The sequence below is a fragment of the Spinacia oleracea genome, chromosome 2 (assembly GCF_020520425.1).
Source record: "Spinacia oleracea cultivar Varoflay chromosome 2, BTI_SOV_V1, whole genome shotgun sequence".
NCBI lineage: Eukaryota > Viridiplantae > Streptophyta > Magnoliopsida > Caryophyllales > Amaranthaceae > Spinacia > Spinacia oleracea.
The window spans coordinates 99,614,683-99,758,861 of record NC_079488.1 but is presented as its reverse complement, the minus strand read 5'-3'; the positions used below and the strand labels follow the sequence as shown (position 1 = coordinate 99,758,861).

General features: G+C 36.0%; 11 protein-coding genes and 2 long non-coding RNA genes across 20 annotated transcripts; 8 read left to right on the top strand and 5 right to left on the bottom strand.

The window, feature by feature from the left end:
* Positions 1-16,945: 16,945 nt before the first annotated feature.
* On the top strand, positions 16,946-17,671 carry LOC110779821 (splicing factor 3B subunit 6-like protein). Its single transcript, XM_021984296.2, has one exon. The coding sequence runs from the start codon at positions 17,066-17,068 to the stop codon at positions 17,435-17,437; it is 372 nt and encodes a 123-aa protein (XP_021839988.1). The 5' UTR covers positions 16,946-17,065; the 3' UTR covers positions 17,438-17,671.
* Positions 17,672-24,434: 6,763 nt separating this feature from the next.
* LOC110778588 (uncharacterized) lies at positions 24,435-29,677 on the bottom strand. Its single transcript, XM_021983133.2, has 2 exons — positions 28,724-29,677; positions 24,435-25,294 (listed from the first exon to the last, which is right to left on the bottom strand). Exon 2 carries the CDS (start codon positions 25,261-25,263, stop codon positions 24,724-24,726), a length of 540 nt encoding a protein of 179 aa, XP_021838825.1. The 5' UTR covers positions 25,264-25,294; positions 28,724-29,677; the 3' UTR covers positions 24,435-24,723.
* Positions 28,804-32,138, top strand: LOC130468041 (uncharacterized). Its single transcript, XR_008928348.1, has 3 exons — positions 28,804-28,942; positions 29,701-29,785; positions 32,000-32,138. It is a non-coding gene; the product is annotated as an uncharacterized lncRNA (long non-coding RNA).
* Positions 31,197-36,558, bottom strand: LOC110778589 (thaumatin-like protein 1). 2 transcript variants are annotated; one of them, XM_056837463.1, is made up of 4 exons: positions 36,211-36,558; positions 32,939-32,989; positions 32,075-32,282; positions 31,197-31,914 (listed from the first exon to the last, which is right to left on the bottom strand). In XM_056837463.1, exons 2-4 carry the CDS (start codon positions 32,955-32,957, stop codon positions 31,443-31,445), a joined length of 699 nt encoding a protein of 232 aa, XP_056693441.1. In that variant the 5' UTR covers positions 32,958-32,989; positions 36,211-36,558; the 3' UTR covers positions 31,197-31,442. The 2 variants fall into 2 exon arrangements, with proteins under 2 accessions (XP_056693441.1, XP_021838826.1); XM_021983134.2 differs by lacking the exon at positions 32,939-32,989 and having other exon boundaries at positions 36,211-36,555.
* A 1,501-nt stretch (positions 36,559-38,059) lies between these two features.
* Positions 38,060-52,628, bottom strand: LOC110778586 (protein VASCULAR ASSOCIATED DEATH 1, chloroplastic). The gene is made up of 19 exons (XM_021983131.2): positions 52,175-52,628; positions 51,963-52,022; positions 50,015-50,065; positions 49,753-49,818; positions 48,680-48,775; positions 48,464-48,565; positions 45,062-45,159; positions 44,808-44,986; positions 44,296-44,336; positions 44,067-44,154; positions 43,765-43,851; positions 43,622-43,676; positions 43,013-43,079; positions 42,156-42,252; positions 40,083-40,144; positions 39,943-39,985; positions 39,512-39,819; positions 38,728-39,008; positions 38,060-38,642 (listed from the first exon to the last, which is right to left on the bottom strand). The coding sequence occupies exons 1-18, from the start codon at positions 52,340-52,342 to the stop codon at positions 38,757-38,759; spliced, it is 1,920 nt and encodes a 639-aa protein (XP_021838823.1). The 5' UTR covers positions 52,343-52,628; the 3' UTR covers positions 38,060-38,642; positions 38,728-38,756.
* A 13,029-nt stretch (positions 52,629-65,657) lies between these two features.
* On the top strand, positions 65,658-70,620 carry LOC110803920 (serine/threonine-protein kinase D6PKL1). Of its 3 annotated transcripts, XM_056837462.1 has the most exons (4): positions 65,857-66,044; positions 66,325-66,396; positions 67,394-68,680; positions 69,387-70,620. In XM_056837462.1, the coding sequence occupies exons 3-4, from the start codon at positions 67,443-67,445 to the stop codon at positions 70,327-70,329; spliced, it is 2,181 nt and encodes a 726-aa protein (XP_056693440.1). In that variant the 5' UTR covers positions 65,857-66,044; positions 66,325-66,396; positions 67,394-67,442; the 3' UTR covers positions 70,330-70,620. The 3 variants fall into 3 exon arrangements, with proteins under 3 accessions (XP_021865155.1, XP_056693440.1, XP_021865156.1); XM_022009463.2 differs by lacking the exon at positions 66,325-66,396 and having other exon boundaries at positions 65,658-66,044; XM_022009464.2 differs by having other exon boundaries at positions 65,857-66,396.
* Positions 70,621-78,439: 7,819 nt separating this feature from the next.
* Positions 78,440-84,696, bottom strand: LOC110803931 (nitrate regulatory gene2 protein). Its single transcript, XM_022009479.2, has 4 exons — positions 83,174-84,696; positions 82,519-82,703; positions 81,203-81,423; positions 78,440-79,569 (listed from the first exon to the last, which is right to left on the bottom strand). The coding sequence occupies exons 1-4, from the start codon at positions 84,501-84,503 to the stop codon at positions 78,783-78,785; spliced, it is 2,523 nt and encodes an 840-aa protein (XP_021865171.2). The 5' UTR covers positions 84,504-84,696; the 3' UTR covers positions 78,440-78,782.
* A 19-nt stretch (positions 84,697-84,715) lies between these two features.
* On the top strand, positions 84,716-88,710 carry LOC110803941 (uncharacterized). 2 transcript variants are annotated; one of them, XR_008928347.1, is made up of 4 exons: positions 84,716-85,379; positions 86,657-86,751; positions 87,712-88,065; positions 88,161-88,709. It is a non-coding gene; the product is annotated as an uncharacterized lncRNA (long non-coding RNA). The 2 variants fall into 2 exon arrangements; XR_008928346.1 differs by having other exon boundaries at positions 87,712-88,710.
* A 20,689-nt stretch (positions 88,711-109,399) lies between these two features.
* On the bottom strand, positions 109,400-120,065 carry LOC110803938 (leucine carboxyl methyltransferase 1 homolog). The gene is made up of 13 exons (XM_022009491.2): positions 119,851-120,065; positions 117,797-117,885; positions 117,582-117,706; positions 116,821-116,868; positions 114,968-115,049; positions 114,409-114,511; positions 113,378-113,498; positions 113,244-113,291; positions 112,428-112,511; positions 112,012-112,076; positions 110,755-110,806; positions 110,235-110,273; positions 109,400-109,878 (listed from the first exon to the last, which is right to left on the bottom strand). Exons 1-13 carry the CDS (start codon positions 119,934-119,936, stop codon positions 109,807-109,809), a joined length of 1,014 nt encoding a protein of 337 aa, XP_021865183.1. The 5' UTR covers positions 119,937-120,065; the 3' UTR covers positions 109,400-109,806.
* A 425-nt stretch (positions 120,066-120,490) lies between these two features.
* LOC110803943 (uncharacterized) lies at positions 120,491-126,023 on the top strand. The gene is made up of 2 exons (XM_056837461.1): positions 120,491-121,812; positions 124,846-126,023. The coding sequence occupies exon 2, from the start codon at positions 124,863-124,865 to the stop codon at positions 125,481-125,483; it is 621 nt and encodes a 206-aa protein (XP_056693439.1). The 5' UTR covers positions 120,491-121,812; positions 124,846-124,862; the 3' UTR covers positions 125,484-126,023.
* On the top strand, positions 121,850-124,476 carry LOC130468040 (uncharacterized). Its single transcript, XM_056837460.1, has 2 exons — positions 121,850-124,313; positions 124,401-124,476. The coding sequence occupies exon 1, from the start codon at positions 122,053-122,055 to the stop codon at positions 124,198-124,200; it is 2,148 nt and encodes a 715-aa protein (XP_056693438.1). The 5' UTR covers positions 121,850-122,052; the 3' UTR covers positions 124,201-124,313; positions 124,401-124,476.
* A 2,952-nt stretch (positions 126,024-128,975) lies between the features above and the next one.
* Positions 128,976-134,713, top strand: LOC110803936 (COP9 signalosome complex subunit 7). Of its 3 annotated transcripts, none has more exons than XM_022009489.2 (9): positions 128,976-129,373; positions 130,121-130,196; positions 130,452-130,540; positions 131,432-131,521; positions 132,422-132,466; positions 132,592-132,662; positions 133,718-133,859; positions 134,188-134,293; positions 134,406-134,713. In XM_022009489.2, the coding sequence occupies exons 1-8, from the start codon at positions 129,215-129,217 to the stop codon at positions 134,257-134,259; spliced, it is 744 nt and encodes a 247-aa protein (XP_021865181.1). In that variant the 5' UTR covers positions 128,976-129,214; the 3' UTR covers positions 134,260-134,293; positions 134,406-134,713. The 3 variants fall into 3 exon arrangements, with proteins under 3 accessions (XP_021865181.1, XP_021865180.1, XP_021865179.1); XM_022009488.2 differs by having other exon boundaries at positions 128,980-129,373; positions 134,185-134,293; XM_022009487.2 differs by having other exon boundaries at positions 128,981-129,373; positions 134,205-134,293.
* Positions 134,714-137,575: 2,862 nt separating this feature from the next.
* Positions 137,576-142,912, top strand: LOC110803935 (uncharacterized). Of its 2 annotated transcripts, XM_022009485.2 has the most exons (7): positions 137,577-137,897; positions 139,031-139,069; positions 139,311-139,448; positions 140,312-140,451; positions 140,548-140,657; positions 141,596-141,711; positions 142,131-142,912. In XM_022009485.2, the coding sequence occupies exons 1-7, from the start codon at positions 137,757-137,759 to the stop codon at positions 142,566-142,568; spliced, it is 1,122 nt and encodes a 373-aa protein (XP_021865177.2). In that variant the 5' UTR covers positions 137,577-137,756; the 3' UTR covers positions 142,569-142,912. The 2 variants fall into 2 exon arrangements, with proteins under 2 accessions (XP_021865178.2, XP_021865177.2); XM_022009486.2 differs by lacking the exon at positions 139,031-139,069 and having other exon boundaries at positions 137,576-137,897.
* Positions 142,913-144,179: the final 1,267 nt, after the last annotated feature.

Below are 144,179 nucleotides of genomic sequence, written 5' to 3'. Positions count from 1 at the left end.
GTTCGGGCGCAGCTAGGGAAGGCACGCAACAAAGAGTATGCATCTAAACTATGCTAAATGATTATGTGTAAATAATATGTTTTCCTGGCTTTATGGTTTTTCCGCATGATTTATGAATTGTCATATGTATCATAACCTAACAGTGGTATCACGAGCCTCTTATTATTTTCATAATCTAAATTGCATGAACATGGTTAAATATTACAAATTTGCAAGAATTAAAAGGGGTGATTAATTTTCGTAATTGTTAATTAATTTGCAAATTGCGTTTATTTAATTATACGTACGCAATTTTTCGGCAGTTTCTTCGTTACTCATCCAAATCGAGTGATTTTTGTGTCAATTCCGCATGTAAAAGGCATTCTAAAATTTTGACAAAAAGAGTATTTTTCGGCCGAACCCAGAATTCTAAAATTCGAAGCCTAACTATGACTTTTCGGAGGTTTTAGTTTTTCGAATGCAAAATTTCGTAAATTTAAGATGTTAAATTAAATATTTGCGATTCTTGTTGATAAATCTTGAATTTTTGATTGACCTACTGTATATGTTTAACAAGTTGAATGCCTAGCCTTGTTAATTATGCAATCTAATTTGTAATTATGATTAATTTGTTGAAAATTAGAATAATTTAGAATTAATTTGATTTTCATAATTAATTATAATTTAATTAGATACCTATGATTAAAAACCACCATAAAAATTGTAAATTTATGTTAAATTTTAAATTTTTATGACCTAGACTTGAATCCATGTTAATCGGAAATCAATTGAATAATAAATTTTCGATTTTTCGCCCTAAAATTATGAAATTAATATTATTTATTAATTTGTCATTAATTTTAAATATAAATTTTTTAAATTTTATGCGATTCGCTCATATAACTTGCACGCACAAAGCAATGGACGCTACGTGTTACCCTTAAGGGGTGTTGTATAGTGCGGGCATGTGACGACGAGCAAGGGAGCTCGTCGCCCATGCGGCACGAATGCAATGAGCAAGGCCATGGTGCACGAGCACAAGGCAGCAGCCCTGCCTTGTGTCGTGGGCTGTGAGCAATGGACGAATGGGCGAGGGCGAAAGCAAGGCACATCAGTCGCGTGTGGGCAGCAAGCGAGCTGCGCCACAGCGCGCACTGCCTCGCGCAAGCGTGCGGAGCCTCGCGCGCAGCGAGCGCAAGCTCGCGTGCCACGAGTGCTACGCCCAGCATCGATGCCTCGCGCAGCGAGCGATGGCTCGCAGGATCGAGCGCTGGCAAGCGCGCGCAGCGAGCAATGGCCCGCATAAAGCGAGCGCTGGCGAGCGCGCGCAGCGAGCAATGGCCCGCATAAAGCGAGCGCTGGCGAGCGCGCGCAGCGAACGCTGGCGAGCGAGCGCAGCGAGCGATGGCTCGCGTGCATCGAGTGCTGGCGCGCGCAGCGAGCACCAGCTCGCGTGATGCCTTGCGAAGGAGAGCAGCAGCGGCGATGCGACGCAGCGCATGGGCTGCGCACACATGGCCAGCGATGGCTGTGTGCGTGTGGCCCATGGGCGTGCGATGCGTGGGATTGTTGCGTTGCGATTAGATCGTTTTGAAATTTTTAATTTGAAATTTTCAGTTTACGTAATTTTAATTAATTTTAAAATTAATAATTTAAATTATTTTCTTGGATTATAATTTTGAATATTGTAATTATAATAAATTTTATTTATTCTAATTATTTTACTAAAATTAAAATCATGAATTAATTTAAATACGACTGAAATTAAATTAAACTTTATGGATTCAATTATAAATTTATATGAGCTTTAAATTTTAATTAAATTTGTATGTTTCCGGTTAGACTAGAAATACATTTTTATGTTTAAAATTAGTAAAGCATATGAATTTATTGGTTTAAGTGGGAGCCCTTTTAGTCATAAACTCTTGATTAGGTCTACAAATCCTTAAGGTTAAAACAACTTGATTAGAATTAATAAGGACTGAATAATTGGTAGATTATTGGTGCCCTTGATTAATTGCTGCAAATGTTTACGTGATGCATAATGTGTTTTACTAACCAGCTATGTGGGCCATTCATGATAATGAATGGGTGAATGGTATATATTGTATATGTACTGTTTTGCAGGTTATGAAGTGACTAGTATGGCCCAAATAGGATAGAAAATATGGTCTGTGTACCATTAATTTGAATGTAATTGGTCTAAAGTACCAAAGTTGTTTTTCAATTCAAATATGGTCTACGTACCATCAAATAGTTGTAATTAGTTTTAATTATAGCTTATCCTATTTGAAGAAAATGGTGCCTCCCACGGAGATTTTCAAGACGGACTTTGAAGTTAAAGCTTCAAGATGAAGTCGGGCCATACTAGATCACATTTATCTTATGCATGCTTTAAGTTATTTATTGCTTTAAATATGTCTTAATTATGCATGAGATCGCGGCTTGATTATGTTGCATGATTAAGGATTTTAGTTCACTTAAAATCTAACCAACATAGTAAGAGCCTTAAGTTCCAAACTTAAAAATTGAGTTAAAAGGTGCCATGCCAAAATATACACTTGCTTGGATATCCTTTACATCAATCTAGTAATAGTTTTCGCTCAGCGAGGTGTTACTTATTGGTCCTAAAGGGGCAAGGTACACAAATAATTGTGAGTACATGTTAGTTTTGGTGAAACTCAACGATATAAGTAAGGAGTCCTTTTATGTCGTGGCAAAATCGATAGGTTTACCTAATAAGTTCTTAGACGTACCTATCAACCAAGAGTAGTTTCTAGACTATTAGCAAAAAGGCTTTTGCTTACCCAAATGTTTTAGAATTGAGTCGACAAACTGTGCTTAATTCTTCAATGGTTTTAGGGTCTTGGAATCATTTTATTCACACCTGCCGGAACACATAATTCGAATAAAATGCTAATGACTTGTTTAAATTGCATGATTGCTTTCATTTTCAAGTTATTATTCATGATAAATGTTTAGACTTTGCATGCTTCAATGTATGTTTTAATTATTGTTTATAATTAAATATCTTGCACTGCAATAAATCCTTTTAGAAAGGTAACAGTAAATTTCCTCGATTGGTAGTGAATCCAAGAACGATTCACGGAAATGAGAGAAAGTGAGCAATTTAAAATGTACGTTTCTTATAGCGACTTTTATGGTTGTTTTCGAGTATCAAAATCGAATGGCAAACCAATTGGTGCTTGTGAATTCAAAATACACTGTAGTTTTGAGATCATAAAGCATTGAGCTTAAACGCTCAGCTTTACCAATGGTTAACAACCTAAACATCTTTGTCCATTTAATTCTCGAATGAGTCTAGTCCCTAGACATTCGAATAGATCGATGCTTAGAGAGCTTTAGAAGCTTCTGGTAAGATCATCTAGTTGAAGCAAAATATTCAACATAAATTAAAATGGTAAAAACCTTGTTGGTGACATTGGACATGTCTAACAAAGTATAAAAGTCAACCCTAAAGAAATCAATTCTTAAGACTATAAGAAAGGGTACAAGAAATAGGAAAACGAGGAACGAATGAAAGGAATTTACGATTCCGTTTCTACCTATAAGTTTATGTTTAAAGAGAAGTGACCTAGCAATCAAACTTCCTTGGTATCATATACCGCTTGAGGTTCTTACTTCGGTAATAACTCAAACAATGGAAGCTAGGATACACTAATGACCTACAAGTGGGAAATGAAGCATGGCAATGCTACATTAGTTGTAGGGTCATCTAGTTTGTTTTAAGTCCTTTCAAAGGCTGGAACTTAATGGCTATTTTGTTCCATAATCAACATACCTAAATTTCTGTTTTCAAACACAGAAAGACTCACATTCAAGAAAAACAAAAACAATGTTTGTTTGTTTATTTGAATGAAATGGTCAATTACAGGTTGAGTCAATATGCTTGATTAAAACAAACAACTCTTTAAAGAACTTTACTAGGTTCAAATCAACCCCTTGATTTGAGTTCCACTAATCTTTGGCATTGTTGCTTAGACCATATCAACAAGTTAACATTCAAAAGCTCTATTTTGATGGACTTTTGAAAGTTCATTGATTTCTAGATCAATTTAAGACGACTAGTCTTACTTGTTGAAAGTAACAAAAGATATGAACTATTGTTAGAACGCCTAGACAATAGAGTTCAAAGCTAAAGAAAGATTTTATGACTTTATTATTTCACATGGATTTGAGTGAATGTAGGTTTATTTACTCAAATGTGATATAAGTTGAATCTGTTTGGCTAGTTCAAAGATTCAGAAGTATAAAATCCACTTGGCAAGAAATCATAAAGATCTAGGTTAGATCATGTTGATGATTACTTGAGACCAAATATGATCATCAATGATTGTGTGTTGTAATTTCACAATCTAGGTCTATAAGATATGACATATCTTAGTTGGAATAATCGAAGTCAATTAGTACTTGATTCGATTAATGATGAATCATAAAGACTTTTCCTATAATTTCTAAAACAAAATGCTCAACTACCACCAAACTAAACCAAATTCGTCTAAGCTATTGAAAAGTAATTTCAGAATAACTTTTCATAAAATATATCTAGAGAGTTGCAAAACTCAGTGGGAGCTTAGTGTTTGTCATTCGACAAACTAAGGCCCAAGTATAGATATATGTTTCATTATGATTTATTCAAATGAGACACAAGGGTATTGTTTCTACCACGAATTTTTGAGAACATAATGTTTGTTTGCTCGAAATAATGTCCTTTTGGAGATTCGTTTCCAAAATGACAAGTGGGAGAAAATAGACCTCGAAAGTCTTCGAGGCGAACAACAAACATAAACGGGCATTCCGGAGGCTTTTCGAAGTTCTTTAGAAAATCCAAACACGTATTCTTTAAGGACTTTAGAAGTGGCTTTAAAGAATAGACATCTCTTAGAAGACTTTACAAGTGCTTCAAGGAGAACAGAATATTCAAAGGACTTTTAAGTGGCTATTGATATTCTATTTGTTTGATGTTCTATACCCAAAGTAGGCATAGAGTTCAAGTCACTGGAACTATGATATTCTTCTATTGGATAGTGAAGAAACATGGAGTTCAGGTCACTGAAACTATGCAATTCTTCTATTAGATAGTGAAGAAACCTACAACTTACAGTCAAACTATTATCATGTAGATTAATGAGTTTGTGACCTGTAAGAAAGCTATGACGAAACCCAGATTCCCTAAAATGGTTAGAGGCCATATATAGACTCAAATGTTTTAGATGGTTAAAGGTCATAAAACATACTCAATGTTTTGATGACAAAATTAAAATTTTGTTGATTTGCAAGAATAGTTTCACACCTATTGGTTGCAAGTTTGTTTTAAGGATAAAAACCATCAAACATGAAATTGTGTTCACACGCAAAGCTAGATTAGTTGCTAAAGGTTACAAGCAAATTCATGACATGGATTGTGTTGAAACCTCATGCATAATCGTAATGCTCAAGTCTATAAATCAAGCAATGATTGCATATTGGTACATATGGCAATTGGATGACAAAACATATTCCTCAATCAAATGTTGGAAGAAAACTATGTACATGGCATGTCATAGGATTTGTGGATCCAAATAATGCTTGAAATGAATGCCAGCTTAGGAAATCTAAGTACAGATTTAAGCAAGCAATTGGGAATTGGAATTGTATTTTAGTGAAGCTAATAAGTATTTTAGTTTCATAAAATATACATGATTCTTATAGATATATAAGAAGTTTAGTGGGAGTACGTAAAACTTAATTGGTCCTATGTGTATCACACACATATCTCTCTATTGTGAAATAACATTCAAATGCTAATGACTTAGATTTGAAATTATTCATCAATGATGGACCATGGCGAAACTTAGTACATACTGGGTATTAAGATCTATTTACAAAGATCTTATGATATTGTTTTGGATTAAGTAATGGCATTTACTAAATCAAACACGAAAGACTCCATTGGAGATATTCGACCCATATGAATAAATCTAAGTAAAGGATGTTTGAACTATGTATAAGCATTTACTAAGTTAAACATCAAAGAATCTAAGTAAGATTCTTAAACCTATATTATATGTCAAAGAATTTAGCTGGATTTAGTATCTACTGAAACTAGATGAGCTAAAGTTACATGAATAGAATTCAATTGGGAATTATTCTGCAAAAGAATTTATCATGTATGATATAATATGAGGATCGCCAAAAACGTATCGTATGACTTTAGCCATGACGAACGTATACCAATCTCTATTGATCTAAGTAAAGATCAACTAGATTGAGATCAAGAATACTTATGGTACTTGAAAAGGTACATAGGAATAGTTCTTGATTCAAGGAAATAAAGATATGCTAAATATTGATGCTACACGCATAAACATTGGCAAAGGATCAAGCAAGACCCTTTGGAGTTAACCATTGATAAGGACGAGCTATAGAGCATCGTGTTTTGAAATGGCAACATGGATTGGAGACCATGAGTTGTTGCGTGGGAAATTAAAATAATAATTTCTATGTTCTAAGATATAGTTGAAGAGTCTTCCACATATCTATGAACTGCTTGGATAGGTAAATCCAAACAAAGCATCACTAGCAACCTATACAGTTGAAGTAAAAGTGATTATTGCCTAAGAAGCAATAAAACAGGGTTGTTTAAAGTTCTTCACTGAACTTGGGTAGATCACCTATCTGCTGGCTTGATGGTTCTTCATTGAAAAATGCGTAGAACCACTCTTGAAGCAAGAAAAACGTCTGCTAACTTGATGGTTCTTCATTGCAAAATGAGTAAAACCACCATCAAAGTAAGAAAGACTAGATCACATAATAAACAAACTCGAAAAGATCTTATCATCATATCTCGAAGAACATTCGATGAAAATGATATTAAGATTGGCAAAGCATGATAACTAAACCTATGCAACAAGTGAGAAGCAACACTCACGTTGTAGCACTGGAAATCAAGCATAGCTTTGAATTCCATGAACTGTTTTAAAGATGGGTTTGAGGCCCATGGTTGTAAAACAATGGGGTTGAACATTTATCATATATGAAATGTATTTTCATATTCCATTTAATCTTGGTTTAGTATTAAATGATGAGTCCCTTCAATTTGACGATATATTCAAGATAGACTGTCAGGACCAGTCCTGTGACTAAGAAATGTCTATCAAGTGAACTTGAATGTCAAAGGTTGATAAAGGTCCCTAGTCGGAGTTTTCTGTAAAATTGGACGCATAGAAAACGTTAGACGACTAGAATGCAAGATGACTAGTATTTCTGTTTCTTGAACTATGTGGACATGGCAATGTCATAATCATTTGCATAGATACTTACTTTGGGAAGACTAGTATCGGACAAGACCTATGAAACTTTACTGTAAAAGATGAAAATCTGTCATAAGTAAATTTCATTAAAATTATTAGACACTAAATCCTCAATACCTGAGTGATTTGAGATTACTTGTTTGAGAACTGGTTGCTTTGACGTTGACCAACCGTCGCACCGTAAAAGGAGGCTATAAAGGCAACGCTCAGGTAATCACCTATCAAACGAAGTCTAATCTCAAGATCGCAAGATTGGGATTGTCCTCCCATAAATCGGGATGAGATGCTTAAAAGTTGTACAAGGCCACTCGGAGAGCTAGAAACTGTGAAATGCATGGCCGTGCTCGGATGAATCATAGGCTATGATTATCTGTTTATTTGATCAGTTGAACTCTGAAACCGAGGAACACCTCTGGACATAATAAGGATGACAACTCTTACCTTATGTTCAAGAGCAAGCATCGAGCGACAAAGGAATTAGGAAATGCACACTTGTCCCTAAGGACAAGTGGGAGACTAAAGGAAATAATGCCCTTGGTCCAAGTATGCATTCAATGTTAAGTCTAATAAATGCGGTTCAGTATTAATTAACAAGTTAATAATTCAGTAAGATCAAGTGAGCTGAATGCCTAGCTAGAGGCCGCTTCAGTTCAAGTGGAATTAATGATATTAATCCACAGCTTACTCTTGACTGAACCCGTAGGGTCACACAAATAGTACGTAAACAGATCAAGTATTTAATGGCATTAAATACTCCATCTATGGATATTCGGAATCGACGGATCTTGGTTTCAGTGGGAGCTGAGATCGTCACAGGCAAGAAATGAATACTCCGGAAACGATGATATTGCCGGAAACGGAAATATGGATCGTATCGGAAATATAAATATTATCCAAGTCGTAGATGTTGCCGGAAACGGAAACATGGTACGTATCGGAAAATATTATTGGAAATGGAAATATTGCCGGAATCGGAAATATTGCCGGAATCGGAAATATTGCCGGAAACGGAAATATTGTCAGAATCGGAAATATTATCGGAATCGGAAAATAATTCCGGAAACGGAAATATTAAATATTTGTTCGAAACGGAAATTGATTCTGGAATCGGAAATGTTGAATATTGTTCGTATCGGAAATGAATTCCGGAATCGGGAAATTAATCGGAAGCGTATCGTACGAATTAGCATCGGACGAGGCCTGCCAGACGAAGGCCCAGCACGAAGCCGGGCCATCGCCCAGCAAGCCAGCGCGCCACAAACGCACCAGCCAAGGCTGCGCCAGGCCCACCGCAAGGCAGGCCCAGCGCGCGCCAAGGCTACGGCAGCGTGTGGGCTGCAAGCTCGCGGGCTGCGCGCGCGCGCATGGCGCCCCTCGTGGGATGCTGTGCGTGCGTGTGTGTTTGTGTGCTACTCGAATCCTAAAGCTACCGAGATTTGTCATATGATTAAATCTAATCCTAAAGATTTAGTTTATTTAATTAGAGTCCTAGTAGGATTATAATTAAATAAATTAGTATCCTAATAGGATTCTAAATCCTTTTCCATAACTCTATAAATAGGTGCCTAGGGTCACATATTTACATCGAGTATTCAAGTATTCAAAGTGAGTTTTTGAGAGCAAAATTCAGTCATACAATTGCCTATAAAGTGCCGAAAATTCTAAGTACCTTAAGGGCGATTCTAGTTGGTCAATCTTAAGGCGGATCCGGACGTGCTGTGGACTATCTATGGAGGGACGACACTTGGAGTCCTAAAGACTTGTTCTTGTTCGGTTCGGGCGCAGCTAGGGAAGGCACGCAACAAAGAGTATGCATCTAAACTATGCTAAATGATTATGTGTAAATAATATGTTTTCCTGGCTTTATGGTTTTTCCGCATGATTTATGAATTGTCATATGTATCATAACCTAACAAAAGAAACCAGTGTAGCGAAAAAAGTGGAAGCCGAAAGGAAGGAAGCAGAAAAATTAGAAACGTGTAGAAAGAGAAAATAGGCGGCAACAACTAAATTAGAAGCATGTATAAATGACATGTTCATTAAATATTTAAATTACTTTAAATGTTCATTTGTTTGTTCCTTATGTGTGCTTGCAGCTTATTCAAATAATGAGATTTTTTTTTCGGAAAGCAAGCATGAATTTTTTTATTTTTTTTTAAAAACAAAAGAGGAAACAGAATAATGCACTAAAAAATGATTGCTAAAACTGCTAAAACGAAGCAGTTGAAACTCATATGCATGCAGAATTATATGGATACCTATGCAGCCAAAAATTTGGGGTCAAGCCTCAACGAGAGAAGGAAACAAACATGAAACACCCAAAGCTAGATCCGATAAAAGGTTGGGCCGGGTGGGCTGGGTCGTCCCCAAAATATTCATCCCATAATATCAGATTGGGCAGGCAAGCTTCAGACCGATTATTTGGGGAAATGAGAAACATACAATGAGTGTATGTGGCCCTATAGCTAACATACAAAACAAATCTCAACCGTTGGATTGAGATTCTGTGATAAAACATGAGCCACAAAAGGGGGAGTGAGGGCGGTAAAAATTGCTTGTGTTTTTTTTGATAAAGAAATAAAAATCAGGTTAAGCCCTTTGGAAAGGCCAACCTAAAGCATCCTTACGGATGATAAGGGAGAAGGAAGGATCAAAAGGAAAAAACCTTAATGTCAAAGCAACACAAGAGCTTCATTTAGCCGCCACAAATCAGTCAATTTTGGTTGTATGGCGCTATTTGTGGTGTTTGATGTGGTGGTAAACCATAAGGGAAATTTTATCCCTCCAAAAACAAAACATAAATCCTTTATTTTTTTAAAAGGAGAAAAAAACCGTTTTTAATATTTACTCCATTTTTATGAACTCCTTTTTAGTTAAACTATTATGGAAATTCCCTATTAAGCAAAAATGAGAGAAAGTGAATTTCCACCTAAACCAGTGGTATCGTGGGAGATTCAATCAATTTCAAAAACAAACGTGAACAAGGCATTTGTCGTGTTTGTTAATCTCGAATACGTCTGAATTGGCTAAAGATACGTGTAAAACTTTTTTTTAACCAACCGATCAAAGTTGTAACTACATTTATTTTGTAGCTCATTAGTGAAGTTGACATTTCATACAAATTATAGTTGTTCATGGGTATGTTAGTTTGATTTGATTGGTTTAGCCGTCTACCCCGTCTCATGTTCTCTTGCGGCTAGCCTATTGAACAAAAAAATACAACAGAACCAACATTTTTCCTGCTCAAACTTCCCTATGACAAGCTCGATCTCTGCAACTAACTGCAATTCTCGGAATTTTTAGACTAACTTAGTGAAAATGGGATTGAGAGTAGATATCGTCAGCATGGAAACCAAAAATTATCGACGTTTCTCTGTTTGACAATAAGGGTTAGTTATTGTAATGAAGTGAAGAAATGATAATGGATTGAAATTGAAAATGAAAAGTTTTGATACCAAATATAATTAGACTTGAGTTATCCTTGTATATTTTTCTTGCTTATTTCTTTTTTATTTCTAGTGTATTTGATTTTGCTGATAAAAAACCATCACTTATTTCAGGGGGCCCGCGCGCGGCTTGAATCCTAGTATATGTAAAAATCAAACGTAAAAATTGTGTAATATGTAGATTAACATGGTGCCAAAAAAAGTCATTTGCGTCGCTGCCAGTTGCGTTGCACCAATGTGCGAAGCAAACGGACTTAAAACAATTTTCCACTAGTGCTACTACCTCCGTTTCAAAATGATCTTTACTTTTTCAGTTTTAGTCTGTTTCATAATGTTATTTACACTTTGCTTAATTTATTCTATTTTTGGATATGAAAATTTACTAACTTACCCTTCTTACCCCCGCAACAATTGCAAATTTTCACTCAATTTATCTTACTTTATTCTTTTTTTTTGTACCCAACCATCTTTTTACATATTTCTCTTACTTTATCCATATTTTGTTGTATTCAACCAACTTTTCCATTTTTGTCTTAATATTATATTTGTGCAAATAGTAACTGTAAAGATCTTTATAAAATAGAGGTAGTACATACATGTAAGTAATATTTTTTATGTGAAAAAATTATCAAAATAATAGTCGCGCGATCAAAATTTCTAACGGTTGATACAATTCCTTTCCTCGAAATTTATCATATTGAACAAGTCATTATCACACATACGGAGTATATAGCAAAGCACATGCCAATATTTAAGGTTGAATGATAAATTAAGGTGATTTTTTGTTGAATTCTGTAATTCGTCATATTTGACTACAAGTATTAGAATTTTCAAAGTTTGTTATAATTAACCGAACATACTTTGATACGAAAAAGACAGCCATGGAACAAGTTAAAACACGGCTAACTATATAAAACCAAACATTTGTTAACAACGTAAAGCCCATGCATGCTTTCACGTACCCTTCTTCAATACAAAATTACAAACCCATTATTATACATAATTATACATACTCCTACAATGAAAGATTTGATAGGAAAGATAATGAGGAAGAGGGAAGAGTATTCATCAATATCGCCACGACGAAGGCGTCAATACTCGAAAATATGTTGTGATGAACATGAAATTAGAAGAGGGTATGTGCCTATTATGGTAGGCAAGTGTGAGGAAGAAGAAGAGAGGTTTATGGTACCACTTAGGTTGATGAAGCATCCTTTTATTATTGATTTGCTACAATTATCTGCTAATGAGTTTGGTTATCAACAAGATGGTGTCATTCAAATTCCTTGTCAACCACTTCATTTCAGACTTGTTATGGATAATATTTCATCCAAGAATTGAACAAGGTTTTATTGTTAGTTTCGTACGTTACAGCATATTAAGGGACACGGAAGTTAAGTCCGATCCGATACGTCTATAATAATTTAACCATTCAACAATTTTTGTTGTTGTGTAGCAATGAGGTCTTAGATCGACTTTCACTATTCTCTACAAATTCAAGCAATCCATTGTTTCACCCCTAGATGAGGTGTTCTAATATTTTTATTACTAGTCTTATATGCACGCGCTGCGTGCGTGCGTAAAAAAAAAACTAAAATATTATTGTGTGCACGCGCTGTTGTTGTGTTGTTTCATTTCGATCGATGTAATTTTTCATAATATTATTTTTATTTTTTTAATGTAAAATTATTACCAGATAATAATGGTCGAATATAATGAGTGAACTAATTAATGACAAGAATTTCATGGAACGAAAAGAGTGTTACAATTGGCCGCTGCAAATACATAGGCAATTCGATCCCAAATTCTTAATTTCAACCGGTGTACAATGAATAATGTAAGGCGGATGTGAAATTACCATAATGTATTTAAAACTTTATTTATTTCTTTAGTGATACTTTTTTTTCTTTTAAATTAAATTATCTCTTCAAAATCACTCATAATGTATAAATTATTAAAGGCCTATCTTTTCTCTCTTCCTCCTTCGAAACCCTAATTTTCTATGGGCTACTACCAACCATCAGGTTTTTTCTAGCTTTTGATTTCATGTTAAGAATAAAAACTTCATTCTCTCTCTGTTGAAGAGTTCTTTTTACACACTTATTGGGTTATACCTACTCATTTATGGGTGTTATCTCTCTCCTTGTGAGAGTTTGAAGCTATGTTTTTAATTTCGCAGGAAAAGTTAATTTATTGATGAAGATTTATTCGAAACACCCCCCGTTGAATGTTGTATCAAACAACGATGTGAAAGAGGGTGTTAATCATTGTCATATCTCATCCACCACAATCTTGGTTTTGCCGGATTAGAATTTCGTTTGATTCTAAGTTATTTTGTATTTGTTAGGTTTGATTTCTATTGTAGATGTCGTATGACTATTTTATTAATGAACTATTTATTTAACGTACATTTTAAAAAGTTTATCTATCAAAATTTCGTAATATAAAAGTTAATCAAAATTAAACACATTAATAGTTATCAAAAAAATGGTAAAAATTATATATCCCGATATATTTATTAATTGTACAACGTGTGCGTACAAAATCTCATGCAATTTAACCAGATAAATTTGAAGTGCTCTTTTAATTTAATTGTTACTACCTCCGATCCGTTCCACAATGCATGCATCATATCATTTCCTATTTGCGCACTATTCATCTATCAACTTTGACAATCTTTCTTTCTCTCATCATTATGTAAGGAAAAATATAATCAATTATAATCTTGTTAAATTCGTATTGATGCGAGGATTCCAATTTTCAAATATCAACTTTTTATAATTCTGGAATACGAGCAAAAAGAAATGATACATATATTGTGAAACGGAGGTAGTAGTAAATTATGTTGAATCAGTATTCAGCTTTACAATATCCTTCCGACCTTCCTGTATCGGACTCTTGCAACGTAGTTGCATGGACGTAATGACGCATGGATGAAATGACGCATGCATGTAATGACAGAATAATATTGGATTTGAAAAAGAAAAAAGAAAAACAATCGAAGTTCCAAATATGGATATGGGTCATCACTTTCCTACGTCCGTCAACTTGTCAAGCTAAAGTGGGGGATTTAAAGCAATGAAAAATTGGAAATTAGTGATTACTATGAATCTGAATTGGGTCACAGTTTGAATAGTACCAAGTGTTACTACTTTTTTGGGTGAAAGAGATGGGTCAAGCCCCAACGAGAGAAGGAAACAAACATGAAACACCTAAAGCTAGATCCGATAAAAGGCTGGGCCGAGTGGGCTGGGTCTCACCAAAAAATTTAGCCCATAATTTCAGATTGGGCAGGCAAGCTTCAGACCATTTATTAAGGAAAATGAGACACATATAATGGGTGTATGTGGACATGTGGTCCTAACATACAGAACAAATCTCAACCGTTGGATTGAGATTTTGTGGAAAAACATGAGCCACAAAATGGGGGAGGGCAGTAAAAAAATTTCTTGTTATTTTTATTTTTTTATAAGGAAATAAAATCAGGTTAAGCTATTTAGAAAGGCCAACCTAAAACATCCTTACGGATGATAAGGGAGAAGGAAGGATCAAAAGACGAGAACCATAATAATAAAGAAACACAAGAGCTTCCTTTAGCCGCCATAAAGTCAGTCACTTTTTGGTTGTATGACCTGTTTATAATAATTTAACCCATTTTATAAGATTAACCATTAAAAATATTCTGGTTTAATTAAAATTAAAATAATTAAAATAGGCTAAATTAATCTATTCATCCAAATTATTAATTACTCCGTAATTAATTTGATTGACCGTCAAATAATTATCGAGTATAATATTTTACTCGTAACTTTTAATTTGAACAATATCTGACGTCACACATTAGTTTAGTACTCCCTCCGTTCCGAAATATTCGACCCGATTTGACCGGCACAGAGTTTAAGAGACTTGAATTGACTTATTTAATTTAATAGGTAGTAGACTAGTAGTTGATAGTGGGGTATTATTTTAATGTAGTTAGTGGGAGGTGGGTTAAGAGGTGGGGTTGAGGGAGAGTAGGGGTTGAATTTTTAATTATTTTTTGTATGGAGTAGGGGTAGGTGGGTTAATAGGGGTGGAGTGAGAAATAATATAATATTGTTAGAATATTTTCATTTTTAGAAACAGGTCAAGTATTAAGGGACGGCCCGATAAGGAAAACAGGTCAAGTATTCCGAGACGGAGGGAGTAACAGAGGAGTAAAAACTAAAAAGTGTTTTCATCAATAGAGCCATAGGGGTTAGGGATGTCAATGGGGCGGGGCGGATGCGGATATAGGTCCCTCCATCCCCATCCCCACCTAAAATTTTTATCCCCATCCCCACCCCATCACCCATGGCGGGTACAAAATTCATCCCCATCCCCGCCCCAACGGGTGTAAGCTAAAATCCATCCCCGCCCCGCCATCCAACTGGGTATCCATCCCTGTCTTATCCCCGCTTCATACCCGCGCTAATACCCACCTAATTTTTCTTATTTAGCAAATATTTGCTATATAAACGGATTAGTCAAAGTTAACTATAGAAAAAAAAAAATACTAATGACTAAAGTAACCTATATAATCAAAAAATACTCGTCATAAAAAAACGGATTTTTCATGAAATGACCCTGAGGTTTGCAATAATGCACCAAATACCCCTAATGTTTCCCGAATGCACCAAATACCCCCAAGGTTTAAAACAATATCATCAAATACCCTTATTGACCGTTTTCCGTCTATTCTGTTAACTTTTACGTTAACCTAACTCTATTTTTTTTTCTCTTCTATTTCCCTTTTCTTTCTTCTCTTCTTTTCTTTTTCTTTATTCTTTCCTCTTCACAGGGAAGTCTCTCTCCTCTTCTTCACCATTACCATTATCTGAGAATCACCCCCACCACCACCACCTCTTCCACTATCCACCATTGAAATTGACTTCTTTATAGAGGCCCAATTATCAACCTCATCAGCCTTCGAAATCCCCTCTTTTCTGTCTCCAATCATCATCGAGCTCACGACGTTGGCTTTTTCGATCCGAAAGATAAGAAATTCTGGGTGTTTGTTTCGGCGGCGGTAGCGGTTGTAGTGGCTGATTTTCTCTCTCCTTCTTCTCGTTCGGCTTCGGTGGCCCATGAGTTGACACCACCCCAAGGCTTCGGCGGCCCAAGAGCCGACACCACCCCAACGCCCAAGAGCCGACACCGCCATCTCCTTCAAATTGATCCAAAAACCCGTTTATTATTTGAGAGTTTTGTGATTTTGTGAAATTGATTTTTGAGAATTAAATTTTTTTTCGAGGGCTTGTTGATTTGGGTATTAAATTCTCAATCAATTTTTTTCGAGGGTTTGGTGATTTGGGTATTAAATTCTCAATTGATTTGGGAATTAAACTCTCAATTAAATTGTTATGAGGGTTTTGGGTATTATCTGAATTCAATTGATTTCAGAAGAATTGGGGTGAAATCACAACATTAATAATAAACTAGGGAGGATTAAAAGCTTTGGAAATTTGAAGAAGATGAAGAACAACTTCCATGGATGTGAGGAGAGAGAAATTAAGAGTGAAGGTCAAGGGGAAGCAGGAGAAAAAAGACGGCCATGAAGATCCAAAGAAAAAGAGTAAAAAGGAAAAAAAAGTTTGGGGTTTTTTTTTTTTTTTGAATAATAGTATAGTTAATTAATTTTTTTGGGTTTAATTAATAAAATTAAGTGTTAATATTAGGATTAGTAGAGAAAATGGTTGAGTAAGGGTAAAAAAGTAAATTCATGCTAACGGAGACTTAACGGAATAGACGGAAAACGGGTAATAAGGGTATTTGATGATATTGTTTTAAACCTCGGGGGTATTTGGTGCATTCGGAAAACATTAGGGGTATTTGGTGCATTATTACAAACCTCGGGGTCATTTCATGAAAAATCCGTAAAAAAAATTCAAACAAAAAACATAAAAATCTCACCTAAACTTATATTATCACCTAAAGATGCAAATAAATCCAAACCCATCCCATCACCCATGGCGGGTATGAAGCGGGGCGAGTGGGGATGGGGCGGGGCGGGCGGGGATGGGGCGGGTTCAACACAAAATCCACACCCGCCCCATCACCCATAACGGGTACGATTTTTATACCCATCCCCGCCCCATCACCCGCCAAACCTACCTCCATCCCCGCCTATTTGGGGCGGATGCGGGGCGGGTCTCCCGCGAAACCCGCCCCACTGACATCCCTAATAGAGTAATAGGGGTACCACGGACTATCTTTCCCAATTCCCATCCTCCATTAAAATCGTCTAGCCCTAAAAAAGAATCCAATTTCGCCCCCGCAAAAACCTCAATCCCAAACTACCCTAAATCAATGTCGATCAGCCTGAGAAAAGCCAACACTCGACTACCCCCTGAAGTAAACCGAGTTCTCTATGTTCGAAATCTGCCCTTCAACATCACCAGCGAAGAGATGTACGACATTTTTGGAAAGTACGGAGCAATTCGCCAAATTCGTGTCGGAACAAACAAGGACACTCGAGGAACAGCGTTCGTGGTGTACGAGGATATATACGATGCTAAGACTGCCGTTGATCATCTGTCTGGGTTCAATGTCGCAAATCGGTACTTGATTGTGTTGTATTATCAGCCTGCTAAGATGAACAAGAAGATTGATTTTAAGAAGAAGGAAGAGGAGATTACCAAATTGCAGGAGAAATATGGTGTTTCTACTAAAGATAAGTGATGTTTTTTTTTTTGGGGTTTTAGGGTTTGTGTGGGGGATTATGTAAAATGTGGTTGGTTTTTAAGGTTTTGTATTTTCCGATGATCGACACTGTTACTACTTAATATCTTAGTGTTAATTGTTGATTACCCTATGAAGTTTAGTTTGAGTTCTTATTGCTCTGGAATTGAATTTTTGTGAAGTACTGTATTAGTTTGTGTGATCTTGTTGGATTAAATAAGCTTTTTTTCTTGATTCTTTGAAAGAAGATACTTGTGACATTATAATCTAAATATTGACTACAGCTAAAGTCAAGGATGAATTTGTTGAGGAACATTAATGAGGATAAGAAAGAAGAACTATTATTCTTCAATGAAAATTCCCCTGTAGTTTGCGTTTGCTTTTGCTATTTGTTATTGTACATGATGATTTTTAGCAGAATTTTTTGTGTCATCCCTGCTTTGGGGCTCATCTGTTGTATTGTACTCGTATGTGGTTAGGTTAGGTTAGGTTTTGTGTAGTTGGACGGACTATTGTACTCAGGGCCGGTCCTGACTTTTTTGTGGCCTATGGGCGAAATAAAAATCGGGCCCTATATATTTAAAGGTTTACAATAAAAAAATTTTTGTTAACAGGGTATGTCTTTTATTAAAAAAGTGATAAGATACTACTTTCAAACAACTTTTTTTTTTCCTCTTTTTTCACTTTTGAACTCTATTAAAAACATAAGTAGTATAAGGTTTGAAAACATTCGATCTTTTATTATTGAACATGAATTACAATATCTCAAACATTAATTATCACACTAACATCAAAAACATAACAAGTTAACAATGAAACATCTACATATCGCAAAGTACGTTGGATGAAAGAAATGTATTAAAAAAAGAATTATGTTCGTATTGTACAAATTTTTTAGCAAGTGTATGCAAATTTGTGAGCTATACGTTAAATGAATTTGATTACATATACTATGACTTAAAATTCAATTCTTTTTCCTAAATCCTAAAATTATAATAGGAAGTGTAATTAAATAAACAAAAGAAAAAAAAACCTAATTATAATAGGAAGTGTAATTAAATAAACAAAAGAAAAAAAAACCTAATTATAATAGGAAGTGTAATTAAATAAACAAAAGAAAAAAATAACCTAATTATAATCGGAAGTGTAATTAAATAAACAAAAGAAAAAAATAACCTAATTATAATCGGAAGTGTAATTAAATAAACAAAAGAAAAAAATAACCTAACTATAATAGGAAGTGTAATTAAATAAACACGAAAATAACCTAGATTGTGTTGCTGGGAGTCGAACCCGCGTGCCCTGCAGTATGTGAAATCCAATCACTTGAACCAGTGAGCCACGCATTGGAATTTGTTTTATTTTCATCAGAATATTATATTATTATAACTTGTAGATTGCGTGAAGTTCGGCCCTTTTCCGTTGGGCCTAGGGCGGTTGCCCCTTATGCCCTGCCCAGGGGCCGGCCCTGATTGTATTTCAATAGCTGATTTGAAAGTTTTATTTCTCAATCGTGTTTCTGGTTTTAATTGCTTAGGTTTGTGCTGCTGCAAGTTTGTCTAGGTTGTATAATAGATGGATACATGTCTGGTGTTATTTTTTGGGTTAACTTCTTATTTTAAATTAAGTTATGAAGAAGCAGAAGTAACTAAGAGAGGTATGGATTCATTGTGGTACAGTAGGTGTTTGAATGGTTGTGTTACACGGGTATGCAGTATGCTATATTAAGGATGCCCCACTTCATTTGTTTTATATCTTCATTTTCCCTCATCCAGGATACTCACCATCCTCGATGGAAGGGTACATGCTATGTGAGGAAAATGGTACTTTAGTTTCGATGGATTTCTTCTTCTTTGCTAAATGGATCTAGTTCGTTCTATGTGTTATCATAAGGCTGTTTAACCCAAATGGCTGAAATAGGGGCCGTATTAGAATATGGTGTGGCTTCTTTTTGTTGGAGTTTGTGTCTTTGTGAACATTCTTGTTGATATAGTTCTAGTTTCAGAAGTGAATGTATGTTGTTAGGTGTTGATTGAGCCACTAAACCTTTCTGTAAGAAAAAAATATAATTCTGAAGTAGCCACTCTGTTTTTACTGCAATGATCTGTCACCTTGGAATGGAATTATTATTGATGCTTACCAAGCCTACCTACCACCTGTTATTTGAGTGGAATAACCTTATTCCCTTGGAGTTCGTTGGTGGTTCTTTTGTACTTGGTTTGTGAGATCTTGTTTCTGTAAGCTTATAAGGCTCTGAAATGAGCGATGTTTTATTCCTCTTTTGTACTACGTATATAGGAGTTTAAGAATTTGATGAGCCAGATTTAAGGTTTGTTGATGGAATACAGATTGTAGTAGTAGTTATGGAGTATTTTGCAGAGCGAGTAATTCTAAAGCAAAATTGAATTTTGGAGACTATGGGTTCACTTTGTTGTACTGTTTAACATGATGTATCAATGTATCATGGATTGATGGTAATCTTTATTGATCTTAAATGGACATTTTCTTGTGTGAGGTATACTAAAATAAGTTACTTGAGAGACCTCATTCTATTACATAGTAGAATAATAATACTTCTAGTTTTGTATTTTTAGTATTTGAATCTTCAAATTTTGAGTAGTTCATGTAGATCATATTGTGCTGAAATTATTAACTATTAAGGCCTCACCTTGAGGGGTTTGGGGGTCAATTGTTCCTTTGTTTCCTTGTTGGGGGTCTTTAGTTATATGTATATATCTGATGTCATTTGACTTAAGCTATTATTTATGAGAATAGTGAGGGTAATTGTTGACTAACACTATGGAATTTGTGTTTTTATTGCTCTTTAATTGATTTTTTTCATGGTTTGTGTGTGTGAATTATAAGTTTATGTGTTTTTGTTGGATTACGTAAGTGTTTGGCTTGATTTTGTGAAAGAAGAGAAATGTTACGTCATATTCCAAAGAATTTACACTATAAATGAAGTTCAGGAACATTGATGATAAGTTTTGGAAGAAAGTTGGAGACGGTCGAAAGAGAAATGGAGAACTGTTATTCTTAAGTGAAATTCCCCCTCTAGTTTTCCTTTGCTCTTGCTATTGGACCTATTGGTCATTTTATGTGATTTCTTTTAGGAGCGGTTTTCGTGCTGTAACTGATTTGGGGCTCACATGTTATATTATTTGTTACTAGATTAGTTTTTTTGGAGTTTGGTGGGTTTTGAACTTCAATAGCTGCTTTGAAGGTTTAATTTCTGAATCATATTCCTGGTTGTGATTCTTATTGGTGCATTATGTATTCGTAATCCGATCATTCTGTTTTCATCTTGCCTTAGAAATAGTTTTTCCTATAAAGTTGTTTTTTTCCTCTGTGAGAAATACCTTATAAAATACACTCTCTTGAAAAAAACACCTTATAAACCCATCATATGCTACATTTTTATATTAATTTTTAGAAATAGTTGTTCCTAAAAAATTTATTATTTCAAGGAATTGTCAGAAAATACCTTATAAAATACACACTTTTGAAAAAACACACCTTATAAACCCACATTACATTACATTTTCTTTGTAGAACACCATCTAAACCTTTAAAAAAAAGACTTTACCTTAACCAAAAAGGACTTAAAAAGGTTTTGTAGGGAAATAAAAAAAATAGAATGCCTGTAAAGCTGATGTTTGTGTGAGGTAAATCTCCAGTTACCAGTTTATCCAGCTCAAATTTCTCTAATAGTGTGAGACTACCAACAATTTTGGGTTACATTTGTTTTTGAAAATCTATACCTATTTTTTTGAAAAGTTGAATGTAACTTCTATATGTATATTAGGGGCCAGAGATGGGTAAAGAGGTTTAGGGGAAGAGGAAGTGGTATAGGTGGGTGGGTCATGGGTAAGTTTTCCTTCTACTGTTGCTGTTACTACATCTTCTTTATGTAATTTCTTCTGCTGCTGTTGCATTGTTGTTCTTAACTCCTACCAGCACTACCGCTCTTTCCCTGGCTGGTTCTTCCGCCTCTCTTATTAGTACCCCTGCTGCCTCTAGTCAACTTCCTGCTATGTCAGCTGCTACAACTTCTGCCGCTGCAACAGATGAGCTTTGTTGATCCTTCTCCTTTTTGTTTACTAGTTTCAAGCTTTTGCATACCAAACGCTTAGAGTCGTGGATGTCCTGATTCTCCCGAACCAACAATCATTAATCAAGCTAAGTGTGGATATGGAGTAATAAAAGAGTCCTGCTGGAAATATGCCTTCTTTTTTTATTCAGGTTGATTTATATCTAATCTTCACCGCACATATTTGTGGTTATTTTTGCTTAAATATGATTGTTACTGGTTTGTCTGTTGATCTATCCTTCTATGTTATCTTCTGTGAAATGATCCTGTTATGAAATTGTATTATTGCTGTCATAGAGTGTTGCTCTGCTGGTTCCCTAAGATAGCATACTTGTGCTCACTTGCGTGATTAGTTGATGAAAATGGCATCATTTGACAATGATGTTTTATAATAGTGGTCTGCATCAGTGTTACTATTATATAAAATCTCAAAATCAATGGAAGATAGATCAAATTAACTAGAAAGAGTGAATTTGAGAGAACACTTGACATGGAGAATGCTGGACTGGTGTTGTTGAGTGTTGACAATGATCTGTAAACAAATACATAAAAGGTGAGCCTTGGCGGGGAGGATGGTGTACATGCCTAAGTAGTGTAAGTACACTCTATGGCGGCTAGGAGTGTTGACCGTTTATTTTTGAAAAGTCACATTGTTATGTATAAATGTATCTATACTGTTTTCCTTTGAAAGTTTAGTGTTAAGATTTGTCATTTGTGCTACTTATCGAGTTATGAATTCCTGGTTGATGACTTGTTGTAGCCTACCAAGCAAATGTTCTTCTATATCATTTTTATGCAGCTTAGCTAGCTTTGACATGATTCTGAAGATCAGATGGTTACTGAGCTTTGGGACTTGGAAGTCTTTCTCTCTGCTGAAATTTTTCAGCAGATTTGTATTAGTAAGTGAAGATTTTGATGCAACTTTATAGTATTTTGTGTTATACTTGTATTCGCCATTAGAAGGTTTTGATGCAACTGTATAGTATTCGACTATTCGGAGTTGTTCATGTTGTGATTTTGGTTATCTACTTCAGTGTGTGGTTTTGGTATGCTGTTAATATATTTTGCACCAGTTTCGCTATTACGTGACACTAAAAACAAAATCAAATTTATTTGAACCAAAATAATATCAAAAATTGTTGAGAGAAAATAATAAAAGTGAGGGTTAGAGTTTTTTTAGAATGAAAAAAAATAAAAGTATAAATGATTACTTTAAGTAAAATCAGGTTGCATTTAGCAACCGTGCAAAAATATAATACTCTGAATTTTTTTGAAAATCTCAATGGTATGTTGATGTTTGGCACTTCATCCTCCGGTCCGAGTAGCCTTGAAATCTGTAATAATTCTTAAGCAAGTAAGCTACCATTCTTTCTTTGTGGAGATGTACAGGGCGTATGGTTGGGGGTATTCAAGGTAAGGGAATTAACTTGTATGATTTCCTTTGTTGTTGTTTGTTAGGTTTTTTGCCATTTTCTTTATCCTCTTTTCTTTTTCACTTACCCTAAAACTCCTCTAAATTGAAACCCGGTGTCCCCAAGGTTTTTCCATTCCCTTTCCTTCTGCACCACCCAAAATTGTTGACCACCATTATAACATCACCACCGAACCACCTTCACCGTTGACCCACCCCACCTTACCTCACCACCCACCTTCTCCCTCGCCGCGCCACCGCCTTCTTCTCCCTCTTCTGAAACTCCACCTCGCAACCACCTGAAACCACCCCTCCACCACCACACAACCACCCTTGTCACACTAGAAATCACCCGAAATCCCACCTAACGCCATCGAAACTCAATCCCAACCACCAACCGCCACAAATAGGCCACCAAAGAAACCCTACCCACCGTGTAAAATACCCCCACAAACATGACTTGTTTTAAAAACAAAATTCATCAAGACTAAGAATGGCCTTGTTATCTTAATTGTGGCTTTAAATGGTCAAATTCGACCATGAAAAATCCACATCTGAAGTTTTCATGGTCGAATTAGATTAAAACCTCAAATTGCCTATTAAAATGTGAGAAAATAATAGGAGTAGAGAGGTGAGGGAGAATAATGTCGTGTCGCTGTGACGGTGATGAAGGCGGCGTCGACGCTGCGACAGTGAAGAGGGCGGCGTCGGCAGCGAGGGAGAAGAAGACGCCGACGACTCTCATGTGGTGGAGCAATTGCGAGAGAAGGAATTATGTGAAATACAGAGTATTGAATAAATGATAACCCAAACAACATTATAAATCAAAGGGATTTATCCCATTATCTTTATTTCCCTTTCTTGATTTCATTCTTTTTACCCCGTGCGAACTAACTATTACTACGTACTTGGTAATATATAATTTACACTAAAAATATATTTTAATTGGTGGAGTTGTACATATCCTTATGGTATGGGATTTATTTAAATAATTATCAAATGTTTTATAAATGACCATATTCACCATAAATTTTATTTAACTTCTTTGTTTAATTCGTATTCTTAAATTGAAAACATTTGGTAAAGTTTTAGAGCTATTATTAGGAGTGGATTCTGCAATTAAGAAATAACTAAATATATCGAAAATAATAATAATTTAAACGTCTCTTGTATGAATCACAAATTCTAGCTAGCATGCCACAAATGTCTCCCTATATGAAAAGCAACTCATAATTTGCTGATCAATCGTGAATAAATTAGCATACACCATAAAAAGGGGTCACTTTTAACAAATTAGCATACACCCGAATCACGAGAACTGCGTAATATTGAAAAAAAAACAAGATTAGTGATTCAAACATAAAAACTTTAACTCGAAAATAAGCTCATCACCTCTCCTAAACGATAAACAACATGAATATGCAAAGATGGCAAGAAAGTTTGGTGTTCTTCCATGAAAAAAGTATGTTTCCCCAATTTGATATAAGAAAACAACCTTAGGAAATTGCATATCTTTTGACAACATATAAAAATATGATCAACAATATGATCATAACAATTACAATTATAGACACTACAATACTTACCAAAAGAACCAACCACTGCACAATATTACCTAAAAAAATCTTACTGATTGGTCCAAATCTCACAACAAAAGTCAATTTCACAATTAAAACTCTTAGTTATTTTTCCCTAAGGTGAAAAATACCTGAATTCTTTTCACTTCTCAGGGGAAAAAACAGAGTTTTCTGTACTTGTTTAAACAACTAAAACTGTAACTAGAATTTACCCTTGATGTTCTTTAGCAAAAGGTTGAATTCCAGTAAAAGAAACCCTACCAAAACCCAGATGACCAAGTTGGTATAATTCAAATAAAACTTTATCAGCTTCAAATGCAGCACAAAAGCTTCTCCTTTCTTCCAAAAACTCATGATTATTGTCACCCTCTTTGGCGAATTCAAAGATAATGTCTGATTTACTCTGCCCGGAAATGAGATTGATGTCGCGACTGTTGATGTTGATATCAATACTACTACTACTACTACTACTACCACTACTACTAGCTTCACAGATTTGCTTGCATTTTCTCTTTCTGTTGTTTCTTTTCCTCAGACACCTTTTCCCTACTAAATAAGGTACTTTGACAAAGGCAAGAGCTAACAGACTGACAAGCGCGAGAGGGCAGCAACACACAGCAACACAGTCGGCAACCAAGGCAGCAGCACATGATCTGCATTGCTTCCCAGTGCACTCCACCGATGATTCTCCGGCTTCTTCAGGTGTGAAGCGGGACCGAGGACGCCTCTTTTTCATGCTGTTCTCCATCTGCAACTGTTTACTGCAGTATTAAACAATCCTGCAGGAACCAAAACAACTACTCAGCTCCTTGAGTTAAAAGAAACAAAGAAAAGGCGGTGTTTTTGTTTTGTTTTTCGAGGGTAAAGGGATTTATTGTAAATCATACATACAACAAGCTTTCCTTTTCTCATAAAAACTCTTAGAAATTTAACCTTGGTAATTCCAAAAGGGTAGGGCTGCAAACTATTTATGATTGGAGATGAGGACATAATAAGTACGAGTACATACCCACCTTAGAATGTGGTTAAATTATATCTTCACAAATAACACAATGCCCTATTTCATCTCAAGTCCCACATCAAATACCTTGTTCAAATGGAAAATGAAACCCACATGCCTAGTTAAACTAGCAATAACCACGTCGATTATTTGAATGGATGTTTTTACTACGTACTATGGTGTGTTTTCTTCTATAAGGAGGTCGACTAAATGAACCTCTTTAATCCTTATAGAAGAAAACATACAATAGTACGTAGTAAAAAAATATCCATTCATAATTTAAGACGTGGTTGCTACTTTAATTTAAAGTCGACTAAAATGAACTTCTAGTTGATCTCGAGGCATGTTAAATAGGTGTGGTAATGCTTCAAAGATAAAATGTCACACCAGTGTTTGAGTGTTAAGTATTCAACACAGCACTTGAGGTGAAATGAAAAGAGTTGGATCAAGTGACATAGCTCTAGAAACTTCCATAATAATCTAATTTTGCCAATCCTTCACCATCATTTGCAAAAGTACAACTCTCCATCATACACAAAATTTATCATTACCCAGAAAAGGCCCGAAAAAGTGTAAAGTAAGCTCTAATACCTCCACCAAAAAAAGTTCTTGATTGTGCTATATTATTACCATTCAATCTTATGTTAATAAATCAAACTCTCATAGTTAAAACAAACATTTCAATTTGTCTACGTAATTACTCGTGATGTCCCGTTCGGTATCATTTTTTATTTTCTGTTTTCTATTTTTTTAGAAAACTAAAAACTAAAATATGGAACCATAAATTAAAGTAGTGTCCAGTTTTTTATTGTGGGTTTTCAAAATCAAGGTGATTACTAAATATGACTATATATAGTTTAGTTTGTGATTCAATCTACTTTCTAAATTATAAAACCAAAAATCGAAAACTAAACGTGACACATAACTTTCTAATTTTTCGTACAAACATGCAACGCGTACACAAACTAGTGTTCATTAATCAAGCTGTTGTAGCTAAAAGTTGCTTATAATTCTTTAGCAAATATGAATGTGACTTGGATGTGAAAAAACATGAAAAAGGGTTTTGGTAGAGAAAAGAAAGGCATTATGGATTTCTGTCCTAAATTTTGTTTCAAATAACAAGTTACGTACTCATTCCTTTTCATACTTTAATTAAGTTACCTATACAAAGATTTTGACACAAGGATTCAGACTCCTTTTAACGAAAAAATCTTGGTAGGAAGCATGGAACACTTTCATATTATGAGGCGTAAAATGTCATTTCTCGTATCTCAACAATATATCGTCATACTACAATTTCATGTTAATGTTTCAAACTTTCAATCCATACAACACCAACTATATTGTCTTATTATTTACCCGTCACACTAGAATTACTCAAATTGTACAGTAAATATTGATACATACTTCTCACCAAAAAAAAAAAAAACAGTGATATATACTACGGAGTAGAAACTTTCGACAAGTACAAAAAAAAGTTGTCACATGTTCAAACATACAGAAAACTAGCAAAGTGACTTGAGGAACAAGAACAATATTAAGGTACGGGGTATTGTTGATTAATTGTCTATAAATCTAGATCTAGATTCTATTTATTTGCATTGGCTCAATTATAAGAGAGAAAGATAGAACTGCCTTGGACGACGACAACAACAACAACAACAATCTTTGTATTCAATGCATTGTTTCACTGCGTTCTATTCACCTAATTTCCACTTATTTTTCCTGAACTTATCTTACTTAAACTTAACTGAACTTATTAAAACTTATTTTAGTTATAAATTTTACTTGGCCAACCCTTGTTTTTCCTGAACTTATCTTATCTGAACTTATCTTATCTGAACTTATTTTTCTTGAAATAAGTGAAAATAAGGTGAACAGAACAGGAAAAATCTATAAATCTTAATTTTTTTAAAACTTCTCAAAAAAATTGAAAAAACTTTTAAAAAAATTTCAAAAAAAGAATAAGAACTACTCCGTATGAAATAAAGTTAAAATATTATTTGAAAACCTTAAATTATACAACTCAGAGATTATATATGGTCATTTGTCTCATTTTTATTTACCAGGGTAAGAAAAACAAAAATCCTGGACTGATCCGGGGATATAAGTTGTCCTAATGAGGTGTGGATCTTTCATAGACAAGGTGACTATACAATACAAGGGACATGTATACATGTTAGTCTGCAACCAAATAACAGAGCCACAAGTAAGGAAACTCCTAAATTTATGATTAAAGTTTCCAAGGATGGTAATTTTGTATAAATGTCATCCATCATTTCATGTCCCTTACCCAAATAAGCTTTCCAACAATTCACTTCTTTTGTTTTTTGTATTTGTACACCACCCCTTAATCCCTACTTTTTTGTATCTAATTATTTATGACACATTTAAGTTGCTACTCCGTATTTTTTTTGTTGTTGTGTGGATTTCGATTAAAAGTTCGATTTTTAACATTGTGTAAATCAGTAAATAACACCCGTTATTAAAATTTACAGATGTGAGCCTAAAATGGCACTCGTTAAGTTGTGTTTGACCTATTATATTTAATTGGATAAATTTTTCGTCCAACTCCTTTTTCGAAGGAATTTAAAATAAATCCAACGCAATTGCTCCGAATTAGCTTGTAAAATACGAAGTAGATTTCTTAAGGCCATTATTCATCTCTCTTATAATAAAGTTCATGCTAACTATTACCAAACAATCCGCTACAGCTAACCGCTGATTACCAAACAGGGCCTAAGTCTTAAAACTATTTTAGTAAGTCTTAAAAACATACACAACGTCCTGTTTACCCTCAAGTCAATAACTTGAACTCGACTCTAGATTTACATTTCACAATAAACAAAATCAAACATCAAATCCCTAATCAACACAATAAAATGGGAGCACCCCATAAAATTTGGGAAGTGATAAATCCAAGGAAAATTTTGCTTCTTTCAAGGAAATCCACATTTTTTTTTAAAGGTGATTTCCTTGAAAGAAGTTAAATTCTTCCTTGGATTTATCATTTCCCATAAAATTTCCACATGCATTGCTAATTTGCTATGCAAAAAACAAAAAGGAGATGTAACACACAAAAAACAAGTGGACCCCATTTTAGTAACTCATTTTCCAACCCACATTGTTGAGTTTGCCATAAGTAGAAACTTGAATTGACAAATTCAGGGAAAAAAAACAAATTAATTAAATTATCTAGTGTACTTACCTTTCACTCTCAGAAAAATGTTGAGCTGCATTTAAATCACTGTCACTGTAGCTCATCCCCTGCTACTGCTATCACATTCATCCTTCTATCATAGAATGTCGTCGTCTTTTCTTCTTCTTCTTCTCCACTCTCTCTTTCTCTCTCCTCAAACCGTCGTCGTTTCGCAACAATTGATTGATGTATTTGAAGTGGAGATGATGGAGAACGGAGAAGAATGAGGTAATCGCTTTGAGTTCAAAATCTGAGAAAAACTAATTTTAAAATTAGCGAATGGTTTTTCATTCGAGTTCAAAATCAGAGAAAACTAATTTCAAACAAAGGTTATCGCTTTCGAGAAGAAAATGATTTTACATTCACCACTAGAGGTGATCATTGAGCTCTCAGAATCTGTGAAAACTAATTTTAAACAGAGGTAATGGTAAATGGTAAATGGTGTTGAGCTCAAAATCTGAGAAAACTGATTTAAAGCAGAGGTAAACAGGTGATCGCTTCGAGCTAAAAATACGATTAAAATTTTTTAAAAAAGAAACTAATTACAGATCTGATATCGAAGCGATTGAAGTTGCGGTTATTACTACTACATGGTTTTGGTTTTGGTTTTGGTTTTGGGGGGTTATTTTCTCTCTCCTAAGAGTACGATAAAATGTGGGAAGATGCGTCAGAAACTGAGAAAAGGGGACATTTTTTAAATGGTGAAACTGGTGTTTGCATAGTAACTCACTCACTCACTGAGTCACTGACCCTTTTTCAAGAAATTAATTAAATTAAATTTAAGCCCCCTCGTAAATTCTTCATTAACAACCAAAGCAAAGCATTTTTCGGGAATCTTCCAATTAACTTAAACAATTGGTGGAAATTACAGTATGACTGTATGAGAGAGAAACAAAATTTGCATGTTTATGTTTCCCAATGACAACCCAATTTCAATTTTCCTCTATTTTTCAACTCACTCACACACCTGTTCTTCTGTTTTTCAGTTTTTTTTAAGCCCCCTTTTTTAATGAGAAGGAATCTTGCTAAAGTTTGACTAATTTTGGGTGCATGGACTAAACTTAACCCCAGGTATCATCTGATTGTTTTGTCTGCTATTTTTAGTAAGTTTTTGTTCTGGGTTTTTACAGTTTTTATGTAGCTTCTATGTTTTTTTTTTAATTATTGTTATTGATGAGGATTAGTGAATTGTTATTTTGACATATTTACTTTGGAAGGTTAAAAAGTTTGTTTCTTGATGTTGAATTGATAATTTCCTGTCCCCATTATTGAGTAGATTCCTGTTATCAGTTATCAGTTATCAGTTATCAGTTACAGTTACTCTATTTTTTTTCCTGTGTGTTGTTCTTGTGTTGTTGATGTTATCTTGGTTTGGAATTTTCGACTGTTGCGGTCAATCGGTCAATGGTGTAAATGTGTAATAGTAGTTTGAAGTATTAGTAAATATTTAATATTTAATATTTAATGTGGTCTTAGACTTACTCCTATATGGTTTTGAAGCTTAAAAATGTGGGACAATCTGAATCAATTATGAGTAATAATTTAATCCTTAAGATTAATAATCAAGTTACGGCATTGTGGTACACTTGGAGAGTTGTTGGCATTTGAGTGCAAAATTAGATGGTAGGTTTACTAGATGGTAGCAGACATGAATATGAGAAGTGATCCAGTGAAAGTTAGAAGTGAAGTTTGATGGGATAGGTTTGTAGGTTTGAATGAATTGGTCTAAGGAAAAAAGATGTGGTCATTGTTGTTTATCATTATGTTTGGATAGATCCGCTATCTAATCTAAGGGGATGCCAAGGTCTGTCCTACAAATTACAAAAGATGTTGATAGTACCATTTTTTGTTTGGGGATGTTCCAAGTTTGTATACATATTCATTATTCAAGTATATTTTGTTTTATCCTAGCCTACTCCGTATTAAGTGGGTGTATTTCATAAGGTACGGTAATGCTATTCCAGGGTGTTTTCTCAAAGTATATTTGTTAGAAAGTAAGTGTGAGTATTGTGTCCCACGTCGGAAGAGATTCGAGTTTATAACTTAAGTGGGCTACTCCTCTAGACCTGATCAAATGCCGGGTTCGGGCCGGGCTTGAGCGTAAAAAATCAGCCCGCTATCTCGGGCCGGGTCAAGATTCGGGCCAAATTTTGTGCCCAAACCCGTTATTTTCGGGCCTAGCCAAATTTATAACTAAAAAGTGTATTTTTGTGTTTCCCAAACCCGCAAAAAATTCAGGCGGGCCGGGCTCATCTTGATCAGGTCTATACTCCTCCTATTGCCAATTGGTTTTGGGATGGAACCTCACTTGGGTTATGTTCATGGGAATACTCCGTATGATTTAGGATAAGCCATATATAGAATGATGCATGTTTGCATGGACAAGTTACTACGGAGTATATGCTTTAATGGTGGTTCCATTTTGTTTCGAGGGTGTAATTGTAGATAGGTGTAAATTTGAAGACAAATGATTACTACGGAGTAACAAATAACAATAGAGTACAGTTTTTATTTTTGATGAATAATGACTTGGCCAGCTTCAAGTACAGACGAATGTAGAAACTTGATCATGTTTACAGGAAGAAGTCAAAGCCTGAATTCATTGATCATGTTTTCTAAAAAACAGTTAGATACTTTGGTTTTGCTACATTACAGCATCTAGTAATATAAAAATTCTCTGTTGCATACTTGATAGAATTAAGTTCTGGTTTAAGACTAGTGTTAGTCTTTAAGGGCAAAAAGTGATGAGGTAGTTAACACCAGTAGGGCATGTAAAGGTGCTCGTAGAATCATCATACGCGTAGCTATAAGCTTGAGGGCACTGATTCTTGAAATATCGTGACAGATTTGTTGGTGGACATGTTTGGGGAGTCTTGTAATCACCAGTACAACAATATTGTGGCTGGTTAAATGCCAGACATGCACTCTTACAACCGATGATACTCCCATTAGAATCCCTAACAGCCAATGTTTGTGGGCATTGAGGGTTCAAGTTGGCTGCACAACGCGTTGCAGGACAATCATTAGTCCGGCCTTGTGGGACCACTGATAAGGGTAAGTTGAACCCATCAACGAGGCTTATATCGTAAAAGTCCTTGCCCATGTTTCCTGCTATAGTGAATTCTGCTAGGGTTGCTGGTGGAGCTCCTCCTTTGCCGTTACATGCCTTCTCACCAGAACCACAGTCCCCTGTACTACACCTGGAAAACATACACATTGAATTTATTACTTGTTTTTAGTAATGTTGCAGATATGTTCATTATAATTGATCAAATGTTTTGTTAGTTGAAGCATGATGATCTGGTGTTGGAAGTAAGAAACATGAGAGGCAGTGATGCAGAGAAGTATATCAGTACAAACCTGAACTTTCCAGCGGCATCAGACAGGCAAAGTGTACGAGCCCAAAATCTGCCTGACCAAGGAGTTGGTGCATCGACTGAAACTGTGGCGCCATTGCGTAACTCAAATCCCGTGGATGATAACATTGGACTGCCTGCTCCAGATAGAGTCCCTGGCCATATGGTATATGGACAGTTGTTCTTGAAGGTAAATGTAGTGGACTCTACCCCTGAATTTTATACCCCAAATTTAGGGGGAGAAAAAAGGATGTAAATGTGGTTGTGAGATAGAAGTAATGGAGAACACTAGTTGTAGACTTGTATTGTAACAAAGCCAAAGGAAAAAGTATAAATTTTGTTCTAGACAAAAAAAAGAGGCAAATTTGCCAAAAACAACCTTTTATAACCCATTTTTTGCGAGAAACAACCTTTTAAATATTTTTTTGCGACAAAGGACCTTAAACTAAAAAAAACTTGCGAGAGACAACCTTTTTGTCTTTTCCGGCGTTGACTACTCATTTCCGGCATTGACTTCGCCGGTTTTGCTAACTTCACACTTTGTCCCTTTAAACCAAAAGACAAATTTGCCAAAAACAACCTTTTATAACCTACTTTTTTGCGAGAAACAACCTTTTAAAAAAAATTGCGAATAAGGACCTTAAACTAAAAAAAAACTTGCGAAAGACAACCATTGTGGGTTTTCTGGCGTTGACCACTAATTTCCGGCCTTGACTTTCCATGTGCAGCTCAGATGTTTTCGTTTTTTCTTATTTACACCCATTTCCCTCCATATTCTCTCATATAAAAGTAGTTGATTAAAACCTAAAAAAAAAATTACAATTGATTAATGGTATACTTAGATATCTCCTTATTTCGAGACCCTTACCTTTATAAACTTCATGCATATAGTAGAGATAATCTCAAGCTAACTGCCTCTCTGCAACACAAAAATACATTACCTAGCATATACAAGAAAAAACACCTAATTTCACCACCCTTTTCCAGTCAAATTAACAATATCCTTGATGTTTTTAGTAGAGTAAAAAAAACCTTAATTCCATGCACTCACTAGTTAAGGCTTAATTTGATGTTCATGGGTGACGGATGATGGGGAGTAAACATGATTCGGGTTCTAGTTTGATTCAATTCAAACAATTGGGAATTAATTCAATACTGTTTTCATCCAGAAATTCAATTCAATTTAAACAATTGGGAGAAATTATAACTTTAATGCATTGCAATTAAACAAAATTAATTAACCAATCTTACCAAATTGTAGATGAAGAGTGTCGAGAATGATTGAAATGAGACAAAAGGTTGTCTCTCGCAAGTTTTTTTTTTTAGTTAAGGTCCTTTTTCGCAATTTTTTTTAAAGGTTGTTTATCGCAAAAAATGGGTTATAAAAGGTTGTTTTGGCAAATTTGCCTTTGATTTTTACGGGAAAAAAGACGGGGTTAGCAAAACCGGCAAAGTCAATGCCGGAAATGAGTAGTCAACGTTGAAAAATACAAAAAGGTTGTCTCTCGCAAGTTTTTTTTAGTTTAAGGTCTTTTTTCGCAAAAAAATATTTAAAAGGTCGTTTCTCGCAAAAAATGGGTTATAAAAGGTTGTTTTTGGCAAATTTGCCAAAAAAATGGTGGTTTATGAATACTACTGTAAACTAGACTTATCAGACGGGTCAATTCTGATGAATTTACTATCGATTAAAGGGAATGTTGTTTGTCAATCGACAAGACGGCAACCCAAAGGGTTGATAGAATCATTTTTAAGTATTAGTCCATCCCTAAAATATGGTTTGATGAATTACTCTCCGTTGAGAGGCCGAATCTACTCCCTCTGCCCTCCAATTATCTGCCCTCCAAATATTTATATTACTAAAAATGATAACAAGGAAAAACAATTTTACTCTCACATAAAATACATTTGGTTTCACCCCTTTTATCTTTCTTAATTTTACTCAACCTAATTCTTAATAAAAAAAACACTTTGGTGTATGAGAAAACAACCAAACAATAAGTGACGAAATAGTTGAGTTTATCTCTCCTACACAATCTTATACTTCAAACTCTGCTACATCAGTTTTCCACTAATTACTAAGAGTTACACAAGATTCTCCCTAGGTTTATGTTTTATCCTCATACTTATTCCAAAACTCACTTATTAGCTCCTATAATTAATAATTCAAGATGACATGTAATTATGACATTGGTTAATAAAATAAAATAATTATGTCACTTTTTTCATCACTCATGTACTCTGTAATTATGTCTTAAAATAAATTTGTATTTTTAAACCAACTTCAAAACTCATGATATTTGTACACTACATTATTGCAAAAGACTCGCTAAAGTCGCATCAAGACTCCTTCCTAGAGTAATTGGGTTAATCACACCCTTGCCTTAGTTACGAAGGACGTACTTTCTTGTGAAGTTGTGACCACTTAAAGTGATTAAAAAAACATTAATTAATGGGAATAACATGTGAACCAACCAAACACCGTCGATAGTAATTTATTCATGCAAATTCATTGAGTAATTAAATGGGAGATCCGAAGCCTAAGCCAAAAGATAAATGGGTTAATTAATCAAAAGGAGAATCTCTCACGTGAATTAACAAGCTAGATTCTCATAGGAGACTTGAATTTTGTTTAAACAAACAAAATACTTGTGGTCCAGTCAATTAGTAACAAAAATATTAAGTTTTCATGATCTTAATTTACTTATTTTATTGAGTAATTACGTATCTACATTTTTTTAATTAAAACTTATCGTACCTTTTATGTTAAAAATTATTTTACTTTATTATTACGGAGTATACCAATCACCATGACGTGATGTGTAAGTGCCGATACCAAGTATCTAATTTAAAATATTTTATCGAAAACTATACCGTTGTGTTATTTAGTAAATAATCATTGATAACTTGTGAATGCTTCTTTATACCACATTAGAGAAAATAGCAATGAACCAAATATGTAGTTAGTAGTGGGGTATTTTTTTAATATAGATAGTGGGATGTGATGGGGGGTCATGAATTTTTTAATGTTTATTTGGGGTAGTTGGGTTGTTGGTGGGCCCTTAGGTAAGGTAAGAAAATAATAAAATATTATGTAAAGTTTCCATTTTTAGAAGCGTTTCAAGTCATCCGGGACGGCTCGATAAGAAAAGCGTTTTAAGTATTCCGGGACGGAGGGAGTACCCTGTAATATGTTTTGCCTTTTTAAAATCTAAGACAAAGAAATGATAATGTCATGCACCCGAAATTGGCATGGTATCCCATCCGCGATAATATTTCCTCTCTTTTTAACGTTAAATTACAAATTTACAATCAGATTTTGTTAAAGAGCTAGCATAACAAGATTGAATATTGGTTCTTTTGCAACTACTCCCTCCGTCCCGGAATACTTGACCTGTTTTCCTTATCGGGTCGTCCCTTAATACTTGACCTGTTTCTAAAAATGGAAATATTCTAACAATATTATATTATTTCTCACTCCACCCCTATTAACCCACCTACCCCCTACTCCATACAAAAAATAATTAAAAATTCAACCCCTACTCTCCCCTAACCCCACCCCTTTACACATTTCCCACTAACTACAATAAAATAATACCCCAATATCAACTACTACCTATTAAATTAAATAAGTCAATTCAAGTTCCTTAAACTCTGTGCCGGTCAAACCGGGTCGAGTATTCCGGGACGGAGGGAGTATATGAACTAATTCATGACACAAAAATAGATAATACATTTTCCCTCAAAAAATAAAATAGATAATACATCACCAAACAACTCTCTATGTAAATTGTTTTCCTCACAAAAAACTAGTACGTAGTATCAGTTTTTTGAGAAAAAATAAAGCTTAGTTTAATTCTATTCACCTGATCTTTTGAACTTATGTAGATTAACTTAACTTAACTTACCTTATCTGAACTTACTAAAACTTATTTTAGTTGTAATTTGTGCTTAAATATCCCTTATTTTTGCTGAATTTATCGTAAAACTGATCCACTGCAAGAAATCGACATAGCCGTATAGGAAAGAGGAACTCAGAGGAGTGAAGAATAGCCCATATATGAAGAAGATTGAAGCATGTACCAAATACTGAAGAAAAAAGATGTAAATGTGCAATTTTTCAACAACCAAAAACAAGATTACCTTTTAGATTGTTGACAATAATCAGGGTCATAAGTAATACTAATACGAATGGTGCTTCCATTAGCAGTAATATAAGTATTGGATGTTGCCTCCTCTTTTCTTCCTACGTTAGTCCTGAAGAGGCTGTGTGAAGGAGAGAACAAACAAATGTTACGATTTTTGAACACGTATGAGCTAATTTTTGAACACGTACAGTGTTGTTTTATGGTACTAATTTGCACAATTGCAGTACATAAATGGTAAATCTGCTTCTACAAGGTTAGTGTATTAATGTACAGAAGTTGGGAACTACCACCATCCCATTCTCAACCGCAATTGCTAAGAATGGTCATGTCATGTGACGGCGGCCTAACAAGTACAAAGATAGGTGTGTGCAATTACTGATAAGCTCATATATGTGGCTTATAATCTTTTCAATCCACGTATATGTCAAGTTGTGAAATCGTAAACTCTTCATTTATGCTACGAGTTACGCCGTACATGCATTATCATACGGAGTACAAAACAACTGATGTGTGTTGGTTAGAGGTGTCAATTCGGACTAACGGATCCGGTCGGGTTTATCGGTTCGGGTTGAAACGGGCTCATTTAGCTATCGGGTCGGGTTGAAAATTAAGTTTGGTTCGGGTACGAGTTGGTTGACACATGTTCATATCGGATCGGGTTCATGTCGGTTTAGGTCAAATTCGGTCGGGTTGTAAACGGGTTTAGTCGGATTCTTGTTGGGTCGGATTCATATCAGGTCGGATTATAGTCTGTTCGGGTTGGAGAATGTCGGGTTGTAAACGAGTTTAGCCGGGTTGTAACAGGTTCATATCATATCGGGTCAGGTTCATAACTGGCCAGGTCAATTTGGATACAAATTATAAACAATATCGGCTTAGTACTAAAATCACAATTTTCAATACGTTTATATTATAATATGGATGTCTTAATTAAGAGACAACGGCGGTAACTAAATTTTAAAAGTGTTAAAATTTTAAAACCATTAGAGTTAGTGAGTATATAGTATACGACTTAGTTTTATCATAGTTAACGATGAACTAATGACTAATAGAATGTATCATTTCGTATTCATGAAACATTTATTAATGAATTAAAAACTAATAACGTTATAATTAATAATCGATAATGAAAACGAATATGTAATCAATTTGTTAAGTTTGTAAATATAAATTTATCATATATTCATATTGGTTTAAACATCAACGAGACTAACATGTTCAACAACGAAACCAGACAAACAAGTTAAATTGTTAATAAATTAAGTTGATTCTGTTAAAACAACATTTATCTTGAAACAGTTCGGGTTGTAAACGATCCGGGTTGAAACAATTCGGGTTGTAAACGATCCGGGTTGAAACAATTCGGGTTGTAAACGATCCGGGTTGAAAAATTGTTTGTAAACGGTGCGGGTGGACACGGTTCAGGTTGTAAACGGGATTTTCCCAGGTTGAAACGGTTCGGAATGAAATAAATCGGGTGTTTTAACGGTTTTCATGTCCATTAGATTCGGGTAGAAACGATTCTGATTGCCGCATGACGATTTGTTATCGGATTCGGATCTTACTCGGGTTAATATCATTGAGAAGGTTCGGGTTCGGGTTCGTTTTGAATATTATCAAATCGGATTTCGGGTTCCAGCTCAAGGGTCATTAACGGTTCGAATTCTTAATGATCGGATTAACCCAACGGGTTCAACGGTTCGGGTTGAGAATTGACGGCTCTAGTGTTGGTAAATCAGTCTTAGCTATAAGCCATTTATATGCAAAATAACCATAAGTTTTGGCTAATTAGAGAAAACTGCTCCAGTTAGTTTTTCTGGAAAAAAAAATCTGGATCATACATATTACAACAAAATATTGAACAGTTTATTTATACCCCATTATTTACATATACATATCATGAGGTAAAACATGAACAGCCTCTCCCCTGCCGGAGAGACCCCAGGATAAAGAGGCGGGCCGGTGTTAACACACAGTGGTCTCTGAAATCATTTAAAAGAAAATACATCATGATTCAAGACATAAACATGAACATCCAAATGGCTTGTGATTGCAGTGCAACATTGAATATAATGCTACACTAAGCCACCATCACCGGAAAACCGTTGGCCAGACAGCTCATTCGATTCCATCATTCCATACTAGACTTTACAGTTCGTATTATTTTTTACAAACTTTCCTACGTCTTCCTCTCATTGAATTGGGAAGTCTTCCAGCTTTACAACCTCCAGTGATACAACAGTCCACGGGGTTTGCAATATTTGCAAAAGACCGTGATAGCTCAAAATCATATGTAGATATCGAATACAAAAATGCTTCAAGCAGGATTCTTTTACATGTCCCTGAATATCCAAAGCATCATTTATACAACCCAATACTTACTAGATCATTTCTTCAATGGCCAAAATATAGTCGTGAACTGAGAACCTGAAATCAAAAAAATTTGTCACGGTTTTATAAAAGCAAACAATATAAGGTCCGGATAAGACAAGTAAATTAAGTGAATGTATACCATTGATGGGAATATACAAGAGATCAAAGTCATCTTTGCTGCTTCAGTAGACGACCGAAGTCCTCTAATTGTGCTTTTAATAAAACATGTTCATGTTTCATCCTTTCAAGCTGAGCCTCCACCAGAAGCATCTCATCCTTAAGCAGGTGAACTCGTTTTTCCATCCAAGCCATTGCTTCTGCTGATCTATCACCGACTCCTAGCCCCATAGAACTCGTGTGATCTGCTTGAGGAATTATATAAACTGGTTGTGGTCTACTTAATAGTACAACAATGCTGAACTGCAGTGAGACACAGCAAAATATCAACCGAGGGCCAGTGGGGTGAGTGACTACAGGTAGAGAACTTAATGGACAAGATTTAGGACTTCAAACTAAAATATCTGTTTTATAGGTCTCTAATTTAGTGGTTCTTTGAATTGAATCTCAGTTGGGTTTACCATTATTCCTCCTCATTTACATGAATGAATCCAGTTTATTCGAGTGAAGAAAGTGGAACAACTTCCCTAGAGTTCCAGTAGCACTTTTACCAGCCCTTAGCACTATTTTATGAAGGTCAAATTCCAGAATTTCTAAGAGGCACGCCTAGTGCCGACTCCATGGTTTACAAAATTAAGACAAACACATCAAAACCAAATTTGCTACTTTACTAGAGCAAGGCGATATAAATAACAAAGTTCAAAGTTAATTATTTATCACTGGATCAATATATCTCCTAGTAGAGTGTCTACAACTGCTGACATTAAAAAAAGAATATATGGGGAAATTAACGAAAATTATCATACCTGCATTAAGAGGAGGATAATAGAAAAAGCAATCACCAAAAACACTTGGAGGTTGCCTTTACTTCTCAAATAAGTGCAGACCTTGACTGCAATCGCTCTCAAAGTAGACATGACGGTTGTAGTAGCATGAAACAGATTTTCAAGTAATCTATTTCTGATTTGTTCATGACTGCCCCAAGAGTTGGCTACAGTCTCAATTTTCCTCTGAGGCTCACCCTTCCCATGCAACCTTTCTGAGTGTTCTGCAGGTTGTCCAGCAACTTGCTGATCAACTTGGCCATTCTGAAGCATGTTAAGTATAGCACCTTCTGCATGCCAAATGTCCACACATGAAAAAATATGAGTGTGACTGCAATTTGAACAGTCGATACATAAATTGCACTGAGTTCTGATAAGTAAGAAGTGCTTGATAATGGAATGTGTCTTGGTACCTTCTGTTTTCTCGATGTTCTTCTGCTTTAACAGTTCATGTGCCTGTAACAAATGTTGTACACAGATTCTTCACTGATGATAAAACTCCAAGGAACTCGATAATTAAGGGAGTAGCACAAAATCAGGAAAGAGAAAATACATGTTGTATCCAGGTTGCGAAAACTTCTCGACACTCTTCCACGGTTGATTGCTCTATCTTACCTATGATATCAAGTTAAATGCAAATAGCATCAATCAAACACATCCATAAAAGGTGTAAGGGGAAGGGAAGAATATATGCATCAAAATCCAAATAAGAGAACTTAATGCTTGGTAAAATACATTGACAAAAAGTGTCCTACAGGCAACAAGTCAAGCAATTGGAGCAAAACCCTAAAGAGAATATAAAGTGAAGACAAAAATAAACAAAACACTGCCAAGAAAGGCACGGTCTGCAACTTTGGAGGTTGTCTTCACTTCAAGCCAGAGAAACTTGGCAAGAGTAGGAAATAAGAAGTAGGGACTAGAGAATTGATGGATTCACTATCCTCAGGAATTGAAGTACATAAACTTGTCCACAAAGGCAGCCTCCAGTTACCCTTAGATCTTTAGATATGATGGTCTGAGACTGTACCGTACTCATTCCTAAAAGCCAATCTTGTAACCATATGTTTACCTACAATTACCCTACAAAGTACAAGCCTTAATGTGATCCATGAGAAGCACCAAACTCATATAGATGCATACAAAGAGGTGTTTCACATACAATTATGGAAAGTATTTTGTTACTCCCACTAGTAACTCAAATTAAGGATACTATGATATAACTCAATTTCTATAGAGTAGATTGAGGTTATAAAGACTGATAAGAAATTTCCTGCATTCAAAGATCTGACATCAAAGGATTGCAGAAAAGCAATGATGACAAGACTCGAGATTGAGAGCGTGGTTTGGATGCCAACAGCTACAGAGATACTCCCCTCTATCCCAAAAAGATGGTTTAAGTTACCAAATTTGACATTTCCGAAATGCTCTCAATTATCCATTAACAGAAGTTCACAAGGATTATGCAAAAGGATGTATCACATGTATGTGATTAGTAAATGACTAAATGTAAGCATCCTTATTTTTCATCATTTTCAACTATATACATTGTGTAAGATTGAGGGAATGTGAAAACTGTGTTAAACTATTACGGAGTAGCAACTTTTAGTATGGGCAAGTCTGAGATTTTCCTGAATGGAGTTTTCCAGAGAGCTATTCAATAACCAACAGGAGTCATTCATGAGTTTCCAAAGAGCTATTCTTTAAGATCCTGCTGTGCTAGTTGTTAACCCTGAGGTGGTATAGTGAATATCTTTCTTTTCTATTTTTCCCCAGAGTTGGTGTCAATAACTTATCAAAAAAACAATAAATGACACATGCAAGATATCTTAGGAGTTAGGACCTTCTAAGACAAAAAAAACAGAGCATATAAGTACTCTAGCTGAAGTGCATTGTGTATCGAATTATTAGATATGAGAAAGGCCCTCGTATTTTCATCCAACGTCTACCCAGTTTTCTCGCTAAATTTTCTTTGAAGTTGGATCCAACACCCTGAATCAACCCTGTTAAAATAATAGGTCTCCAGCTCTCTGGAAAACTAGGCTGAGAAATAACCACTTGTTTCTCTCTGGAATTTCTCTTAAGTTGGGACCAACCCAACCCACCCACTTTTTTTCTCTATATTTCTCGCACCCAACTCGACATTAACCCTGAGATGTGACGGGGGGAGTAAAATGGAAGCAACCTGTGGGCAGGGAGAACCTATTATGATAATCAGCACTGAAATTCTGACAGTACAAAAAGCTATTTACATCCATTGTCTCAACTATTCTGCATGGTAACTGGACACAAAATAGCCATATATTTGGACAAACATATTGATAGCATCAGCAACATAGCAACTGTACACCTGCTCTGTCACATTAAATCAGCAAGGAGAAGCCCCATTTTGTACACAAAAATGCATGAAAGAAGCCATAAGAAGCCATGTAACACATTCAAAATTTACAAAAAAAATTGATAAACACGCAGGGTTTAAGATTGGGTTTAAACACAGACAAAAACACATGCACATACACAAACACACACACACACGTGTTGGGGTTTAAGATTGGGGTTTAAGGTGTGTGTGTGTGTGTGTGTGTGTGTGTGAGAGAGAGAGAGAGAGAGAGAGAGCTCATCGACAAACCTTTAAACATAGTTTTCTTAGAAAAAGTCACATTAGTATATACTTGCAATATACAACCTTCCGACTCATCACTGTCTTTCTGCACATCCCAGAGTCCCTGGAATTGCAGTTGAAGAGAGATTAGAGATTTGGGGGAAAACAGTTAACCGAGAAATCCGGTGGGATTCAAACAAATGGAACGAAACCCTTAACTTCAGAAAAGATAGTCTCTTCTCTTTAGATAACTTCACAATTTAACAGAACACTTGAAAGCTTACAACACAAGCTTTGTGTAAATTCCAGTGAAGTAGTAAAAAGAGGCAAATATCCACACAAAAATATAGTTGAGCTTCCTAAGGTCAGTATGGGTCCAACAATGTAAGCAGCAAAAATAAAACAGGAACCGCACAAGATGCTGGCAGAACTATCTTAAAAGGCTCTATAGATAATGCAACCAATTTCACGAGTAAGCCCGCTCCCTAGAAGCTCCTACCATGAGGGGACTACGTAAGTAAGTAACAGAAAATAAATCACAACATTTTGTTCTAGACTATGCCATAATATCCTTCTGGGACTGTTTCTCTAATAACACACATCTAATGTGACATTTATTTTGATGTATATTAGAGGTTTATGGAAGAACGAAGGTCAAGACTCGATAACACATAAGACAGAAATCAAAACCAAATATTTCTACAGAACATTTATTTTTAATTGAGGGGTTCCACAAAACTTCAGGATACATAATTCAAAAAATATATGGCAAAAAATGCCAAAATCAATTATGTAACTTTGTGACTGATGGTCTTAAGTCAACAAATCAACTAAATAAGTATCTGACACTATAGCCATTAGCAGGAATCGGCAAAGAGGTTTACCTCAACAGTGAAGTAATCTGCATAAGGAACATCACTCACTTCCTGTGAAGTCTTGATAACAAGATGGCTGACAAGATCATTGAGAACAAAATGTAAAAAATGATGGACTAGCAATAATTGGGAGTACATTATGATCCATTTATTGTGAAAAAGCTAATCCTTGACAAAGCTTAAGTAATCCAACGAGAAAATAAGCGTAGAAATGGTAGCCTAACCTAACAGTAATAGGCAATACGTTGTATATCATTTATACGGAATAAAACTAAGCGTCAACAATCATCATTATCATTACCCCATTGCCTCAAAGAGGCTCCCGCAAGAAGCGGGGTGGGGGGGGTCGGGTGTACGCAACCTTACCCCTGCAATTGCTAAACCCTAAACAAATCAACAAAGTGGAATAATCATTTTATCTTTTGCTTTTTTCTCATAGAAAAAGCATTGCTATGCCAGGGAAATAAAACATTAGACTAATAGAAATGATGAAATCCAGTAAACAACCCAAAAAATATTCTGGAATACCAAGCCACGAGAAATTATAGCCTTATACAAGAGGCCCAGTTAGTGTTTTATGATTCAGACACAAACAATTCCAAGAAACATGCAATTTACCTGTCCTTGTAAACCTGGAATTTCTGGGTCTCCTTGCAGCCACCACACTTTGCCCCTAAAGAAACAGAAGAAAGTCAGCATCTTACGCCATACCCAATTTATCTGCTAAATAATGATTCTGGTTCAATAGAGATGCAACATACCAAAATATATTTTCACAGGATGCAGAAACTTTTTCTCACGAGTATATCCAAACTTGTCATGAGGCAACCATGAAGTGCACATAAAATCTGTATACATGGAAGCAATAAGCAACATGCTTCAGACAGATAAAAGAATGTCTATAATCCTGGATTCATTTTCTTTTATATCTAATTCTAGAATATAGATAATCAAGCTCTTGAGAATCATTATCTCCCTAGTCCCTTCCATATTGAATAACCAGGTTCCCTTTATACAAGGTTCAAAGATACAGCATAAAGTTCACGAATACTGAGAGAGATACCTTTATCTCCACATTTGTTATGGAAGGATTTAATAAAACCAACAGCATCATCAGAAATAAACAGATTGAAGAACTGCTCAACATTTATCTGCAATTCACAGGCAGAAGTATTGTTATATCATACCAACGGCAAATGAGGACAAATTACTGCAATATAGGTCATCTTACAACACTTAATATAAGAACAAAATAAATACTCTCAGATGGTACAATAAGAGCATGATCATACCGGAAACTTAGACTCCGCGACCTTGGTGTAACATTTAGGTGCTGCACATCAGAAAAGCACCATCAGGAAATATGAAGGATCATACAAGGGACAGCTAAACCTAAAAGTATATAAGTACCATAACCATAAAAGATGAAAATATGTATACTAAGCTCACATTCGCGTGTCAACTAAAGATCGCCGAGCGGCCAACAAGGACAGCAACAAACCTCTTTTTACACTTTTATGACCTATTAAATCCAATCATTCGCTGGATTTCTTACTAGTGGAAGTAATATAATTCACTGGCAAGATGTTCAATTCCAACCAATTGAGTAACCAGAATCAAATTTCCAACCAATTGAGTGAGCCTGACTCAACTCTCAACAGATTGATTATCTTTTATCTGCCACCACAGCTCTTTATTCGGAAGAAAAAAGTAACATTCTAGCAAACAAATCATGTCATCTACGGGAGGTATTAAGTATCTTCCAGGATCTAGAAAAACATGAAGAATAAAGAGACTTATTTACTTTCGGGAGCATCCTGAGTTTCCAGGTTCCAATTGATAGACTGTGAAGACGTAGAAGGTCCTGCATCCTCTCGCTTCTCTTCCATCACATGAGAAACTTTAGAAGCAGTTGGCTTAGCATTATCATGAACATGACCTGCAGGAGGTTTGGTGTCTTCTGGTGTAGACACCCCCAAATTCCTGAATCGAGTATTGGTGAAAAGGTCAAATAGCTCCAAATCAAACAGGAACTATAAGAGTGGTTCACTAAATTACCTCTCATCTGACACCGAGTCACTCACAGGGATATCAGAGTTGGCGTTTTCAGCTGGAATATCTCCATTTAATTGGGAACTGCTCTCAAATTTAGAATCCTAAAGGTTGACAGGGGTACCAAAAGTGTCAATATATAAATTGGTATTGAAGAACTTGATATTCATATACAAATCCAAAAATCTTCATAAAAAGTCATAAGGGTGTATATTATTTCCAGTTAGTCATCCAAACAAGCTCCTCACCTAGTAACGTCATTCTAAGACATCAGTAATCAAATAAAATTATAGTAGCCAAGATGCATGCTGTAATCATATGATCGTAAAAGATGATCATAAGGTCTTTAAAGACAAGGTCAAAAGTGAAAAAATGTTTATTAACATTTCAAATGATTATGGGTTCCCAACTTCTAGTTTCTAGGGACCAACATTTGTAACCAGGTGTTTGCATAGCTGGGTTAAGAACATCTATACTGTGCGAGATCTCTCAAGCATCCGAATCCAATTGAATCAAATTATCACTTGTCTTTTGACCGTTGAATTATAACAAACCAAAAATTAAATGGCTCATTAAGCTGTGTATGTTTCTATATATATGAGGCATATTACTTAACACTTGAGTCACTTGAAAACCACCTCTATGCAATTATTGGAGTAAGATGGCACAGATCCGGCCCGGGCTGAGGTGAGATGATACAATCACAGGACAAGAAGGGCAAGGAAAGAAGGAAATCAACAAAAGGGAGGGAATGGCAGTTAATTCTGTTATCACTATACTGATAAAAGAAGATGGCATGATGACATCAGAAACAATGACATCAGGTGCAGAAAAAGACAAGGAGGAGAATGTGGGAGGTGACAGCTATGGAATGTACCTGAATGAGGCAGCTGGCAATAACGTTGGAGAGGAAACAGACAAAGGAATCTGAAAAGCTGCCATTTCAATTACATAGTATTCTGTAGTTTTTGTCTTTTACCTTAATTCTAGGATTCTACTTTGTAAGGCTATTTAAGCCACAACTCTGGTGTATTTTGGGATCTTGAATGAAATACAAAGCCTCCTTTTCTTTATTCTCTTTCTCTCTACTTCAGCTTTCATCATTGATTAAACTCTTCAAAACCATCTCTTTCAGTATTATTGGTTTTCTGGAATTAATCAGCTAGTTCTCCATCTCATTATTGAGATCAGACTCAGTGATCACAACAATTTTGATAGTGTGGTTGGTGCTTGTTTGGCATACAATCTAATTATTCAGTTTGTATAATTGTATCAGATTGTATCATGAGAGTTTCTTTGGAGAAAAGGGGGTAATGTTGATGCATAAACGACAAAGATCCTCAGATGGGTTCTATAATCCTGCAAAATTCTTGAAAACTTATGCAGGGATACTGAACGAACCAATAACGGAATGCACACAGTATCCTTAACTGTAGCAAGCACTAATACAGTAAAACACTAGCACCAATATTCTCTCCTTAACCTACACAATAAAACACTAGCACCAATATTCTCTCCTTAACCTCCCCCCCCCCCCCCCCCCCCCCCCGCAACACACACACACAAAACTATTAAAGAGAACCATTATCTAAATTCAAGAAAAGAAAATTATCTAAAAAAAATATCCATCCCTTAACCCACTCCAAGTGTCCCAACAATTAGGGAAAGAACAAACACACGAACATCATTTAAGTAAAAGGTGACTCGACCCACTGGAATTTCAAAAAAAAAACTAACAAACTGCAGAAAGAGTTTTCCTCCATACTTGGAATTTCATACTCTAGTGACATCATTAAATCATTTAAGTAAAGGTGACTCAACCCTTCCTGGCTACCTTGAAACACTTTGAAGTTTGGAGTAAGCAACTACAAGGCCACCATCTGAGTTCTGAAAGACAATTCAGTCCCATAATTAACTATCTCCACAGAAACAAAATTTCACAAACAAAATTCTTTAGTAGTTCATCCCCCTCATTCCCCGTTAAAAAATATCCCACTCAGCTACCAACTCTCTAAATTTAAAAATGTCACGTAAAACGGCCATTTCCGATACTTGTGGATCTTAAGATTAAAAGACGGGTACAAATTAAGCCCTTCTACAGAAATACAACAGGCTTACAAGTGCTTTTGACTTGTTCGACGGGACATAAACAACAGATCACTAAAACAATGTGCTTAAACAAAGCATCAAATATCATCCAAATCAAACAACCCAATTAACGAGCTCAAAAGTAAATAAACTACAGACTTGTCTAGGTATGATTAAATGAGTGGGAAGTGGGATGTTCAAAGAGTTCTTAGCGTAACACATGGTTGTCCCTGGAAGTTCATCTCCCAGTTTAAAAATTTTCATTTTCTTTAGTTAAATTTATAGTAGGCAAGGGTTGTCGACTTGTCGTGTTCATTTTTGGAAAGACGTTTGGAGGGGATCGCAACTTCTATGTATTTGGTTCCCTCGGTTATTTCAGTTCTCTTCTCTAAGCAATGCCCATTTGTCTAGGTTCTATGGTGATAACGAATGGGATTTACATTTCCGGAGGCCACCACATGATAGGGAGTTAGAGGAGCTTCCTTCTCTACTAGGGGCTTTGGATCTTCAATTAGCTACAGTGGCGGATGCTAGGGTCAGAGTTTTTTCTTGTAAATCTTTCCTGGTTTATTTGAACCAACCCCCTGAGTTTCCAGCTTTTCCAGTAGCAAATTTCACAGGGAAGGAGAAGGTACCTCTTAAGGTGAGGGGTTTTGTGTGGACATTGGCGTTAGGTGGATCAACACTAATGACATGCTCCAAATGTGTAGGCCATGTTTGGTTAATTCACCCGATATGTGCTTGCTTTGCCGTACTAATGTTTTCTTACACTATGAAATGGCAAGTTACCTTTGGAGGAGATTGTTTGCGCTTCACGGGGAAACTTGGGTTTGCCCTTTAGAGATATTGGATTGAATTGGCTGCAAATTTTCTTCACAGGGTTTGATAAGGTTAGAGAAAAGGGATAGTTATGGCAAATGCTTTTGTGGCAAATGTGTGGTGTATGTAGCTGGAGACAAACTCAAGGGTCTTTTCACGAGTTTTGTAACCTTTTGGTTATTGTGGAGCAAAGTCACATTTTTAGCAGCGTTATGGTCTAAGGCTAGTGGGGCTTTCAAGACTTACTCGGTTGGGAAGTATAAAAAAATTGAGCAATCTGTAATTTAACTTTCTATATAGTCTGTCCTCATTGTTTGCTCTCCTTTTTTCCTACTGTTAATATAATATACCTACAGCGTAACAGGATATCAAGTATTGAACATTGTAACATGATTATAGAATGAACAACATTTGAATCCAAATTCACTATTTTGAACTACTAGTCTATTAGCAAAAGTTAACATATAAGTGCATACACATATATAAGAAGTGTAGGAATACCTGTCGATCTAATATCCCTTTGGCACCATTAGTCTGTTGTGACCATCCATCATCAATAAGCTTAAAAGCTTCATCACGGGATAAGAATGAAGCGAAAAAGTGCTGCCAAACCATGAGAAAGCATGTAAACAATCCAAATCGACACCACGTTTTAGTATCAATTTTCTAGCACTGTATGCCAAACGTAATGTTAAAGTGTTCAATTGCGCCAGTCACCTTCTTTCCAGCAGCTACAATTTCGATTGCATTATGAAAGATTCCAGCAGTTTTTGCTCTCCGTACAGATGTGACATCTTGAAGAGGAATTATTTTCTGGAGCAAAAAGAGGACGAATCACAAAGAAAACCAAGTTCTTAGTGCAAATGTGTAATAGAGAAACAATTGTACGAAATTTGACAAAAGATTAGCTATCTCCTTAAACCATTAAGCATTAAACGGTGGTTTTAGTGACCCCAATGTTTCAAATACAGTGAGTGTTGCCTGGGAATATGATTTCAAATGTTAGAAGTGTCAAGGATCGACTTTCCATACACAAGAATATTGTCCAAGTACTGGACACAAGTGCGGGAAAACGTTGTCAATAACATACTTCATATATTAAAAGATAGTTTGTAAGTGCTTTTGAAGTTAAATAGTTACATATACACATTCCAGGAATCCAGGTTGACTTGCTTGCTAATTATTTTTAAAACTTGTCATTCAAGCCCAATTTTTTTTGCATTTATAGCATGGATTTCTTCTGTTTCCCTGTATTGTATCTTTTTTGTTCTACTGACGTCAGGCTCGAGATAATGAAGTTTATGGTTGAAAATTAAAGTGTTGGGTAAAGCTCTAATGGAGTACATAGTACATACACATGTCAGAGTGTTGAGTGTGTGGTAAGAGTCCGTGAAACATAGATTATCTAATGTGTTGTTTGAAATTCGTGTCTAAGTAGGCATAGTGGTATGACCTAATAAGAACCACCTGTTGATCAGTTGTTAAGGTTTCTAAATTGCTCTAACTAGTTCCAATATTTGACACTAGTGTTTATGCACGCCTTGTGTGCGTGACGATTTTGTGGTTTGAAATTATCTTTTCCAAATAGAGATGGAAGCATCTTCCTATACCTTTTTACAAATTAGACACGTGGGTAAGGGTATAACACGAAATCGAAAAAGGGGACACCAAGCCCTCAAGAGCCCCTTATAGAATAAACATTTCATAAATTCATCAATTTTCAACTAGCATACTAAACGAAATACAAATTCACTATATGATGTAGCACGGAGGTAAACACAGCAATTCACCTTTGTTTCGAATCCAAAGATGTTGGAGTAAAAGCATATGTAGTGCTCAAACAAGTACATATGACCCTGCAGAATCAACCACAATTACAAGAATATAAGGATAAGTTTAAACACTTTGATGCAGAAGCAGCTGGAAGCCTGGAAGTGGATGATAATCAATAACTGAGATAAATAAGACATACACTAACTGCATTCCTGATAGAAAATGCAACGTAGCACTATCAAAAAAAGTAAAATAAATTGGAATTAGAAAGCACCTTACCTGAAGAAGAATGTTTTCTTGTAATGCGCAATTAAAATCCTGCAAAAGAGCCTGTCATAAAGGAAATATTAGATGAGCTATATATTGCTTCTGTAATTCGGTGAATAGAACTTGAGATAAAAGGATATAAGCTGGTAACACGTTCTTCATAGTTTGAAGGACAAATTAAAGCTTGTGATTAGTATTCATCAATCACAGCACTAACATCATCAAATTCACACAACACTACTCTGAAGAATCATCAGAACTTGTAACTGTTGGGAAGAACCACAGGAAGAGACAAGTCCAAGAAATAGCATGGCCTCACAGTGTCCTTCCATCCCAGTATCAATTAGCAATAGGAAAAGTAGCCAATTTTTATGCTGCAACACCCCACCGGCCACCACAATTCGTCAATGTGATACTTCATGATTCACAGATACCAACCAAATATGGTGATGGGCCCTTGAAAAATTAGGGTAAAACGGTTCAATGTCCAAAAGTGCAAACAGTGAGGGGAAGTGAGATACTTTTCCGGGGGGCAGAAGTACACCCTCGTGCTGACTGAATGCTAACATTATTTATTGCATGGTCTTCAGTAACTACACTAGGATTTGTTGCCTCTCAAATTCACTTCATAGAAATGTAAAAAGAATGATTTAGGTGTAACTTTCCTGATGCATGTGTTGTAGTTGCTGGTATTTGCCAGGATACTGAATATGGCCCGAACCCCCAATAGTAAACCTTTGGAAGTGTTGATCCACATAAAGGGAATTGAATTAGGTAAAGGCTATACTCACTATAAGCAGCTACCTGGTAGAAATTCGGCAAGTGGAAGAATCTTAACCATAGAATACAACCCTAATTGGAATGCAAGTACGTGGCAAGTAGAGTGCATAAGTTACTGGCACATTTAAACTTTCATTCCTTATATGCAAGTATGCAATTAAGTTAACTCGGTTCCTCCCAAATCATGTCCAACGGTCCAACCAGAGATTGCATGCCTAAGTTATCCCCTTACTCTATGAATTCGTTAAAAAGGAGGGTGGGTTACTACGTATAAGGAATTGCTCAAGGCCTATTGGTAACCGGTAATATATGGTTGGAATGGGAATAAAACTAAGTGTTTTTTGCAAAAAAAATAACATCATAATGTTCATGGTAATGAAACTTTATCTCAAACTTGTTTTTTTTTCATAAATCTGCATTCATACCCAATACCACTCCCCAAACGATGATGGATGGTAATGGAAATTTATGAAGAAAAAGAGATAATTTTGAGGGAACTAGCATTACTATGGGAATGGATATTGATTTTCCTTACAAATTCATTCATATTGACACTATTTATGACCGGCTACCAAACGAACCTTCAGTGTGTTTATGTGTACATGCGTGTAAATTCCCCAACCATCCGCATAGTTGTGAGGTTCAGGTGCATTTGTACTCAAGGTGGCTCAACAACAAAATACAAAAGTTGGTTATACAATCACAGGACATTAACTTGAATTATACTCCCTACACCGTCCCTTAATACTCGTCCCGCTTTCGTTATAAAGTCGTCCAGTAATACTCGTCCCGTTTCTATAAATGGTATACTTTAATAATATTATATCATTTCTCACTTAACATGAACCCACATATATTCCTACTTCCTAAGAAAAAACATTAAAAAATTCAACCAACCCCACCCTCACCCCTTTATTTGACCCATTTCTCATTAGCTATATTAAAAAAATACTTCAGTATCAACTAATAAATTAAATTTGAGTATATTATCAATATATGTTGATTTAAAATTAAGTTTGCTTGTTCCAAGTTGAAGTTTTCCACATTAATTCTGGTTTGTTCTACTTCCATTGCTATGTTTATATCGAATTCATACATTTTCCTGATCTTCAGATGAACAAATAAGTGCAAAATTCCTAAAACCTTCTATAAGAAGTAATACAAATTTGAGTTGACTTACTTCTTCGGCAGGCAGGCGAAAAAGCTGGCGATACTCCTCACTCCTCAGCAAATCCAAAGACTATCAAAAACATTCAAAAATTCAATATCAAATTCATAAAAAGGAAAATAAATAAATAAATAAATAAAATAAAGCAGAAAAAGGAGGCGTTGATCAACTTCAAGCTAAAGCAAACTCGCAAAATTCGTAATTGAGGAAAATTCTGGAATCACCTGAGAATCGGCATTTCTGGAGAAACTCGAAGTGCGAGTGATACGATCAGATAGGTCGCTGGGAGTGGCGGAGACGGCGGCGCTTTCCGATGAGGAACGGGAAGGAGAAAGAGTGGAAGAAGAGACCATAGTTTGAGAAGAAGGTGGGCTCGCCAAGGCTGCCGCCATGGGAAGGTGGGAGGAGAGAGAAAAAGGGGGGATTTTGATCAGAGCAGTAGCAGTGAATAGAATGGAGGAAGTTGGTGAGTTTGGTGTTAAGCTAAATTAACCGACAGATGATGATTGCTGAATTTAAGCAAGAAGAAGGGAGAATTTGTTGACTCTTTTGGAAGGTGGGAGATTTGTTGTAATCCTGATGTGAACTTCCTCTATTTTTGTGTTTTCCTAGAGTGTCCGCTAAGTTTGAAAACTAAAGAGTCTTCTTGGATAGTCTTCTTTCAAAATCGGAAAGTATAGTGTTAATTATATGAGGAGATTGAAAGTTGCAATTATTATACGAAATTTGATGTTTTATATGAATATGATATATGATATTAATACAAGCTTAATTTGGAAATTTGTGAGACTCTTTAAGAAGAATTTTGGACAATCGGGAAAGATAAAGTAACTGAAAAAAGAACCGGGAATTGGTAGGTGGGATAGGATAAAATAAATGATTTTCTATGATATAAGATTGGCATAACCTTGAGTCTTATATGTGATCAGCCACACCATCAACTTGATGGTGTGGTGTGTTCACACTTATAAATAAGCCCAACGCGTTTAAAGCTTATTGTGTTGGTTAACGAAATCTGAAAGTAACACCAGCATCTCTATTATATAAGGGAACACCTGAGGTTATTTTAGTAAATACACTTTTGGTATCCCCAATAGAAAAGACTAACATGTCCTTAGTAACCATAAATTATATTAACAATAAGTATAAATACAATAAAAAGGAGAAAAAAAATCATTCAATATCCACAATAAATAACGTCATAAAGGGAAAAAGTCATAAATAAATAAGAAAAACTACAAAAAAGTAACTTAATCACAGTAAAAATTACGTAGGTCCAACAACAAATTACGCCACTAATGAACAGCAAGTAACAACCGGTAAAAAGTTAAAATTAAAAAAGGAATTATTTTTTTACCAAATACTTAATTACAGCTAAACTTAACCCACCAAAATCAGGGTCAAGTTTTAAAAAAGCAATTTTTTTACCAAATACTTAATTACAACAAACTAAGCCACCGTAATGACACAAAAATGATAAAAGAAAAAAAAAACTCAATCAATTACCTCTTAATCTTCTCCTCACATATTGTATGTTTGTTAATGTTAACTTGCTAATAATTTGGGAAAAGATGACAAATCCCTTATTTCTCTCCATTTTAATTCATAATCCCTTAAATTCTCTCCATTTTAATTCATAAAAAAATTAAAAAAATAAATAAATAAATACTATGTTGCAGTTCAAATGGTGGAGTGACGCTCAATTGCAATCCCAATAATCCACTTAACGACATTCTTTCTCTACTCGCTATCAAAACCTAATTTTCGAAATCCTTTTTTCCAATTTCTCTAAGAAACACACTATTTAGATGTTAATTTTCTTTACTTTAGTACTATAATTTAGATTTTTCGTCATATAATATGTGTATTACATTGTTTAACTATGTAAATGTTTTTAACTAGAGATTATATCTAATTTTTTTCATATGAACTTTTTGAACAATTTTTTTAGCATATTATTTATTGTGATTAGGTGTCATAACGTGACTTTTAGTTTTTATATAATCTCGCACGCATAGCGTGCATATAAGAGTAGTAGTAAATAAAGTAACACCAATCTATACAAAGAACCTCTAAGCCTCTAACATGAAACTGCAATAAAACATGAAAAGTAACGGTGAATGCAATGTATAAGTAACACCGACATAGAAAGTCAAGTAACATCAGTCTATAAAAGAAACCTTTAACATGAAATTGAAGAAACTACAATAACTAAAAGTAATACCAGCATAGAAAATCAAGTAACACCATTCTATATCAGGAACTTCTAACATGAAACTGCAATAAAAACAAGAAAGTAACAGCGAATATAATGTATAAGTAACAGCGAATATACAAAATATGTTTTTATTAACTTTTATATTATGAAAGAAAAGTTGATGAATAAACATTATAAATGGTTAAATAGTTACGTTTTATTTTTTGAAAATAAAATTAATTCATTAATAAAAAGTCAAACGACATCTACAAAAGAGATATGAATGTATCAAATACATAACAAATCGAATCAAATAAAACTCTTTTTTGGCAAAACTACGATCATTGCACGTCGAACATCTTGTATACCCTCTCACACATCACGAAGTCATCGAAAGCTGAGTACGAACAAGCTAGAATGAAATCCTAGTCTAACATGCTTCACTCAAACAATACAATAATCCACATGCAAAAGCCATTTAATAAACAAATAGTCATGGGACAAGACTCGACACTCGATACGACTCTTGACTCACAGATTAATTAAGAATTAGCTTCGAACGGGTAAAAGAAAGTATCCATAAAAGGAACGGTGTTGGGAGCCCACCAAACACCAAAATAATAAATAAATGTCGGGCATACCGACTGTCGGGCCATACCGACGAAATTCCCGCGCTTAAAATAAAGAATGAAACAACGTCTTGTATCATTCAAGGAGTACAAGTTTTCTGGCAAGACTCCCCCCATTGTTCATACTCGAGGTATATACGTTCCAAGAGTTTTGAAGCTTACCCTACTGACGGGGCAGTATAAATAGTGCAACAAGGCACGAATACTTGGCTCAAAGTATGCTAGACATTACGTACAATTGCATAAACATAATCCTTACATGTGAAACATCCATACATGCATATAAACTTGAATAACATGCTTGACATAATTCAACGATTATACATAATCACAACATGATTGTTCACATAGGATTAATAATTCACAATATCCAATAACATGCTTGTTCATAACATCAAACATGATTCCAATAATAATCCAAGTCACATGATTCACAAATAATAACATCACATAGTCCTCATGTAAATGGTAGTCACCTTAGGCATGTACTTACCTCGAATATATAAGTACGGGGGGCCACTTTGCAAATCACGACTCAAGGCTAGAAATCACCTCCTATAATTAAAATAATAAAACTTAGTTATTATTCATGCTTACTAAATTTCCAGCAACTTTTATAAATACTAAACCCTTTTGATTTAATTTGAAATAGGTTTCCCATAATTAAAATAATAGTCTCACTTGAAAAATTAAAGTCCTAGTGCGAAAATATTAATATCTCGCCTTTAAAATCATTAAAAACAACACTTTTAAGCTTTGAATTAAATCTGAAAATTATATTTGATTTCCATAATTGAAACTAACGTTAAATGAGCATTAAAACCCAAACCCTAATTAATCATAAAAATCACTTTAAAACATTAAAAATTAACACTTTATTACTTTATTAAATTTTAAAATTATGATTCTTTAAATTAAAACATTCCTCGTGAATTCAGACACATAAAACATCACAATACGGTGTTCATAGCCGTTCCAGCAGTTTAATAATCCAAAATCAATAATAATAATATAATTTTAAAATACGGAATTGAAATAGAATAGGCGAGGAAGAAGAGAATTATACCAAACCGGCCTATAGCACGGTACACTCACGAATTTAATGTGATTGGGCGCAAAAAAATTAACGGAACAAGAACAATACACACAACACACGGTTGTGCGTGTGTGTGCGTGCGGTGCAGCGACATGACAAGCAGGGGCAACACGGCAGCGTGCGACAAGGGGCAGCAGGGCTTGCGTGTACACGAGCGAGAGAAAGAGAGTGCGAGTGTACGTGTGCGGCTGGGCGACGAGCCACACGCAAAAATAACAACGACAAACAACAACAGCAACACGCAGCAGCACGCTGAGCGCGGCGTTGTGCGGGTGAGAGTGAGGGTGCGAGAGACGAGAGGGTGTGTTGTGCGAGATGCAGCAGCGACATGAGGGTGAGGGAGTGTGGTGAGTTCTGCGTGTACGAGGGCACGATGGCAACGAGCAGCAAAGGGGCGAGGCGTGGGTGCTCGAGGGACAAGGCATGAGCGAGCAAGGGCTCGGTTGTGCACGGCTAGAAGACGGGCAGCAAGAGGAGAGGGAGCCGGGTGAGAGCTAGAGAGGAGAGAGAAAATTATGAATTAAGTGGGGATCATTTAATGAGAAGGGTTGTATTTATAGGTTCCTAATCCCTAGTGGGCTTAGGTTTAAGGGTTTGACATTGGGCTTTGCACAATTGGGTTTGCTTTGGAATTTAATGTTTAAACTCTCTGTTGGGTTCACCAATTGAATGAATCTGGCTTAGAATTAATTTAAACTAATACAGTCTAATAAATTCCCGAAAAAAAATAAAAATAATAATTATTTTATTTAAATAAAAATACATTTAAATCATTATTAAATGCAATTAAATTTCTAAAGTTCGTAAAAATACTTTATAAATACATTAAAATATATTTTTAAATTTCAAAAAAATACGAGGTATTACATCACCCCTGAGGTTAAATACTTACCTTTATACATTATTAGTGATTTTGAAGGAATAATTTTTATTAAAATGAAAAAATTCATCACTAAAAATAGAAAACTTTTAAGATTTTTTCATGAAATGCCCATGAATTTTGCCATAATTCACCAACTTCTCCTAGGATTTCTATAATAAATAAAATACCCGTAAAATAAAACTTAATGTACCAAGTACATTCTATTCCTTGCTTTATTTGATCTTTAAAAATTGCATGCATGAGTTTTCCGACCAATTTGGTAGTCGGTGTTTTACCGGTTGCTAAAGTAGTCGGTAAAGTATCGAGTACGTACTTTTCCTTGCTTTATTTGATCTTTAAAAATTGCATGCATGAGTTTTCCGACCAATTTGGTAGTCGGTGTTTTACCGGCTGCTAAAGTAGTCGGCAAAGTATCGACTACAAATGTAGTCGGTATTTTGCCGACTACTTTGGTGCTCGGTAAAACACCGACTACCCAAGCAGTCGTTATTTTACCTACCACCATAACAATCTGTAATTTAGTCCGTAAATTTTACCGATGTTTTCCAGTCGAAATTTTCTCAATTACCGACCAGGTTAATAACGACTACCCTTTACCGACCATTTTCGGTCAGAAAACCATTTACCGACTGAAAACAGCGGTCGGAAAAACTTCGTTTTCTTGTAGTGTGCCCCTATTTTAAAACTTAATACACCAAGTACTCCTTAATGATGTCATCCGCCTAATATCAACCATTTAACGTCTAATTAACCCACTAACCCCCCCCCCCCCAATTACCCTAACCTAGTTAACTTAACCCCTAATTAATAGCCAATAAATTAACTTAACCTTTTCCTCCCTTTTTTCCCTCTTTCTTTTCGCTCTCCATCTTTCATTCCGGATGCCACTCCCACCAACCACCTCCTCCTCTGCCAGCCTCTTATCTTTTCCCTCCTTTCTCCCCCCTCTTCCCAGACCCCTGATTGACCACGACCAACATGCCGACCAAAGTCTGCTCCTTCCACAATTACCATGTCGAATCAAAAAACACCTTCATCTGAGAAATCCGATCTTCAAGATTATGCTCAATTTAAGCTCATCATCAGAGAAACCCTTCACCTCATTCTCACTCTCTTCCCCCATTTACTGGACCCCTCCCCCCTTCTCTCTCTCCCCCCCCTCAATAATCAAAGTCACCGGCATGACAGGGTAACTCGAGCTTAATCGTCTCAACGTCCTGGAAATTCTTCAAAGATTCCCAACCCATTTCTGAATATCAACCCCACCACGTCCATTTTTACATCTTCTTCCCCGAAACCACTTTCTCTCTCCTCCAGGTACAATCCCTCACTTCTACGCTTACTTCTCAAAATTCGCTCCACTTCGGGTTTAAATCAATGCTTTTACTTTCTTCCAACTAAGTTAATTCCAAACCCCCCCCCCCCCCCCATTTATGTTTTTGAATTTGTTTTATGAGTTGCTACTTCACCCTGATTAATTTGATTGCGGTCACAAATATTTTAATTGAATTAACAGATTTGTCGATCTTTAGATCTTTGACATCTTGTTATATCTTAACTGGGATATTGTTCAAAATTTGTTAGGTCGGAGTATGATCTTGCTTTAGGTTTTTGGTTTGATGGTTTGAGTATGTGATTCTATTATGACTTTTTTTCGAGTTGAGTTTGTCGATTAATGAGTTGTGTTTGATTGTTGGATGGCAAGTCGATGGAGCTGGTACGTGGTGGAAGACATGGGTGGAAGAGGCGGTCCTGGTGGTGGTGCGAAATCGGCAGCCATGGAAGAAACTTGAAGAAGAAATGGGGGAGAGAGAAAAGAAAAAGAAATAAATGGGTTAGTTAGGAGTTTAGTGGATTAATTGGGTTGATTAGGGGTTGATAACGTCATTAATGATATTTGTGGTATTGAATCTTGTTTTAGGGGTATTTTATGTATTATTGAAACTCAAGGAACAATTGGTGACTCATGGCAAAACTCAAGGGCATTTCATGAAAAATCCGAAACTCTTTACATATACCGGAATAATTTTTAAGCATTTTGAGTTAACTTTTACTCCGCTGTACAATAAATATTGTACAACAGTTACAAATAAGAATTTGTGAACATAAATTTTTATTTACAAGTGGTGTACAATAAATATTGTACACCGGAGTAAAGTTAACATAAAATGCTTAAAATTCACCCTTATGTAGGTAAAACCGTAAAAGTTATCTATTTTTTAGTGATAAAATTTTTCATTTTAATACAAATTATTTATTCAAAATCACCAATGATGTATAAAATTAATCATATAACCCTTTAAAATATTTATCTATCAAACTTTTTTTAATAATATAAAATTTATCAAAAACTAGGTAAAAGTGACACAAAACTGAATCAAAATTACATAAAGCTGGATAAAAGTTACTTTGGTGTACAATAAATTTATTGTACCCCTTATGCGTAAAAGAACTTTAGAATTGTGAATATAACATGTACTCGAATGGACTAGAGTACCAGATTTATACATATCCAAAAGATCAATCACATTCATACACCGCTAGCCAATTACATGTAGGGATGTCAATGGGGCGGGTAAGATGCGGATGTAGGTCCCTCCATCCCCATCCCCGCCTTAAATTTCCATCCCCATCCCTGCTCCATCACCCATGGCGGGTACAAAATTTATCCACATTCCCGCCCCAATGGATACAAACTAAAATCCACCCCGCCCCACCACCCACATGGGTATCCATTACCGTCTCATCCCCGCCCCATATCCGCGCCAACCCCCACCTCGTTTTTCTTATTTAGCAAACATTATGGAAAAAACTAACTTACATAACAAAAATATTCAAATAAACAAAATCAAAAGTCTCATCTTAATTCATATTATCACATACTACTAACAAATCCAAACGCATAAAAGAAATTGTTCAACTTTTTATCTTCTTTAGTTTTTTTAATTCACGTAGGAAATGATACTCGAGTAGGGTTGACGAGTATCATGCGAGGCGGGTGGGGATGGGGTGGCGAGGGAGGGGATGGGGCGGGTCCAACACAAAATCCACACCCGCCCCATCACCATAACGGGTATGATTTTTATACCCATCCCTGCCCCATCACCCGCCAAACCTCCCTCCATCCCCGTCTACTTGGGACAGATGTGAGGCGAATCTCCTATAAAACTATCCCCACTGACATCCCTAATTACATGCGAGATCATATATTCATACGGTTCAATTCGCGCTCATCATTTGAAAGGCCTTCCTAACACGTACATTCACGCAAATGGGCCAAGCCAAGACCAAACTGGGCTATGGCCACAGGCCCACAACCATTCTGGAAATAAGATGATGAAACAAAAACAACTTAACAAGTACGGAGTACTCCTTAAATAACTCATAGGCTTAATAGAGAGGAAAAGTATGATTAATGAATGGAATAACCGAATAAGCACTCTCTAAACAAGACTTTAGAAGCACAAAACCCAAAGTGGAAAAGGAATCATGAAAAAAACCCACTACACTCCACTACTCCACCCACCCTTGATTGCTTCCTTATTGATCTTTTGCCAATTCTAATTTTTTTTTTTTTAATTTTGTATTATTTTCCCACAACTTTTATTATTCAAACCTTGCCTTTGCCACTTTTTAAAAAGCTAAGGGAGGGAAGAAATTTATGTCCCACAAATTGAGATTAGTGTTATTATTAAAATATTAAATAAAAAATACACTTTTGTTTTTATGGGAATGTGAGTTGATGAGCATATGGGAATTGACGAATTGTACTAGTGAGTAAAATACTTTGGAGCTAATCATTCGAATCACTAACTCTTTTGGTTTTTTGGGATTCAAGAATTTTGTTGACCCACTTACCAATCTTCCTTTTCTTGATCTTGGATCATCATCTTGACCACCAATAGTAGCAAATTACATTACTTGTATTTTTAGGCAATCATATGATTTATACTTTATTTTCTTGGATAACATCTCCCAATATGCCACATATAGTTATACTTTTGATCATCTCACAACATATAAATAACGCATTAGTTATTTAGTACTATGTACAAAGTAGTAAATTAGTTAAGGATCGAGTATTTAGTACTATGTACAAAGTAGTAATAATATAGACAACTTATATCATAATTGACCATAGTACATAAGAAATTCTCAAATCCTAACAAAAAAGTAATAAAGAAGTAAGATATTTTTAGAAACAAGTTATGTTTGGTTCAAGTTATTTTAATTAATTTCTGATAAAACAACTTTAGATAAGTCAATATTTTAAGCAAATTAATATGGGTTGACGACGTATTGACTCTCTCCCTCTCCTTTTTCTCTCTCCTCTCTCATCTTTTAGGGTTTTAATTTTCTTGGCCGTTTAGGCCGGAAGTAGTCTAATTTCTTCGGAAATTAGACTATTTCCGACCCTTTTTCTTGCTTTTCATTGTTTTCTTTTCATGTATTTTCTTGTTTTGATTTCTTTTCCGTTGATTTGTTCCCAATTATTATTGGGTTGTTTGTTCCCAATTTATTTGGGTTTTTCCTAGATTTTTCTAGGTTCTTGATTCTCATTCATGGATGAGATTTTTTTTAGAGTTTTAATAATTGGGAAGGAGATTTGGATTCATACAGGTTTAAGGTTTATCATCAACTCGTCGATCAGAACAATTCGTGCGCAGATTGCGAAGGGCTCTACTTGAAAAGATGTGAAAACATCGAAAATCACTGCTCGCGTCAAGCTAGAAGCGGTGGAGTACGAGATGTGTTTTAGGATGCAGAATAGTAATCGTTTTGATTGTAACAGTTATGTATTTTCTTTGAATCTGTGGTATGCAGATCTTTTTTATCATTGTAGATGCCGTATGGCTTATTATTAATGGATATTGTTCTTCCCCGTCAAAAAAAAAAAAGAGTTAACCTCGTGATTGGGGTCTCAGTTTTGCCAAAAATCATCGATTAGGACCTCACTTTATTTTTGTCACCATTTAGGACCTAGTCTCACTTTTCCGGTCAAATGTAACTACCATGGTTAAAATAAGTTGGGTCATTGGGTTAGAAATTTTTTTTTATATGTAAAAAGTGAAAACTGATTAAGTAATTATTCATTACTCTATTCTTCATTTCTTCCTCTACCTTCTCCATTTTGGCTTCAATGCCAGTAATTTTCGTCTCATCCCCTTCCCCAGGTTCATTCTTTCCTCTTTCTTTTCTTGCTCCTTCAACATTTCTTTTAATTTAACTAATAGTTAGTCTACAATTAGTCGACAATGTGCAAAATATGCTGATTACTTTTACACAATAACCAAAACAAAAATGATTAAATCAAATTTGTAAATCAAGACTCAAAATTCAAAAAAAAACATCAGATTAAACTTAGAGAAAATAAGAGATGAAAAGGGAATTATACCAAGACCAACATATCTCGAATTTGCTAAACCCTATCCCTTGAGCTCTAACAATCCTGATTGTATATTTTCTTTTGTGCTTTATTTTTATTTTTATTTTGGAGTATACAATTTGATATGTGTACTGAATTTTTGATCCCATGAATTGAGGGGTTGATAATTGCGATGTATAATTGGATATTGAGGAGTCTTATTCATCTGAATTAGGTATTGTCTTTTCCAATTAAATTGGGAAACACTAAACCTTAAGAAAGACTAGAGGAAAGGGGGGGGGGGTGAGGGAGATACGAGATTCATATTGTCTTGGTGGAGAAGACGACATAGATGGGAACTAGAGAGGGAGAGAAAGAAAGATTGAGTTAAAAAAATCAGTAACAACATTGAATGTTTTTCTTAAGCTTTTTGTGAAAATTAAATAAACAAATAAATATTGAAGGATCTCAGTTTTTAGTTCAGGTGAGTTAAACCTGAGTTAAGTTGCCGGATTATTAACCTTAGGTCCCAATTAGTGACAAAATAAGAGTGACGTCCCAATTGGTGATTTATGTGAAATTTTAGGTCCCAATTATGGGCTTAACTCTAGATAAGTCAAAATAAGTTGAGATAAGGTGAATTCATATGAGTTTGAACAAAATATGTTCTATTTAGACAAAATAAGTGTTGTGCAAGAAGCTCACCAACGAGCAATGACCCAACACCAAACACAAAAATCATAGCACAACACATCATCCATTTTCCAAAAGAAATGGATGGTCCATTTCTTAGATAAGCAATTGCAAATGATTAATAGGGAAAATATGGGGAATTTTGAGATTTATTCCTAAAAAAAAGTGGATGGTTCATTTCTTAAATCAACAGTTGGGAAAGTAGGGGGGTTTGAGAATTTTTTTTATTTTACTACTTCGTATAAAATGTTACCATCTTAGGATGCGTAAGAGATCTATGAACAACTCATAGAGTATTCCAAGAGCGGAACAACACAAACTGACAAACATGATCAAGGGTTCATATAACTAGTTAGAAAAATAATCTCCGTACATAGTAAGTTAGTACTTCGTTCCAGACACTAATGGTACAAAATATTCAAACATCTTAACAGGAACGATAAACATTTTAGTATTAATATAGTCAATACAGTAGATAATTATTATAGCCTTGAAATTAAGAGTAAAAATGGCATTATAAAAAATGTAAGGACATTGACATATCATATGACAATCCCTAACTGCAGCCGACCATATCGCTTTGCTTATGAATACTCAGCTTCATTAAACAGAGACTATTGTACTCCATAGTACCATACACTACTATTACAAGTTTACAAAAACTATTGCAAATTTCATTTTTTTTTTGCCATTATTGTTACTTGACAAATGACCATCATAGGCTCATAGCTTCTTCGGTTCTTCCTTGACCGTTGATAAAGTTTCTTATACACACACCCCTCGCAATATATAAGTTGCACCCTTTTAAATAACAAAGTTCACAAGTTGTTCATTTGCATGCTACTACCCTAGATTTAAGGGGATATAATTAGAGTCAGGTGTACCCGGGTGCATAATAGATTAGATTTAGGTGCATAATAAATGTACATGATAAATGTTATGGAGAGTTAAAACCTATTTCAACATTCCATGCCACACGCCTACTCCTGATCACATTTAAGCTTGTTTTAGTAATATGACCTTCCTCATCGTTGCTTTGTGCAAATATGAAACTTCTCTTTACTCTTTCATTTTTATTTTTTTACTAAATTCTTCATCATATAATAACGCTATGTCATCCAGAGTATGCAAATGTTCTGAACTTAGAAAGTGATACTCCATATACGTAGTTGTTAGAATATGCCTTGAATTGATCAAACCATTTATTGCAACGCTTTAACACGGGGATACTTTACGGTATCTGTTATTCTGGATCAGGGTTATATGTTTTGGACTTATTTTCTGGGCTTTCCCGCATATGTCTAGAGAGTACTATATAAACTCTCTAGGTCAATTGTATTATGTAATTTGTACTTGATAGAATATGTAAATAAACTTTTATCTCCTCTGCCCGTGGACGTAACTAACACATTGTTAGTGAACCACGTTAAATCTATGTATTCTTTATTTACGTTATTTATAATCTTTCTTGCTTTTGTCATAACAGTAGTATATAATTTATATACAAAGTTACCTTAGATGATTGTCTAGCTTGCAATTAATAATACTTAAGCCTTCGGCTCTTCCAATAAAAAAAAGGGAAAAAAATTATACTTCTCCCGTTCCATAAATATCGCACCATAGTTGATTTTTACTCCTCTAACACATTACTTTGACTTTTAATATCTCAAATCGTGTGTAAGTAAAAGTTATAAAAAGTTGATATTTAGAAAACATATGTTGATATGAATCTAACATTAATTTGCATGACTACAACTTTCTTACATATGAATCACAAAAAATGACAAAAGTTGTAGTGTGAATAGTGTAAAAACCAAATGGTGCAATATTTACGGAACAGAAGAAATATACAAAGTTCTTTAAGACATAACATCATTTATTTACGGGTATGATCATCTCCCTACTCTCAAAGTTTCTAGCCCGCTAACTCAGACCGGGTTGACCCGTGCGTAATTCCGTCCCTATAAACACTTCATCTTATCTTCCAAACAAAATAAAAATTTACTGTATGATTTATGGGGTCGTGGTTTATTATGCTTTTGTTGTTTTATACTATTATGTAATAATGCAATATTCCTCACATGAAAATGAAATCTTGTTGTCATTGTAACTTTTATTTTGTAATTTTGCAAAAACATAAAGCCAATACAAAAAATCAAGACTTGCAAAAATTGGCACGCCGATTGAATTCACTCACTCAATCAAGCAGTCAAATTTTCCCTAAAATAAAAATAATGTAGCAGTCAATTTTCTCAACAAACAAATCCATACAATGGTCTCAATCCAAACTCAAATCCAAAACACCTTCCTCCATTATTAGCCTTTGCCCTTTGGTAACATCACTTTCCAAAAATCCAATATTTATCGACCCATTTATCTTAATTCTCCTGATTTGATTTAATCTAGTTGATCTAAACTTATTTCTTTATACGAAATTACGAAATATGATCTTATCTGATATGATATGATATGATCAGATTATATAAAACTAAGAACTTAAATAAAAAATATTAATGGGTTGAAATTTTTAATATAATGCCGTAGCATTCTTATTCGAAATTATATGATTGTATTGCTATTGTAGACAAATGAAATTCAAAGAAAGTAGATACTTCCTAGTATCATTCTACTTGCATCATTTGATCAACTTTTATTGCGAAAGTTAAAATGACGCAAGTAAAATGAAAATGTAGAATTAAATTATTACAAATATAAGTTCGATTATGACAATACTTAACTTGAATATAAACCAACAAGAACAACAATAACCGTAATAGCTAAGAAGTTTTCTAATGTGGTTTAAACTTATTTATTCTGCTGATTTAAGTAATACGACCTTATAATAGAGTGAACTAATTAATAATCTACACTTACGAGTTACGACTTACGAGACTTCCGGTAACAAGTTAGCCAAATAGTCTGGGTCTGATTATTAATCCGTTCCTCCAAGGTGTAATTGTCTCCATGAAAAGATGTGTAGCACAAAGAAGGGACATTAATGGGGTCCATCTACCCCACAATGGACGGAATTCTTCCTCTTTCTCATACTGGAATCTCAATCACTGATCCAACCCCACCTTCATTCTTTTCTTTTTTTTAATCTTTTACTTTGTTTCTCCTCCATTCTTCTGCTCTGAGACTGAGAATGAACACATGACCACCTTCTTCCTTCTTTTGTAGCTCCCATGAATAAATAAACAAAGTGAAAATCAAATCAAACCATAATCAAAGGTAAAGATTTTATTTATTTATTGCTTATTACTTATTTTAAAGAAAAAAGAGAAAAGCAAAAGGAGCTTGTTTGTGTTTTAGGTACTGTTTGTGTGAGAGTTTATAGTAGCAGTACCCAACACAACAACTTCAGCTTTTCCTTTTTCTTTGTTTACATTCACATTCTTGTGTTTTCCCTTTCTTTCTTTCTTTAGACCCAAACAGGCCTCTATTCCCTCCCCAACTTCAATTCCAACTCCTACTGAGTGGGTTTGTCTGTATTTCTCTAAAAAAAATCCAGGCTATCAACTGGGTTGCTGTAGTCTGTAGATCCACATTTCGTGCGCAGAGCAGCAATTTCAAGGGTTTTGATGTATGCTAACTTCACTTATTACTGATTAGACTTGATAATTTTGTTTGGTTTCTGCTAATTTTGTAATTTTGTTTGATGATATTTTCTAGGTTTTTGTTTCTGGTTTTAATATTTTGTCAGCATTTTGGGATTTTAATGTATACCCACTTCACTAAACACTAACTAAGCTTCATAATTTTGTTTAATTTCTGCTAATTTTGTGGGTTTTTGTTTCTGGTTTTGATATTGTGTCACCAATTTGGGTTTTTAGTGTATGCCTATGCCCACTTCTCTAAACACTAATTAAGCTTGATAATTTTGCTTAATTTCTGCTAATTTTGTGTTTTTGTTTGATGGGATTTTCTGGGGTTTCAAATTTGTGTCAGCATTTTGGTATATTTTTCTTTTTTCCTGCTGTTTTCGTGGGTAATTGAATTGTGACCTAATATAATCAGAGAATCTGTCACTTTTTTCTTCTTTAAGGAATCCCGGGTTTTGCTTTTTTTTGCTTATATTGTTCTTTCTGCAGGGTGATATTCATAGTATATTATTATGTCATGATTGTTGCTCAAGTTAAGTATTTGATTGCCTCCTCCTACGTTGCTTTAATCAGTGTTCTTCGATTGCGCGTTGGAATTCAAAGTTCTATTTCACTTATTAGAGTTGGATGTGTGGGTTTTGTATTAAGTACATGGATTGACATAACTAACTGAAGTAAGTAAATCTAGAAGTTTAGGTGTGTTATCAAAAAATATCTTCCCATTTTTGTGTTTGGATTTTCATATAGCTTTTCGCATCGCAAGTTACATTGCTAGTTTCTCAGTGTGATTTTGTACAGAATCTGGTTGTTTTTAACGGCACAATGAGGGTGGAATAACTAGTCACGGATATGTGCCATAATTAGCCAATATCCTTCTCAAAAAGGAATTTAAAACGTGATTACCTTTGAAGTAAGAAATGTGCAGTAAATCTTTCTTTAGTTTGATGTATTTAAAGCAAAATTTGTTGCCATATGCAGAGCTGGTTTTGCGGTTGGAGTTGTTTGTGATGGTATTTGCTCATCCGATATGGAGAAGATCCCAGAAATGAAGTCACTCCCAGTTTACTTGTCTTCTGCCAGTCTAATAGTAGGGAATAAGGTGATTTCTGCTAGAGAACAGTTGAGTCGATCCAAGGGACGAGATGCTCAGGACTTGGATTTTCCCGTGCCCACAAGGCCATGGAAAGGAAATATATCTCTGCAAGAACAGGACGATCTGATGTTGGATGTTATCACATCGAATCATAGTGCTGATTCTGTTGATGATGGTGTTGGCTCAACTTCTTTTTCAGGGGCTAGTCATCCTCCTGAACCCGTTGACACCGATTTAATGAGACCAGTATATGTGCCTATCAGTCACAACAAGTCAGATGCAGGATCCTTGGTGAAGAGTATGTCGGCAAAGGGTCCTTTTATTGATGATCTTTTGATCCAGGTCCCTCCGAGGAAACCAAGCTCAGTTGTCCTCTCTCCTGCTGAAAGCTTGGTGGAAGAACCAAATGAGCAGAACGCAATATCTTCTCCATTTTTGGTCCCTCGTGCATCACAGAATACCGAGGCCTCTCTCCCTCCAGATACAGATGAAAAGGAATGTGTTTGGGATGCTTCATTGCCGCCAAGTCCGTTTAGTAGTATTGACAGTACTAGTGTAGCCAGATCTATGAGCATTGCTAATAGTTGTGCAAGCACGTATAGGAGTGATGGAATTACCAGCGATGGAATGCTAAGCTTTGAAAGGAATTGTGAGAGTGCAAAATACAGTATTCGAGGTGGAGACTCACTTGAAAGTGCAAAAACTAGCATGAGCCGAGCAAGTGATAGTAGTGGCCTTAGTGATGATAGTAATTGGAGCAACCTTACTGGAAGTGCTAATAAGCCACATAAAGGGAATGATCCTAGATGGAAGGCTATACTAGCCATCAGAGCTCGGGATGGAATGTTGGGTATGAGCCACTTTAGGCTACTCAAGCGACTTGGTTGTGGTGACATTGGAAGTGTGTATCTGTCTGAGCTGAGTGGGACCCGCTGTTATTTTGCTATGAAGGTAATGGACAAGGCATCACTTGCTGCTAGGAAGAAATTAACTAGAGCTCAAACGGAAAGAGAGATTCTGCAACTGCTTGATCATCCATTTTTGCCGACTTTGTATACACATTTTGAGACTGATAGGTTTTCCTGTTTGGTCATGGAGTATTGTCCAGGAGGTGACCTTCACACTTTAAGACAACGCCAGCCAGGAAAACATTTTTCTGAGTATGCAGCAAGGTACGGTTCACAACTTATGTGCATTTGTCTGTTGTGTTAAATTTTATTTTTGCTACCAGAATGATATCGTGCTATCATTTTTGCTCCGTATGATAATCATATGCTGCTGGTAGGATTTCGTGTATAAATTCAGATGCGTTTCTTCTTTTATACAAATAACATTGCCTGGTGGTGCTCGTGTTTTGAGCTCACTTCAGTATGATTTAGCAGTTAAGACTTTTCATTGGCTCAATAGCAGTGCTTGGGATGTGGTGGCTTTGAAATTGAGGTCCAGTGACTGTATGAGCTAATCTTGTACAATTCCTTGTCGTAAAAAGACTAAAAGCAATGCATGTGGAGGTTATTACCTAGTTTATAGCAACATACTTAGTAGTAATTAGAGTCCATCATCTACGGTCTTCTTTATTGAAAGATTATTGTTATAGCTGATGAGTTTTTAGGATGTTGCCTGTGAACTACAATGGGTCAGTATGTTAAGTTACTCTTCTCTTTGCTCACATTGTAGCATATTTTCTGCTTTCCCTTGTATTGTTATTGATTGTTATAAAGTTGGTTGAAGGGACTTGATCGGTACCAAATATCCATGAATCTGATATAACTTGTTTTATCTTGTTCGTGAAAATGACTAGTGATATTGTGAGCACTGAGCAGAATGGTTCTTGTATTTGTTTCTCACTCTGTTCCCTTTTTCCCTCCTTTCAAATAGGTTTTACGCTGCTGAAGTGTTGTTGGCTCTTGAGTACCTTCACATGCTTGGAGTTATCTACAGAGACTTAAAACCAGAAAATGTCTTAGTTCGTGATGATGGGCATATAATGCTTTCCGATTTTGACCTTTCCTTGCGTTGTACCGTATCTCCAACCCTAATAAAAACTTCATCTGATTCTGGCCCTCAAAATGCATTCTGTGTACAGCCAGCTTGTATTGAGCCTTCAGTAGTTTGCATCCAACCTGCATGTTTCCTTCCTGGAATTTTTCCTAAGAAGAACAAGAAAAAAACCAGACAACTTAAAAATGAGCCTGGATTTGTATCCAGAACTCTTCCTGAGCTTCTTGCCGAGCCAACCCAAGCACGATCCATGTCCTTTGTGGGGACCCATGAATACTTAGCACCAGAAATTATCAAGGGAGAAGGTCACGGAAGTGCTGTTGACTGGTGGACTTTTGGGATATTCTTGCATGAACTACTCTACGGTAAGACCCCCTTTAAAGGGTCGGGAAATCGTGCCACTCTCTTCAACGTTGTGGGGCAGCAACTGAAGTTCCCAGATTCTCCAGCAACAAGCTATGCAAGTCGGGATTTGATAAGAGGATTGCTTGTGAAAGAACCACAAAACAGGCTAGGAGTGAAGAGGGGTGCCACTGAACTCAAGCAGCACCCATTCTTTGAAGGGGTTAACTGGGCTCTGATACGTTGCAGCACACCTCCAGAGATACCGAGACCAATGGAAATGGAGTTGCCAGGTAAGTTTGGGGCGGTAGATAACACAGCTGTTGGTGGTGGTGGTGGTGGTGTTGGTGGTGTTGGTATGGGTATGATGGGTATGGGTACGGGTACGGGTACGGGTATGGGTAGTGTCAGTAAAAGAATGGCCAACACTGAGACAAAGCCAGGCGGCGGTAAATATTTGGATTTTGAATTCTTTTAGCTAGTGTACGGGTAATGTTTACAGGACAAACTGAGGCTGTATTTTGGTAGATGGTTGTATTGCCCTGTGAAAAATCTGCATGCACATGTTTTGGCAGTGCATTTTGAGCAAGAAAACTAGTTAGGAACATTCCAATGCCATTTCATCTGGAAATCCTTAGTATTTATTTTTCAGTTAGATCATACTTCTACATCATCTACATGGTAGATAATTATAATACCAATGTATACCGAGTAGACGACTACAGACTGTCATCAGTTCATTTCTATCATGCTTCGTTATGTTGCTGCACATGCTTTCGGTTGGAATTAGAATTAGAATATAACATAACATGAACCTGAGATCAAATGATTGACTAAAAAACTTTGGTGGAATTTGACGTTAAAAGGTTGTCCTAAGAAGTAAGAAGGATGGAAATGGAAAATCATATGCTATCTTATGAAGAGACTTTGGATATTTGGAACCACCCCAAATATATTGCCTTTTACTCCCTCCGTCCCGGAATACTTGACCTGTTTTCCTTATCGGGCCGTCCCTTAATACTTGACCTGTTTCTAAAAATGAAAATATTCTAACAATATTATATTATTTCTCACTCCACTCCTATTAACCCACCTACCCCCTACTCCATACAAAAAATAATTAAAAATTCAACCCCTACTCTCCCCCAACCCCACCTCTTAACCCACCTCCCACTAACTACATTAAAATAATACCCCACTATCAACTACTACCTATTAAATTAAATAAGTCAATTCAAGTCCCTTAAACTCTGTGCCGGTCAAACCAGGTCGAGTATTCCTGGACAGAGGGAGTACTAATTTAGCACGACATATTTTGTCCGAAAAATTATTCGACAACGCTTCTTATCTCATCAAAGATTAGACACGAGAAGCGACTACTTCGACATAGTTGTGGTAAATAAATACTGCTAATACGCTTATATGCGGGCTCACCTTGTAGCGACAACAAATAGCAGCTTAAGTTATCACAATACATAGTCGTTGGCTTCTTCCCACAAACGTAAAATGCTTGTAATTTGGTAAAATTTGGATCTTAATTGGGTTTCTACCCCATTACCTAAGTGTAATATCAATTAGTCTAATAATTAGATAAAAAAACAAATACCATCATGAAAATTACAATTTTTTTTGGGAGTATTATTAATTACTCGTAAACATAATTTGAAAAACGAATATTTTTAGTAAAATAAATTTTATTTGGATTTTGTTATTTGTGACTGAGAAAATAATGATATACAAATGGAAAAATAACGACAAATTCAACAGTAAAATTTTGTACTTTAATAGTGTTATACGGAGTACATTGTACATATAATACAAAACCTAACAATGATTTTAGTAACGCAAATGTGATATTTTAGTAAAACCTTCGTGTGGAAATGAGGTGTGATATCTTGGATCAAACTATACACTTTCACAAGCTAGTAAACTAGTCCAGATCCTTATATGATTGGTATCCGATAATCAAGAAACAAACAAGTCAAAAAAATTTGGAGACAAAGTAATAGAAGTCTAAAAAAAAAAATTCTTTTGCATGAACTTTTAAAATAATAAAGTGATATGAATTTGTTACGATAGACATACGGCGTACGGAGTTTATATGTTAATATATATTGTAATATCCTAGATATGTTAGGTTACCAAATTAGCCTTCCATTAGCCTTCCCTCTGTAATATATATACGATGTGAATTAATGAGAAAGGACGAGATTGAACATTATTTGTCATGGTATCACGAGCCTAGGTTGAAAAACCCTAATTTTTTTTTCCGCCACTTTTGGAGTGCGTGAGTTGTTCATCACTCAATGGACGATGATGGGGGGAATAACACGAAGATGGTGATCGACCTTGATTACCATCTAGGGTCAGGAGATGGCCCTGGGATCGTTATTACGCCTATCAAATTGAGAGGGGCAGTGAATTATGACGAATGGGCTAAGGCCATCCGACGTTCGATGATTTCGAAATTCAAGTATGGTTTTATTGATGGTTCCATTCAAGAACCGACGAAGGATGTGACAAAGATGAAGCACTGGATCGCGGTAAATTCAATGGTTGTGTCGTGGATAACCAACACCATTGACGAGCAGTTACGGTCCACCCTTGAAGATTTCGATGTCGCGCAGGAGTTGTGGAATCACCTGAGGACACGTTTCTCGGTGGTTACAGGTGCTAGGGTCTGCCACATTAAGATGGCCTTGAGTGGATGTACACAGACTGTGACTGAGAGTGTCACTGACTACTATGGGCGTCTGTCCAAACTGTGGAAGGAGTACGTCCAGTATGCTAGAGTGCCGCGGTGCACGTGTTCGGGTTGTTCATGTAACATTGCCAAACAGGTGGGAGATATTCGTGCCGAGGACCATCTACACTTATTCCTGATTGGCCTTGAGGACCACTATGAGGCCATTCGGGCGCAGTTATTGGCTCAAACTCCATTGCCTTCGTTGGATGAGGCGTATAAAACGGTCATCAACACCGAGAACATGCGTGCCAAAGGAGGTAAAGTGAAGGAAAGTGTGATGGCTTTCAAGGTTGAGTCCAAGGTACGATCGAGGTACGGGGATACGAGTGAGAAATTTTGTCACCACTGTAATCGTGAGGGGCATGAGGAGGCAAGTTGCTACCAGTTGATAGGATTTCCGGACTGGTGGGATGAGAAGAGGCGCGGGGGAAGGGGTCCTGGCAGAGGTGGTCGTGCTCCTGTACGGGGAGGTAGGGGGGGACGATCGGCATCAGCTTCTACGGGGACAGTAGCCCGTGCAAACGCTGTGAGTAGCACTGCTGTGGGCAGTAGCAGTGTTTCTGGAGTAGGCGCAGGAAGTGAGGGGGCTGCCACAGTAGCAGCACATGGCCTGGTGGGTGTGTCAAGCGAACAAGTACAGCAGATTGTTGATATATTGTCTAAACCCACACCTAAGTTACAAGGTAATATAGATATGAGATGGATTATTGATACCGGAGCTTCTAACCATGTGACGGGTGATATTTCGATTTTGAAAAATATCAAAACATCAGGAAATTGTCAAGTTGTGTTACCGGATGGTCAGCCGGCAAATTCAAATCAATATGGTTCCGTAATATTGGAGGGTGGTTTAATTCTAGATAATGTTTTATTTGTGCCTAAATTGACCTGTAATTTAATTTCCGTGACCCAATTAAGTGACGAATTAAATTGTTCTGCTCAGTTTACTAACAAAATATGTGTTATTCAGGACCGCACGACGAGGATGGTGATTGGCGTGGGTGACCGACAGGACGGACTATATTTTTTCCGGGGCGTTCCGCGAGTACGGGTGTTTGCTGTCGAATGTGTGGTTGATTTGTGGCATCAACGAATGGGACATCCGTCGGAGAAAATATTGCATTTACTCCCTCCTGTGAGTAATACTAGTAGGAAGAATAATAAAGTTTGCGATGTATGTCCGCGTGCAAAGCAGTGTAGGGATAGTTTTCCAATGAGTGATAGTTGTGCTAGCAGAATGTTTGAATTAATTCATGTTGATTTATGGGGACCTTATAAGACACCATCGTCTTGTGGAGCAAAGTATTTTTTGACTATTGTTGATGATTTTTCTAGGGGTGTTTGGATTTATTTAATTAGAAATAAAACAGAAGTTGAGTTCATGTTTCTTAATTTTGTTGCTATGATCAAACGCCAATTTAATCACGTCATCAAGATTGTGCGAAGTGATAATGGGACTGAATTCAATTGTTTGCAAGGCTATTTTTTTAAACATGGCATGTTATTTGAGTCGTCGTGTGTTGGAACCCCTCAACAGAATGGGAGAGTCGAGCGTAAACACCAACATATTTTAAACATTGCCCGCGCATTGCGTTTTCAAGGAAACTTGCCTAAAAGATTTTGGGGGGAGTGTGTGATGGCGGCTTGCTATTTGATAAATCGTACACCCACTCCGATTCTCAATAATAAGACGCCCTATGAAATGTTGTTTGGGAAACCGCCTTCTTATGTGCCCATTCGTGTTTTTGGATGTTTGTGTTATGCTTATAATCAAAGGAGTAAAGGCGACAAATTTGAGTCCCGGAGTAGAAAATGTATCTTTCTTGGTTATCCGTTCGGCCAAAAAGGGTGGACATTATTTGATTTGGAGTCCCGTGAGTTTTTTGTCTCCCGTGATGTGAAATTTCATGAGCACGTTTTTCCTTATGCGGTTGCTTCACATGGTTTGGTTGATGTGGAGTATACTAGTGGCGTGCTTGAGGGTGTATGGGATGATGAGAGTAGCTATGATCATTGGGGTTTGGGGGTTGGGGCTGCTGTTCCTGCAGGGAGCACAATGCAGCAGCAGCAGGACCACGCAGCAACAATAGTAGGGCAGAGTGAGGGAGTGCAGGGTGAGGCGCAGGGCGCTGGGAATGAGGCGCTGCATGATGCGCAGGGAGAGGCGCAGGGAGAGGCGCATGGGGCGCTGCATGATGCGATGGGCGAGGCTCATGTGTCTGCTTCCTCTCTTCCTGCTGTCGTAGTTGATTCTGCACTTGGGCAGCCTGCTGCTACTGCAGTTATGGAGCAGTTACCGCAGTATGTTCCGAGTGTTGTGCGGACAGAAGTGGTTGGGTCCAAGAATGTGGAGTCGAGTGATGGTACGGGAGGTACGAAGATGACGGAGGAGAGTACGGAGTTGGGGAGGGGGAAGCGTACAAAGTTTCCGTCTTCAAAGTTAACAAACTTCGTAACGCACACAATAAGAAAAAAATATAGTCCTCCTGAAGGCTCAGCTACAACAACATCCTCCTCAGGTACTCCTTATCCTATCACATATTTTGTTAATTTTTTCGTCAAAACACAGAAATTTTATTGCAGCATTACAGGAAGAAAAGGCACCTAAAACATTCAAACAGGCTATGCAACATGAGGGTTGGAGGAAAGCAATGGCAGCTGAGATTGAGGCACTTGAAGAACAAGGTACTTGGACATTAGAGAATTTGCCTGCAGGAAAGAAGGCGCTTGGTAGTAAATGGGTTTATACTGAGAAAAGAGATGAGGACGGTAATCTGCTTCGTTTAAAGGCCAGGTTAGTTTGTCTGGGTAATCATCAAGAGGAAGGGTTGGATTATAATGAGACATTTGCACCAGTGGCAAAAATGGCGACAGTTCGGACTTTCTTAGCAGTTGCAGCTGTTAAAGATTGGGAGGTGCATCAGATGGATGTACATAACGCATTTTTGCATGGAGACTTAGAGGAAGAGATTTATATGAAGATCCCCCCTGGATTTCAGAAGAATAATTCTGAGAAAGTGTGCAGGATGCGAAAATCATTGTATGGTTTGAAACAGGCTCCTCGGTGTTGGTTTGAGAAGTTGTCTACGGCACTGAAGCACTATGGATTTCAACAATCATTGTCCGATTATTCATTGTTTACTCTTTCCAGGGGTAAGTTGCAGTTGAGTGTGCTTATTTATGTTGATGATATGATTATCGCAGGGAATAATAAATTTGCACTTGAAAGTTTTAAAGCATACTTAAGTGAATGCTTTAAAATGAAAGATCTTGGTGCTTTAAAATATTTTCTAGGCTTGGAGGTGGCTCGTAGTAGTCATGGATTTTACATTTGCCAGAGAAAATATGCTCTGGACATTATTTCAGAGACTGGTTTGTTGGGTGCAAAGCCTGCTGATTTCCCGATGGAGCAAAATCATAAACTAGGGCTGGCAGACGGAGCAGACTTAGCAGATGGTGAGAAATATAGGCGCTTGATTGGGCGTTTGATTTATTTGGCTGTTACTCGGCCAGATTTGGCATATTCCGTACATATTTTGTCACAGTTCATGCAGGCACCGAAAGAGGAGCATTGGGAAGCGGCTCTAAGAGTGGTACGGTACTTGAAAAAGTGTCCGGGCCAAGGTATTTTACTTCGTTCTGATAGTGCCTTGCAGTTGGAGGGATGGTGTGACTCGGACTGGGCAAGTTGTCCGTTGACTCGTAGGTCGTTAACTGGTTGGTTTGTCCTACTCGGTATGTCTCCGGTGTCTTGGAAGACCAAGAAACAACATACAGTTTCTCGCTCGTCTGCAGAGGCAGAATATCGTTCCATGGCTGCATTGACTTGTGAATTAAAGTGGTTGAAGCAACTACTACTGGATTTGGGAGTCTCACACAAACAAGGTATGAGTATGTTCTGTGATAGTCAGTCTGCGTTACATATTGCACAGAATCCAGTGTTCCATGAGCGGACGAAGCATATTGAGTCGGATTGTCATTTTATTAGGGATGCAATCAAGGAAGGGATTATCTGCCCTTCGTATGTGTCAACGAAGGTTCAGTTAGCAGATATTTTCACTAAAGCGTTGGGGAAGGCACAATTTGAGTGGTTTCTGAACAAGATGGGCATTCGAGATCTTCATGCTCCACCTTGAGGGGGGATGTTACGATAGACATACGGCGTACGGAGTTTATATGTTAATATATATTGTAATATCCTAGATATGTTAGGTTACCAAATTAGCCTTCCATTAGCCTTCCCTCTGTAATATATATACGATGTGAATTAATGAGAAAGGACGAGATTGAACATTATTTTTCAGAATTTGACCATGAACTTGAGCTTCACATGATCCATGCATAAAACACAAGAATACAAGTCTAATCCGATCTAAACTCGAACCGCAAATCCAATCCACAATTGACCATAATCTGAGGTACGTCCAATTCGGAGTTAACCCGAACCCGAGTATCACAGATCCAAACTTGAACCGAACTCGAAATTTATCCCATCCAGACATGGCCCCTATCCGCAGTGGACTGGTCAAAATTGTAATTGAATCCGACATACACCCAACCCAAACGAAATTATTACCATTTTAACCTAACCCGAGATTGACCTAAACAAAAATTACTTGATTCAAATTCGAAACAATATTCTCGGAATAGATCCGTATTGACACGAGTAGAAACATTTACCCGACATTATCCGATTTCTTGGAGACCCATACCATTTATAACCTAATAGATGACCCGATTTGACAACCTTGAGCAAATCATCACCCCCTTCACCCCGAACATGGCGTTTCATATTTTAGAATGGACCACCAAAGAGATTTCAATTTTCCATAATATCAACTTGTTAATAGTAAATGTCAATTAGTAGTTTATTAATGTTTAGAATATATGTTCTAACTCGTACAAGGTACTAATTAACACCTAACAATGCATGGTCATTCCAAATTGTTTTAAGGCCGAACATCCAACGGTGTTGTAAAGTGGATTCTCTCTCTTTCTTATGGGTCCAGCCCATGCCCATAATTAACACAATTTCTTTTCCTACAATATGTAAAAACAACAAAGGAATGTAATGGGGTCATGTTTATCTTCATATAACTGTATAACACCTTGATGTTATTTTGTTTGCAAGTAGAAACAAGCATGCCTTAGCCTTATTATAAGATAAATGCTGTCAAAAATGACCACTAAACCAAACTGTGAACAAGAATAAGGTAAAACATACAGTATTACAAAGGCACTAATAATGGAAAGGTGAAAGATTGTACCTAACAATTACTCTCTTACAGAATTCCAGATTTGAGAGGTTTATGCTGGTTTTTTAAGTGTCCAAATTTGAGACAAAACCTGATTCCTTAAAATAGTGTTCACATATATACTCCAACATGTGTAAGATTATTGGCATTTTCCTCTGACACTCTGCATATCTTCGATTATCTGATATAATACACATTCCACATTGTTTACCTCCTGCATATATTAAGTTAACTAAGCTGGTAAATGGTTGTAGCCATGTAAGCGCAAGCGAGTTGTCTGCTTTAAGCAGACGAACCATATCCTCTCACCAGGTTGAAGATGGTTTCATAACATGGTGTAATGACTGTAAACACAAGATTCCATAATTTTATGGAATTGAACCTCGTCTACATTATCATCCATGTGATTAATACTCCCGGTCTTTATAAAATTATAACCCATTACACCCAATGCCCCAATGGGGAGATGCAATCATGCAATACAAATGCATATCTGAACAAAAAAAATTCAGTTCTTTTCCAAGCTCTGACATAATATATCCAGAATAAATTACAGTCACAAGCCAAAAGATTACAGGACAAAATGATTGGTAGAGAAGTGGAAGGTTCATTTATTGATTAAAATATTTGAATAATTTATGTAAAATTCCCAGAGAAAACAAACATAGTAATAATGTAAGCAGTTTCCTGTACAAAGAGGGCAATTTCCTATCCCTCAACCAATATCAAAGATGATCAACTTTCAAAATTCCACATATATCTACAACAAAGAACTACAGACAACAACCCCCACAAGGAGAAATAGGTAATGCTAAATAAACAGAAGGGACACAGCCAAAAAAATCCCAGCCCTCCGAAAGCTTAACCTTACCGTAAATCCAAAAAATATCCCCCAAAAAGGTCAAAATCGAGATCAAGAGTTACGTCTTTCTATTTTATGGCGTAAGAACGGGTACACACTGCTTCAAGTCCCTCCACGAATAACAAGGAGAAACTCGTTAATGACTGAAACACTCCCGGCAACCCTGTCTGTATATTGTTCAATGTCATTGCTCTAGTCACTTCCACTGCTTTAGCATGTTTCATCATCTCGTCTTCTACTCGCCTTTGGCAAGCTTGGAGCTCCGATTTTTTCTCGGAAAGTGGATCACGCGCGTCAAGTGCCTGCCCGTTGTCGGGTCCTGTATCCGGAAAACCGAGGCCTACCATAGAATAAGAGTTGTAGTACTTCTTCTCAAGGGTTCTGACAGCCGAGGATTTCTTCTCGAGTTCTTTTGATATTGTCTCTGTTCTTTTTTGGATCTTAAATTCCTCAGTTTGCTTGGCTGATATAACATGCACAACATTAACAAAGCTTTTCATGGCTTCTGAAGTAACGGTATCAGGAAGACGGTCAAGGGCATTCTTCCATTCGTCGAAAAAAGGATATGCATCCGAGTGCTCCGGCATCATGTTTGATGATTCTTGGTCAACAGGAAGGAGGGTTAGCTTGAACCAACCATAAAGATTACGGATGAACTCCCGTTGGAATTTAATAAGGCGGCAGAAACTTGAGTGCCAGGCAGAGACAGCTGATTCTAAGTCTCGAGTTGCTTGCCGATGAAGTTCAGAGGTTGATTCCCCTTTTGCTAAACGGTTTATGAGACCACGTACTTGCTGTACAATTTGGTTCTGAACTTCATGGAACTGATTCATTGATCTCCACATGTACATCATCCTGCATTCACCAGAGAGGAATTATTTTACATTAAACCAATTTATTGAACTTCAACTGCTGGGGATACAATTTCAACTTACAGGTAACAATATACAAGTTTTTCAATGTTTTGATCAAAGATTTAGTAAAATATTTTACTTCCATCCATTTCTAACCAGTAAAGTAAGCTAGTGAAGTTCAAAAGTCTAGCAGGCAAGCACAGTCTATAAAGAAGAAAATGACATTCAAGCATACTTGGTAAGGTAAATATGTTTGTATCTTCCTAAACAGCCAATAAGTTCAAAACACACATTGCCAACTTCAATATGATGCATTTAAAATATAACTCCCACTAAATACTACGATGGCAACAAAGCTAAACAGGAACCCCACTGATCTTAAGGGAACTAAGCCATTAGCAGAGAACGGTCCAAAAATTTCACCACGGAATCTATTATATGTTTGCAATCTATCTACTCAAACTGGTTAGCTCCTTTAACCAAAGAGACGCAACGCACAGTGGGGTCGATTTTCAATGATCTTCACCATTTTGATAGATCCATTTGACAATCATACTAAATTGTAATATGGTTAAAGATTTGCATAATCTTTAGTCTTTACTGATTCATGACAATGACAACCTGGGCCCTGCAATGCTATTTCAGTACTGACAGAACATTATTAATCAATAAAAATGAATATCCTTCTCAATCTGCTCAAACAGTTCAAATATACTGAATGAAGATGGTGTATGACACAAGATTAAACTCTAATTAAATCCAGATCTTACTGTAAGTGTTACGTAGGCCCCACATCAATTAAAAGCAAGCAAACCAACAGCAAGCAATACAGTCACTTTAACAATATGAAATCCTTTTTAGATTAGCCAGAAAAAAACAAGGGTGGGTCCAGATACAATAAAAGCAATCTACCAAATGCCACAACATTAATCATATCAATATATCAAGAATGAACTTGTATATAAGCCTAAAGGGACCATTTCATGAGTGAACTACTGTAATTGCTACAAGGGCGGCCAAATAGGACAACAGGACACCTACAAGAGGGTTGCAAGTTGCAAAAGCACATGTGTGTATGTGTATGTGTATGTGTATGTATGTTTTTCTTTTTTGTAGTTTTGCCAAGCCACTTGCCCAAAAATCCTTCTTCCGCAGTAGTTCCTTCTAATTTCACATCTATGTTGGGCAGGACTCGGAATGAAATGATGCAGGCGGATAATTGACAGACTTAAATGAGGAAGTCTAAAATTGGATAAACTGTTTTAAGGGGCATCGAACTTCACTATTATTTCTCTACCAACCAAAGGAATGCAAGGCCACCCTGGTACCAACGGAACTGAGATTTAAAGTTTCAAAACCATAAAGGCTCAGAGTGAATTTGTCTGGCAGGGAAAGTAATGGAAAGGAGAAGGCTGATCTAAGGATAGCGTAGAAAATGACCATACGGTGAACGCATTCCAATATAAGATGGGGAATCAGTAAGGTGGGGCAGTTGTGGTATCATAGCATTTAAGTAGACTAGTTAGTAGGTCGAGCCAATGAGCCATAATACAACACTAATTCTGGATGAAGATATCAAATTAAGAAATTTTACAAACAACAATAGACTCAATTCTCAATCAAATAATGCTTACCCGTGACAGAGTTCAACCAGTTGTGGGATAAGATCACTGTCCCTGAGACCAACAATGGCAGATGATGTCGTATTGACAGCTTGTGAAGTCACTATAATTAGAGACTGCAATCTCTTAATTGAAGTCTTTGTTTTGTCTAACTTAACTTCATCGCCTTTGTATTCCTGACTCTGAAGTGTTGCCAATTTCTTCTCATGCTCAATCTTCACACCTTCTCTAGCCTGCAGCTCATATAAAATTGATCAGAATTGCATCCACATCTAATGCAACAAAACATAACTAATATATATATCGGAGTATATATATATATATATATATACAAAACCTCAACTCATTTTTCCAGCATTAGGTTTCTTGATTAAAATACTTCATGAAGATTACAACCAATAATCACAAAAACATAACTCTGAAACAAGTCTTCTCATTGTTCTTACAGCATGTTTCAAGTGAGATCATAATTAACCATAGCAAACCAGCATTGCCGGCTGAACAATCCACATTTGAACATAATGAACGTCTCCACAATCCATTATCTTTTCCTCTTCTCCACTCTTAACATCCTCGCAAATATTTACGCAATTGGTTGGAATTGATCCACTATGAGATTCATCAAGATAACACTCTAGTAACAACAGTAACGTCAACCGACTAGTTCACAATCACGGCCCACCTTTATTCTTTGGTGTGTGAAACAACTATAAGTATAAAAGTAATACTTCCCCTGTGTCATTCTGACTGACCTATTTGACAAACTTGGATATCAAGAATAGTTTAAAAGAACCAATTGAAGTAAATGGTACAAATGAATCATGTTTTAAAGGACATAGATAATTAAACTGGGACATAATAACTGGAAATCGGCCGAAAAATGAAGTGGAACTGTCTAGAAACTAGAGGGATTACAAATTCTTTCTTTGAGAGTCTCCAATTGGAAGGGACCATTGCCTAAATGGAGTGAACTAATAAAAAGGTCTGGTTCACAGCACACAAAATAAAAGAAGTTAATGCAAAACTACGAGAACCACTCCCATCTTATCAATTTGTTTTAGCTTGAAAATAAGAACTGAAAGACAATTAGATGGGATCAGAAAATGGATACTTTAAGAAAAGTGGGATCTCAAAATGTCAGTATCACAATCAAGTGGCCATTACTATTAACTCTCTCAATCAGAGATCCACACAGGGGTGAGAAAAAAAGGAGTACATAAAAAATTTCCCCTTACTGGAACTTTATCAAAAGGCCAGAAAAAAAGGCAATGATAAAAATAGATGTAGTATAGTTGATCAATAAAGCAAAATTTTCGAGAAAAAATCACCTTAACTTCTTCGTAAAGCTTCTTTTCCCACGCCAGAAGGCGTTCCAATGTTGAGCAAAGACTCTTAGAACCTCCGGTTGCTTCCAACGCACTGGTATCAAGCCGATACTTCACAGCTAGTGGAGGCTTCGAAGTCCAGCTTGAGCTCAAGGTACTCAACACCCCACTTGAATGATAAACAGTTTCTGCAACATCCAACAACAACAAAAGTAAATGCCTAAATCCATAAAACTCATCAGACGATGAACTCATTCAATTCTAACATCACTAGCTATTCATCATTCTACAGTACTGTTCTATGTACTCTACATTCGGAACTCAAACTATATCAACCAGAGGATGAATTGATTCAAATATCCACCAATTACTCAAAAATCCAATTACAGTTCACCATCATGTATAAATTTTTAACAATAAATAGTACCCATATTCAATCAAATCTATTCCAGATCACAGGCAACAATATGATTCTGTAACAATTATACAAATAAAAAACGTCAGTTCATACTGCTAATACAATGTCAACTAAATTGTTTCAATTCATAAACAGGTGTAAAAATTGGCTCAAAACTACTTATACTCTGGATCACAGGAAATAACAAGCAACGATAATATGTTATTTGAACATAAAGATGCAAAGATAGGAAGATCATACTCTTTATTTGTCGAAAACTGCGATCAAGCTGAGCTCTACCAGACTCTAACATCTCAGAAACCTGATCCCCAGAAGCAGCAGCTTTTTCAAAATACTCCTTAAGTGAAGCAACAATCTCCTGAAGATCTTTATGCCTAACCACAATCCTCATCTCTTCACTCCCACAAACTTCTCTCCCATTATTCTTCCAGCTCCTCGAAGACGAAGCACCATCCTCGGACCGCTCCTCCACCTTCTTCAACGGCGGAGGCATCCCAACGGGCTCGCTCCGGACCGAGGAAGACCCGAAATGTGACCGTGTTCGCAGCTCGGAAATCTCCGATCTCGTTTCCCTCTCATCATCCCCATCATCCTCCTCTTCATCAACATCGTCTGAATCCGAGGATGTTGTGCTGTAATGATCACCCCAGTCACTACAGTGAACCTCCTCCCTCTCACTCTCTCTTTCTCTCTCCTCCCTTTCATCCTCATCGCCCAAATGACGAGTCTGCCCTTGGTTGTAATCGCGGCGGTGGTTGTGGTGGCTGAACACGGTTTCGCTTTTGGTGGACCCAGGGTGGTTTTGGTGGTTGAACACGGTTTCACTTTTGGTGGAACCAGGGTGGTTGTGGTGGCTGAACACAGTTTCGCTTTTGGCAGAGCCAGGTTGGAAGAATTCGGAATCAGGCGGCGAAGGCGGTGGGTAGAAATTATCCCAATTCCAAACGGAGGATGTCTGAGAAGGGGTAGATGCGTAATTGCAATTCGGCACACCGACATACGTCGTTTCAGCTGAAAAGTCAAATTTCCCGGCGAAAGACTTCGGCGTCGAAGACGAAACGCTCGAATCCGATAAAATATGCGGCAATTTCGGACCCTTTCTTACCCTCCCTTTTTCGCTAACATTACCGGATTTGACACTGGAAGAAGAGAGTATATGGGGGAGCTTCGAGCTTGCGACTGTCGGAGAAAACTCCGGAGGCGGTGGTGGCGGAGCATGGCTGAAGGGGATAGTTTTGATTGGCGGAGGGGGGTTAGGGAGATGGGTGGCGGTGGAAGAAGAGGAGAAAGACGACGGGGATTTGGGGATGAAATTGGAAGGTATGCGAGTATTATTACTTTGGGAATGGTTAACGAGGACGGAAGGGGTCGAGGGGGATACGACGAGGAGAGGTTCACCAGCGGCGAAGTCAGAAAGAGCATCGCCGGTGACGCGGAGGGAGCGGCAGTAGTCTGCGTGTGCGGCGGCAAGGTGGTGGCGGGAGAAGACGGCGTCTTTAATGAGTCGACGGCGTTCTTTGCAGCGGCGGACAGTGTCTTCGTTGTCTAGTTTAGAAGCTGTGCACCCCATTTTCGGAGAGATAAATTAGGCAGGTTCAGTGGTGGCTGGTGTTGGTTGCGACGGATTTCATGGTGGTTGGTTGGTTGGTATTGTTTTGGAGAGAGAAAGAACGGTTGAAGGAAGAAGGAAGAAGAATTAATGAGTAGAGTGGAGTACTCCGTTGTAGAGTAGCCAACTAGCCACTACTGCTACTGGTAATAAACTAATAAGTGATAACTGCTGCTTTTCTTTTTAGTTTTCTCTTTCTTTTTTTTAATTAAAAAAAAAAAGGAAAATACATGTCTTAAAAATACGTTGATAGGACGTGTCTTAATTTCTTATTAATTTCTTATTAATTTCCCCAAGAAAGTTCTAAGTATTAATTTCTCCTTTTTCTTAAAGCACGCGAAACTGAATCTCTATTCTATAAAGGAACAGCTGAGGTTACTTTCGTAATTAAACTTTTCGTGTCCCCAAAGTAAATGACAAAAATACCCTCACACCCTTCCCATTTCGTTGGTTATCGGCTTATCGCTGAGCCTCTCCCTCACTTTTCTCTCTCTTCACTTTTCCCTCAGCAAACAGCCGTTTCTAGGGTTAGAGAGCCCCAATCTCATACTCTGTCTCCAGACCGGCCTCCTGTAAGCCTCCGTTCATCCAGTCGTTGTCGCCGCCGCCGCAGCCTGCTATGGTAGTCAGTTGGTTGTTGGTGTTGACAAGTTTTGTTGTCGTCATTAGTGTTGTAATTTACTTTCATCGCTGAAGGATCGCCACCGTCACATCTTTCGCCGGATTTCGGTTCTACTGTCGACGGTTATGCTGCTGGTTGTGGTTGATTGTCTTCGTGGCAGCTTTGCTTATTTATTCTCCTCAGGTTTATTTCTCGCAAACCAGTTTGATGATTAGGTATGTTTTACGCCATTAATTTTGATATGGGTGTTGTTTTTTGAGTTTCGTATTTTGCATCTGGACATGTAAATTAATCGAATTTTGGAGAAATTTGATTCTTGATTTTTCCAATTTTGTGTTTTAAATTAGCTGATGTCAAATTGCATTTTCACTGTTTTGATTTCGGAGGTTGATTTGGGAAATATCCAGTGAAATTTATGGGTTACGGTTTCCATCATTCCGTTGCGGATGACATATTAGCTATAGGGCTCTAATTTCATTTTTCGTAGTAATATCTGCTTGAATTTGAAGAAATGAGGCTAAATTATTCTTCAATGTGCATTGACATTTGACATTTTCATCACTATAAATATGTTTGCAGCAATTATCATCTTAAGGAGCTTCTTAGTTTTGACTTCTGAGATTCTAATTTAATAGAATGAGTCGGATTATGCTGAGGTCAGTGTCAGCCTCAAACTATATAATCGAGCTCAAGCCTAGCGAGGCTGAACTGATTGTTCTTTGTTTGTTATTTTACTAAAGTTGTGATTTTAAGGTTTATTAAAGTTTCCTGGAAACAACTCCAACTCTTACTGTAGCAGCACTCAAACAACAAATAATTGTGGATTTTAGAGGCAGAGACACAAATCAAGCAAACCTCATACTGACTTACTCCATTTTTATATAGTATGTCCTTTGTGGGTAACCTTTGCTGAATAGCTACCCAGACTAAAAACATGTGCTTTGGTGATGCCATTTTCTACCAGACCACCTGAACCCAGTTACACCTATGGACTTGCTGACTTAGGAGGTCATAGCAATTCTTAATAGAGAAACTGCTACCAGGACCAGATTGATTAGGCATAATCACGCCTTTAACTATATCTCTTAATACCACATACCTTCTTCCGATACCAACGACTTTTCTTTGGTGGTTGGTATGTCCACCTGTTCTTTGGTGGTTGGCTGTTCTTTAATATTTCATCAATGCCGAACTCTTTTTTGTTTTTAGTTGTTGATTAATTAATTTCATTGATATAATCATTTTAGTGCTGGCTTTATGGATTTTTTCGCAATTTGCAAGTAGTTATGTTGGTAGATGAGGAAATTATTGTATGATCTCATCTCTGATGTTGCAGTTTTAAGAATGTTGCAAAATATGAAAAGTGTTGTGTTGTATATCTTCGATTATGCTTTGAAGTTTTCGATTGGTTAGCATTAGATAGCGAGTTCGTTTTCTAATTGGCTGAATTGATGTGTGTACTTGACTGAAATGCTGCTGTAATTTGGCTCAGGATTTTATTGGAACCAGAGAAGTAGGGGAGTTTCTTAGTGGTGCTTTGGCTGGGGCTATGTCGAAGGCGATTTTGGCACCTCTTGAAACCATAAGGTCTGCTTTCCCTCTGAGTCATCTTCATTGTTTTTATCATCTTGGATATTATTCGTATATTGCATCTACACAACCTTGAAATTTGCATCATATAATTCCACAATTATCAAGAGGGAAATTCAATCTCTATTCAATTAAACCTGTAAACGAGCTTAAATTTTTCTCCATTTTAATGTGATAATGAAGTCAGAAGCTTAATTGGACTTGATGAATCCCAGATTAGAAGGGTCATCCAAATTGAATGCAACTTCTATTGTTTAATGTCGATGAAACCCAAAAACCCAAAATTGAGCTTCTTCAGGGCATAAGACTTTCTGGGTCTGATATAATCTAGCGCTATATCAGCGTGTCCTGCGTTCTTATGCATTCGCTTGAATCTTATAATTCAAACTCTGAGGCAAGTTTTTGTTAGTGATGAGAATGTGATTAGGATTCTTAGGTCGACCTATCAATGTCCCTTCGTGAATTCTACGTGAATGTGTCTGATGTCTGATGTCTTAGGGATCGTCTGGATCTTTTAAATCAGATTTTACATCAGTTTTCTAATCTCCCTCCTATTTCTGATGGTAATTGAGATCTTTTTCTCATTTTTATTATGAATTTTGATTCATTATAAAAGAAGATGAACTATCTTATGTGTACATTGACTATCAGTCAAGTTGGGTTTATTTTATTTGGAGATGTTTCTTATATTTACTTGGAGGTGTTTCGTATATTGGTTCACAAAAGAAATTGGTTCACAAAAGTTTTCGCTTGACTAAAGCTTTCGCTTTGGCAGTCTGAGTTCTGTTGGTGATCCTCTTCGCTATTTCATTTGGTAAAGAAAACACAATCCCTTCCCTACCAGAAGTGCATTGCTTATTCTTCTTCCCACTATTTACATAACTACAGTTGTGACTCTACAATTAATAATTTAGCATTTATTAAAACTATCTAATACAGCATTGTGAGTCTTACCAGGTTTAACACTTTCAAGAGAATCTCAAACTGAAGCAAAGCCAAATCGGTGTAGCAGCCTCAATGACTGCAAATTAGAGTTGTCCATGTGTGAACAGAATCTGCCAGTGTCATAAAACCAGGGTGGCAGAAGAAGCTTATTCATAGATACCATCTCAACTAAATGACAATGCCAGACTTCTATGTTATGGAGACTGTAAATGCAAACAAACCGAAGTTGAAGCAGTCTATCAAACCCTAGATTTCCCGCCTCCAGTCGCTGTCTTCGCTTCTTCTCCTTCCCGCTGCTCTTCTCCATCTCCGCGATCCCCTTTTCCCTCAATTCTCTGGATCTGACTTCGGAGTCTCCTTATACAAGTATGAATTTATGCATCTTTTTTTGTTAATCTGATTTCAAAATTTTCATATAATACTTGAATTGATCGATTTCAATTAATTTTGTTCTTGCACAGGTAACAGTTTAGCAAACTGAACTATTTTTTTTAGGGAAAGCAAACTGAACTATTAGCATTACTGTTGTATATTGTTGAAGTGTGGATGTTAATGCAGTATCTGTTTCTGTTGGGACAACTCTTTTGCAAATGTATGCAAAGTTTGGTGAAGCAGACCCATCTCCGCTACTATTTGACCAGCTTCATCCAAAGGATCTTATTGCTCGGACTGCAATGATATCTGCTTATTCTCAAAGTGGGTACACGAGTGAGGCTCCCAATATATTTAAGCCATATGCAATTAGCAAACAGAAACCTAATGATATCACTTTTTTCAGTTGCTATTTAAATAGGGATGATGTATAATTTTCTTTTGTCAGTTGCTATTTAAATAGGGATTACGTATAATTTGTCTTTAGATGAACTTTGTGAACAGGTTTTTTGGCATATTAATTTTGGTCATTAGTTGTAATAAAACAATTTAAAGTTCTGATATTATCTCGCACGCATCGCGTGCATATAAGACTAGTTTCAAAATAATAAAAGATCTTGATTTTGTATGAACTTAACTTATCTTATACTTCCTCCGTTCTTATTTACATACACAATTGAATTTTCGACATTATTCATACAAGCCTTTTTGACTTCTTTTTGTGATTTATACTTAAGAAAAAAAATATAGTCGTGTGAGGTTTTATTAGATTCGTCTCAATAAATATTTTTTAAATAAATATTTTTCATAATTTTTTCTTATCCATAATTGAAGATATTAATGTTTGAAATCGTACATTGGCTAACGTGCCAAAATAATTGTGTGATTTAAAAAAGAACAGAGGAAGTATGAGTTTATTTTATCTGAAATAAATCTATTTGTAAAAATGTTAATGTACTCCCTCCATTTCTTTTTGATCTTCCTGTTTCTATAAATGTCGTTTCTATTTGATCTTCCTGTTTCTATTTTGGGACATGACTTTTTACCATAAATTTCCCCACCATCCCTTATTTAATTCATTCACATTTCCCTATTCATCCACCCAACCCCACTTTTATGATTTTTTATTAAAATATCTTCTCTCTCCTTCATTTCTTTATTACTTTCTTTATTTATTTATTATTTTCTCTTACACCCAATCATTACTCTTACACCCAATCATTAAAAGATTCAAATTTCTTAATTTCCACCCAAAACTCCAAACAGGAAGATCAAAAAGAAACGGAGGGAGTACTCCGTAACAAAAAAAAACTTATTTTATGAATTTAACTAAACTTGTCTTAACTTAATTATTTTGCCTGAAAAAAATCAAAATAAGACGTAAAAAATAGAGCCTTAGAGTAAGATTAGCGCTAGTATAAGCTAAGACTTCCACGTCATCTTTTTTATAAATTTTTATTTATTTTCAATTAATCAGATTCTTGTTGAGACCCTTTCAGACTTACTTAATTTTTCCACTTCACCCCTCATACTCATTCAAGACTCCTCAAACTTATGAAAATAATAAAATAAAAAAGAACAAATAATAATAATAATTAAGATTGAATATACTGTTTAAACATTTTAAGTAGAGTCTTGGAATTACAAGACTCTTGCTCAGACTTTTGTCATACTCTTCCACTTAAATGGGAGGTCTTAAGTTCATACTCAATAAGAAATTTGAGGGGTAATTATTTTTAAAAAAAATTAGAAGTAAAGTAGATAATTATAGATGATTATGAGTAAATTAGTTAATTTGGGGTTAATTTGAGGGGTAATTTTTTTAAAAAAAAATAGAAGTGAAGTAGATAATTATAGATGATTATGAGTAAATTAGTTAATTTGGGGTTATTTTTTTTTTGAGGGTTAGTTTTAATTAATTAGGTTTAATTAACTGATTTGGGGTAATGAGTTAACGGTATTAGATTTTCGAGTAATAAGAATATTTGATACAAAATAAATTTAAATAGGGATATATTATGTGATTTTAAACACGCAAATTTATTTGCTGCATTTCGTGAAACCTCAAGAATATTTCATTAAAATACCGTTAAAAAAATACTCCCTCTGTTTTTTATTTAAAGGATACACTTGCCTTTTCTGGCCGTATTTATTTAAGAGATACACTTGTCATTTTTAGTAATTTATCAACCCCACCATCTAATTAAATAATCTATCTACACCCCCATCCCCACCTCCATCCCCTAAAATGACATGATCCATACTTGTTTTACTTATTAAAATACCTACCCAACCCCACTTGTTTTATTACTTTATTTCATTCAATTCTTTTTCTTAATACCCGTGCTCACCCCACTTGTTTTATTACTTTATTTTATTCAATTCTTTTTCTTAATACTCATGCCCGACCAAGTGTATCTCTTAAATAAATACGAAGGGAAATACACTGGCCAATGAATTGCACATTCAACCATGAATCCCCAAGTCCGAATACGATTTTCTCTTGGTCAAAAAAAAGAATACGATTTTCTCTCACTCAAAGAACACAAAAGGGAAAACTACATACGGAGTACTTCACTTTGTATACTTTATCGAAAAATACAAAGAGACGCACGTAGACTTGTTGGTACATCACCACTTTAACAGTTCCCTTTATTCACATTTTTGACAAAGTAGCTTCTTCCAACTTTCATCTTTATCCGATTTAAGAATCCAACAAACTAATTAGGGGATTAAGGAAAGTGGAGAAGACATGCGGTTCGATTATCAGACTAATTAACAATAAATTAATATTATAATTTTAACCTAATTACAGACAATCTTTGACTGAATTAATTATTCTGTACAAAATATGGTTATTAACTTTATTAACATTGGTCGGCAATAGTTAAATTGTGGTTAATGATTTAATGACACTTAAATAATTATAGGGTTGTGGAAGGCTGTTTGTTTGTTTGTTGCCTGCTTGTTTTGTATAAAAAGGTGATTCTTCTTACTAATGAGAAGGCTGTCTTTTGTTTGTGTTTGCAGCCTATTAGCCTTTATTTTATTTTATTATAGATTCGCCATGGTTTGCAACACATGTATAGGTGAAATAAGAAATACAATTAAGAACGTAAATAAGGAGCATATAGATTTAACGTGATTTACGAACAATGTGTTAGCTACGTACATGTAAAGGAGAGAAAAACTTTATTGATCTTTGGGAATATGGATTACGTAATACAACTAGGTTATAACCTAAAAATTTTATATAGTACTCTCTAAACAGATGCGAAAAAACTTAGAAAATATATCATAAACAGATAACCCTAGTGTTTCTGTTGGGACATTACAAGTAAAAGGACTTGACAGATTCAAGCTAGCTATATTCTAACAAAACATATATGCGTCATTTTTGGAGTATGACATGTTCCGGGTACGGAACTGGGGGAATGGTCTAGATGTACCTTGCCCTGTCAAGCAGAGCAAACGTAAGCTAACCTCGGGGGTTTTACCGAGGAAACCCCCTCCGATGCTTAAGTCAGTATCATGTATTATTTAGAGAGAGAAAGTAGAGAGAAGGTGGAGCAAGTACCGAGAATAATGTCCCCTCTCATAAATGAGGTGGGGGTATTTATAGGCGTCCTATTCAGTACTTTGGCTTATTTAGATGTCGCCACGTGTATGACGATGATGTACAGATTTGGTCTGCCTGTGAGATTGGTCTGCCCTTATAGGTTTGGTCTGCCTGGAGATATGGGCATCCATGGTAGGTTTGCTCTGCCTCATGGTCTTTGTCTGCCCTGGTAGGTTTGGCCTTCCCGGAGATTGGTCTTCCCTTATAGGTTTGGTCTGCCTGGAGATTTGGCCAGCCATGGTAGGTTTGCTCTGCCTCATGGTCTTCGGTGTTCCCTGGTAGGTTTGGTCTGGACTCACTTATACGATCCCGTACAACTAGTTCCTCAAGAGTTGGCTTGACCTTAGGGTTAAGCCTGCTCTTTGGTGCTCTTCATCTTTTTCCTGCTGTTCATGGCTACTCTTGATGGTGATGCATATTAGACCACGTACAACTAGTTCCTCAAGAGTTGGCTTGACCTTAGGGTTAAGCCTGCTCTTTGATGCTCTTCATCTGTGTCCTGTCCTTCATGCCTACTCTTGATGGTGATGCATATTAGACCGCATACAACTAGTCCTTCAACAGTTGGCTTCACCTTAGGGTTAAGCCTGCTCTTTGATGCTCTTCATCTTTGCCATGTCGTTCATGCCTACTTTGGATGGTGATGCATATTAGACTATGTACAACTAGTCCCTCAAGAGTTGGCTTGACTTGAGGTTAAGCCCACTCTTCCCTTTCTTCCCAGTGCCCGTGTACTCGTAGGGGATGGCATGTCTTCTCTATTTTTTTTTTTTTGGTGGTCTTCTAGACTTGTGGGGGTAAGTTTTTCCATAAAAGGTGTGTCCTGGGGGCTCTTTTTGGTACTACTATATTGCCCTTTGGGTCTTTCCATAGTGCTCATTTTTTGACTCATTTGCCGCTTAGGTTTCAATTTTGCTCTCGGAGCAAATTTAGATATTTATTTGTCTCCGAACTTTTTGGTCGCTTACCTTTTTGTTTGCTCTGGGAGCAACATGGAAATTTATCTTCAACTACGACTTTTTTTTTTTTGACCGCTTAGATTTTAATTTGCTCTGGAAGAAAATATATCTTCAACTCCGACCTTTTTGGTCGCTTAGATTTTAATTTGCTCTGGGAGAAAATATGGAAATCTATGTACAACTCCGACCTTTTTGATCGCTTATATTTTAATTTTCTTTGGGAGCAAATCTATCTTCAACTTCGACCTTTTTTGCCGCTTAGATTTTAACTTGTTTAGAAATCTATCTTCAACTCCGACCTTTTTGGTCGCTTAGATTTTAATTTGCTCTGGGAGCAAATTTGAAATCTATCTTCAACTCCTACCTTTTTGGCCGCTTAGATTTTAATTTGCTTTGGGAGAAAATTTAGAAATCTATCTTCAACTCCGACCTTTTTGGCCGCTTAGATTTTAATTTGCTCTGGGAGCAAATTTAGAAATCTATCTTCCGCTCCGACCTTTTTGGCCGCTTAGATTTTAATTTGCTCCGGGAGCAAATCTATCTTCAATTCCGACCTTTTTGGCCGCTTAGATTTTAATTTGCTCTGGGAGCAAATTTGGAAATCTATGTTCAACTCCGACCTTTTTGGCCGCTTAGATTTTAATTTGCTTTGTGAGCAAATCTATCTTCATTTCCGACCTTTTTAGCCGCTTAGATTTTAATTTGCTCTGGGAGCAAATTTAGAAATCTATCTTCAACTCCGACCTTTTTGGCCGCTTAGATTTTAATTTGCTCTAGGAGCAAATTTAGAAACCTATCTCCAGCTCCGACCTTTTTGGCCGCTTAGATTTTAATTTGCCCTGGGAGCAAATATGGAAATCTATGTTCAACTCCGACCTTTTTGGTCGCTTATATTTTAATTTGCTCTGGGAGCAAATCTATCTTCAACTCCGACCTTTTTGGCCGCTTAGATTTTAATTTGCTTTGGAAGCAAATTTTGAAGTCTATCTTCCACTCCGACCTTTTTGGCCGCTTAGATTTTAATTTGCTCTGGGAGCAAATTTAGAAATTTATCTTCAACTCCGACCTTTTTGGCCGCTTAGATTTTAATTTGCTCTGGGTTTTCATAACCAGAGAAACTCATGATTATTTCTTCAGTTCCAACTTCTTCTTTTCTTTTCTTTTTTTTCTTTTTTTTAAAAAAAAAAATATAAAAAAAAATAAAATTTTGATACTTTGTCAAGATCGTATCTGAATATAGGCTAGCTAGGCCTTTTATATTCATAATAATAAGTAATGGCCAATCATATTGCTAGGTAATGTACATATAGATATGTATAACTCTGTAAAACAATAACATTAATATGCATTTCAACATTTTTTCTTTGTTCTGCAAATTTTAGCATTTAACATGCATGCTTACCAGTAAAATCTTCCTATTGGATTACTCTTGCTCTATCATGCTTCCATACTCCTTTTCATGTGTTCTTGTCTCGAGTCCTAACTTTGGTACGTGTGTGTGTATTCCTCTTCGCACCACCTTACTCTGGCCTCAATTCAATTTCTCATTTTATCGCTATGAGCCTTGAGCTGACGTAATGTATGTGGTCTACCTCTGTAGTCTTGATCTGCCTCATGGTCTTCTTTCTACTAGGCCAACTTTGCCTAGCCTCAATGCTTTGACTCCTCTTGTCGCATTATCTTTGCTCTGGATTGATGGCCTTTGCTCTGCCACCTAAGGTCTGGTCAGAGTATGACCATGAAATTAGATACGCTAGGAACGATGTGATTCCACTTGGGAATTTGATCGAGCACATGGCATGCTCTGAGTCATAAGAGTCACAGAGTACAGTGCACCTTTTAGAGCTCAATAGAATATGAAAAACCATATTCATATACAAAGACTAAATAATTGATTTAACTCCGTCATTTTTGTTTACTTATAAATCGTTGGTGAAGCATGCATTTGGTAGTTATTGCAACATGCTTAGTCAAATATGTAAATACTGATTGATTTCATTGATGCATTTTTACAAACAGTTGGTGTACACAGATGATTTCAGCCGTTTGCAAAATCTATAAATTCACGACATCATCCACCAATTGTAGTCTATGTTTTGACACTTGAAAGAAATTTCAGACTGTATTATTAATAAGAAAAAGAGAGAGAAAGCTTAGCTTGGTGTGAATAAGTCCCTTGGAATTGCCTCCTTGTATACATGCCAAGTTATTTGTCTTTTCCTATTTTCTTGAATTCTTTCATCTAGAAATCCATTTCGGTAGCCTGTTGAATTAATCATATTCATGGTGGTCGTTCACCATGGTTTAGGGGGTTTCACTCACATTTCACCCAGAGGTTCGGGGACAATGGTACGTTATTTGAAGTAAATTGTTCTGCTTGAACTGCTATCTTCGAGCACTGCCTTCCAGAGCAAGGTTTTAGAGATTCCCCCTCCTTCTAGCGCCACTTGTTCCGGGTACGGAACTGGGGGAATGGTCTAGATGTACCTTGCCCTGTCAAGCAGAGCAAACGTAAGCTAACCTCGGGGGTTTTACCGAGGAAACCCCCTCCGATGCTTAAGTCAGTATCATGTATTATTTAGAGAGAGAAAGTAGAGAGAAGGTGGAGCAAGTACCGAGAATAATGTCCCCTCTCATAAATGAGGTGGGGGTATTTATAGGCGTCCTATTCAGTACTTTGGCTTATTTAGATGTCGCCACGTGTATGACGATGATGTACAGATTTGGTCTGCCTGTGAGATTGGTCTGCCCTTATAGGTTTGGTCTGCCTGGAGATATGGGCATCCATGGTAGGTTTGCTCTGCCTCATGGTCTTTGTCTGCCCTGGTAGGTTTGGCCTTCCCGGAGATTGGTCTTCCCTTATAGGTTTGGTCTGCCTGGAGATTTGGCCAGCCATGGTAGGTTTGCTCTGCCTCATGGTCTTCGGTGTTCCCTGGTAGGTTTGGTCTGGACTCACTTATACGATCCCGTACATGACATATTCTATTTCAACAGAGTGTTTGGCTGAGCCTGTGAGCCACCTATATCTTACTATAACACAATTCATAAGTCATAACATTATTATCACGAAAGATGTGAAATAAGAAAAATGGTTACATTGTATACTTACATACGACAGACCGACTGTGTATCGGAATAAGAAAAATTGTAACAAAATGGATTGAAGACAAAACAAATGTATGTTGGGCAGAGCAATTGAACCCAGCTTCTGGGTTTCCTATTGCAGCATGGAAAATAACACCTTACTTAGCCCTTTTCCCAAACTTGCACTATACGAAGTAGTCCTCCCCCCACCCCCCAATTTTTTATTTATTTTTTTTAAAAAAAAAATACTCCGTAGTACTTCTTCGTTATCATTTTATTCTTTATATTTGGTATTCTGTACAAGATTTAACGACTAATTATTGTGGTTTGAAATTTCTGCTATTCTTTTTTTTAAATAATACAAATTATTTTAATTTATATAGAGTAATGTTTTCACTTTTATCCAAAACCAAGCACTGAGAAAATGTGAGATTTAATACCCCTTGAAAAAATGTGAGAAAATGCGAGAGACTAATACGTTACAAACTTGTGTTAAAGTATACCTATACAATAGGGACAAATTAACATTTAATCCCAAACAATAAAATCCATAGCTCATAGGATCATAACCAAGACATTACATGCCAATTATACATTTCTTTATAAGTCCCTAAGTTTTGGAGATTTCAATTACCCATTTATTTATTTAATCTTTGTTCTTTCATTTACAAGAGCTAGCTAGGGCTCTAGGATGCCAATGGTTCAACTCTTTTCTAAAAGAAAAAATATTTTATTTATTGATAAAGAGTTACAAAAAATCAACTAATTAATGACATGATTTAACGACTACTCCCTATGTCTCTTTTTGTTCTTTACGTTTGGTATTTTGCAAACGTATTAACGATTAATTAATGTACACTGAGATTTCCTTTTTTTTGTTGTTTAAACAAGGCAAATTACATTTATTTATAATGTTTTCACTTTTATCAAAATTTTGATATTGGGGAAATGAGAAAAATTTAATGTCACAATGGAAAAGTGTGAGAGATTAAATGATTTTGAATTTAATTGTTAAAATAATCATTGGACACAAATTTTGATAGAATATTAAAACATCTATGTGATAATATAAAAGAAAATGTAAAGTATTTTTTGGGACACTAAAAAATGAAAACGTAAAGAACGAAAAGAGATGGAAAGAGTAATTAATGTTGATAAGATTCTTCCTTTTTTTATGTAAACAATGCAATTTACGTTTATTAACAATGTTTTAACTTTTATCCAAAATATAACATTGAGAAATTGCAAGAGATCTAATGTCTTATGTCTCAATGGGAAAATGTAAAATCTTTAGTGCCCCAATGATTTTAATTAATTAAAATAATTACTTGCACAATTTTTGACAGAATATTAAAGACATTTATGATACAATAGGAAAGATTCTAAATGTAAAGATTAAAATGGGACACTAAAAACGAAAAGCTTAAGAATAAAAAAGGACGGAGGGAGTAAATTGTAATATGTTTTTACTTTTAATACAAGTTTACCCGATGTCAAAAAAAAGTGCGATTTATATATCCTTGTTTTTTTAAACATATACATAATTGCACCATTAGGATTTTGACAATGCACATACACCCTCGTATGATCACCTTATGTAATTTGGATTTTGACAATACGCACACGCACACGCGCGTGTCCGCGTGCACACATATATATGGAATAAAGAGAATATCTAGCTTATAGTTGACTAAGATGGTAAAACATTCACTTACATGTGACAGGTCCGATGTTCAGATCCTATTAGAAACGCTTTTTAATATATTAGTATAGATGATACTCTTTTTTTTTTTTCCTTTTTTGTATTGCACCATTTGAGGATTTACGTTTGCCGATTAACAATTTTAATTATTAATATTTCTCATTTTACATTAATAAAATATATAAAATGTGATATTAAAAGTATATTTCGTGATACGCGAACTTAACCAAATTCCATGTGAATATATCTAAATCACAAAAGATGGTCATTTTTTTCTTTTTAGAGTGGAACAAAAGATGGTAAGAGCATACGAATGGCGCAAAACCCAAATAGTGCAATTACTAAAAACAAAAGTACACTGTACAAAATAAGAAAAAAAAAATACTGAAAACTTTGTGATTTAAGAATTAAGATTGTAAGCTAGGCTTTATTCTGATCCTCCTATTTTCACTTATTCAACAATTTAAGTCCAGAGAAGGAAAAATAAGGACACTCAACTGCTCAAGTTCAATTAACATACGTAGTACTACCAATTAGGGTTGGTGTGAGTGATTAAGGTCTCTTTCTCCTTAACCAAGGTATAAGGTTCGAGCCTTAAATATAGAAAAAGCTTCAGCCGGGTGGAATATTGCGCATCAAGCTATCCATATAAACTCGCGCGTAAGATTGATCCACTCACAAATAGGTGAGGAACTCCTCGTAATAGGAAAAAAAAAAAAAAAAAAAATGTAGTACTCATAACGTATGATGATTACAAATTGTATTAGTTTTAAGATATTGTACAATTCTCGATCCTTAAGCTTTCAATGTTCCACTTATTTTATACGAAGTATTTAACTTTCAAAAGGGGCACACCCAAAAACTTTCTTATGGACTGAAGTCCTAAATTAATAATATTGTCTCCGTTTTATGTCAAAAAAAAGTATTTAACTTTCTTTTGGAGAAGAAACAATATTCTATACGAAGGGATTGAAGGATCATACAACCGAGTAACCGAGCAAGGAGCGATGTTAAATGTCATGCCCTCTTGCGGTGCAACTAGAAATGGTTGTCATTTGTCAAGCAATTAATTAGTGACAACTGACAAACACTGAACACACATCATACTGACTAATTAAACCATTAAGATACCAATGATGTCTTGGCCTAGTGGTTAAGACTGAGGGCCTGTGTACGATAGGTTTCAGGTTCGAATCCCCCCGCCCCCATTTGTAATTTATATTGCCCTTGTGGCTCATTCGCATCAAAAAAAAAAATTAAACCATTAAGATCGAACTAATTAATTCTTTGGCTATTTCCTCTTTTAGCAAAGAATAAGCGGTTTCCCTTTTGAGATTAAAGATGTAGCAGAACCCTAAAAAAGAGTTTTTCCTTTTTACAATAAAGTTATGAGAATAATAATTTTCTAGGTTATCACATATTTACAAAAAGTTGGGCTGAATTCGGTAGGGAGAACCCGTGTTCGATCCCCCGCAACAATAATTGGGAGGGGACTGAAACCTAACTACCCAGACCTCGTCCCTAATCCGAATTACCCCTAAGGATGAACCGGGTTCTAACACCAAAAAATACATATTCACAACAACATACGTGTTACAGAGTACTCGGCTAAACGCTAATTGATCTCTGTCGTATTTTCGCGGTAACGAGCTTGAACATAACCACCCATATATGTTTTACTCCCCTGGATTGTATTATAGATTTTGACTAGGTTGTCAACAAGGGCGGAATTAGGAGTTTTAAGTGAGATATAAATATTGGCTTAGTTAGTTAACAGACCCGTAGCAAAAACTTTCGATCCCTATGTCACTTTTTTTGCAAGTTTTTTTTTTTAGGGAACTTTGCAAGGTTTTTAACCACGGAGGTAAGGTGTACTCCATACTTCATGCTACGTATTTATAAAGGGTAAGACAATTTTTTTTTTAAAGTTTTTTTCTTGACCTCTCATAAAAAATCATGCTTTCGCTACTGGTTGTCAATAACAAAGAAAATGAAATTTACGACATTATTAAATTTCGGTTAACTTTATTTTAAGTTATCATAAAAAATAAAGTCTAATAAAAAAGTTCCTACAGCTACCATTTTTTGGTTAGTTCCAACGCTTTCGACGGGTGGACTAATCTTTTACGGGATTTTGCATCATTGCATGGGTACCTCGATGGACAACATCCCTCCCAACTGAAATTTTTTCCATATCCAAAACCCAAACCCAACACCTTGGTTAAAGAGTAAAAGACCCTTTACCATTACTGTACTGTCCTCCAAATATTCTCCACAATGTCCTTTAACTCTATAAAGGAAACAACGTTAACGGTGGGGAAAGACTCTTTGTAACCTTTTCACCCTAGTTTTTTCGATATTAGACCTTTTTTTTTTCCTTTTTCCTGAACAATCCAGCAAAATGTTGTACAACTGAGACTGTGGAGTATCTGATTCTTTTCTTTATAACATACGGAGTACTTCATCTTCCCTTTCCCCTATTCATCGTTATCCAATAAAGTTATTTTCTAACATAACATTCACTGTATTCATCGCGTTGCTACTCCTTCGTACGGAGTATTTTAAAAAGATATATACTTTGATTGACACATAGTTTTATGAGAATAAATTGAATTTATTAAAATAAAATGAAAGTAGAATAGTGAGTAAATTATTTATTATAGTAAAAGAATGATGTGAGTACCAATTGAGGTTGGCATGAGTGGTTAAGGGCCTCTTGCTCCTTAACCAAGGTCTCGGGTTCGAGCCTTGGGAATGGAAAAAATCTCAACTGGGAGGGATGCTGCCCATCGAGGTACCCATGCAAACTCCCACGGGAGATTACCCCCGAAAGCGGTGGGAACTCCTCGTAGTAGAACCAAAAAAAAAAAAAAAAGAATGATGTGAGTAAGTATAGGGACCACAAAAAAGAGAAAAGTATTAGTATAGATAGATTGTCTCTGGAATTATGGTTAGAGGTTCTATTTACAAAACCGAGGTCGTAGATTCAAATGTTGATATTAACATTTGTTCGTTGTTTTTTTTGTTTTTGTTTTTGTTTTTTGTAAAGAAACAATATTTCCAATGTGTAGAAGTGACTTTGTGCCGCATTACTTGCCAACTGATAACGATATGTAACATCATAAAAATAATTGTTATTGAGTTTTAATAATATATAGATTCTATCAAATATTCTTTCCTAAAATTATCCAAAAATTTCAAAGGGCAAGCTATGGAGTATTACCCTTTATACCCAGCAATTAATTTAAAAACCAAATTTCCTATTTTCCTTACCATAAAACACTATCTATATAATATATTAAAAGGCGTTGTGAAAAATGTATATGTACCACATAGTACTCTCTCCTTTACGCCACATCATCCACTCACCAAGTGTTATGCCATGTCATAGACAACCAAAACTAATGCAATGAGATTTGAACACAAGACCTCATGTGTAGAAGTTAAGTTTCATTACCATCTTAACCAACCACTAATTGTTGTTTATCCATGCACGTTAATTTATAATACATGTTAACATGAAGTCTAAAACAACTAAATTTTTATGTTACTTCTTATTTCGTATGGGCTATATTAGAATAAAAAAAATTACAATATTAGGAAAGCCGTGAATTAAACAATTAAAATATTAGAAAAATTACTTTGCATGATTAAGGTAATGTACATGTGTAGATGATGAACTTAATGAATCTTTTCACTTTTATGGTCTACATGTATCTTAGTCAAATATTGAGTTGAAAAAAAAAATCGAATTTTAAATTATTCAAAGTAGCAACCGGGGCATCGCCCGGGCTACACACTAGTTGAATAACTTATATGATGTTATTTTTGCTAACCATAAATATGCAATTCATCATAGAAATAAATATGCCTTTGTGAAAAAAATTGTTTTATTATAAAAATAATCGTGATTAGCTAACTAATCTCTATGCTATTCGGGAATTCATGAGGTCATTTTAGTAATTGACCTTTCCTATAGAATAGTCCATAATACCGGAAAGACCCGGACGACCTGCCTAGGTCGCCTTGGCGTTTAATTCACAATTTAATTAATTAATGCCCCTACTAATTACAAAGTTTAAATTACCACTACATTAATTATAAAATGTAATATAAAAGACAAACATGAGTGTTTAAGTTGAAAATCACTCTCTTATAATTACGTTCAATTGTTAAAAAAGATGGTGTGAATATTAGTTAGTTAAAAAATTAACGGTTTTTTCATGAAATGCCCTCGAGGTTTGAAGAAATTCACCAAATACCCCTGCACTTTTCATAATACACCAAATACCCCTAATTCAAAACTTAATACACCAAATACCCTTGATGACGTCATCAACTCCTAATCAACCCAATTAACATATAATTAACTCAATTAATCCCTAATTAACTCCTATACTCAACCCACCCATTAACAAACCTAATTAACCTATCCAATAACCCACCCATTTATTTTCTCTCTTCCCTCCCTTCTGCCATTAACCACCACCGCCTTCATTGTCAGCTCCCTCCTTCTGCTTCCTTCCTTGTCTCGCAGCTCAGCTCAATCGAAGAAAAACCCGGTCATCCCTCTTCCTCTCTCCTCCCCTTTTTTTCTCCTCTGTATTCCACCGTTTACTGCACCACCGCTCACCGAGAAGTTGGTGCAACAAGGGATGATGTTGAGATTGTTGTTAGCTTCAAATTGGGTCGACACAAGACAAATGGGTAATTTGAAATCCCGAATACATCGACGGTTGTACGTCGTCGATAACACCGGTTAGAGATGAGATGAGTTAGTCGCTGAAATCGCTGGTGAAGATGAGAAGTTTATGGTCGTGGATGAGTCTTTGCGCTCAATTGGTGTACTAGTGTGGTCAAGGAGGGAAGATAACTTTTTTAGCTTGTTTACGGCAAGGTCAACAACAATCTTATAATTAGGATCATCATCTTGAATTCTTGGAATCATCATCTTATAATCAGAATCTTTTGTTCATCTTGTCTCTTTAATTAGGTCCAGATTTTTACTTTTGTTTATCTACCAATTTTTTTTTTCTAGAATTGAGTTTATTTAATTCTTATAGAAATTAGGGAATTTAATTGGAGAATTGAGGAATCCAATTGGAGAATTGTGAATTTTAATTGGGGAATTTTGAAGGTTCAACATGGAGGAGAGAGAAAGCTTGAACTAACTCCAATGGTGGTTCCATGGCAGTGGGGAGAGAAATAGAAGGGAATGGGTGAGATGAGAAACGAGATGGAGATGGGATGGTGGTTGGAGCGAGGTCGGCGGGCAGCAGTAGGCGAGCAATGGTGTCGGGTGGTTTCTATGGTGGATTGGTGGTAATGTGGGAAGGAGAGAGAAGATACAGAGGTGGAAGAAGCAAGTAGGAAAGAAAGAAAAGAGAATAGGAAGAGAAAAAGGAAAAAGACATGTGCTAATTGGAGTTTAACGGGTTAATTATATGTTAATTGGGTTGATTAGGAGTTGATGACGTCATCAAGGGTATTTGGTGTATTAAGTTTTGAATTAGGGGTATTTGGTGTATTATGAAAAGTGCAGGGGTATTTGGTGAATTTCTTTAAACCTCGGGGGCATTTCATGAAAAAACCGTAATATTAATAGTAACATTAGTACCTTCAAAAAAAATAGTAACATTAGTATACGTTATACAAAAAATCTCTATTTTATAAGGGACTTTTGAGGTCATTATAGTAAATGACATTTTGTGCGCCCCTATACAATAGTCCAAAATCGACAACTTTTGTGTAAGACCGCCTTACCGAAAAGACCGCTTGATTGCTTAACTAATTGGTTTCAAGGCTAAACTAATTAGTTCTATTATTTAACTAATTGATTTTCAGTGCTTAACTAATTGGTTCAATTGTTTAACTAATTGGTTTCATCTATATATTATACTAAAAGCGAGAAAATCAATGTAGTGATGACAAATGTCACTCATTGATTGGGCTCTCTTTTAGATACAAAAAAATTATAAAAAATAAAACATTTTATAATTATTTTTGTTAACTTTCACCTCATAAGAATATTTGATTCTATATTTCCTTTTAAAAAATCACTCTATTATGGGAAATTTTGTGTAAATTATATTTTCTATACTTTCATAATAAATATAACCAATTTAAGATTATTTTTTTATAAAAGGAAACATTACTATTGTTTAGACATTTAGCCAACGATATAAAATCTCGATAACTTAAATTTTTTAAATATATATTGACATTTTACTTAGGCATGTACTATGTATCTACTAATGTTTTAATTTCTAGCACCATTAAAAAATCGTGAACTTTTTATCTTACAAAAGTATACACTCTTGATTTAATAATTTAATAACCATTTCCTAATTATATATTACGAACATTTTATAGACAAATTTGTAAGTTTGTGGGAAAATTTGCACAAAGAAATGACACGTGTCACTCATGGTGTTTATTTTATTATAATGTAATAAATATTATATATACTACGAACAATTAATCCATTATATAGAGTACATAGTAGTATTTTTATAAAAATTTAAGAGCAGTCTACTGATTTATACTTACATAATTAAAATACAAATAAATAAGAGAATCAATCAAGTTTGAATAAGATTATAAGAGTGTATAAAAAATTACTATAGTACTCTATAATATTTAAACAACTAAATTCGATAAATATAACCGCCAATTATTCTACTGTTTTATATGTAGTATATTTAGAAACTAATTTCAACAATTATCACCGTCGTTGATAGTAATTATATAATTTTCTTAAACATGAGTAAAACTTGCGTAATCTAATCTATCTACCACTCTATTGCGTAATAATTAATATAATTCATATATATTTTTCCTAAAATCTTCTAATTACTTATGGTAATAATCGATCATACTACGAAGTACTTATTTACTTATATATGTCAATAAATTTCTTAATTTAAATATATATCTATATACCCCCTCTGTTTTTAAATATTACTCATCTTTTGATTTTTTTCACACGTTTCAACTCAATATTTAAATGTAAATATCTCCAAATACGTATGTTAAAAAAGTATTAAATTTTGATATTTTTAAACCAAACATTAAAATAAAATCTCACATAAATATGTTTTGAAATACGTATTGGAAATAAATTAGAAGATTTGCTTCAATTGTGAATAGTTACAAGATTCCAGATAGGACTAATATTCGAGAACAGAAGGAGTACTCCATATATTATAATAAAAGAGAGGTAAATCAACGTGGTGATGAAAAACGTCACTCTTTGATTTTCCTCTCTTATAACATAAATAATCGAGTATCATGTTTTGTTTATAAATTGTGTCATACTACGTATAATGGATGTGAATAATGGTATAATGAACGTTTACCTTTGATCGTTTATTATTTGTAATCCAAAGAAAAATCTTTGCATGAAATTTATGATAACCGTTCGACATAGAAAATCTTATAATAGTTGAACATGTACTGATCAATAAAATTATTATAATATTATCAACTTTTTAAGAATTTGTGTCATATAATAAATCAGGATATGCATAACAAATGATAACTCTTGATTTAATATATTTAACAAGGTTGTTTCAAACATTTTATAAGCCCGATGTTAACTAACAAAATGAGACCCCTAGCCACGTACTTTTTTATGACGAGCTTTGGCCTATACTTGATCTTAAATATCAAAAACAAATTTTGCCACATTCTCATTATCGTAATACTTTATACGAAGCACGGATAATAATTTATCCGTTCATATTATTAATGTCTTAAGGGCATATTGATTGAAATTTTAACTAATCGTAATCAATTATTTCCAAAATCATAAGATTTAGATGATTAATATGTTTTCAATAAAAAAATATGTTTTATATCTTAATGTAAATGATTGCAATGTCACATTAAAAATTTGTGCAAAATTAAATGTATATATATATGTAAATGGTGCATCACAATTGATGATGGCGCGCGTTTCGATATTAGATTGGGATTACGACAAAGATAATCGTAGATGATTGCTAATGTTGACCAATGTTGACTAACAAATATAGATTTATTGTTGGTAGACGGGTATAAGGATAACATGTACCCACTTTGGTGATGGGGCAAGTTTGAATTGATTTGATTTGAGAACACTCGCCCAATCTTAATTATCTATGTCACTTTTAAATATATATATTTTTTATCAATATTATAGCTAATACAATCAATTAAAATACTTCGTAATAAACTTATGTTAATATATTTAAAAGTTAGTTGGAAGAAAAAGTGAATTTTTTTATCGAATATAGGGATGTCAGATTGTTAGTGGGGCGGATTTTTTGGAAAATTCCCCCGTGGATCCTCTCCAAGTGGGCAGGGATGGAGGAAAGTTTGGTTGGTGGTGGGGGTTAACAATGTATACGGTATGGTTGACGGGAAATAATGAATTTCAAATTGGACCTGCCTGCGTCTCTAATCCTTAATTGATTATGAATATATTAAATAAAATTTACTACTAACTTATATATTATAATGTTTTGTTTATTTACTCAATATAATTACTCTAATTAGACAAATAAATTGTCAAAGACTCTAGAATAGAGTTGTAAAATTAAAAACTCCTTTACCAAAGTTGAGTCTAGGTGTGGGTTTGAGGCGGGTGTAGATACACGCGAGGGGGTGATGAAGAGGGGATGAATTTTATTTTGTACATCTCGAGACGAGGATTGAAATGGGTGGGTATCGTTCCATCGTGGATGGAGGGAATGGGTATGAGAACTGTAGGCGAGCACGGGTGTGCAGGCCCCACTTCTCCTAAAAGTCATCTTTACCTTAGTAAAGTAAATGATATAGGTAGGTGTTAAAAGATCGGGTAATAAAGTTGATTGAGAGATTTTGCGAGTATTAAGTGGGTATTACTATCGAAGTAAGGAGTGATGCAATAACTTTATGATTGGCACAAGTGGTGAATGAGAATGAAAATAATTTTATATATGTATTCTTATTTGTTTTAAATGGTTTGATAAATGAGCAATGATAAACTTATCAGTAACTAATTTTAATTTGGAGAATATATATAATCTCTATTTAGTTATATTTTCCTAACAAATTCCATACAAATTTATGTATAGACTATAAAAACCGTGCATCGCACGGGTACTATACTAGTCGCTTAACTAATATGACACCAAGACGGTCTTTGATATAAAAGTTTGTAGTAAAAAATAATCTCTTTTACCATTAATTAAATGATTGAATTAAAAAATACAATCAACTAAAAATAGATTAACTCGAACTTTATAAGAATAATCCTTTGACATAAATTTTATTGGAAAATGGCACAAATCAAGCAAAAATTAATACTAAATCAAACTAATATTACCTCAAATTTGGTTGCACATAAGGTAATTGTTGCAAACTAAGCACAAATTAATGCATAACTAGTGTCTGGCCCGGGATTGCCCCGGGTTTTGAATTTTTTCGGATTTATTTGTTGTAAATATGTGTCCATGTAGATGGTGTCGTCAAAGAATTATGGGGTTACACACAAGATTAACGACCGATTGACAACCTTCCCAAGCTGAAACTCCATGTTCTATTACCCCGAGTGCATGTAATATGTTCTATAATTATTCAACCACTTACTCGTTATTACATTCTATTATCCTGAGTTTTTTTTTTTAGGCTAAATCTAGAAAAGTAATAACTGTACATATAAATTAAGTATTCATTCCCTACATTCACTTTTATTCAATTTGTTATTTATTGTGAAAAGAACATAAATGTTTATATAGAAATATATAACATAAGTTGTAGTTGGTTAAGATGGTTGGATGTTGAAATTTAACAGATAGGTCTGATGTTCGATCCTTGCTACATGTTTTTTGGTTGTCAATGACATGTCATGATGCAGATTAATGGTGACGTGGCGTAATAAGGAAAGATATACGTGACACATATACGTTCTTAAGAACGCCTTTTAATATATTAGTATACGTGACACATATACGTTCTTAAGAACGCCTTTTAATATTTGTCTACAATATAAACCTGGCTAGCTCCCTTCTCATTCTAATCACTCAAACCACAATCTATATTTATCTCTCTGTTTATTTGACCTATAATGTAGGTCAGATGTTATACATTTACTTTAGTATTTGGTATTATTATTGATTGTAATTGAATGGCTACTAATTATAATATAATTAGTTTTCTTATATACATCATACATTTGGTGAATCTCAATCTATCGTTCGTTTACAAATCAATAACCCATTTGATTCGAACATTTTACAACTCGTAACCTGTTTAATTTGTACCGTATACAAATTACAACCCGTAACTCATTTAATCCTGCTACTGATCTTAAATTCTTTGACGCTTTTAAAAGTTAGTTATCGCTCTTTTCTCCTAGCTAAGGCCTCAATATTAAAATTTATAAACGTATTGAAAAGTGTGATTTTACTTGGAACTGAATTGACTTGACCGAAAGTACAACCAGCTACTCATTTCATTCCGCTACTAATTTATCCAAGCAGTATGAACCTGAACCTGATATAACCTGCCTTAACTTGTTCAATCCGACCCATTTCAGAATGTTATTCAATGAACCCGACCCGATATGATCCAAACCTATTACAATATGGTTAAACCTATTTACAACCCGACGTGTTTCAACCCGACTCAATTATAATGTAACCGATATGAACCGGACCTGATATGAACTCGTGCTTAATCAACTTAAACTGACTTGACCCCTTAATTTTCGAACCCGACCCGATCACCTATTAGCAAAATAAACCCATTTCAACTCGAGCCGATGAACCCAACCTTAACTCAATCCGTATATCCAAATTGACACCCCCGACTACACACTAACTAGTCACTACTCACTACTCACTACTCACTAGCACGCCAGCACGCCGCCAAGAAAGGAGTTGAACAGACATACTGCACGTCCACATGAGGATTACCTTTAGTGTTAGGTTTAACCCAAAGTCTCATACGGAGTACTTCAATACACTTGTTTTTCCAATACTTAAACATTGTGACTTATGCAAGTCATAAGGTGGATTTCCCACCGACTCTACCAACTTGTATTGATTCGTCAATACACCTACATATTATACTGTACCCAATAATTAGATCCAAACAAGATACGGAGTACCCTAAAACCTCCTGCACCCAGTCCAGTCTAAAAGGAAAGGACATCCCAAGAACCCAAAGCTCAAGGCATTCAATTTTCATTCCCTTAATTTTGGGGATTGGCATAAACCCTAGCAGTACCAAAAAAAAACTTGGAATCCGATGCAAAAATCCAAAGAAAATATCATCTTCCTCAAAAGGTAAACCCCAAAACCTATGGTCCACTTAATTAGTTGAGTTCAGACTTCAGAGGGAGTCCAATATTCAAATTTCATTTATCTTTAGTGACTCTTACTCCCATATCTTTTATGTGGGCCCACTTAATCTCTCCATTCTCCATAAACATGTTCCCATTTATCCTCTAACTGGGTTGCTCTCTCTTACTAAAGTTATTCAAAAACAAAAGAGGAAGGAAAAAGATGTTAAGAATCTTAAGATCCTAAAGGTACAAAACTGTCAAGTGAAAGCCCTCACTATTTGCTTAATGAACTACGGAGTACTCATATAAGTGTTTCACCAAGTCGTTGAATCGTTTTCCAAGTACTAAACACATTATACATAATGCCAATATGCTAATCCTCATAGTTATTCTATCATCTAATACCGCGCGGCTTTCAACTAGAAATAATACTAGTCACTACAGAATCAGAAATTCAGAATCACATCCAATCAAATAATGCGAATCAAAACGACAACAAAAAAAGTTGCAATAATCAAACACACGACTAAGAAAACCTACAATTCGGGTAATTATATTTATGGAGGAGGTGGATTTCCAGAACCAACTAAACCAATGGCACCCAAGAGAAGCCAAAAAGATGAGAAGAAACAAAAAAGAAGGACCCAAGCAAAGAACTAAAGTCCCCACAACTCCATTGGTGAGACCAGTTATAGTATGTGCTTTGAGAAAGGTCCCTACCACGTTCATTATGCCAAAACAGCTAGCAAAATAATAGAAATTGTAGATCTTCTCCATAAGTCAAACATCATACACGGACCACATTATACTACATGTTATCATCCTTTTGTAGACTAATGCACAAAAGGGTTTGTTAAAAAAAAAAAAAAAAAGGATTGCTTTCCTTTCCCCTTTTCGCTTCTTTTTGCTTTTTGTTTTTGGTTTGTTTTCATTTTCACTTCAATTTAGTGCAAGTTGGGAGCTAAATAACATGCACATTTCAACAACTTCTTCAATGTACCAAACTTACACAAGAGAGTTTAAGGGCTTGGCAGTTCGGCAGTTGGCTCCCTTGCTTTGATCATGGTCTTGCTGAAGTGGAGCTGGTTTTGTTCCCATCGTTCTCATGAAAGCCGAACTTCTGAAATATGCCCTGGAGTGACCATGATTTTGACAAGGCGGATTGGTCAGATATATTTACATAGCAGAAAATATTCATCCCAAATTCTCACAGTATATTATTTTCTAAGAAAATATCTGATGAAAATAGGTGAACCGGTGAAGTTATTCTCATGCATCATTTTCATCAGGCCTCTAAGTACAGCTATCAGAAAATGATGGTTGATGGCCGAAATTTTTATGGAATTTAATAAATAAAAATTATAAAGGCATTATCCATTGATAGAGATACCACATATCCAAAATCATAATCATTTTGTGGGGACATGGGTGGTAATTTTTTTTTTTTTTTTTGAGTCAGACGTAGTAAAGATTAATCGGAAGACATACCAAGGCATCGTTGATAGCAAGTGCGACACAGTAGTGTTCCTGTAGATGCAATTGAGAGGGGGGAAAGTGTTAGCGATCACTCCAATGGAAAACTCTGAATTCAGGGTCATCAACAGGGCAAATAGCAGACTACAGGTGTTTAAGAAATTGATCAACAGAAGACAAACATGTACTCAGTAACATACAAGGGACTAATCCATTGAACATTTTAGCCCATCTCATTACATTCATAAAGAATCGTTGGAAATCTAATCTTAACCAACCTGGTTCTCCTTCCCCCCAACCAAAGACTAGATTTCTTGCACCCACCCCAACCCTTCATTTCGCCACCTGCATATTTCCACCTCACTACCACTTACCTCTACCTTGAGCTCCACCCCTCACCCCACACATTTCCAGAACCACCCATTTAGCCCAGAAGCGCTATAATGTGTATTGAGGCCCAAGGGGGAGATGCTTCTATTTGCGTTTTATGTTTAATCCACAATTGACAGAACGATATACACAAACAAGAACTTGCCTGCATCATGTGCCACTCCTCAAACTCATCGAACAACTCCAACCGCTCAATCCTGATACATTATCATAGAAGAACTATTTTAAGAGGGTATACCCATGGGAAATTGGACATAAAAGAAATCAGAACATAAAAGTTAGACATGTATACACAGAAATCAGAACAATATAGATTTCTAATCTAAAAATGAATTCTGTAGAAAGAGTAGCATCCAATAGGACTTTTAATTAGGGAATTTTAGTAGGGTTTCTAAGTATGTTTTGAAATAAGATGAACTTTTTCATTTCTGTTCCCTTTTCATGCAGTAATAATTAGATGCGATAATTGTAGGTTTGTAGCAGCATAAAGGTCCTACAGGTTGTCCAAAACATAATCAGTTTCACATTAGCGTGTACCAATCAACCTACACCTCAGCAGTCAGCATTGTACTACAAGCTTCAACTCCCAATAACCTCACAATAGAAGTGAATTAATAAATAAAAAGATAAACTAATTAAATCTCACAGGTTTAAAGCATAAAAAATGTGATACATGGAAAGGAAAGTTTATCACCTACAACGTATCAATCCCATATTAAGTTTCTATTTTGTTTTGGTAAATCCATCTGACTTTTTAATATCCCATACACTACATAAGCACAACTTTGTACACCTTAGAGCATGTTCATTAGTTGGCTCTTCAAAAGAGCTCTTGGAGGGCTCTCCACTCTCTCTCTACCACTATCTCTCTACAAGACACACTCAAGAATTCATTCCTAAAAACACCCAACATTGGTTGGTTCCTCAATTGAGCTCTCCAATATCTTTTTTACTATTTGGTGGTCCATAATTAATTGTCTTTTAACCAAAGTTCCTATCCACTTTTCAAAGTTACTCCAGACTTTTCAACAAGAATCAACTCTTGGAGGGCTCTTGGGCAAGAGCTACCTTGAAGTAGCTCTCCATGAAGAGCTGCTCAAGAGCCCCTCAAGAACCACTAAATAGCCCCAATGTTGGCCAAGAGATAGTTCTTGTTGGAGAGCTACTTGGAGAGCCACTCCAAGAGCCCCAATATACATGCTCTTAACATATCAAGAAATCACCTCCTATGAACATAACCCCTAACGCGCAGGTATTATTCACTTCATGGACCAACAAGATATTGCACCCCAGATGAAGAATATAAATCTCCAACGAACCACCCAGCTTGACAATAACATTACCACCCACCAGAGAATTAAAAACTGCAACCTTGTTACGAAATACACTAAAAGGCATCTACCTGCGTCTTTCTTGGGAATCGATAAATTCACTGTAAACTCTCAGCATGTTCCAAGCAATAGCTCTCTGAAACCTCGCATATTTTTTAGAAAGATCAGGAAAGATAAAAGAGCTGAAACACAATATAGTACACAAATAACAATCAAAAGCAGAGTAACAAGCTTACTAAGCGTGTCACTTAAGTCAATTAATCATTGACCAACAACAGATGGAGAGTTTTTGTTAATATAAATCCTAATTTATTGATGTCCCCAGCATATATCTTGAGAAATAAAACTTTGCTAATCACATCTCTTTAGCTAGTTGCTTCCAGAGGAATGTTATGTGATGTGATATGAACTCAAAGAAAATCCCATGACCAAAAAATTGACTTCAGAAATGAAGAAACTAAATTACGGGAGTCAATTGTTATCATACCTGCCATCCCTGATCAAGGAAAAGCCTTTCTTTCGCCTCCAATGTTGGTGTAGCATGTATGCCTAAGAGCCCACAACCACGACACTAAGAGAAAAAGAGAGGGGATGGGATATATTAAATAGTGGATCAGGCAATACAAGCAGATAAGCTTAGGGTATTTAAAGAATGTCTCCGGGTTTGCAAGCTAGAACCATGAATTGAGAACAAACTCACGCAGATAGAAAGAACTTGAAAAGCAAGATTTTCACCTGATTGACCTTACAAAACCACTAACATACCCAAAAAAAATCCACTTTCCCCAGACCACGACCTGTTATTATGGACGAACTCCAACAGGAATCACAAATTAACAGAAGGAAATACGCAGTGAAAAAAAATTGTTTAGCCTCTGTTTGGAATGTAAAATAAACATAATGATCCAGATGCCAGAAATCAGGTAGTTTATAGGGGAATTACATGTCAACCAAAAGGAGAGGCAGACTGGTAGCTTATTACTCCGTATATAATTTAGAAACAAATTTGCCTGGTCACAAAAGGATGATACTAAGTAATTTGCAATTACCATGCCATTTGTCTGTTCTAAAAAGCATCACCAGTGGTCTGTTCTAACAAGGTGGAGGCATAACTCATACCATGACAATGGTGGAGGTGATATCGTGATAGTGGCAATAATGAGTTGAATAGAGCGTAAAAAAATCTTCCTAGGTACATCAGAGATTTTCTTACAGTAGGGACACCGTAGGTTATACAGATATATAATTATGTGACTTGATGTGATATAGTTACTACTACAAGTTATAAATGCTAAAAAATTACCTCCAAGTTAAGAATCATTTGCTCCCCAAAAGCATCATCTGGATGAATCTGCAAGAAGAGAATACAAAAATAAGCACAGGGTACAAAGGGGAGACTCCAGGAAGACAAACAAGTGTGAACCAAGGATGTACAACCTGCTCATATAGGAAAAATACAGCTGTAGAAAATGTTTCTGCAGCCCAACCAACTATAGGACGGCTTGACTCAGGATCCAAGTATATTAAAACGCACTCTGCAATAATAAATGTTGGCAGACTGATAATGTCATCAGAATAAGCATATCTGCTTGCCACATCCAAGTAATTGTAAATAAAAGACGAAATTGCAGAAAGTATTTAATAACCCCTTCATCTCATCCATATCTGGAAACACATACTTTTCCCTTGTCCCTTTTAAATTGACAAATTTCCAATTTCAAAAATAAATAAATACAATTCGTGAGACTGAGTATGTTGTGTCAACTTTTAACTGCAATTAGAAACTAGTCCATTGCAATAAATGATTAATTTTTCACTACTCCTGCATTTGTTAATACAATGAAATAGGAGAGAAATAGTCCTATTCAACAAATGGCACTTATGGAGCACTTAAGATGACATGTTAAGAAAGGAAAAAAGTATCATGGATAAGAAAACAGGATGTTACTTGCAAATGACTGTTAAAAACATAATTTAAGGTCATTTTATGGAAGAGGATGGAGGAACACTTTCAAATTTCCAATTTCAGTTGAGTTTCAATTCCTAACTATTTTTCCATACAATTCATAGCTAACATGTAGTTCCTTTGATTTTCTAATTGGAAGAGAGTCAGGCAACTAAACAGGGGACATGTGATGAGATACTTTCAATCAGAGGCTAGAGCAGAGAATTAGTTTACTTTATTCATTCGGGAGACAAAGTATTGCAGAGTCTCCTCATTTGTTTGTTTCTTGAAAAAATTATGTTTGTCCTCAATTTCATAAAAAGCATGTCTCTGATATTGAACCCACATATTTCAAACTATAAACAGTGAGCCAACAGAATATTACTTCTTCCCTCTCCTCAAGGTCAAGAAATACAACCATGTAAAACCGAAAGGTAACCCAGTGCTTCACCATCTTTTACAACCACTTACTAAGAAGAATTAATTATTAAAACCTAAACAAAACAGAAAATTAAGTGCATACCTAGGATCAAGGTTTGCTAAACCTATCACATTATTTAACATTGGAATGTCCCTCAAATCAACAGGAAGCAGTTTGTAATGATCTCCAAGAACTTCCCCATTTTCTGCACAAGCCAAGTTTTCCGTTAAACGAAAATTGTAGCAGTCAAGCGGGATACGAAATGATCCAGATGGAATACTCATAAAAATTCAGAATATTTCAACGTAATTGCGTTAAGGATTTCAATGTTTCAAACTAGCAGAAGCCACCATATTCTGAAGAAACTTCATGACCCACAGATGCCAGCACCGAATGATATGTTAAGATTAGGCACTAGGCAGTATAAAAATAACATTAATCCTGCACCTAAATTCAGATTAATTTTAGTCTTGCAAATGCCATCCCAAAAATATTTTAAAGGTAGTTAATTGCACTCTATCAAGCAAAAACATAAGCAAAAAAACAGAAGCTCAGTATGAGGGTATGACAACATGAACAAGTGTCAAAGTGTTCTAAATCAATTACTTGAATGTTCACGTGGTGACTTACTGAATTCTAACAAGAATTACAAAGGTATTACCTCGGGAAATTGTAGCAGTTGGACCAAGTTTTTCTCTCAACTCATTGTGATACTCGATTAATGCTGCCTTCTTGCTAGTCACCTACAGAGAAAAATACAACATCTCAGAAATCAAATAAAGAAATATGCATTCTCAACAGACATGTGGGACTTGGGATCCCACAAGACAGAAGTCCAAGAAATGCCATGTATGTTTTTTTTATGACAAGAGAATAATTATGTTAGCTGAAGGAAAAAGGAGAACAAACAATGAGGACAAGCTGTCCTCTGATCTAGAATATAAAGTTACAGATTGCCCCAATTTCTTTGTACCTTCCCAACCAAGTAACTCTTGAAAACCCCACCAGCCTTACCCCATAAAGATGCTAAAAATGTGACCTTTCCCTCAATAAATCACAAGGTAATGGAACTCGTGAAAAAGACCCTCGAATTTCTCTCCAACCACTCACCACAAAGTTCCATGAAAGCATTGTGAATGTGCCATAACAACCTCTTTTTCTTACCCTTACCAAACCCCCCTAATGAAAATTTGCAGCCAATCCATACCCTCTAAAGGGAAAACCCAAGATTCCTCATAAATAGCAAACAATCTCCTCCAAAGGTAACTTGCCATTTCACAGTGTAAGAAAACATGAGAGCATGACTCACTATAAGCACGGAAAAGCACGCAAATACCCGGTGAAATAACCAAATATGGCCTTCGTGTTAGTGTTAATTCGCCCTCACGCCAATGTCCACACAAAAGCCTTCACCTTAAGAGGTACCTTCGCCTTCCAAATGAAAAGCTGGAAACTTAGGAAGTTTAACCAGAAAAGGTTTACAAGAAAAAGATCTTGTTGAATCCCCAGCCCACGCTGTAGCATCCTCCACTCTAGATAGTTGAAGATCCAGAGCCCCAAATAAAGAAGAAAGCTCCTCTCACACTCCCTGTATGTGGTGGCCTTAATCCCATGCGTTTCCACCATAGAAATCAGACACAGGAGGCATTGTGCAGTGACAACTGACAAGTGAAATAACCGAGGAAACTGGACATAGAAAGGTTGTTCTCCCCTCCAAACATCTTCCCAAATACGAAAACGACAGCCATTCGCTACTTTGAACTTCAATAAAGGAAAGGAAAGTTTGAAAATCTGGAAATGAACTTCCAGGGACAACTATAGGTTACCCTAAGAGCACTTTGAGCATCCCAGCCATTTGGTTGCAAACTGTTTATTTTTATTTTTATGACTCAATGCCTCAATACTCGCAATCATGAGGAAAACAGCGCAACCACATCCCAACTAAAGCAATGTTTTCAGACACCAGTCCCCCAAAGTACAATGACAAGTATGTCGAAATTGTAACAGAAGTAATCCATTTTCTAGGTAACTGTTGCCAATTTGAACACACCATAACTGCATGAGTTCCCATGACCTATGCACTCTTGCTTGATCAGCAGAAAACATATTACTCCCTCCGTCCCAAAATTATAGTCTTGTTTTCCAAATCGGGCGTCCCAAAATTATAGTCATGTTTCTATTTTTTGCTATTAAGGTCTCCACTTTCTCATGTACGATATTAATTAAAAAATGCATTGATAACACAACAAAACAAAAACAAGTACTATATTCCACTTCCCCTTGTACTATATTTCGTACTTTATTCCACTTTTCCATACAAATCAATCATCATTTGTACTTTATTCCACTTTTCCATGTACTATATTCCATTTTTCTTAAAACCCGTGTTTTTGGTCAAACATGACTATAAATATGGGACGGAGGGAGTATTTATCTCCCAATCCCGCACCCATATGCATTACATGCATTACATGCCAAAAGAAGAATAGCAAAATCTAAATTCTCAAGTCTTACCTCCTTAAAATCCAGCTCCACGAATAGATGTGGTGCTTTTCCCTCCTCCTGATAAAAAGAAGCATCAGAAATTTATCACTAAGCTTGCCTACCAAAAAAATTTAAACCAATCATATTCACTAGCATAACATGCCCCAACAATTTTCCAGATAATAATCCAATTTTTTTTGTAGAAGACCAAAGATGAAACAGACTGAATCATCGCCAAATGACGCAGATAATAAATTGCTTCAAGTACGAGCAGTACATCCAATGTCGATGGGAGAGTTATATACCAATGTCAATGGGAGAGTTATATACCAATGTCGATGGGAGAGTTATATACCAATGTCAATGTGAGAGTTATATGTGGGTTATAATCAGTCTCTCAGTCAAATTCAGCTGAAGTTTCAAAAAGTGTCCCAAGAACTGAGAAGTAGCCGATAGACACACGTACAACATAAAGATCAAATACATTTACGTAACCAAATGTATGTTTTGTAAAAATCTGTTAAATTTCCAGCGAATACCAAAACTCAAACAAATATTATATTAAAATCAATTTTAGCTTCATATAGCATGCAACCCATAACTTCATTAACTAGGGAACTTTGAGGGATAAAGGGGCCCTCTTTCTCAAAAGTCACGTAAAATCTCTTACATATGGACCATTATATATCTACAATCCCAAATATGAAATTCCGATAAAAGAAACCATAAAGGAGACATTTGCTGATAGAATTCTGGCATGTCGGACTGCAAGATCATAAAATAAAATATACCTGCAATTGAAAATATGTTGTATCAAAGCCTGCTCCAAGTGATAGAACTTGCTTCTTACTATGTTCATCAGTATTGAGGAACTTGAAAAGAAGCTTCCGAAGAGCAGCAAAACGTGCAAAATAACCTATTAAAAGGTAAATTCATAACAAAAATGTAAGTGGAAAAACATACGGCAACTGTTAAATATGAAACAACTTAATACAACTAAACCTACCACGATTTATTATAGGAGATCTCCTAACAGGCCTTCTCACAAACAAATGGATGTAGTCATCTCTCATGTATCCCTTTTTCACACAGGACCTCCATCAATCATCAACAATAGGAGGAATCAGATTCACATATAGACATGCTAACAAACCATTTTGCAAGTCACCAGCAAGCAAGTCCAGAGTTTATTCTCTGTAATAGGATAGTTTCTAGATGCAAACATACAGTCCAAGCATTCACAAGTACAATATGCAAAAAATTCCGGGCAAATGATATAACAGGAAATATGGTTCACAATGCAATTCTTCCAGAACCTACATGAACTTAAACAACTTACTCGTAAAGACCGAACCCTCTTTACTGGCACCAGGGTAATTATGATGACGGTTGTGAAGAATGGTGCCAACAGAGTATTATAAAGAACCTTTGCTGGACAACTTACAAAGTACGCAAGACTTAGGAATCACTAATGAGTATTATCTTACCCTTGTCTGAAGACTTAACATGTTCAAAATCTCAAAAAACGAAAATTATTTAATTCATATTGTTAGTCGACTTCGTATGCAAAGAATTAGCTACACTTTCAGCGGTTGAATATGGTCTCATGGGCAGTCAATCATAACAAGGGCATTAAAATCTCATCACTAAGCATTCAAAGCAAAAATATTCTCAATAGTCTATAACATCTTCCTTTTGTGTGTCACCTGGCTCCTTGTAAATTGAATAATTAACGTATTCAGAGTTCCGTCTTTTTCTTTTTTCTCCCACACCCGTTAAGAAACCAGTGATCTTTCAAATAACCCAAAAGTGATTAGTATTTCAGTAATACTCACAGTGACCCCAGCCAATCACACCGCAGTCTCTTGATTGTTCACATGATTAGCAACAGTTGCCTCGCAGCTCCTATTTCCTACACATCTAAATTTCTGGTATCTCAAGTTCCGTTAACGAAGAGTCTTCGTTAGTTAAGAGTTCTAAACACTAATGCCACTAATCCTGAGTATATTCACCGAGAAATTCTTGGGTATATTCAGATGTAGAAAGAATTATGCTCTGCAGTGAGGGAAATCAAGCCTCCAATAGGCATCCACCTCCTTCATGAACGATGAATCATTTCCGTGAGATGTGCTGAAGATGATAAAAAGCACCTCCGTGTTTGGGATGAATAAACAGGTCTTCTTGAAACTAATCTTTTAACATGTTGAAAGTTTGACAGTTAATCAGTTCATTAATTACCAAGAAACAAAAATCAGGAAGCACTGAGTTCTGCTTCCTCTAGTGTCTCATTCAATAATCGTCTCGAAATTTCATGTTAACTGCAGGCCCTTATGCTATTGCTGTCTGATTTACACACTACTGGACCCTACTGGTATGCTCTTCAAAACAAAAATACCTAAGATCAACCTCAAGCATTGCCTCCTCGACGAGGAGAGAATGTTGCAACTTGAAAGGGACAGATTATCTTAACACTTGATAAGACATTCTCGGGTAAACCGCCTCCTTATTAACTGGTTATTTATATTTATCCCTTGTTAGGAATCGGTGAAGCTTTCCATTAGCTCTATTCAAGAAGGAGAAATAAGACCACATTCCTGATCATCAACATAGATAATATAACAAATGACAACGGGGGATATTCATGGCAACAAATAAAGGTCTTACAAAACATTCCATCCATTTTGCCATTAAAACTTTTCCCCTTCTTCTAAATCACTCATACTGGCTAACCCATAAAAATCCAAACATCTTACAGAATCTGAAGTATAACTACATAAAAAAAATCCCCAACTGGGTATTTTCATCTAGAAGATACAAAACATGAACAAGAACCAGGAAAAAAACGATAAAATTACGCTGCTGTAGCAAAATAACCCCAGAAATTTTGATTGCAACATGATTAGAAAAATTGCATTTATTGCAAAATAAAACGAAATAAATTAGGGGATAATGTTAGCAATAATATACCGAATTCAATGGTTATGTTTTAGAGAGAATATAAATCATTTTCTGGGTGAAAGAAAAATAAAATAAGGCAACAAATGAGGGGTATTTGCTCACAATTTGCTAGCAGAAGCGTCGTCATTGGTGGCTTGAACAGCTGCAGTGTTACTGCTTGCATCTGCTGCGTTTTTCGCCATTTTCATCCCTTCTCAAAAACTCAGATTGAAGTTATACGGAGTATGAATACGCTGTGCAGCAGCGCAGGTGATACGCAATTAACGCAAATGAAAGCTAAAGGGGTTTTTCCATTCCTAAAGACTAAATGGTAAAAAAATAAATTTTCTACTCCCTCCATTTCATTTCCCCCATCCTAAAGTCTTATACCATCAACTCAATGTGACTGTACTAAGGTTCCGTTCTATTGTACTTATTTCGACTGAATTTATATTATCTGAATTTATTTGAACTTAACTGAACTTATAAGAACTTATTTTATCCGGAAAAAAAAATTTTGTCAGAAATAAACTTATTTGTGTGTGAAAATGTCTGGAAATACTTATTTTTGTTGAACTTATATTATCTGAACTTAACTGAACTTATCTGAACTTATTTTATGTGATCACGCGTATCAGACTACCATTCATATCAGACAACCTCTCCAAAAAAAAAAAAATAGCTAAAGGTGGAAATCCAAAAAAAATGATAGTACAACACTAACATAAACTTTCCCCTAAATGCATGTACTACAAGACTACAATACCAATGTTTACCCAAAAGAATACAAATTGATCATTTAGAAAGAGCTCAAATGAAGGCTCTTATTCAGTTAGGTAATGATCAGGGAGTTCTTCAAACATGGTAAAAAATGCAGGACTATAAGAGTAGAGCTTTACTAACTGATATAGTCGATAGCTGAAAACCTAAACTTGAAGCATTCTATACAAAGAGAATTGGAAAACCATTAACAATAAAAAAAATAAGATATTATGTCACTGAGTACTCGAAATTAAAAATACAAATCCCAAAATAAAAGTATCCACACCGCCTCACCGACCATCTCCATTACCTTCCTACAGTTGTATTTTGGGCATCTCATTTCATTATACTACTTCTAGCTTCAAATCCCCAAATCAAAAGTGGTCTTATTCTTCTTCTCCAGGAATCAAATCATGTGCATTTCCATTCTCCAAGTATATTCACCGTCCATCTTCTTTCATTCACCTTATAGCCATTTTCAAACTATCCCCCAAATTGATTCCCCTTTTTTTCTCCGATTTCTTCAATTACAACAAGAATAATGTGAATATATTGGTTTTTAGAAGTATGTTGGCGGTGACCTAGGCCCAAGATGTCGGTGATGGTGCAAGTTCTGCAATGCTATATATGTAAATTGAATATGATGATGGGCGACGACGGTGTTAGCAACAGACCCGATAACCGGTGAAATTCGAAAGCAACAGTCTCGGGGGCGGAACGACATAAGAGAGTAAGAAACCGAGAGTTATGACATAGTTCACTGGGACTTTGGGTTCACCAGATTGATGGCCATGGGGGTTGGAACTTTGGTAGTCATAGCAAATTTACCGAGGCTGGAATTAAAAAAAAAAACGGTTTTTTCATGAAATGCCCCTGAGGTTTGCAATAATGCACCAAATACACCTGCGCGTTTCAAAATTCATAAAATACCCCTAAAGTTCCGTACTGTTCATTAAATGCTCCTGGATTTAACGGACGTTAGCTTGCCGTTAGTGACGTTTTACCAATTTGCCCTTAATTGTTGTTTGGCGCGATTTAGGTAACAATTGTGACTGAAATTCCAAAAAAAAAAAACTTCTCAACTTCTCTTCTTTCTCTCTCCTTTCCCCTGTTCTTCAACCCTCATCAATTCTACTGTAACTGACAAAATTCTGGGTAGATCTTCAAGAATTTAGTGAAATTTGTTGCGTTCTCTTTTGGCGAGTTCGTGGGTGTTCGTTTGGTGAATTCGCGACAAAAGGGGGGCAACTTGGAGGCGATTTAGAGCTTCGGGTGCAGTGGACGAACAAGGGCCCTTTTCCTAGTTGGATTATCTACTTCAAGGTAATAATCCCTTCTTCGCTGATTTATTTTGCTTGTAAAGTATAATTTTTTTCGCGAAATTGATTAGGGTTAGGGTTTTGCGAAATTGTCAGTGATTTTTTGAAATTGTCAGTTGAGATTAATTGATTGGTTAGAAGTTAGTTATTCCTTGGATTTGTTGTGAATAATTGTTTGGTTAGTTGTAAGTTGTGATTGTGACCTGTTGAATTTCATTGTGATCATGATTGTGGTTGTTTATTGATGAATTGTTGTTGGTTGAATCGAAATTCATGTTTTTTTTTCTTAAATTTTCCCTTTAGGATGACTGCAATGTGGTTGTTATTGCATCATGGATCACATAGCTTTGATGTGAGAGTTACAGACATAGAAAAGTATCGTCTTTTGAGGTTGTTTTTGGATATTTTTGAGGAATCTGTTAGGCAGGATGTGTTTTTACCTAGTACATTTGCCCTGTTTATTGAGTCTCCCTGTGGTAGAGTTGAGTTGGTAGATGATAAGACAATGAAGCTAATGTGGGGATGGAATTGGGGTAAGGACACTGCTGAAATATGGGTTGAGGGTACAGACAAACCAGGAGTGGTGTTTAGAAATGATGTTGCCACAATTGAGCATCATAGGAAGGAGAGTGAGAGAAAGCTCAAAGAGAGACAAGATGAACTTCTTAGGGCTCAAAGAAAGGAGGAAGAGGAAATGAGGAAAAAACAGGAGAGAGAGGACATTTTAAGGGAACTTCAAGAACAAATGGAGTACACAGTAGCTGTGGAGGTGCCTGTGGTTGATTGTGAGGACTTAAGCACTGAGTATGTGAGGATTATAAGCAAGGATGGTGCTGATGAGGTGTTTCCAGGAGCCTCTCAACCACAACCCACACAAGAATCTTCACCCTCCAAAAAACCTACTTCTCCTAAACCAAAACAAAAGGCCAAAGTCAAGCCAACTACTCCAAAAGCTCCTAAGGTTCCTAAAGCCAAGAAACTGACCCCTAAGAGGAGACCCACCCCAACTCAAAAACAGGCCACACCAAAGGCAAAAAAACCCACCCCAACAACAAAAAAGCCCACCTCAACACCACAGCAACCCACCCCAACTCCAGAACAATCAATCCCACCAGCACAGCAACCCACCCCAACAACACAGCAGCCCATCCCACCACCACAGCAACCCGACCCATCACCACAAACACACCCCACCCATTCCCCACCACCACAGAACACCCAAAATGATCAACCACCCCATTCCCCACCACCACAGAACACCCAAAATGATCAGCCACCCCATTCAACACCAACACAGAATCAGTCTGAAGCTGTTAAAAGGAAGGGGGGCAGAACTACACCTACAGGGTTCAGGGTGAACAAAGTGACTGCCAAGAAAGCTGGAACTTGGGTATCCAAAGGGAAGGGCATATGTAGGAAGGGTACAGGGAGGTCAAAGAGTGCAAGGGTGTTCACTGATGTTGAGGATATAGGTTCAGAAGAGGAGAGTGAGGATTTAGATTGGGAGGAATCTGAACCAGACTCTGAACTAGAGGAGGATAAACTTGATGATTGGGTTGACTCTGATGTGGAGGCTGAGGTGATAACAGATGATGTGCCTGACTTATTGTTTGAGGAATGTTTGGATGGTTCTAGTAAGATGGATAAGGCCTACAAGAATGGAAAGATATGGACTCATCAACCATATGGGTCCATCAAATTAGAACCTTGGTTGATCTTTCCAGACAAGTCCACTTTCCTAGATGTTTTGAGGAGTTTTTGCATACAAGAGGGGTTTGGACTTAGTGTTGAGAGGGCTGACAGTAAGAGGTACACTGCAGTGTGTGCAATAGAAACTTGTGACTGGAGGATACATGCAAGTAAGATGTTTGACAGTGTCAGTTGGGCTATTAAGGGGATCAGTGGGTGCCACAAAACTTGTGGGAGATTGGAGGAGAACCCTGTGGTGACCTCTGAGTGGCTATGTAAGAACATGATGAGTCTAATTGAGGCCAACACTGAAATTCCTGTTGAGACATTGAGAAGGTATGCACAGGAGACATTTCAATTGAGGGTTAAAAAGAGATTGTTGTACAAAGTAAGGAGTATGGCAGTAGAGAAGATACATGGTGGTTGGGCTGAGGCTTATGAGTTGCTTCCTAGGTATGCTGAGATGATTAAACAGACAAACCCAGGAAGTTATGCACTGATTTCCTGGGGTGCTACAAGTGGGGATGTGAACCCCAAGTTCAGAGCTTGTTTCTTCTCCTTTGCTGCTCAAGTCAAGGGGTTTTTGAGGGGGTGCAGGCCTATAATTGGAATAGATGGGGCTCATCTAAGTGGGTTTTACAAGGGAATCCTACTCACAGCTGTTGGCAGAACAATGAAATATTTGTTCTGGCTTATGGGATAGTGGACACTGAGAGCTGTGATAGTTGGACACATTTCATGAGATGCTTGAGGCAGATGTTTGAGCAAGAGGGTTGCAACAAAGATGATTGGACCTTCATCAGTGACAGGATGAAGGTATATGTTTATTTTGCTCCTTTTTTGTTTCAATTTTATAATATTGCAACAGATATGATTGGCCTAAAATGAACATATCCTGTGTAGGGAGTTGACTTGGCAGTGAGAGATACTTTTCCTAGAGCTACTAGGAGAGTTTGCTGCCAACACTTGTACATGAATTACAAAAACAATGGATTTAGTGGATCTGTTTTCTTCAAACTGTTTTGGATAGCTGCAAATGCACACAATGAGTATGTGTATGGTAAAGCATTAGAGAAGATCACTGCTCATGATCCAAATGCTGCTGCATACTTGGACACATGCCAGGAGCAGTGGTCCAGGCATATGTTTGACCCTGCTGTTTGTTGTGATCACAACACAACAAACTTTGTGGAGTCATTCAATGCATGCACAAAACCATACAGAGACATGCCTGTATTCTCATTGTTGGAAGGTATATATAGCTCACCACTTCATGTTCTGTTCCTTTATTTTGTGATGTTTGTGATGTTCTGTGTATAATGTTGTATGTTGTTGTGTTGTTGTACAGCAATCAGAAAGTGGTGTATGGAGAGGGTTGGGGCAAGATTTGACATGGCAATTGATATGGAGGATGGTCAGTTGACTGAGTATGCCAAGAAAGAGGTGGATGAAAGAACAGGAGAGTCTAGGTTCTGCTATGCTACAGCCTGTGGTGGGGGGGAATTTGAGGTCAGAGATGCACATGTGAACTTCCCCATCAGGTTATCAACTAGAAGCTGTGGTTGTGGGAAGTGGCAAATTTCTGTAATCCCCTGCAAGCATGCACTCAGGGTGATTTATGACCAAAGGCTGAACCCCATTGATTTTGTCTCCCCATTCTTCAAGTCTGCTGCATACAAGCTTACATATGCAGACCACATTCACCCCATGTCAGACCCAACACAGTGGCCTAACTTTTCTCTCCCTACCATTCAGCCTCCAGTCATCAAAAGACAAGCTGGAAGACCTGCTAAGAAGAGAAAGAGAGGACCAAATGAACCCAGGGAGGGGAAGAGGAACAACAATGTGAAATGTGGAAAATGCAGGGAGTTTGGTCATAACTCAAGGACATGTAAGAATGGAGGACCAAGCACTTCAGCAGCAGGAGGAGCAAGTACATCACAAGGGGGTCCAAGGGGGAGGAAAAGAGCAAACACAGCAACTTAACCATGCACAAAGTTAAAAGTTAGCCAGTTTTTGGTGAATTGTAGGTGCACAAAGTTAAAATAGCTTAGGCAATTTACAGTTAGTATCACTTTTTGGAAAGAACACAATTGCTTAGACAAGATGTTTTTGTGCAGTTTCAGTGGCATTTGTCCACTTAGAAATCAGTTTTTGTAAAGCTCATATGCTTAAACAAGTGATGTTATTGCTTGAAATTTGTTACAACTCTACTTCATTGCTATCCAAATTAGAAATGCAAACATTATTACACCAATTTTTATTGCAAACTTGAATTGTTGTTTCTGTTGTTTCATTTTCTTCTTCAATAGCTTCAACTCTTCATGCATTCCCCTGCTTCCTTCTTGCATTCCCCTGTTTTCTTCTTGCATTCCCCTGTTTTCATCAGCTCTGTTTCCCTTGCTTTGAGCTTCATCAAATGTCTGCTCAACAAAACCTTTGCACCACTTGAAATTATCACAAGGATCACACTTGTAGTAAAGCTTTTGCGGATTTTTAGCCGTTTCCGAGCTCCTAATTGCAAATCTTCTCCCATAATTGCAGTTTTTATTTGGAACTCTTAGGTATGACAAACTTGGGATGGAAGAGGATCCGGTTTTTGAATTAGAACTCATGGCTATTTAGGAAACAGAGGGTTAAACATGGAGCAAGTCAAGTGAACAACAGCCTTACTTATAGGCAGCATGAACATAACGACTATATTGAATTAAAACTAGCCGTTGGATTCAAATTATGAAGTTTGGGTATTTGGTGCAAAGAACTTTACAAATAGGTGTATACTATGCAAAACCTTTATATTTAGGTGCATTTTATGAATTTTAAACATGACTTAACGGAGGACTAACGGAAAGTCATAATAGGGGTATTTGGTGAACAGTTTTGAGTAAATAGGGGTATTTTATGAATTTTGAAACGCGCAGGTGTATTTGGTGCATTATTGCAATCCTCAGGGGCATTTCATGAAAAAATCGAAAAAAAAACCCAAAACCACTAAGGGCGTGTTCGGCGGTAGCGTTTGAGGTAGCGGGTAGCGTTTTGACCTAGTCAAGACGGTACTTGTAAAATTTGTAAGTGTTTGGTAAAGTAGCGATTTAGGTAGCGGTTAGCGGTTGAGGTAGCGGTTTGGTAGCTTTTGTCAAACGTTAAAATTAGTAGCGTTTAAGATAGCGGGTAGCGTTTGACAAATTTATAATAAAGTTTTAAATAATATTCTTGCTTTTATTTTTATTTTTATAATATCAACCGCTACTTTTACCGAACACTCATATTAGTTACCGCTACTTTGACAGCTAATCGTTACCCGCTACTATTCACCGCTACTCGCTACTTTAACCGCTACCCGCTACTCAACCGCTAACCGCTACCCGCTACCGCTAATTTTGCCGAACAAGGCCTAAATTTTTCCTCTGATTCGTTTTTTATTCCTGAAGTTTGCCACTAAAAGTCATTACGTCATTGTTGCCCCGACACTAAAAACTAGAAACGAAAAACGATAACGAATGGACCCTTAGATTTAACAAATTTTTTAACAAAAAATAAATCACTAATCCGTTTAAGAAATTTAAGAAACTCGTGTCTACCATTGAGAATCGAATAAAAATTAAGTTACCATTGAGAACGATAATTACGCTATGATAACTCGTTAATCCGTAAAAGTTTGAAACATAACCTAATTAAGAACCGGCGGTGATCTGAATATAGCGACATCCTAAATGACCCGTCTATTTATGACCAGATTAAATACGACTCTATTTTCTCTAGAACTCGATTAAACATGTTACATCTCATACCTTGTCAACCATAACTGAATATGACTCAACCTAGTTACAACTCGACCAAAAAAATAACGAAACTGGTTTAATTCTTTAGTTGCAACCCAAACTGATTAACTGAACTGCTAGCCAACCCGTTTCATCCTGATCCGCTTTACCTTTCTACTCGATTAACCCGACACGATATAAGCACGAGTCCGCTATAACCCGACTTGTTTCAATGCGAATCGGATTAACCTGATCTGATTACAATCGTGGCATAATAATGACCTAACCCGATTTAAAATCGTGCAAAAAGTAACCATACCCATCTAGCTCCCTAGATTTCAAAACTCCCAAATAGACCTCCTCACCTCCTAGAAAAATATACCCGTTTAAAATCGAAACCTATCAACCTGATTCAGAACCAGACCGTCAACGAGAATTGACACCTCTACGCTCATACCAACTATGTTCCTAAAAGAGTGGCCTACTGCCCTACTCGAGTCTTGACGCCTTGAGGGGCACTATTTGTGCTAATGGTGAATTTATCCCAAGTCTTAAAATGAGTCTCGAGGTGAGTCTAAGTCTTGGTATAATGTGATAAAAGATTACAACAAGTCTTGAAGTGAGTATGGAAATCCAAGACCCACTCAAGATTCACTTAGGACTCCACTTTTTCTCCAATCAATAAAATTATACCATTATCATATTATCCTATTTAGTTATCTTTCTTTTAAGAGTTTAGTTGAGTTTGAGACGAGTCTGAGGATAATGCGTAAAAATAAGAATAATCTTGTCCGAGTCTAAAAATGGGACAAGTAGTAAATTAGCCCCAAGAATTTGGTGTGATGTGCAATGAACCCCATACCTTTTAATTAAAGCAAATCAACCTCTTAACTTTTCTCTGACGTGCAACCGACACCTAATCAACATTTATCGGCACAATTTAACCGGAAAACATTAATGTAAGATGAAAAGACCCTATTATTTTCTAAATTAACGGCAGCCAGATACTTGTTACCTTCTCCTACCCTCCAAAATCTCCAATCTATGTGTCACTATGTAGACAACCTTTCTTCGGCTCCCTCAAGGAGTCAATGACCCATTTTATATTGCTATTTGTAGGCTTTTGTTCCGCTGGTTCAATATACAAACTCAAGATGCCCACATCTTGTCTCCATAATGTGAACAAATGTTTATAAGGGTGGGTCTGCAAATGTTCATTCCTTTCACGGGGATTTGAGAAAAATAATGGTTGAAGATATGATAAATATGGAAAGCAAATGTCTCTGGTTTCATTCCTTCTTTCCCAACGAGAATACGAATTGATTAACAAATTAAAGGTTGACTACAATTAGAGCCTTAGATGGGTTAGGAAGAGAGATAAACATTTGAGGTTTGTAGTGTTTAGTGTTTCGTATTAATTTTAGTAGTTTTCCGGTGATTTTTACTCTTTGCTGTTGAGATTATGCCGAAAAATATTAATTAGGTGTTAATTACACGTATCATAAAAGATTGAGGGTTAATTTGCTTTAATTAAAAGGTATAGAGTTCATTTACACATCACACAAAAATCCGGGGGCTAATTTATCACTTTTCCATAAAAAAAATCAGTTAAAACCTAATGTGACAAAATCTAAAAAATTGAAATTGATTCTGAGCGATCAACTCACCCTTAACCTCGCTAACCACGGTACGTGCGGAATCGAATTACCTCAGACGAAGGTCTAGACTCTAGAAGTAGAACCTCACTACGGAGTACAAAACTTCCAAACCCAAAATTCAGAATCAAATCATGCCAACACTTTCTTCTTTCTCTTACTACCTCCCGGCATTAATTTAAGAAACCCTAACTTTTTTTTTGTCCTATTTCAATTCCTTCGATTCGTTAATCAACAATTCAATCAAACTTTCTTTCTCCTCAAAAAAAAAAAATCTTTCATAGTCTAAATTTTATCAACAATGGACATCGAGCAGAAGCAAGCGGATTTAATCGAGCACTTTGTGAAGCAAGCGTCGTTAAACAAGGGTTCTTCCCTCGCTTCAATCATCATCGAAGCTACTTCTAACCCTTCTCTCTTCGCTTTCTCCGAAATTCTCGCTGTTCCCAATGTCGCCGAGGTTTTTCTCTCTCCTCGACGTGATTTCTAGGTTTTCTGTTGATTTTATTTGTATGATTAGGTTTTTTATGTGGTTGTTGGTTTATGATTTTAGTGTGTTTCTGTAGTTGTTTTGTTAGGGTTATTGGATTCATGGAATTTGAAAATTTTCCTTTTTGGGTGAAATCATACCGGTAAACGAAAAGTCGGTGTTTGGTAACCGCGTTCTAACTGAATTAATGGTATAAGTTTAAATGGATTTGTGGGCGGACGATAACTAAGAACGCAGCAAAGATGATGGTTTATTTATGAATTTACTGGGGTACTAATGTTCTGTGATGAATTTGAGCAGGGCTTTTTAGAATGTGCTGAGATTGATGTCTAGTATCGTTGTTGGAACACTAATTCTTTAGGTTGGCGGAGTGCAGGTTTGAGTGATGGGTTGGTAGATAACTTGTAGCTGCAATTCTGCAGTCTGAAGTTGGGAATTGTAAAATTGTCAGGGGCTCTGTTGATCATATTGTATTATTATTAAGATAAAGTCATTTGATACTGATCATTAAAATCATATGGCATTGACTAAGAAATTTAGGAATAAGGTTGGAAGAGAGCTTTAAAGATTAAGCGCAATCTGTCTAACTTCAGTTAGGGGCAACTCCTAATACATTGAAGTTTTGCCATAGTGTTCTCGAATCTTGTTTGACTTCAAAATATTACTTGTATTTTTGTGTGCGATTTTTTCTGTGTGTAATCGTTGTTCTCAGTGCAGCTCCAAGGAACTGAACATTCACTGTACCTTAATCTTCTCCGCTTGTTTGCTCATGGAACATGGAGTGATTACAAGAGTAAGCTTTCAAGTTCTTTTTAGTTCCATATGTGTGGCATTCTGTGAATGTCCCCCCACCCCTCCCACATATTTTAATTTGTAGGTAGCAACCAAAATATACTAGTTATTTTGATATGACATCCAATGACGTGGTATACTGGTGTGTATTACGATTAAGTGAACTTGGTAGTGCCATAATGCTTTCTATCCGACCCTTCATTGATACCTTGGTTGTTAATGACGGGGAACATGAAATTGCTATGATTTTGTGCAGGCAGTGCTGGATCTCTACCTCCACTGGTTGCTGACCAAATACTCAAGTTAAAGCAACTCACCGTGCTTACTTTGGCCGAGACAAGTAAGGTACTTCCATAATTTTCTTTTTTTGAGCCCTTGAAGCTGCTGTGGATTTCCTTTGTCAAGACCTAGTGTTTTGGTATGAAGTGCTGAACTGTGCTTATACTAGCTAAATCGGATAGTATACTTATTGTAGTTCCTTACTAGGAATTTGCATGAAATCCCATCTCCTCCCTTTCCCTCTTAAAATTAGAATTGAGACTGTTTTAGTAAAATGTATCCTGGATGTTGCCATACTACTTGGGAACCAGAGAATGCTAAAATTCATGTATCACACATTAATACTAGTGAGATTACTTGCTGATAGCTTATATGCTTTAAGGCGATGAGTATCATAAGAAACTAATTTTGCGTTCTGGATAAATTGTTACTTTTGATTAATTTCTAATTTTTCTCATCTCTTTTTAGGTAGGATGTACTGTGTCTTTATCATCTTTAAAATCTTCTCCACGAGGACTTAATTTCCTGATATGCTTGCGGTTTGTAAACATCAGACCACTATGTCAGCTCCAGTTTCTAAACTTGGTCTATGTTGATGTTCTTGAGTAATATATACGTTTTACATAGGGTTTATCTACAAGTCCAGTCGTCAAGACCGGTGAGGGTTCAAAAGTTCAGATGTATGAGTACTAGAGGTTCCTTGCACTTTATTGTCTCAATGTGTTAGAATGTACTGGTTTAGGAAACCAGAGTAACAAACTAACTATTATGGTATCATGTCCTTATAGGACCTAGGTTTTTGTTATACAGTTATGATCCCAGCAATATTTTCAAGCCTTTCTTTTTTGCAGTTCTGTTGATACAAGCAATGCATAATTGGTTTATGATTCTGTGCTTCCTTCTCAGTCTTATTGTGTTTTTTTTTTTAGATTTCTTAAATTTCTGTGCTGCTTTCAGGTACTACCATATGATCATTTGATGCAGGAGCTAGATGTTACAAATGTGCGTGAACTGGAAGATTTTCTTATCAATGAGTGCATGTATGCGGTATGTTTTCTGGTAGCTTTTTTTCATCTTCATATAAGCTGATTGAGTTAACTAATTTGATGTGTTCTCAATTCTATTCTGGTTATCATATGTGAATATTCTTTTTTTTATTCATGTTATGTGTCCTTTTCTTTCTTCTCCTGAGGTGTCATCATATTTCTACAGTTCAGATTTGGAATTCATGCCTATGTTTCATTTAACTCTGTTCTATTTCTGGTGTTCATGTAATTTTCCATCGAATGTGAATGATTTAAATGGATGTCATGTGGAGTCTCCTTGTGAGTCCCATTTCCAACTGTCAGATACTTGTTGTAGCTTCGTCTATTTGTTGGTTCAGGTCTTTATTCTAACATTTAGAGATTCAGCCATATGATAATTTTAATTTTGGCTAGCTGTGAACGCAGCACAATCACTGCAACTTTTGTATTCCAGGCCCGAGTTACGGGCTGTGGCCTATCTCCTCCTTATGTCACGAGGAAGGGTTGTTTCTGTTTGTTTTACTATTCCTTGTTTAACAATGGTACTTTTAGCCTGACTAACTTAAGATTTTCCTGGAAAATTGGCCATCATCTTCTTGCTCACCCCAGCACCAAGACACCTTCAGTTGTAAGTCTTGCCACATTATATCATTGTCTGATGTATATGAACTTTTTGGTACGTATCTGAATTGAACTTTTTGGTCCTTGCGTGCACTTATTGGCCCTTAGACGTAATTATGCAGCTGTGCTGTGGATACCATATATTGGGGCATTTCTACTTTTATGCTATAGGGTTGGACAAGTTTTCTTCCAAGTACACACATGCTTGACTCTCAGTATGATGAGTGTTCATGGAAAAGCTCGAAATATTAAGCTGAGCTGTTGTAGTGCTTGTAAGCTAACATCTATTCTTGGTTGACAGGGCATAGTTAGGGGAAAGCTTGATCAGTTCCGAAGATGCTTTCAGGTGGCTATAACTACACCTTATTTACTCCCTTTCCCTGTGTTGTGGATATGTAAACTTTTAGAAGGTTCTTGACTTCTTACCAAAAAAGAAACGTTTGGAAGGTTGAAAAAGTTATGTGAATGCAGGTACTATTTGCTGCTGGAAGGGATCTTAGACCAGGGCAACTGAGTAGTATGATACAGACAATGACTAACTGGTATTTACGCATTTTGCATAAGCCTTTATTTTCCCCATAGTGTATAACATGCCAATCTGGATCACCTTTTTATTGTATTTGTGATTTATGTTGATTGACAGGATGTCGTTCACTCATTCTGATGGATTTTGTTCATTACTTTATTTGTATTTTTTATTGAAACACTTATATTATGGCGGATTCATTATTCTTCTTCCTTCCCTTAATTGTGTTGCAAGGAAGTTCTTCGTTGCACTTCTCTTCTAATATCCTCACTTGGTCTAAAGAAAACAATGGAGAGCATATGACAGTAGGAGAGAGGATAAGTTTTTGGTTAAATTATCTCCCTAACACACCCAGTTATATAAGATGTCACTGTCTCCATCCATACCTTATCTGCTTAAATTTATTTTGACTAGGCGATCTTTGTGAACATGACTATTTTCTTTGAAAATAAGCTTTACTGGTTGGAGTTTGAAGCCTTTCTTGTAAATATTTCGAAAGATATGCTTCCAACTTATTGGATAATGGTGCTCAGGTGGGGCTATGGCCATTTGACACTTCAAATTAAGCCAGAAACATCGAAAGCATTCTGAGATTTGGTTGGTCCTTGTCCAACTTGGGGACCCACACACATAATCAAATCTCACATCTAACGTGTTTAAGAGGCCCAAGCAACATAAGCTTGTCACCTTGAAGAATATGACTTTGATTTTCCCCCTGGTATTTTTTGCCCCCATGTGGTGTCTAACTCTAGCTTTGGATATAAAGAATGCAATATATACCTTTTTTTCTCCTCTTTGACACCTGAAATACGATAAATTGCATGTAAATGGTTTGATTTGATTCTATACTTTCTTTTTAGACCACCCCTTCGCTCAAACTTGGGAAGCTGAGTAACAAAATTTTCACCCTTTTTTACTTGTCTTTTGGCAGCACATCATGCTGTCGTGAGTGTTATATGCATTGTTGTGTTGATTGGTCATTTTCATAGAAGAGTAGTTCTTTTTTGCTGTATCTTTAGCCATTCCAAATATATATTGAGGTTTGTGTGGTTTTTGTATCTGTAATTAAAGGCTGGCGACTTCAGACAACTTACTCCTTACAATTCAAGAGAAGATAAAATGGGCCGATGCCATGAGTGAGGTGGACAAGAAACATAAAAAAGAAGTTGAAGATAGAGTGGAAGAAATGAAGAAGACCGTAGTATCTCACAAGGTGTGAAATTCATTTTTTCTGCTTTGGGATAGTTCCAATTTACATGCTATATTGAATGTTCTGCGCATTGTCAACCGTCTTGTAAAATGCTGTTATTTGGTCTTATGTCCATTCCTTACTGAAAATGTTTATTCTTGTATGTTAAATTTCTGACCAATCATATTTATCATGATTTGGGCTCAGTGTTCTGTCTGTTATGGTTAACCTCAACTAGAACATTTTAGTACTTGGTTAGCACGTAATAGTATCTGGGTTTAGAAAGCATTTTGTTTGTTGTTTATATTATGGAGTATGTTGGTCGATGGTCTTACTTACATTGTGGCAGAAGTTACACACTGTAAGCAGGCCGATATGGAGTTCCGGGGCCACGAGGAGATCTACTCTGAACCTGGCGGAGTGATGGACTTTGAGGAAGATAGAATCCGACCTAAGAGGTAGATTATCTGAAGCCATCTCTTCAATGCTGCACCTGTTTATATGCACATTTATGTATTCAATATTACTGAATTTAGTGGATTAATTTATGTCACATTATATAAACTGCAGGAGGCGGCATCCACTACATTGAACAGCAGGAGATGAGAGTGGTTATGAGGTGATTAGTGGTTTTGGACAGTAGCAGACTGCACAGAAATCTGCTTTCAGAGATGATACACCTTTGTTTTTGGACCATTGTCACTGATCTTTGACCTTTTGCAAACCTGACAACTATACAAGCCTCTTGAATCTGTGTCTATTCATTTTCAGTAGAGTAGGCGGTCTGTTTTGGTGTTGAGTATTTCATGGGTTGATCATGGGATTGTAATAGTTATACTTTTATTTTCGAGATTTAGTGAAGATTAATAGTTATTACAGCTCTACAATGTTCTTGATTGATCTGTGACTAATCTAAAAATTCTGGGGTGCTTCATGGCAAGATGTGAATTTGATGGGCTCTTGATTTCACCATCAATCTTATGACACTGTTTCATTTGAGCTGTAAAGTTCGGAGTTATGGTTGCTGAAGAAGGTGATGAAAATGTACCTACTGAAGCTTGGGTGTTCCAACTTAGTAGGCTTGTGGCTTGAGCCTTTAGGTTAACCACAACATTCCCAGTCGTGATGCCTATAGCAAAACGTTGGCGAATACCGTCTGCTTGATTGGCGAATATTTAAGTTAAGGACCTGTTATATTTGAAGTAAGTTTTGATATGTTCTAATAAGTGGAAATAAGTTGTGATTGGCGAATATTAGGCTACTTACCATAATTGTAGTTAGCCAACTTCATCCACTATGCGAATAATAAATGCCGGCTTTACTCGATGCAAATAATATAGAACATCAGACTTGATCATGTTTGCGCAACTCCATTTTAGAACTTCAAAAAGGAAAAAAGTTGTTCAAGTTTCCTCAAGCAGAACTTTGACGAAGTTGTGTCGATTTGTACTCCGTAGACATGAGCAGGTACGTAGGTACTATATGATGCAAGAACTTTACAATTTGATAAATTAAGGTAATGGTGGTACAATTTACACTTTGAAAATGTTGGTTTAGCTTTTAACACCTAAAAATACGAGTATACTAACTTCGTGTGAGAAATTTCTGCTCGAGTTATAAAAGTTTAGAATTATCGCTATTATTGAGATTTAGGAGTTTGTTATTTACGAGTTGGTTCATCACATTTGTAGTATTGTACTATTGTTGATATTATGGAGTATACGACAATCACTACATTTATTGTTAGGAGTTTTTACCCTGTGTGATGCACGAGTTACTTAATTAAAAAATTCGGTTACATATGTTATGTACTATAAAGTAAGATATGCAAATTTTGAAATAATAAAATGTGAAACATTTGGAGTATAATGAAAATAAATTTAGAATGTGGGTGGAACAAATAAAAATAATTTTGAAATAAAATGAACATCTAATGAAGGAGGAGAAGTGAAAAAGATGAATATAATTTGATCTAACAAAAAATAAAATAATATCAAAGAGATGACATGTGACATCACTTTATGCAAATATTGTGTTTTAAAATATTAGTATAGATGTTGCTATTTATGATACCTTAGGAGTTAGGATACCAAAGTTAGAGCACTAATGTGAAACCCTTATATTTTGCTCATAAGCAAAATTAATTGAATATATGAAACTTAATTGATAAATAAAGCTAATGAAGTTAATTCTACATTTTTTTTTATGCAAGCAAGGAACTTCAAATTAAAAGTTAGTTATAACTTACAACAATACATCGATGGAGGTCTATCCTCCAAAAGAACATCCAAAAATTTGAACATTTCATCTAATTCTACATTTCATTTGAACATCATTTGTTGCAATCGAATACGGAGTACATACCATATCTTATAAATAATTCACACTCACAAAAGGCCTTGGCAATAATCAAGGCAGGTTCGACAAGCACGGGATGACACAAGAAGAGCATACTTCCCTCTTGGTGTTGTGGCCTATGTATTTTGTTACCTATGAAGTATGTGTAATGGTCTATAAAACCTTAGTGGTTTAGTAGTTGTAGTATATAGTTTGTAAAACCTTTTTAATTATACAAATTTAAGCCTATGTCATAAAAAAAAAATAAAAAAATAAAGAATACGGAGTACCATCTTATGATCATCATAAAGTTGTCTTTAAAAAACTTATACGTAAAGAGTAGTATTTGTAGATGTAGGAGAAAGATTGTATACCGTATTTATCGTTAAAATTAAGAAATGAAGTATGCAACCTATACTTGGTCAACATTAACGTAATTGGTTAAAATTTTGAGATATTACAAAAAATTCATAGTTTTTAGCTACAATGACATTACAAATTAGCAACTGCAACAGGAGGAGAAAAATTTGAACGTCATACCTAACTTGGGCTTCATTGGTTTTTTTTTTTTAATACTTTTAGGGGGCGTTTGGTACGTAGGAATGAGAGTTTTGGGATTAAGGGGTGAGATGAGGATTGTGAATTGGTTGTTGAAAGTTTGTAAAAATGTCGCAAGTGCCTTGTTTGATTAGTGTTGGCCTGTTGGGAATATATTGGGAATAAATATGAAAATTACAAAGTTAACCTTATAAGTATACACTTTTCTTTAGTTTCATTAAGAGTAAAAGGGTAATTTAGTTCCAATTTTATTTCCAACCCTTGGTATTAAATATTTGGGAATAGAAGAGATTATTCGCAATCTCGTCCCACCTCTTATTCCTAATTCCCACAAACAAGCATGAGATTTTTAGTATATGGAATTAACAATGTGTTTGGTAAAAGAAACTTAGCGAGGAAATGTGAGTGAAATTCAGGAAGATTCCATAATTTTATCTTGTTTGGTTATTAAAATGGACATGTAGAAAATAAAATATGAGGCAATATGTGAAAATCTCTCTCTATTATTTTTACTTATATTGTTTTTTATTTTCATATATTTTATCTTATATGGTTAATAAAATAGAAATGTAGAAAATAAAATACGAGGTTATCTCTCTTATTTTTACTTGTATGTTATTTTCTTTTAAAAATTTACCTTACTTTTAAGAATTGAAATTGAAATTATTTCTTTTAAAAATTTACCTTACTTTTAAGAATTGAAATTGAAATTATTTCTTTTAAAAATTTACCTTACTTTCCTATTTTATCCCAAACTTCATAGATTTTAGATTTATGTATGATTACTTTTCTTTAGATTTTCACATTTTTAATCCATGTTGAATTGATTCCCAAACTCCTATTTCCACTTCAAACTCCCGCAGAACAAACACCCCCTTATTGTTATACGTAATCGAGAAAGAATTGATTCTTCAAACATTCCATATACCCATAGCGCCGAGCTCAAAAACCCCTCTTTCCCCTTTCTCTCTTCTCTCTCCAGCGGGCAGCGGGCAGCGGGCAGCGGGCAACGGGCAACCTTCTTCAATGGCGGAAGAAGAGGAAGTAAGAATGGAAGTAGAAGCTGCAGAAGCCGTTTATGGCGATGACTGTATCATCCTCAACAGATTTCCTCCACACCTTCATCTCCACATCAAACCTCGTACCGCCGACGTCGATTCTCAACAGGTCTATTTCCATCTATTTTTTGTATTTTAATTCTTTAATATCGTGGATTTAATTTCTCAATTCACCAATTTATTAGCTAATTCTACACCTTTTCAAATAAAATAAATTGAGCTTGCTGTGATTGTGATTATCATTCTCTTTTCTATTATTATTGCAAAATCAAGGTTGAAAGGTGTTATTAATGCATACTTTTAGCTTCTTATGGTCATTTTCCTTGGAAAATATGATCAATTTACTTTGGTGGCAGCCTTTTGTTTCACTATCTATTACAGATTTACAGAAGCTAATAATTAATTGGAATTTGGATTTTTGATATGAAATTATATGTTTATGAAGAAATTAGTAAAGCCCTAAGGTTTAGGAATTGAGGAAGGGAGTGTAAATAATGTACAACAAGAAAATGACTTGTTACAAGTTGTTTGCCCAATTTGAGAATCCTCTGGAATTGGAGTTTTACGGCCAGACCTCGAGCTATTGGTGTGCGAACAAAAGGAACTTCTGAGGATTTTGTTTATTGATGATTGATCGTAACACTTAGTTTATCATCCTATCCATTTTGGTGGAGCTAATGTATTTGTGTATTAGAGAGAAGACTATGACTCCATTTTGGTGGAGCTAATGTATTTGTGATTTAGAAAGAAGACTATGGCTCCTGTTTTTCTTATTCTTGAAAACCTAGTTCCGAAGAGGTGATTGAGAAATAACAAAACGATTCAAGAACTGTCTTTTCGACTAAAGGAAATTTCCACTGTCAATAAAGAATACGATTACCAAAGTAAAACATACCAAAGAATGAATAATATTATCAATGTCGGAGTAATCAGTGTGACTGATGTCCACAATTTACCAATAGTACATCAACCAATATCAAATTCTAGCCAATTAGGTGACCCCTAACTAGTGCCTACTAAATTGCTAGACTTCGGTATTTGTGGTCTCTCCTTGTAGCAACTCCATAAAGCAAGTAGTAGGCGGCAGAGGAGACTACATCAGCTTATTTCTCTAGGATCTAGACTCATTGATCTTAGACCTGAGACATTTATTGTTACATCTTTGCAAGTTTATTGTAACTTGCTCGCCTTGACTTATGCAGTGTAAAACCATAACAAAAGCGTTTTTCATCTTTTCTGTAGTTTGTGGAAGCAACTATTGAGTTACGGGCTGGTCCGCAGGTATCGTTTTTAATCTTTGTATATAAAAAACCCCTCTCTAGTTTTGGATAATCACGAGTCATAAGATGAAATTGCTACAGAAAATGACATAAACTGACGTCTCATCAAGAAGAAGTTGCATGTTTCTACAATCTGAGTGTTTGCAGTTGCTACTGCTATATATTTGAAAGAAAACATTTTACAGTTCACTTGCTTGGTTTTTACCTACTTCCAGTCTAATATTTCCTTCAATTTGTGGCAGTATCCCAGTGATACACCTTATGTTGGTATTATAGGTTCTAAAGGACTTGATGAGAAAAGGCAAAAGCATCTGATCAGTGGTTTACATGACAAGGCTGATGAACTAACTTCTTGTTCAATGCTTGTTGCACTTTGTGAGGTAATCTTATTCATTTTTCTTGTAAATGCGTGATGTGCAAAAAGTAAATTTATTGTCTTCCTATCAAAATAACTTTTTTTGTTTTTTCTTTGACTCGGGAACGTAGGATTAACAAAATTTCTGTGACTAAAGTAGCTTCTCATGTAGTTCTGCATTTGCTATATAAAGTGGTTTTCTTGAACCCTGAACAAGTATGAGAAACATTTGATACTTTTTCCAAGTAATAACTTTTTGACTTAACTTATTTGAAATGGAAAGTGGAAGCTTTTCCTGACATTTGGATATTGTAATGTTAAATGCAATGCTATATGGAGAGAGTATTGGTCTGTACTGGCGTGTTGATGTTTTCTATTTGCGAATAGATGATTACGTTGTTCTCACCTCTGGACAAATGCCATTTCTATAGATGTACACCGTGTGTTTTGTTTATGAATGTATGCGCGAGTGCACATGCGTCTTTGCTATTAATGGAGAACTCTTACCTTGAGCTCGTTCATGTGTCTCTTCATTTCAGCCTGCTTATAAGGAGGTTATCCTTCCTGTCACTATTTACTTTGTACTCTTTATTGACAACTATATTTTGATAGAAGGGTATGGTCTATACAGTTTAGCTTTGTGCAATTGTGTGTCTCAACTGTTTTAGGTAAATCTGTTACTTCCCAAGGCCTAGTTAATGCTGGATCTATTCCCAGCTTCTGTCACTGTTACCTTAATTGTGTTCCAATGTGTTTTGCTTTCTGTTTTAAATAAAAGATTATTTACGAATTGGGCTTGTGAATTTCTTATTTTTTCACAACAGTGCCTGTAGTTATACATCTATAGTATATACTTCCTCTCTCGTGAATTACTATTTTTTGCAACAGGAAGCAGTGGAAATACTTACCAGCATGAACCATCCTGAAGGTGACTGTCCATTGTGCTTATATCCTTTGGTACCAGAAGATAAGAACAGTGAAGCCCAGCCATTTATGAAGCTAATGTCTTGCTTTCACTGCTTCCACTGGTAAAGCCTAAATCCGTTTTCCTGTAATGTGCATCAGATGACCGATTGCATTCATCTCTTTAAACTGTTTTCTTGATTTTACCTGTGTTGATGTAGTGAGTGCATTGTAAGATGGTTGAAATGGATCCAGAAACAGAATGAAACCTGCCGTGGAACCTCAAGTACTAAGTCATCTACCGTTGATGAAGAAAATGATCTGGTTTCAGGCAAGACATGTTAATCAATCTACGTTGTACTTACTCTCCGACTAATTTTTTTTGTCTAGCTGTCTAAAAGTGTGTGCATGCTGTATATAATTCAATGAGTCAGGATTCTATATTGATAGTTCTTGATTTTGAGGTCATAGAGGCAGACTTCACTGACTACCTTACACTAAATTTGGATAGGAAGATTTGGAGGGAAAAGGAGGGAAGGGAAAGTGAGGGATATATTTCCCCTTATTTGGACAAAAAACAAGGAAGGGAAGGGATCCATTTTCCTTCCTCTTTTAATGAATCAAATCCCTCCAATGTTGGAAAGATTTGGAAGGAAAATGGAAGCTCACTCTTTCCCTTTCCTCCCTTATCCTCCACAAGTGCTAACCAAATAAAGTGTTGCTGTTTTTGTATGTCATGTGTTAGCTCAACTTATGAATGACACTATTTCTGCAAAACGATGCGAGTATAATTTACATTAGCAAAAGGTTTGTTTGTTTATTCTCATGTACAATCTTGATAAGTCAAACTGAAAATCAGCGATTATTTGAATGATGTGCATGTGCCCCCCCTCCCCCCGAGAAAGAAAAACAACAATGGTTCTAATTCTGATGCATGAGGCAGTCGATTTTTCTTGAGCTGTTACTATTATACGACTCTTTCAATTAAAACCAGTCCATGGAGATTTGACCATGGTATTTCATTGATAGTAAGTTAAATATGCTAGTTAGAATGAAGGAACAGACCAGCTCAGTCAAAGTGAGAAGTTACAAATTTAATGCTTTTGACTTTTAGATTTTGTCGTGTTTGTAAAATGTTCTGTCAATTACAAGTTTAAGCTGCTACCTTACTAACAATTTTAACTTTTTAAGCACATGTGATTAAGAAGGGAAGTCATGCCTTTCTGCATGTTTGTTTTCCTCTGATTCTGTAAACTAATTTTTCGCCAGATTTATGCAAAGTGATGGGAAATAGTACAGGAAACTGTCCTGTCTGTCGTAAAGTCTTCCTTGCCAAGGACATTGATCATGTGCTCAACTTGGTTGGTTCTCATGATGCAGATTCGGTATGTAGTAATGGATTTCTTTTTCATAAATTTTGTTTTCATGATTACTCGTAACAGACTTCAGGGGAAGACACTGTCACACTAGTAGTCCCGATGTTAAATTAGAAAATTTTAATTTCTAACCAGAAAGAGAGCATGTGCTCAGTAGCAGTGGCAGGAGTAGAGAATTATGAATGGAGATGATACTTGACTTGTCCAGTTATGTAGTAAGATGAGAAGTACTGAGTAAGTCAGTGATGTTTGTGGTTCGTGTGTATGAACTAAACCTGCTAGCACTGCTAGGGACTAGTGCTTCTACAGTTCATGAGTTCATGACACCTACACATTGTTTGTAGATACAGAAGACCCTTGGGAACAACTAGAACCTGTATAATCATATATTGTGCTCAAAACTCATGTCTTTGTCTGTAAATCTTCAGGATGTTTATGAGAAAGAACTCGTGGAGAAAGTCCTCCAATGTGATCTAGAGACCAGTAGAAGACAGAAGTTTGAGACAATCTTGGAGCTGCAACAACAGTATGGTGGCTTGATTGAACCCCCTAAAGACAATGTATTGTTTTCACGCCTCTCTCTTCAAGAGTTGGTCAGGGAGGATACAGAGGTTACGAATGGAGAAGCCAATGAGCAACAGCATAACAATCAAATAGTCAGAGAAGAACCAGAGTCAAGTAGTTCCACAAATCGGTCCCGTGAAACAAGGAAGCAACATCAAAGAGGTCACACCGTAGTGGTGGAGCCTACATCAAATGGTCCTTCAACTAGGCCTAGTGCTGGGCAGCGCAGGCATTCTGGTACTAGAAGACATAGTAAGAATTATCCTAGATGGCAACCCAAGCCGACTCCTGGGAAGGAATAAGATATATGTGGTTTAGGTACCTTTTTCCTACTCTGTTCCGATGGCTGTTGGGAAAAGCCTGTAATACAGTATAGGTATTTATCTATGTGCATAGGTTTTGTCGATAAGAAAAGAGAATCGAAATTGTTCTGTGATGAGTTCATTTTTACTTATTTTTGGCTCCTGTTTTTGTGTTTCACCCTCCAGCTTCTAGTATTTGTTGGAGCTGAGTGGATGAAAGTTGGAACAAGAGTGTATTTACCATTTTGTTGGATTTGGAATGAAGGGTTCGCGTTCTTCTGCGTTATACAGCAGAAAATTGCTTGGTACCCTTTGGGTGTTAATTGTTGAATGGTTTAAATTTTTCTCGGGTGTTCAACAGGATTGTTACAGACTTGTAGATTTTTTTTTTTTTTTTGGTGTACCATCCGGTTCACCCTTAGGGCTAATCCGGATTCGGGGCGAGTTCTGAGTGGATAGGTTCCATTCCCCTCCCAATTGTTGTTGCGGGGGATCGAACACGGGTCCTCCCTACCAAGTTCAGCCTCAATCACCACTGAACCAACAGTCAATTGGTTACAGACTTGTAGAATCGCTATACAGTAATATGACTCGAGGACAAAGATGTTGATGTCATTTCAGATTAGGTAGTGATTGTGGTTGCAGCGAGTGAAAAGATAAGAACAGATGGTTGGTTCTGGGAGGAATAAGTAGTGGTTTGGGTATTATATGAGAAAATAAAAAGCAATAGAAATAAACCGAATCTAAAGCTAAAACCAATAGAGAATTTAAAACTACACTTTTAACTCCAAGTGCAACAATAAATAGACTACTCACTACTCTATTGAAGTCATGACCAACCGAGGCTAAGCAATTGCACTCTGGTTTGTGAATATCTTTAGGGACCGCCCTAAAAACCACTCCTGTCGTTCAATGACAGCTTTATGTTTTTCGATTATGTGAAATATAATGAGAAACCCTAATTAAGTGCACATTTTTTGCCGTTGTTCTAATTTGTAAATAGATTGTAAATTGATGGGAAGATCTCACAGTCAAAAACTTACTAAATACTACTTGTAACACTATACAATTATACAACTACAAGTATACATTATTTACCATGTCACACTACCTTATGTACTTTGTATGCGAAAAGGACTTAGCAGTTAGCAGTCTTTGCACCGTGTTTGTGGTTATATTAATACTTAAACTATGAAAACAGTAAGTTGATTAATCATAAATGAGTATTCATTTAATGTAGTAAAGTGTAATACCAATTAGGCCCTATTTTTTTGGGTCGAATTCCATGACTTTTCAATTCAATTCAATTTATTGTCTATATTTGCAGGGAGGTTGACAATGATGATTACCCGTAAAAGTAAGACTTTATTTTATTTTCCGTGTTCTCACTTATTTTAGATTTTGTATTTTAAAACGTAGGAAACATATGTTTTGTGTAATTCGTGTAATACCAATAAAAAGGAAAAAAGAAAGAAAAAAAGAAGAGAATTCAAAGGAAAAGATTTGGCAGCTAAGTGAGGATCTTTAAGTGATGACTGATGAGAGTATGAGACCCAGGAGTGGAGTATTGTCAAAGAAATGGGTAGCTTGGTGAAATCGTGAAAGTACCAA

Coding starts and splice junctions, on each gene's coding strand:
- LOC110803938 (XM_022009491.2), bottom strand. CDS start 119,936: ATGAAAATGGCGAAAAACGCAGCAGATGCAAGCAGTAACACTGCAGCT. Junction 117,707..117,796: donor ATCTCCTATAATAAATCGTG/GTAGGTTTAGTT, acceptor ACCTTTTAATAG/GTTATTTTGCACGTTTTGCT. Junction 113,292..113,377: donor TATTTTTCCTATATGAGCAG/GTTGTACATCCT, acceptor CTCTTCTTGCAG/ATTCATCCAGATGATGCTTT.
- LOC130468040 (XM_056837460.1), top strand. CDS start 122,053: ATGAATTGTTGTTGGTTGAATCGAAATTCATGTTTTTTTTTCTTAAAT.
- LOC110803936 (XM_022009487.2), top strand. CDS start 129,215: ATGGACATCGAGCAGAAGCAAGCGGATTTAATCGAGCACTTTGTGAAG. Junction 132,467..132,591: donor AGTTCCGAAGATGCTTTCAG/GTGGCTATAACT, acceptor ATGTGAATGCAG/GTACTATTTGCTGCTGGAAG. Junction 134,294..134,405: donor GATAGAATCCGACCTAAGAG/GTAGATTATCTG, acceptor TATAAACTGCAG/GAGGCGGCATCCACTACATT.
- LOC110803920 (XM_022009463.2), top strand. CDS start 67,443: ATGGAGAAGATCCCAGAAATGAAGTCACTCCCAGTTTACTTGTCTTCT. Junction 68,681..69,386: donor TTTTCTGAGTATGCAGCAAG/GTACGGTTCACA, acceptor CCTTTCAAATAG/GTTTTACGCTGCTGAAGTGT.
- LOC110778589 (XM_021983134.2), bottom strand. CDS start 36,271: ATGGAAGCACCATTCGTATTAGTATTACTTATGACCCTGATTATTGTC. Junction 32,283..36,210: donor TATTGTCAACAATCTAAAAG/GTAATCTTGTTT, acceptor TATAAAATTCAG/GGGTAGAGTCCACTACATTT. Junction 31,915..32,074: donor GATGCCGCTGGAAAGTTCAG/GTTTGTACTGAT, acceptor TATGTTTTCCAG/GTGTAGTACAGGGGACTGTG.
- LOC110778588 (XM_021983133.2), bottom strand. CDS start 25,263: ATGGAGAACAGCATGAAAAAGAGGCGTCCTCGGTCCCGCTTCACACCT.
- LOC110803943 (XM_056837461.1), top strand. CDS start 124,863: ATGGAGAGGGTTGGGGCAAGATTTGACATGGCAATTGATATGGAGGAT.
- LOC110803931 (XM_022009479.2), bottom strand. CDS start 84,503: ATGGGGTGCACAGCTTCTAAACTAGACAACGAAGACACTGTCCGCCGC. Junction 82,704..83,173: donor CAGTTTTCGACAAATAAAGA/GTATGATCTTCC, acceptor TGGATGTTGCAG/AAACTGTTTATCATTCAAGT. Junction 79,570..81,202: donor CTGGTTGAACTCTGTCACGG/GTAAGCATTATT, acceptor TGGTGAATGCAG/GATGATGTACATGTGGAGAT.
- LOC110779821 (XM_021984296.2), top strand. CDS start 17,066: ATGTCGATCAGCCTGAGAAAAGCCAACACTCGACTACCCCCTGAAGTA.
- LOC110778586 (XM_021983131.2), bottom strand. CDS start 52,342: ATGGCGGCAGCCTTGGCGAGCCCACCTTCTTCTCAAACTATGGTCTCT. Junction 43,852..44,066: donor TAACAAATGTGGAGATAAAG/GTATCTCTCTCA, acceptor CCATGTATACAG/ATTTTATGTGCACTTCATGG. Junction 42,253..43,012: donor CAGATTACTTCACTGTTGAG/GTAAACCTCTTT, acceptor CTGCAATTCCAG/GGACTCTGGGATGTGCAGAA.
- LOC110803935 (XM_022009485.2), top strand. CDS start 137,757: ATGGCGGAAGAAGAGGAAGTAAGAATGGAAGTAGAAGCTGCAGAAGCC. Junction 137,898..139,030: donor CCGACGTCGATTCTCAACAG/GTCTATTTCCAT, acceptor TCTTTTCTGTAG/TTTGTGGAAGCAACTATTGA. Junction 139,449..140,311: donor TGCTTGTTGCACTTTGTGAG/GTAATCTTATTC, acceptor TTTTTGCAACAG/GAAGCAGTGGAAATACTTAC.